General features: G+C 36.6%; 8 protein-coding genes, 4 long non-coding RNA genes and 4 pseudogenes across 26 annotated transcripts; 7 read left to right on the top strand and 9 right to left on the bottom strand.

Annotated features, from left to right (window-relative positions):
- Positions 1-7,834: 7,834 nt before the first annotated feature.
- On the top strand, positions 7,835-11,741 carry LOC147282778 (protein EIN6 ENHANCER-like). 3 transcript variants are annotated; one of them, XM_086248795.1, is made up of 5 exons: positions 7,835-8,164; positions 8,506-8,686; positions 8,935-9,002; positions 10,683-10,810; positions 11,166-11,741. In XM_086248795.1, exons 2-5 carry the CDS (start codon positions 8,512-8,514, stop codon positions 11,179-11,181), a joined length of 387 nt encoding a protein of 128 aa, XP_086104921.1. In that variant the 5' UTR covers positions 7,835-8,164; positions 8,506-8,511; the 3' UTR covers positions 11,182-11,741. The 3 variants fall into 3 exon arrangements, with proteins under 3 accessions (XP_086104921.1, XP_086104923.1, XP_086104922.1); XM_086248797.1 differs by having other exon boundaries at positions 10,683-10,841; XM_086248796.1 differs by having other exon boundaries at positions 7,835-8,168.
- A 4,559-nt stretch (positions 11,742-16,300) lies between these two features.
- LOC147282777 (uncharacterized) lies at positions 16,301-20,112 on the bottom strand. Of its 2 annotated transcripts, XR_015122955.1 has the most exons (4): positions 19,783-20,112; positions 17,212-17,286; positions 16,637-16,708; positions 16,301-16,540 (listed from the first exon to the last, which is right to left on the bottom strand). It is a non-coding gene; the product is annotated as an uncharacterized LOC147282777 (long non-coding RNA). The 2 variants fall into 2 exon arrangements; XR_015122954.1 differs by lacking the exon at positions 17,212-17,286 and having other exon boundaries at positions 19,783-20,097.
- Positions 20,113-25,514: 5,402 nt separating this feature from the next.
- LOC147282776 (uncharacterized) lies at positions 25,515-28,097 on the bottom strand. 3 transcript variants are annotated; one of them, XR_015122977.1, is made up of 5 exons: positions 27,935-28,097; positions 26,793-27,454; positions 26,437-26,596; positions 26,302-26,356; positions 25,515-25,767 (listed from the first exon to the last, which is right to left on the bottom strand). It is a non-coding gene; the product is annotated as an uncharacterized LOC147282776 (long non-coding RNA). The 3 variants fall into 3 exon arrangements; XR_015122975.1 differs by lacking the exon at positions 25,515-25,767 and having other exon boundaries at positions 26,194-26,356; XR_015122976.1 differs by lacking the exon at positions 25,515-25,767 and having other exon boundaries at positions 26,194-26,356; positions 26,793-27,331.
- A 3,369-nt stretch (positions 28,098-31,466) lies between these two features.
- Positions 31,467-36,126, top strand: LOC147282775 (uncharacterized; annotated as a pseudogene). Its single transcript, XR_015123111.1, has 5 exons — positions 31,467-31,978; positions 32,567-33,142; positions 33,253-33,339; positions 33,417-33,488; positions 34,072-36,126. The product of XR_015123111.1 is annotated as an uncharacterized LOC147282775 (transcript).
- Positions 36,127-46,015: 9,889 nt separating this feature from the next.
- On the bottom strand, positions 46,016-52,721 carry LOC147282774 (uncharacterized). 4 transcript variants are annotated; one of them, XR_015122881.1, is made up of 7 exons: positions 50,307-52,721; positions 49,449-49,640; positions 48,773-48,904; positions 47,319-47,375; positions 47,037-47,120; positions 46,662-46,770; positions 46,016-46,440 (listed from the first exon to the last, which is right to left on the bottom strand). XR_015122881.1 is itself a non-coding variant. In XM_086247705.1 (7 exons), exons 2-5 carry the CDS (start codon positions 49,572-49,574, stop codon positions 47,068-47,070), a joined length of 354 nt encoding a protein of 117 aa, XP_086103831.1. In that variant the 5' UTR covers positions 49,575-49,640; positions 50,300-52,721; the 3' UTR covers positions 46,016-46,440; positions 46,662-46,770; positions 47,037-47,067. The 4 variants fall into 4 exon arrangements, 3 of the variants coding, with proteins under 3 accessions (XP_086103831.1, XP_086103829.1, XP_086103830.1); XM_086247705.1 differs by having other exon boundaries at positions 48,787-48,904; positions 50,300-52,721; XM_086247703.1 differs by having other exon boundaries at positions 48,787-48,904.
- Positions 52,722-56,183: 3,462 nt separating this feature from the next.
- LOC147282773 (uncharacterized) lies at positions 56,184-59,717 on the bottom strand. 2 transcript variants are annotated; one of them, XR_015123058.1, is made up of 6 exons: positions 58,772-59,717; positions 58,508-58,691; positions 58,289-58,370; positions 57,193-57,777; positions 56,979-57,101; positions 56,184-56,309 (listed from the first exon to the last, which is right to left on the bottom strand). It is a non-coding gene; the product is annotated as an uncharacterized LOC147282773 (long non-coding RNA). The 2 variants fall into 2 exon arrangements; XR_015123057.1 differs by having other exon boundaries at positions 58,508-59,717.
- A 4,495-nt stretch (positions 59,718-64,212) lies between these two features.
- Positions 64,213-67,397, top strand: LOC147282772 (protein DA1-like). The gene is made up of 6 exons (XM_086248274.1): positions 64,213-64,293; positions 64,403-64,615; positions 64,751-64,798; positions 64,951-65,048; positions 66,223-66,284; positions 66,570-67,397. Exons 1-6 carry the CDS (start codon positions 64,213-64,215, stop codon positions 67,190-67,192), a joined length of 1,125 nt encoding a protein of 374 aa, XP_086104400.1. The 3' UTR covers positions 67,193-67,397.
- Positions 67,398-69,448: 2,051 nt separating this feature from the next.
- LOC147282771 (protein EIN6 ENHANCER-like) lies at positions 69,449-72,084 on the top strand (annotated as a pseudogene). Its single transcript, XR_015122996.1, has 3 exons — positions 69,449-69,634; positions 69,910-69,977; positions 71,623-72,084. The product of XR_015122996.1 is annotated as a protein EIN6 ENHANCER-like (transcript).
- A 3,801-nt stretch (positions 72,085-75,885) lies between these two features.
- Positions 75,886-77,131, top strand: LOC147282770 (membrane steroid-binding protein 2-like). The gene is made up of 2 exons (XM_086248017.1): positions 75,886-76,399; positions 76,702-77,131. Exons 1-2 carry the CDS (start codon positions 76,050-76,052, stop codon positions 76,955-76,957), a joined length of 606 nt encoding a protein of 201 aa, XP_086104143.1. The 5' UTR covers positions 75,886-76,049; the 3' UTR covers positions 76,958-77,131.
- Positions 77,132-80,727: 3,596 nt separating this feature from the next.
- On the bottom strand, positions 80,728-82,240 carry LOC147282769 (Heavy metal transport/detoxification superfamily protein). The gene is made up of 3 exons (XM_086248996.1): positions 82,096-82,240; positions 81,836-81,911; positions 80,728-81,116 (listed from the first exon to the last, which is right to left on the bottom strand). Exons 1-3 carry the CDS (start codon positions 82,141-82,143, stop codon positions 80,794-80,796), a joined length of 447 nt encoding a protein of 148 aa, XP_086105122.1. The 5' UTR covers positions 82,144-82,240; the 3' UTR covers positions 80,728-80,793.
- A 1,100-nt stretch (positions 82,241-83,340) lies between these two features.
- LOC147282768 (uncharacterized) lies at positions 83,341-85,300 on the bottom strand. Its single transcript, XR_015123101.1, has 5 exons — positions 85,167-85,300; positions 84,843-85,009; positions 84,692-84,751; positions 83,765-83,836; positions 83,341-83,637 (listed from the first exon to the last, which is right to left on the bottom strand). It is a non-coding gene; the product is annotated as an uncharacterized LOC147282768 (long non-coding RNA).
- A 2,052-nt stretch (positions 85,301-87,352) lies between these two features.
- LOC147282767 (Tryptophan/tyrosine permease) lies at positions 87,353-90,558 on the bottom strand. 2 transcript variants are annotated; one of them, XM_086247820.1, is made up of 2 exons: positions 88,393-90,558; positions 87,353-87,658 (listed from the first exon to the last, which is right to left on the bottom strand). In XM_086247820.1, the coding sequence occupies exons 1-2, from the start codon at positions 89,916-89,918 to the stop codon at positions 87,649-87,651; spliced, it is 1,536 nt and encodes a 511-aa protein (XP_086103946.1). In that variant the 5' UTR covers positions 89,919-90,558; the 3' UTR covers positions 87,353-87,648. The 2 variants fall into 2 exon arrangements, with proteins under 2 accessions (XP_086103946.1, XP_086103945.1); XM_086247819.1 differs by having other exon boundaries at positions 87,353-87,640.
- An 84-nt stretch (positions 90,559-90,642) lies between these two features.
- Positions 90,643-92,737, top strand: LOC147282766 (F-box/kelch-repeat protein At3g23880-like; annotated as a pseudogene).
- Positions 92,738-93,699: 962 nt separating this feature from the next.
- LOC147282765 (uncharacterized) lies at positions 93,700-95,298 on the bottom strand (annotated as a pseudogene).
- A 187-nt stretch (positions 95,299-95,485) lies between these two features.
- Positions 95,486-97,535, bottom strand: LOC147282764 (Chaperone DnaJ-domain superfamily protein). Of its 2 annotated transcripts, XM_086247151.1 has the most exons (3): positions 96,970-97,517; positions 96,479-96,548; positions 95,486-95,815 (listed from the first exon to the last, which is right to left on the bottom strand). In XM_086247151.1, the coding sequence occupies exons 1-3, from the start codon at positions 97,356-97,358 to the stop codon at positions 95,753-95,755; spliced, it is 522 nt and encodes a 173-aa protein (XP_086103277.1). In that variant the 5' UTR covers positions 97,359-97,517; the 3' UTR covers positions 95,486-95,752. The 2 variants fall into 2 exon arrangements, with proteins under 2 accessions (XP_086103277.1, XP_086103278.1); XM_086247152.1 differs by lacking the exon at positions 95,486-95,815 and having other exon boundaries at positions 96,493-96,631; positions 96,970-97,535.
- Positions 97,536-107,964: 10,429 nt separating this feature from the next.
- On the top strand, positions 107,965-111,793 carry LOC147282763 (PLAC8 family protein). Of its 2 annotated transcripts, none has more exons than XM_086248449.1 (4): positions 107,965-107,993; positions 108,330-108,527; positions 110,318-110,544; positions 111,330-111,793. In XM_086248449.1, exons 2-4 carry the CDS (start codon positions 108,353-108,355, stop codon positions 111,534-111,536), a joined length of 609 nt encoding a protein of 202 aa, XP_086104575.1. In that variant the 5' UTR covers positions 107,965-107,993; positions 108,330-108,352; the 3' UTR covers positions 111,537-111,793. The 2 variants fall into 2 exon arrangements, with proteins under 2 accessions (XP_086104575.1, XP_086104576.1); XM_086248450.1 differs by lacking the exon at positions 107,965-107,993 and adding an exon at positions 108,091-108,240.
- The last annotated feature ends 14,137 nt before the right edge of the window (positions 111,794-125,930 follow it).

Genomic DNA, 125,930 nt, shown 5'->3' with positions numbered 1-125,930 from the left:
CCTAACACCTCCCCCTTCTTCCCAGATCTGCCATGATAGCCCCACAGCTCCCTTTTCTTTCTCTCTTCTCCCCTTTCTGCCAGAAAAATACAGCAGCAATCCACCAACACCCCTCCCTCCACCACTGCTGACGGTCCCTCACTTTGACCACCTTGTTCCACCTCCTTCCCTCTCGACCAGCCCCCTCCCTTCTCTCCTTCTCTTTCTTTTTTTCTCTTTCTTTCTCTTCTAAAAATCCACCTCATCTTTTCTCTTTTCTGCACAAGTAAATAGTAGCAACCCCAACACAAACTAGTTTTATGTGAAGATATGAGGGTGATCAAGAAATGGGAGAGAGGGTCTGAGAGGGGTTTGAAAATGAGGGGGTTAAAATTAAAGCCTTATGAATGAAAGAAGAGATTTTTTTGGAGATTAAGTTGTTGGGTTTGGTGGTGGAGTGGAGGTGGGGTTGAGGAAGAAGTTTGTGTGAGTTGCAAGATCTCTGGAAATGATGGAGGTTTCGTGGCTGGGTGGGTGCGCTCGGTGAGGGTGGTGGTGATTTTTTTTTTTTTTTGTCTTCATAATGGATGTATATTAAATACATACAATAATGAGAATATTAAAAAATAATAATTATTAAGTAAAGTGGGGTTGTTGCAATTTTTTTTGTGTGACAATAAAAAATTAATATGAAAAAAATTAAAATACCTTTATCTTTAATAGAAAAAATTGACAGAATGTAACCAGGTCTAACATTGCAATTTTTTTTAAATTCAGGTGTCACATTGAGTAAAAAAAAAATTCAAGTGCCACAGAAAGTGTGCGTTATAAGAAACAGTGATTTTACTCTATGCGCCTCTGCGATTCGTTTAGACAAGTTGCCTCGATGTTGACGGAGCAGTGCAGGGCATGTGTGGGGCCCATGCGTTGGCAGATGTGATTGGTGTGCTGAAAAAATATCTAATGGGCCGCACGTGGGGAAAGAGTTTCCACCTGTAATTGTTCTTTGGAGTTGCCCAAAAGCCCAACTTTCATCTTTCCTTAGAATTTTTTAATGTGAGCGTAATATGGATTTGGAAAATTTATTCTACGTGACCGTAATACAACGTGGCATAATGACATGGTGTTATTAATTTTCTCAAATTATAGCACGTAGACGATTTTAAAGGTTTTTTTTTTTTAGATTTTAGAGTTTTTCTAGATTTTAGGATTTTAAAAATTAATTATTATACACGTGTTATAATTTGAGTGAATTGTTAACACCACATCATCAGCCACGTGGTGTTATGGTCACACACAATAATTTCTCATGGATTTGAGGGTTTTATACGTGTAATATGTGACGTTCAGTTTTGGTCATGATTTTGGTTTTCAGGTTCTGAACTCTCCCAGCTAGTCTGGAAGGTATTCTAGCTGCTGATAAGGCTTCTGGTGCTGCCAGCCTCCTAGTAGGGTTGTTCATGCTTAGTTTCTTTTTGTCTTGGGCTTAGGCCTGCCGCCCGCCAATGTACCAAAAAAAAAAAATTCCTTCTCTTAGGTCTTTGTTTTCTTCTCTGCGTAAGAGACTTGATGGGTAATTACAATGTTATTCCTTTTTATTATGTAGGTTTGCAATAGAATAATGATATTCATACCACATTTATTAGCATAAAAAGATTGTCAATGATGACCAAATTTCTGGATATTGTTTTGAATTCATTGTATTAGATTTTAATAATAATCACATGATGGTGATGGTAGCCTTTCTAAACATAGTAGATCTTCCCTATTTGTCATTAAAATTTGACATAGTCCACTAGGTGGAGAAATTATTCCATAGTACGGATATACAGCTAATGTGGTGTATCAGGGTGTATAAGTCTAATTTAATTGCGACACCTGACAGAGATTCTACGAATTAACGTTAATGAAAAAAATCGTCAAAACACCATTTCGTTCCAAGAAAAAGAGAGAAGCGAGTGAGAGGGAGAGACATGAAGGCAGGGAATACATTGTCGGCGATGGAGGCGTTCGAGAAGCTGGATAACAAGAAACATAAAACTCCTTAGTTCTAGATCCAACTGTTATGAGATGGAAATAAAGGCAAACTCCTCGGTCCAACATTAATGTCGGCAAGCGAACGTAGGGATTATTTTAACACCTTAAGTGGTGGTTCATGGGTGGGTTAACCATGATGGATTTTTCATGGGCTCTTAATGTCTAACCAATAGGCTGCCTGGGTCTTTGAAGTGATTGAGTTTTCGTCATTTGTTTCATTTCAAAATTAGGCATCTATCATAAATTCTAAAAATTTTGTAATTTGCAAGGAATAAAGTCAACCTTGTCATTCATTATCTATATCATTTTGAATAATATATAGAACTATCAAAATCTCTGATTTTGTTAGGGATGATAAACAATGGTGGGGGACTAAGGGTTATGTTTGGAATGATGAACAGAGTTAATGGCATAATGGAATTCCATGCTGTTAATTCTCAGTAATTGATATGATGCCACACGTGTCGCAATTTAATTGGACTAAACACCCCGATACACCACGTCAGTCCATATATCCATACTATGAAATAATTTCTCCACTAGGCCAGGTGATATTGAATAAATAGTCATTGGATGGGTATCCGTCGACATTAGAGCTTGTGTTTGGCTTTTCATCAAAATTTAATGAAAAAAATAATCCCTTAAGTATTGGTAAACTTTTCTAAGTTACTAATGAACTATTAGTATTAGACCAAAAAAAAAGAAGGAATTATTAGTGAGAAAATTCAAATGCTTGTTTTTCTGGCTTTCTAAACCCCACGTACACAAAGCCATTATTATGTTTGCTAGATATTTTCAGTTTCAGGACCTCTATTTGAATTCTTCCACAACACAATTCTAACAGTTTGTTTTTAGTGATTTTTGACCTTATGGAAAGAGGACAAAGCCTTGTACACTTACATGTCAGTTAACCATACATACAAAGATATATCAAGTGTGATGAAAGTTGAAACTATGCAAAGTTACTGTTCCATCCTATTACTTAAACAATCGAACTTAAATATTCCAAACAAGAACTTAGACAACGAACAAGATATGGTGGACATATAGAAGCTTCAATCAATAAAAGTATGTAATAATATCTAATTATCTATGTAAAAATATAAAATTTTACTCACAAAAGTCCCCACTCTTGATTTTTTCCTTTTTTTTTTGGCCTGGATGGGGAATTAGGTATTTGGTGTGTTATTTCTATGGGTCAAACGGCAACAATACAAAAACGGAGGATGATGCAAGATGTGACGGAGGCAAGATTGATAGAGAGATAGAGAGAGGCGAGATTCATAGACGAGATGTACGTGCTACAACCTACCTAGGGATCACCGGGCAACTCAGGATAAACTATAGGGAAATTATATATATACCCAACAATTTTCTTTTCTTACCCAAATTCTTAATTTACCCAACACTCACTTTTTTGAAATCAATATTTTCTCATCTTACCCCAACCCAAAGTACTATATTACCCTTATTAATAATACCCAACCAATTTTTTTCTATTTTATTTCCTTACCCAACTCAATCACATACCCAACATCACCTTCTAAACAACTCACTGGACTACCTGCTGCCGCTACCGCTTCCCTTCCCAACACATCAGAGAGAGAGAGAGAGAGAGAGAGAGAGAGAGGAAGAGGACGATGGAAGAGAGAGAAAGGGTGAGGGAAGAAAGAAGGAAAAGCATAAAGGGCAAGGTGACGCTGACCGGTAATGAGGCCAGCGAAGCTAGAAAGATGGGTGGGTCGGGAAGGTGGTGTCAGGTTGCTGTCGAAGGTGTTGATTTGGCACACTAGTGTCGAACACGATAACAATATTCGGCATCCATTCACCGATTATATATCATTTGTTCAGTAGATGGGCACCAAATGGGAAGACAAAATTTGCCCAATATATCTGTTCGGTGTACGAGTTCCGAATAATGTACACATATTCGGAAATGCCCCACCGAACATGTTATTGTTGTTCGGCACACACCTGCCGAACACTACGCAAAAAAAAGATAGAAACCCAACAACTCCACCCGTCTCACAGGAATATCACATACATATTTGGGGCTTTCTAATATATCTGTACCCAAGTGGATTCAATTGATCACATAGGCAGCAAGAACACATAAAGAAGAGTCGAATGGACTTGGAGATCGAAGCATTTCGTCGCCAGAAAAATCTTCTCTATTTGTCATTAAAATTTGACATAGTCCACCAGGTAATATTGAATATATAGTCATTGGATGGCTATCCGACATTAGAGCTTGTGTTTGGTTTTTCATCAAAATTTAATGAAAAAAATAATCCGTTAAGTATTGGTAAACTTTTCTAAGTTACTAATAAACTATTAGTATTAGACAAAAAAAAAAAAAAAGGAATTATTTTTTAGAAAATTCAAATGCTTGTTTTTCTGGCTTTCTAAACCCCATGTACACAAAGCCATTATTATCTTTGCTAGATATTTTCAGTTTCAGGACCCCTACTTTGAATTCTTCCACAACTCAATTCTTAATTGTTTGTTTTTAGTGATTTTGACCTTATGGAAAGAGGACAAAGCCCTCTACAATTACATGTCAATTAACCATACACACAAAGATATATCAAGTGTGATGAAAGTTGAAACTATGCAAAATTACTGTTCCATCCTATTACTTGAAACAATCGAACATAAATATTCCAAACAAGAACTTAGACAACGAACAAGATATGGTGGACATATAGAAGCTTCAATCAATAAAAGTATATATGTACTAATATCTATGTAAAAATATAAAATTTTACTCACAAAAGTCCGAAGTCTTGATTTTTTCCTTTTTTTTTTTTTTTTTTGGCCTGGATGGGGAATTAGGTATTTGGTGTGTTATTTCTATGGGTCAAGCAGCAATAATACAAAAACGGAGGACGATGCAAGACGTGACGGAGGTGAGATTGAGAGAGAGAGAGAGAGAGAGAGAGAGAGAGAGATATGAGATGAGATTCATAGACGAGACATATGTGCTGCAACCTACCTAGGGATCACCTGGTAGCCCAGGATAAACTATAGGGAAATTATATATACCCAACAATTTTCTTTTCTTACCCAAATCCTTAAATATTTACCCAACACTCACTTTTTTTAAATCAATATTTTCTCATCTTACCCAACCCAAATTACTATATTACCCTTATTTATAATACCCAACCAATTTTATTCTATTTTATTTCTTTACCTAACTCAATCGCATACCCAACTTCTCAACAACTCACTAGACTACTTGCTGCCGCCGCAGCCTCCCTTCCCAACATATCACAGAGAGAGAGAGAGGAAGAGGAGGATGGAAGAGAGAGAAAGGGTGAGGGAAGGAGATCGAGATGAGGGAAGAAAGAAGGAAGAGCATAAAGGGCAAGGCGACGCTGACCGGTAATGAGGCCAGCAAAGATGGAGAGATGGGTGGGTCGGGGAGGAAGGTGGTGTCAGGTTGTTGTTGAAGGTGTTGGTTCAGCACACCAGTGCTGAACACGATGACAATATTTGGCATCCATTCACCGATTATATGTCATTCGTTCGGTAGATGGGCACTGAATGGGAAGACAAAATTTGCCCAATATATCCGTTCGGTGTACGGGTTCCGAATAATGTACACATATTCGGAAATGCCCCACCAAATATGTTATTGTTGTTCGGCACACACTGCGCAAAAAAAAGATAGAAACCCAACAACTCCACCCGTCTCGCCGGAATATCACATACATATTTAGGGCTTTCTAATCCGTACCCAAGTGGATTCAATTGATCACACAGGCAGCAAGAACACATAAAGAGGTGTCAAATGGACTTGGAGATCGAAGCATTTCGTCGCCGGAAAGATCTTCTCTATTAGTCATTAAAATTCGACATAGTCCACTAGGTAATATTGAATAAATAGTCATTGGATGGCTATCCGACATTAGAGCTTGTGTTTGGTTTTTCATCAAAATTTAATGAAAAAAATAATCCGTTAAGTATTGGTAAACTTTTCGAAGTTACTAATGAACTATTAGTATTAGACCAAAAAAAAAAAAGAATTATTAGTGAGAAAATTCAAATGCTTGTTTTGCTGGCTTTCTAAACCCCACGTACACAAAGCCATTATTATCTTTGCTAGATATTTTCAGTTTCAGGACCCTTACTTTGAATTCTTCCACAACTCAATTCTTAACTGTTTGTTTTTAGTGATTTTTGACCTTATGGAAAGAGGACAAAGCCCTCTACAATTACATGTCAATTAACCATACACACAAAGATATATCAAGTGTGATGAAAGTTGAAACTATGCAAAGTTACTGTTCCATCCTATTACTTGAAACAATCAAACATAAATATTCCAAACAAGAACTTAGACAACGAACAAGATATAGTGGACATATAGAAGCTTCAATCAATAAAAGTATGTAATAATATCTAATTATCTATGTAAAAATATAAAATTTTACTCACAAAAGTCTCAAGTCTTGATTTTTTCCTTTTTTTTTTTGGCCTGGATGGGGAATTAGGTATTTGGTGTGTTATTTCTATGGGTCAAGCAGCAACAATACAAAAACGGAGGACGATGCAAGACGTGACGGAGGTGAGATTCATAGAGAGAGGCGAGATTCATAGACGAGACGTACGTGCAGCAACCTACCTAGGGATCACCGGGCAGCTCAGGATAAACTATAGGGAAATCATATTTATACCCAACAATTTTCTTTTATTACTCAAATTCTTAATTTACCCAACACTCACTTTTTTTAAATCAATATTTTCTAATCTTACCCAACCCAAATTACTATATTACCCTTATTAATAATACCCAACCAATTTTTTTATATTTTTTTTCCTTACCCAACATCACCTTCTCAATAACTCACTGGACTACCTGCTGCCGCCACCGCCTCCCTTCCCAACATATTAGAGAGAGAAAGAGAAAGGAAGATGAGGATGGATGAGAAAGAAAGGGTTAGGGAAGGAGATCGAGATGAGGGAAGAGGGAAAGAAGAGCATAAAGGGCAAGGCGACGCTGACCGGTAATGAGGCCACCGAAGCTGGAAAGATGGGTGGGTCGGGGAGAGAAGTGGGGTTAGGCTGCTGTTGAAGGTGTTGGTTCAGCACACCAGTGCCGACCATGATGACAATATTCGACATCCATTGACCGATTGAGGGGAGGGGGAGGGGCTGGGTGGGGGGTGGGGGCGGGGAGGGGGGGAGGGGAGGAGAAGGGAAAGGCTGGGGTGGGAGGCGGGGCTAGGGTTGAAGGGCTGGGTGAGTCGGTGCAGGGCCTGGGGGAGGTGTTCGGGTGAAGGGGGGGAGGCCGGAGAGGGATGGAGGGAGGGGTGGGTCGGGTGAGGGGGTTGAGGGGCTAGGTAGGTTCGGTGGAGAGGGTGAAGGGCGCTGGGGGAAGGGTGGAGAAGAAGAATGTTTTTTTTTTTTTTTTTGTATTTTTAAATTTGATTTTTAATTATATTTAAATAAAAAATTTATTTAAAATTCAGATTTAACAGACATTCTAATTTAACAGAAATTATGATGGTAGATGAAAAATTTGCACAATTCTGAAAGATTGGATAGCAAATTGTCGCAATTAAAAAATTGGATGACATTTGCGCACAAGCTTCAAAGTCTGGATGGCATTTGTGTCATTCGGCCTTTAAAATTTAAAAAGTGTTTTCAAATTTTATACGAAACAAGTTTTCAGATTTTAAAAACTATATTTCAAAACTCAAATTTTTAGAATGGATCCTAATTTTTGAAAATATTTTTTAAATAGGATACCAAACGAGGTCCTACTTCTATGTTTTCTATCTGTATCTCATGTTTTTTCAGATACGGTGGAAACGTCTATGAGACGTTTTCAAAATTTATGCATAGTTTTGAATCTATTTTCCAAAAATGATACCCGTGTTTTCCAATCATCCTCACCAAATTTCCAATTCTGATGGATGATAATTTATTTATTATTTACTTTTGGCCACTGTGTTTATCATTCTTGAAGGTAATTCTCCACTGTTTGAATGCTTAATACAGCTTGGGCTCATCTTGCAAAGATGTTTGCTTTCGCATTGGCCATAACAAATCAAACTCCACCAGTGTCGCTTTTGGAGCTGCCGCTGTGGTCACCGTGAACTAACCTAAGTGCTTAATTTACTGGGCAGTGGCACTTTCAGTAAGTAATCCTCTTCTCCTTCCTTTGTTAGAATTGCATAGATTCCTGTGCTTCCTTTGATGCTGTTCCTCAAACCTAAAATGGGTTCATTCAGTTAGTGTCGTAGAAGAAGATAACATTCATTTCAGATCTTTAATTTGGGGCTAGGGAGTTGGCTTGGTTAACTTGGATGAGTTAACTCAGCTAATTGACCGATCCATCTCAACCCATTATTGATTGATTGGTCCCGAGCTAGAGAGGTGGTTCATTAATTTGGGGGTTAGGATTGAATAATTTTGCTTTTGATCTATTTTTGCAATCAGCATTGAAATTAAAACTAGTTTCATATTCATGTTTACAAGGAAAATATGGAGCCAGAGGTGGTTCAAGCAGAGCTGGTGTTGCCAACACACTTGAGCTTCAAGCGCATTCAGATGTACGAGAAGTACCCAAAAGGCCAATCAAGAGGGAGGCATTGGAAACACCTCAAGCAGATCATTCAGGCCGAGAATTACCAGAATTACCCTCCTGAAGAACCCAATTGTAAGTTATAGTTAATTTTTAGACTTCACTTTTTACCCCTTAGACTAATTTTTAATCAAATTGAAAACCCAATTGTAAGTGTTACTATAGTGTATATGAATTGCTCCACTTGTACAGAAAAAAATAGTTAGCTCGTATTTTAAGCATATCAGTTGCAAGCGTTCTATCTCATTTTTTTTTTCTTTTTAAATTTTGTTATATAGTTTGCTTTCCGGTAATATAATTTTTGATTGTCCCATGTTTTGCAGATGTTAATATAGAGTCGCCACCCTCTATGCATCCATGCAAGAGAATTTGTGATATAACAGGATTTGAGGTATTGACATTGTGAAACTTTCCTAGATATGGATATTGGTCTGCATGATTATCTAATTCGATTTAACTACTAAGGGTGTGGGTGGATCATTTATCTGTTTATCTTAAATTTCATATATTCACATGAGTTTCATTCAATGGCTAAGTTTCCTAACAACCCTTTTCTTTCATTCTCTCTAGCTATATTGTTTTAAGTTGTCCACATGAATTTCCAGCCTATGACATTCTTAAAGACACCCTGCTAGCTCTACCAATTTTTTCTCTCTATGCTGCCTTGTCTCTTAAATTTCATATATTCACATGAGTTTCATTCAATGGCTAAGTTTCCTAACAACCCTTTTCTTTCATTCTCTCTAGCTATGTTGTTTTAAGTTAACCACATGAATTTCCAGCCTATGACATTCTTAAAGACACCCTGCTAGCTCTACCAATGTTTTCTCTCTATGCTGCCTTGTCTCTTTGAATAAAATTCTGAAATCTAATGAATTCTTCTTCCCATAATAAATTTAAATCTTTAAGAAACATCACAGCAACCAATAGAGTTCTTATCAGATCAATATTTCTAACTAAATTTCTATCTACATTTCCACAGTGATTACAGTCTGTAACATTTCCACAGTGATCACAGTATGTAATTGGATTATTTTAAAATGAAATATCAAGGAAGATTGTGTTGCTGCGCTCAGAGTCTGTTCTTTAGGTTGAGTCCAGTGTTAGGTCATTCAAGCTTGTTTCAGAATCAAGGCAGGATTTTCTGGGCTAAGCTTGTTCAGGAGGCAATCTGGCCTGTTGATGAGTATCAACTAATTATAAAATTAAATGGCCCAAGTTTAATGAAAATCCATTGAACTTTCAATTTTAAAACTAATAAAGAAACAGATTGTGTTCTATTAAATAGCGATAACATTTTTGGCATAATGAGGCCAATTAGCTGTGGAATACAATGGAATGTTTCTGGGTCATGTTAGGCAGGAACAACATTATTATCTACACTGCTCGTTACTATTGAAGAAAAAATTATTCTAAAAGTAGAAAAATTAGTAGGGACTATGATTGTTTTGAACAACAAATAGGAGATGCTTCATAAAGCTAAAATTTAGCCAAGCAAGTCATGGAGGTAGAACAAATAGGATTGTTTTGATGAACCATATGAGGATTTACATGTAAGTCATATAATTCTCATCAACCGTCAATATCTATTGTACAATCTAAGAAATATAAACATTGTCCAATAAAGAAATAATATTAGTCTTTTTGCTGTAAAAAATCAATTACAAGGCTGCTCTCACACAGAACATCTTACGAATGAAGGAAACCTCTTGGTACATCCATCAATCCTACCTAATGTAACTGAGAAATTTTGCCTGAACTTGAATTGTTAAGAATCCTGCTCGATCAGTGCCTGTACTTGTCCTCAGCTTTATAGATTGCTGATCGAACTTTGATGAGTTTAGCTTGAGCCGTATGTTGTCTGTTGTTGTGTTTCCTGGCATATTGGTATGATTAATGTTTCTAAGCATTCTTGGCCAAAAAAAAAAAAAATGTTTCTAAGCAGAATTTCTATATGATGACAAAGTGAATGATTCCTATTGATCTTAAAAAAAATGTTGAATCAATTAATGCCCATATCTCCTTTTTTTCATCTTCACAGTGGCGAATAATGCTTCTGTGCACCGTGCAGGCACCTTACTATGATCCGAGGACAAACCTCCGCTATGCCAATGCTGATATCTTCAAGCTCATAAGAGCACTTCCGAATGAATATGTTCAAAGATATCTGGCTCTGAGAAATGCTGCTGTCGTTTTGAAGTAACATTCAGACATTTCAGCTCTTAACAGGGTTCACTTTTTCTCAGCTTCTATTTTACTTTAAACTTTAAATATTGTAAAATTTGCCCCTAGATATTATTGGTGTTTTTAAATGATGGATGGAAGAGGATTATTTACTTAAAGCTTATCTACTCTGGAAGTAGGACTCCTTTCTGGTTGCACCTTGCAATTCAACAATAGCTTTTCCACTTCCCAGCATATTGCATAGCATATGATATCCATACACCTTTCCATCTTAAGAAACCACTAAAAAATGTACATATCAAGAAATTCATTCAATAACTCATTGCTTTCAACTCCCTTAAAAGATGACAACCTCTTCGTATTGATGCAGGGCTTCCATATGTTGATTCAAATCATTCAATGGTCTAAACCTCAACGGAAGCTGTACAATTACAAGAGCAAGAGCCCAATGTAGAAGTCCCATACAAAGGAGATGGTGCAGTTGTTACCTACGGGTTGTGGAATAGATTTGTTATGTAAAGTAGAAGTGGTTTGGGTTTGCTTCAATCAATTTCTCATATTTTCAGCATACATTCTGAAGGTTCACTTTTTCAGCTGTTGATTGCACAAGCTCTGGCCCCAAATTTTTTCATCACCCACTTCATCCCAACACTGGAGTTCTGCACTTCCGACCATATAATTCACCAAATGGGGTCATCCCATTACTTGCATGATAGCTATTATTATATGCAAGTTCCATCAGTGGTAAATGAGTATCCCAATTTCCTTTGAATTGCATGACACATGCATGTAACACGTCCTCCAGCGTTTGAATAGTTCTCTCAAACTGTCCATCTGTCTGAGGATAAGGTAGTGCTAAAATGTAATTTAGTAACCATTTCTCGCTGCAAACTAGGCCAAAACTATGTAGCCTTACAATTTTGGCTAATTTCTCCATTAAGTAGGTTGACTTGGTCAGTCGGTCTACAACTACCCAAATGCCGCCATAACTACTTATATGCTTTAATTTTCATTAAGAAATAGGAAGTGGTTGCAAAGGACCTGAAGGCTTTTGATGATCAAACTTTGCTTGCTGGCAAATTTCAAAAGAAATTCTGCTATTTCCCTTTTCATACGATGCCACCAGTAATGCTCTTGTAGCGTACGATGCATTTTAGTACTACCTAGATGCATAGCATAGGCTGAATTGTGAGCCTTCTCAATAATTTCTTTTTTCAAAGCTTCGTTATTAGGTACACATAATCTGTTTCCAAAGACTAAGGCTCCCTCCTCTGGCATTGAGTAATCTGCTCGTAATCCTTTCTCAACTTCTTCTTTTAACTTAATTAATAATCGATCAAGAGGTACTTGATTAATTAGCATAGGCCTCACTTGAAAACTAGCTAATAATGAGTTGTGCATTGACAAATTGGCTCCCAAGGTTCTCAACTCAGTTAATAAGGGAAGCTTGGTGCTTTTCAGTTTTCACACTAAATTGTTATAGATTTTTTTGGTTTGTTTTCATCCATGGGCAATCCGAAAGGGAAAAATACCAAACAAGTTGAAAGACAATTTGGTGGAAGAAAATAGAGAAATTATAATTTGGATAGTAAAATAAATTAGTCAAATATGTTCAATGTTGACCTTATATTGAAGATCTCATTAAAATAAATACAATAATATAATTTTCATAAATATTGAAGTTATAAATTATAAGTTAACCATAATTTAGCTTAATTTAATTATGTACAACAATATAACCAAGGGCGGAGGCAATCGTTATGAGATCAAGATTAAGAAGCTCACGAATATTTATTCTGAATATGGGCGTCGCCTTTAGCGTTTAGGCTTGGTTTCTGCCTTCTGGGTCTGGGTCTCTCTTCTACTCAGTTTTTTTTTTTTTTAATATTAACTTACCAAAATGATGTCGTTTTGGCAAGTTAAGAATTCAAAAAATAAAAAAAAATTATATGCAGATCACGTGAGTCACCATTTCTTCCTCATTTCTCTAATCTTTTTTTTTTTTTTCTTTCAGACATAAACACAAACACTTCGCTTATAACATTTCCCTTGCAACTTCCACCAAGACCCAAGCTTCATGGGATCAAAATTTTCCTTAAGCCCATCATTTATGAGTTCATAGGGTCAATTGACTCCACCTTGGATCCGCCCCTGAAGGGAAGGGGGGCACTATAAAATTTTTAGGAAAACCATAAAATTTTTTTTAAAAAAATATGTATAGAGCTACATGTGAGCTGGGAGCTGGGGCCACCTCAAGCCCACATGTAGCTTCGCCTCTGAATATAAGCCAGTGCACTATTGCAGCTATAGCAAATATGACGACCTATATATGACTATAGCTCTCACTAATCATTGTGATTGACCTAAATATGTTTGAAGGAATTTATTGGTTGAAAATTTAAAGTTAATATGTTTTATTGAAAATATATCAGGTAACTACAAGATGTTGTAATATGCAACACAAATTGTAAAATGTAAAAGTATTCAATTTTTTTTTGGGTGTGGACCGTGTGGTAGAGTTTAGAAATTTTTAAAATAAAGGATATATGTGCAATTTAAGCACTTAAGAAAAGAATTTCTCATCTTCTAATGCACACCGTTGAAAAAAATAAAAAAATAAAAAAACAAAACAACCAGGGAGGAGGGTAGGTGAGCGTGAAAATGGTAGTAGGTGTGGTTGGACTATCATTGTATATGAAAAAACTTAGTTGAAGAAAGCTGAGGCAACGGAATAAGAATGCAAGATTACAAGAGTCGGAAAAGAGATTAATTACAAGAAGAAGACAAAAAATGGGAATATACGAGGAATTGATGGAGATGATAACGGGGTACTTGTATACTTTAAAACTAACTAGTTAATAAGTTAATACAAAACTAACCACCTTGTTGGGCACACTGCACAATGTAATTTTAAAATTTAAACCGTTTATTTTTTAGGCCATGCTTCAAAAATCATTCATGTAAAAAATCTTCAAAATCGGAAGTCATTTAGCCATTTGATTATAATAACAACTATTTCTATATTTTTATAAAAAATACTGATCGTCTATTTATTTGATCTCAATTAGATGACTACATGATTTTCGATTAGTTGATTTTTTGCAATGATGATCTTTGAAGTATGACCTAAATAATTGATGATTCGGATTATGAGATTAGTGATGTGGTAGGCCCAAAAACATGGTTAGCTTCGTATTAACTTACTAATTGGTTAGTTTTAGAGCACTACTCTATAAGTATATATACTAAAAAAAATATATAAATAATAAACCTTAAACCAAACCCCAAAATACCCTAAAAGTTAAAAACTCCAAACCCCAAACAAAAGCCCGAAAAACCCTAATTTCAGGAAAAAAAAAACGTCACATTTCTCTCTCCTCTCCCTCTCCCTCTCCCAGCCGCCCTTTTGACCGGCGAGTGTGGCGCCATCCAACGACCAATAGTGGCGAGACCAACGACAAAAGAACCGTCTACTCCTCCTCTTCCTCCCAGTAGCAGCCATCAACCCAGTAACCCAGCAAAATTGAAAGCCCAGCCCCGAGTCTAATGGACACCCCTCGCGAGCCCACTCATTTTTTGGCGACGTTGTGACTCTGAACCACCTGGGGAAGCTTCCTCTCATTATTTTGAACATGTTGGTGGCTTCAGATTGTTCATCAGACCACCACAACCGCTGAATTGAGCCTCCAAAGCCGCAACTACTCTGACATTGATCTATTCTCTCAGACTCTCTCTCGCCTTTGCCCCTCTGTCTCGGCTTAGGGCCCATACAAATTCGAGCCGACCGGATAAGCTGGTCGAACCGAGTCCCGATTTACTGACAATCCGGTACTGGTATCCAAAAGAGGCATCCAATGGGGTCCGGTTCGGTACTCTGGTTTGGGGATTCCAGTTCAATAATCGGATCGAACCCATCCCTACCACCACCCATTGCCCCTACATCAAAAATTTTTTTTTAGACTGCAATAGTTTGAATTCTAGTTGTTTATGTTGAACTTGAACGCAAAGGGGAGAGTTTTGAAATATTTTTTTTTTTCGATTTTGTTCGGCATTGGTTAGCTGAACAAGTATAAGGATGTTCAGCAGCAAACAATCGATCGGGTAGAAGGATGTTCGGCAACGCACAACCAAACAGGTAGAAGGATGTTCGGTTGGTAACCACCAAACACCTTTTTTTTATAAATTTTTAAGAGGTATTTGGTAGTCTATGGCTAAACAGACAACACTATGTTCGGTGCTTTATTGCCGAAAGACTCACAACATGTTCGGCTCTAGTGTGCCAAACATGTTGCGATTTTATTTTTAAAAAATAAGCATTTAGTCTAATAAAACTCAAAAAAGTGATGAAAATACTTCATTTAAAGACTCTCAAGCCACGATAGACCAGCCACTCCCAAATTTGGACTTATGGATATCCCTCTTAGCAAGATCGGACAACATGTGGGTGACTGGGAGCATTTCACACTCCGCATATGCAACTTTACAGGAGAGCTTTGCAGTATATACTTCTCGCAGCACAGTGGTGGTGAATGGGTAGCTCCATATCATTTGGAGTACATAGACGGGAATAGAACTACTATCTACTCATCGAAAAATGGACATGCGAGCTACCCTCATTCTGGGATTGGAATTAGGAATGAAATTGTTGATTCAAGCGTCCAATATGAAATTGTTGCAGCCGAGTATCTTGGAGAGAGTGGGGTTCGACAATCGTCTACAATTCAAGAACTGAGCTGGATAAGATCATCAATCTTTTGCTTGTGATGGTTATATTCAGTAGAGAACATTTTTGATAAATTTCCAGTTGAGCTTTCAGGGAAGGCCCCACTGGACCAAAGGAAAAGAACAATTGGGTGGGGGACGAAAGATGGTAGCTCTGCTAGTTTAGTAGTGACAGAACAGAACCCACCTTTAAGGATCACTGTTGTTTCATCCTCTGCAGATGTTGTGTTCATATCATATACACGGTTAGTAAATCGTTGAGTTTCATGTGCAGCCTTCTTGTGAGTTGTAACTCTATGTATACTTGTCACTTTTGTGTATATATATTAAGATAATTTGAGTAGGTCATCCGTCATCTCATGGTGCTATTTTTTGGGGCCCAAAGAAAGCTAAATTTCTAATGCCTACATTCTTTGATGTCGAGTGAACCACCAATGCACTCACTTTTTTTGTTATTATATGGGGAAGAAAGATTCCAACTTTGAGAGTTGAGACATGTCTAACCTGATACACACTTGTTTTTGGGACAAATTGTCCGCAACCTAACCAAGAACATATCTTTTAAGTGGCAGGGTACACATGCTACTTGTGCAGTTGTGAATTCTTTCTATAATAAATAGAGCAAATTGCATTAGTGTGTAAAACCATATCTAAAGAAAAAGAAAAAGAAAAAGAAAATAGAACAGTGGGTAATAAGAAGACTAGGTGAGTGGGGAACCATCAAGCACCCCCAAGATACATTTTTAGAATTCACTAGTAATTGTATCCGCACGCTGCTGCGGGTGTGGAAAGCTTGTAAAATGTGCATATATCTATAAAACTGAAATATAAGAATTTTTACATATATATGAAAATCTAAATATTTACAAACACATCAATGTTTCTTAAATAATCTTCAGTTACAAAATGCGGATTCATGACCCCAATCTCCTCGAATTCTACCTCATTTTTTGGATATGCAGCCCAAGGTCAACTTACAGGGAAAAAAATATTTAAGCTCAAGCAACAACTTAATTAATGTAGCTGCAAAAATGATGGAAAATATTTTAAAAGGTGAACATATGCATATTCAAATTATATCCACAAATTGAGAAAAACTTTATTAGGAATAGAACTGACCTCTTGCTTAACAGTACACAAGAGTGGCAAAACAGCTTGAAAGTGATCGTTGCAAAACCAAAACAACAGTACCTACGAAACATGCATTTTTTTTGTTAAAAGTGCAACAGTTGGCTATTCCAATGGACAAATATATAAACCAAAAGAGTTGACCACAACAACAACCAAAGAAATACAAAATCACTGATTGCAAAAAGCTTTAATGAGTTGGGTCTGTAGCCTGAGAACTGCACGGAGATAAGTTGGATATCAATATGTGTATTCTATACTTTGATAATGAAAACCCAGGACAACTCATAGAGGTTTTATTAGACAGAAACCATGTTTTAAAGGGACCATTCAGAAACTAATCTAGAGGCTACATGGAGGGTAATGCTAGAAGTGGAGGCAGGTTGAGAACCCAGTTCATACAACCATATATATGCATGAGCTAACAGAAGATCAGTCAATACACAATTACAGGTTAATTTCTTAGAGTGAAATAACACACCGACCAATACTAAGGGTCATTCATTGAATTGTTTCAAAGACCAATGTGCATGTAGATCTTTAAAATGTATTGAATAGAAATCGACCTCTTGCTTAACAGAATTCCTTAATTAAACAGCTTGACTTCAATGGTCACTGTTGCAAAAGCAGAACAATAGTACCTATGAAACATGCATTTTTTTGTTAAAAGTGTAACAGTTAGTTATTGCAATGGATAAATATATAATCTAAAATAGTTGATTACAACAATAACCAAAGGACAACAAAATTGATATAAAAAGCAAACGAAATGAAAGAAAACATTAAATATCAAAGCATCAGAGAGGAAAACTAAATTAAAAAAAGTACCTCACATGTTTATTGACTCTATAAACCTATTTGGGGAGAAAAAGAAATAAACAAAACTTAACAAAATTAAATCCCTGTTGTAAATAATTTTTTTCTTCGAAAATCCAAGCCGGGACAAAATTTGGAACACTTAAAATCTCTTACAAAGATTGCCATCTCTGTCAACGTAAAGGAAAAAAATTAGTACACTTAAATTCACATGCATTAGGTGGAGGGAAAAAAACATAACACAGCCATTCCACAACAATTACCACTGCTCCAATAACACTGCCAGCCAAAAAAAAAACTGCATTTATCAATCACTTTTTTGAGATCATTAAGAAAAGAACATGGTTGAGATTTGTATTTTTCAATATGATACCCAAAAAGCCTAGACTCAGCAAACTGGCTCTCATTAAGAAAATATCATGTTCTCACTTTTAAGTGCATTTATCAATCTCTTTTTTCGGTTCATTAAGAAAAGAACCATCACAAACCAAGGCTAACTGAGAATCAACATAAACCAAAACCATATTCTAGTCAAATAATTAATTGCATAAACATCAAAGTTAGAACCAATTGCATGATTTCAACCTTAATTAAATAAAAAAGCAAATATAAAGGGTTTAGGACCAACCTTAATTAGAGCTGTTTTTGCGGACTTGTTAATGTTGAAACTAACCTTAAGTTGTAAATCTCAAACACCATTCATTCAGTCTACACTAATTAACCTTCACTTAAGCAACTTAACACAGGAGACTTTATTAATGCAAGTAATCCATAAATGAAAACGATCATTTATGAAAAGCATTTGATATATCTGATATGGACTATTACATGATCATTTGATACATCAGATATGGACTATTTGTGGCTTTATGATCATTCACAGGATATCACCAGAAAATGATCATTTATGCATTTTAAAGATTTATTCATTGAACTATATACACGTCATTTATTTATTGGGGAGTAATTAAATTAAAAATGTCAAAGTTACATGCTTTTATCATTTTTCCCTTAGGCTCTGGATTGTGGTAAATCAGATCGCACTGGATATGCCAAGAAATTAAGCAACTCCAAGTAGATCCTTCAAATGGCTACTTAATGCTGTTGACAAAGCATAGTGATGAAGTTGGTCTACTACTCTTTATCGATCACAAATGGGGTTGTAAAGTAGTTGAAAAATGTATTACAAAAGAGAAAAAAATTTTTAAAAAGGAAGGGAAACATTGTCTTAAATCTCTAAACAGAAACAGTATCATCCTCCTTTAAAGATGTCACACTTTGAGTACATAGTACATACAACAAACAACTTACTTTGGATGCTCAACAACAACTTCAAAAGTATCCAACAAATGAACAAAGTCAAAGTCCATTCAAAATCGGTGAAAACAACACCCAATGTCAGACGTACATGGAGTGGCTACATCAATTGGGACCACAAAGAATAAACACCTAAATTTGCAGACTAAAGGGACCATAAAGGCATAACTAAACGCATATCAATCAAAATGAGACAAATTAAACAATATAAGGAGCCTATAATTTTAAAATAGAGTTGAAAGACAAAAATAAGAAACAGAGTATAATTAGAGGACTATTGCAAAAATTAGTCCTTAAAACATAGTATAGTTCCTTCCTGCACTCACACACACACACTTAATGATCCGAAAAAAAGAGATTGACTGGGAGAGCTCTCATTAAGAAAATACCATGTTGTACACCATTTCTCAAATTCCTTTGTAACAAATTATTGCCAATTTCTCTGCTGTGTTTAGTGTCTTTTGCAATGGCCTCTCATGGGTTTAGAGTAAATAAACCATAAATATGAAAATAACGAAGAATCGCCAAAAAATTAAAATGAAGATGAGAGATGAAGATTACAAATTTGAGATCGTCAATTCATAAGGTCAGTGAACGAAAATGATCATTTTATGATAGTGTCTAAATAAATAAATCGAATTTTATTAGTCTCTTGCATGGTCTCCTTTAATATTAGGCATATTTACAAATAAACAAATTGAGTCTTAGATGCATCCCATTCATTTTGCCTGAAATTTGAGGGTGTAGCTAGCAGCTGTTTACATGGGGAGGCAAATAAAGAACATAAGCAGAGGTTACTTGATTTTCTTCTTGGTTATATCAATATATATAGTTGAAACCAATGATTAGATACTTAGATGGTGTTATGTATAGGTATTTAATATCTAGCTGAAGCCAAAAGTTGATTTACAAATAGATATATAAAAATAAGCTGGGAAGCTAGCTCCTGGATGTCAGTAAGCAAAAATAATTAAACTATCCTAAATTCATAAAAACAAACTCACAGGCTGGTGGAAGGTCGCGACACCGCCGAAATCGAAGTCAACGCTGGCGAGAGGCTCGGATCGGACTGGCTCGATCCGCGGCCGTCACTTGCTTTCTGGGTTGATTGTGACCATCGAAAGCAAGAGGAGGAAGAAGCAAGCTCGAGGTGGGTGGTCTCGCCGAAATCCCTCGTCGGACGGCAATGATTCGAAGAGAGAGAAAGAAAGAGTGAACGGGGAAAGAGAGAGAGGGTCTGATGAAAGCAACGGGATAGAAATGAGTTCTCACAAGTCACAGCCAATACCAAGTCAAGGTGAATGACCAAAAAGGGCACACCAAACCCTCACAATTTCAAGATGGCAAACATATCAAAAAAAAAAATTTATGTGAGGCAAACCGCAAAAGCAAAAGTAAGGTTGCCTATCTTCGGATCGGTATTGGGGCTTACGCTTACGGCTTACCAAATCAAAATAAAAAAATTTGGTATTTTTTAATTTTGATATTTTTTGGTTTCGGTATTTCTTAGTTCAGTAATTTTTGGTAAATTTCAGTTTTCGGTTCGATTTCGATAATTTTGGTATTAGATATTTTCGGTGTATCTTCGGTTTATTTTTGGTTTACTTCGATATATCTTCGGTTCATTTTCAGTTTAATTATAATAATATTAATTATTATATACCAATATAAATTAAAATTTAATCAAATATGATGCATAAAATATAATGTTTGATAAATATATATTTGCACGAGTAGTATTGGTAATTTAGTATAGTACTAGCATTTTACCCTAGTAATAATATATACTAGTATAATTAGTTTAATAATATGTATTAGTACATATCCTATTAATTTAGTATGTATATATACCGATAAATATGAGTGTATATATATATGCATTACTTACCTAAAAATGAGATTTTTATTTTTCTAAAAATAATAACATTTACTTTATTAGAGAATGACTCTATATCTTAACTCACACTTTTGATAATATTAATATGATAACATTATACAATTATATTTTTTAATAGTTGTTTAAGATATTAGTAGTTTAATATTTATTGTACCACTAATATAATAGTATTATATAAGCATATATAACTAAATTTCGGTAATTGTTTCAGTTTTTTGGGTATATATTTCGATTTTTTTGATAATAATCGATTCGATTTCTTTCGGTAATCGGTCGGTTTACCAACTTTTTTCGATTTTTACCAAAACCAAACAAACTTTTTTCGGATATTTTCGGTTTCGAATTTTCGATTTTCGAATTGTGAAAATCGGTATACCAAACCAAAAAAATTCGGTCGGTAATCGGTCGGTTCGGTAAAAATAAACCAAAGGGCAGCCCTAGGCAAAACCAAAAGGATGGCAAAAACGTTAAAAAAATGAAAAGGCAATAGCAAAAAAAAAGAGGCGGTGAATGACCAAAACAGGCCCAAATAACCCACTAATTACAATGGCAACCAACTTAAAAAAAAAAAAAAGGGGGCAAAAAAGGAAGAACACTATTTATAAGCTACAGTAATGACTTTGTTCAGTTTTAGTGTATAGGTAATTTAACATTCAGTCGTTTTGTTTGTCAAATTCTGAACTTTTTGTTAATAAATTTAACAGAAGTTAGGATTTGAATCAACTCAACATACAACTAAAAGTTTAAGGGGTTAGATAGCATATTTTAACGTTGCTATAATGGTACATCATCCAAAAGTCAACCAAAAAAATAAAAGCATACTAATGAAATTTACTAAGTACAAGGAACTTGTATCTCCTGGCCCAAAAAAGAAAAGAAAATGAACTTGTATCTAATCCATCAAAAATATATTCCGAACACGCTACGGGCCATGGGCCTCAGCTCCATACACGTTTTGGGCCCACGTTCTTTACTTTAAAACGATGAAAACGGTCCAGTCGGTCGGTGCTTAGAGGGTTGTTTCGTTGTTCAAGAGCTCCTCGGCATTTGAAAAAAAAAAAAAAAAGAGCTCCGCGGCAGCATCACAGATTTCGGGGTCCAATTTTGTCTCTTCAAAACCTTCTATTACAATTCTAATTTCCATATTTGACTTTTTTCAACGAAGTTCATTAATTTTTTTTGGCAATTCTCTGGTACTATATGATGCAGTTTTGTGTTGAGCTCACTGCAGCGGTACTTAAATAAAGGATCCAAAAATTTATATTTATTTGAGACCCATTTCGTAGTTTTGTAGTTCTGAGGCCATGTAATATGAATGCATCTCGTTTCAATTAGCCTGAACTTGATGATATGTGACTGATAAGATAGCTTACTGCAGTTCGACAAAGATCATGGATGAAGGGAAGAGAAAATCCTTTGGTTGTAAGTTGTAACGCAGTGTCTTTTCTTTTGATTACTACAGCGGGCGGTGTTGCTTTGAGTGCTCTTGATGAACTTGCCATTTGTTATGACTGTATCAGACTAGCAGGTATGTTTCAGAGTTTATGGGACTTTTTCCTTTTCGTATGTCTTAAGAGAATGTGATAGATCTGTTTTCTCAAATAGGGAATAGGCTTAGGTGGTTAGATTCTGGATGCTTCTAATTTGGAATCTAAGCTCTTAATTGAAAAGGAGGTTTTCATTTCTTGTATTTGGACCAATTATATGACTGGTTCTACTAATTAGATTAAGGGACCTTCTATCATGACAGCAGGCATGCAATGCCTGCACCAAAAAAAAAAAAAAAAAATTGATAACCTGCTGAACTGGTAAACAAGTTTTACCAATTTTTTGATGCATCCTTCAAGATAATGGTAACTCTTGATCAAGATTTGGTAACTTACCATATTCTTGATCGAAATTACCATTTTCTTGAACCAAACATCAAGAAAATGGTAACTAAAACCTTGCCTCAAACCAAGTTACCACTTTTTTGATCATTCGATCAAGAAAATGGTAACTTGGTTCAAGAATGTGGTAACCAAGCCCAATCATGACCAAAATTACCATTTTTTTGATTTTTTTCCTCAAGAAATGGTAACTTTTTCTCAAGAAATAGTAAGTTACCATTTTCTTGATCAAAGTTACCATTTTCTTGAACCAAACATCAAGAAAATGGTAACAAATCAGTGGGGCAAAAACCGTTACCACTTTCTTGATCGTTCGATCAAGAAAATGGTAACTTGGTTCAAGAATGTGGTAACCAAGCCCAATCTTGACCAAAGTTACCATTTTCTTGATTTTTTCCTCAAGAAATAGTAACTTTTTCTCAAGAAATGGTAAGTTACCATTTTCTTGATCCAAGTTACCATTTTCTTGAACCAATCCTCAAGAAAATGGTAAGCAAATCAGCCAAACAAAAAACATTACCACTTTCTTGATCATTTGATCAAGAAAATGGTAACTTCGATCAAAAAAGTGGTAACCAAGCCCAACCTTGACCAAAGTTACCCTTTTCTTGATTTTATTTCTCAAGAAATGGTAACTTTTTCTCAAGAAATGGTAAGTTACCATTTTCTTGATCAAAGTTACCATTTTCTTGAACCAATCCTCAAGAAAATGGTAACCAAATTAGCCAAGCAAAAAACGTTACCACTTTATTGATCATTCAATCAAGAAAATGGTAACTTGGATCAAGAAAGTGGTAACCAATCCCAACCTTGACCAAAGTTACCATTTTCTTGTTTTTTTTTCTCAAGAAATGGTAACTTTTTCTCAAGAAATGGTAAGTTACTATTTTCTTGATCCAAGTTACCATTTTCTTGAACCTATCCTCAAGAAAATGGTAACCAAATCAGTGTTGTTACTACTTTCTTAATCATTCGATCAAGAAAATGGTAACTTGGTTCAAGAATGTGGTAACCAAGCCCAATCTTGACCAAACTTACCATTTTCTTGTTTTTTTTCCTCCAGAAATGGTAACTTTAGCTCAAGAAATGGTAAATTACCATTTTCTTGATTGAGGTTACCATTTTCTTGAACCAAACCTCAAGAAAATGGTAACCAAATCAGTGGGGCAAAAAAACGTTACCACTTTCTTGATCATTCGATCAAGAAAATGGTAACCGCAGTCAAGAATGTGGTAACCAAGCCAAATCTTGACCAAAGTTACCATTTTATTGATTATTTTTCTCAAGAAATGGTAAGTTTAGCTCAAGAAATGGTAAGTTACCATTTTCTTGACCCAAGTTACCATTTTCTTGAACTAATCCTCAAGAAACTGGTAAGCAAATCGGTGGGGCTAAAAACGTTACCACTTTCTTGATCAAGAAAATGGTAACTTTGATCAAGAAAGTGGTAACTTTGATCAAGAAAGTGGTAACCAAGCCCAAGCTTGACCAAAGCTACCATTTTTTTGATTTTTTTTCTCAAGAAATGGTAACTTTTTGTTAAGAAATGGTAAGTTACCATTTTGTTGATCCAAGTTACCATTTTCTTGAACCAAACATCAAGAAAATGGTAACCAAATCAGCCAAGCAAAACATGTTACCACTTTCTTGATCGTTCGATCAAGAAAATGGTAACGTAGTTCAAGAATGTGGTAACTAAGGCCAATCTTGACCAAAGTTACAATTCTCTTGATTTTTTTTCTTCAAGAAATGGTAACATTTTCTTAAGAAATGGTAAGTTACCACATTCTTGATCGAAGTTACCATTTTCTTGAACCAAATATCAAGAAAATGGTAACGGAATCAGTGAAGCAAAACACGTTACCACTTTCTTGATCAATTGATCAAGAAAATGGTAACTTCATTCAAAAAAGTGGTAATCCAGCCCCAGCGTGACCAAACTTACCATTTTCTTGATTTTTTTTTCTCAAGAAATGGTAACTTTTTCTCAATGAATTGTAAGTTACCATTTTCTTAATCCAAGTTACCATTTTCTTGAACCAAATCTCAAGAAAATGGTAATTTCATCACTGGGCCAAAAAAACGTTTCGCACTGCAACTGTGTATACACGAAAGGGCAATTGCATTCTCAGAGTGCTAATACAAGCTCCTGTGTAACAATCAGGTTTTGACATGCAATTCAAAATTACACTATTTGACAAGTCTGGAGACGCGCCAGAGGTTCATTTTTTTTTCAACTTGGGTGGGTTAATTTTATATTTTGGGCGAGGATGGAATTTTTTTGGTTTCAATTTCAATATTTTGTATTTTAATTTTTTTGTTTTAGTGATTTTCAGTTTTAGTTTTTTGAATTTTAAATTTTGTAGGGGGTTTTTTTTAGATCAAATTTTTTAAGGTATTAAGTATTAACAAGTTTAATTAAAAACCTTATACTAAAAGTCTAAAACTATATACATTACACATTTACATGTGTTTTACATTTTTAATCAATATTGTATCAAAATGTTTAGGCATTCTTGAGTTGGGTAAAATTTGTTGAATATCAAGTACCCAAAAGTGCCAATACATATTTTGCCAATACACATGCTTGTATTTTGCTGCCCCTTTATGTATTAACCAAAATCTTTTTCTGTTTTTTAATCATTGAATAATGCTGTTATAATTGGGATCCTGAGCAGTCCCTGTCGAATCGTTTAAAATCATTTCAACAGATCAAACGCAATGGATGAATTGTCAAAAGAACAAAGCAAATGCCATTTGTTTTTTCAGCCCAACTGATATCCAAAACAAGATTGGAAATCGTAATCAAGTTTTTTCGATGTATAAAACCTCCTGAAACTGATATAAACAAACAAGATTATACATGTCAATTTTTAATGGGATTTGGATGTTATAAATGTTATTTATATTCCATTCTCTCATAAAAATCCATCCATTCAACAAAAATCCATCCATTCATAAAAAATTTCATCCATTCATTTAACTAATCAATATTTGTTCAAATACATGTTCCAAAAGCACGGAGAGTTTCAAAGACCAATTTTGATCCTTGGAGAACATAATGGGACCATTGGAAGTGGTTTGGAAAATATCAGCAACTAGCTTGAACACACTTGGTATGAAATACTAGTCAATCTTCATGTGTTGATTGCTGAGACGTTGCAGACCACACAATGGCAAGATACTCTGCCTCTGCAATAGGTCTGGAGGCAAGGTTGCTTCTTCACACAATTTTAACATGAAGATATACATTGAGTGAACAGAACTACCAACCCAATTATTCAGAAGCACAATTTCACATAACAAATCCAAACTATGAATTCATAGCATTTAATGCAATAAGAGAAACCAGACACTTCGCATTAACCTAAGACAGACTTTCAATTAAGCAATAATTGGTACCAAGTGTATCAAATTAATTGGATTGACAAAGAAAACCAAGCAGTTAGGAAGAGATCTAATTTACATTATCTCAAATTTGGTATTAATAATGGTTCCAAATCCAATATAGCTTATTAAGGGATTGTGCACTAGATTTCCCTTCTTCTCTAAACCAATTGAATACCTCTCGCAAGAGTGTCAAGGCAGAAGTAATCCAATGACAAAGACGTCTCTATCCTAATGACTTTTCCAGCTATAAAATGGTAATCTACTATATCAGGTCATAAATTAAACTTCCAAACGCAAATAAGTAGTGCCATGAAAGTATATGTAAACAGGAACGAAAATGCAATCACCTGAACTTTACTTTTATAAGTATCCCAAATTGATCGAAGTCCATTTCATGCTCATCTGAGAGAAAAAGTTCCCATAAAAATGACAATTTCTAGAAAGTGCAATATTGAATTCTGGGGCAAGTAATGGTCCATTACCTCGTGGAAATTAGCTTTGATAAATAGCAGCCCTTCAAAAGCCAATGGAGCAACTTTGAATACCTTGACAAAGGATGGAACTGCGATGTACTTGGCTAGCAACCTTGAAAACATTTTGGTGCTGGTGAAGAAAAGCTATCATGTTTTCCTTGTAAGAACCCTGACATTAGTGCAGAAAGCATGGTCAGTATAATAAACACAAAAACAAATTGCATTCAGGAAAGTCCTATTATTATTTTTTGTTAAGGAAAAATGTCAATCCAGAAGGGTGAGCATTTTCAGAGAATCATAAAAGTACAAAACAAGAGGGGCAAAAAAAAACAAAAAACAAAAAAGCAGCTCCTAAGGGTTCATACCAGAGCAGAAGCACCAAAGAATAGAGAAGTTCTTCAATTGTTGCAATTGTATAGCTGTCCAGATTTTGTTCTAGATACTCTTTAATTTAGATCACTTCAAAGCAAACTACACTCTTAAAATGCACTCTTTGAACGTTGTCTAGCAGTTTGAAATGAAGGACACTTCACATGCACTCTTCTCCTTTACCTGCTAATTCAAATTTGTTGCCTAAATTAAGAACCAAGGAGAAAGTCATTTCAAACTGCATGAACTGCAGATAAACAACCAACAAGCTCTATTTGTCTTGTTAACTGAACTAAACAATCATATATCTGTTTCGTCCGAGGGTGTGATTTGTCTCTGACAATAAACTCATATACAATGTCATTGACCTCAATTGAGCTGCAACCAGGAGTCTTCTCTACTCCTCTCTCCTTCATCATATTTTGCACCCTCCCTGCCTCCTCCCACATATTTGATTCCCTATACATTTTTGCAAGCAAAATGTAAACTCCACTATCATGAGGGTCCAACTCGAGAAGCTTGGAAGCTGCTCTTTCTGCCATCAAAATATTTTTATGAATATAACAAGCAAAGAATAATGCACCCCACACCACAGCATCTGCCTTAACTGACATGCCATTGATAATCTCTTCTGCTTCTTCCAAATGACCAGCCCTACCTAGAAGGTCCACCATGCAAGAGTAATGTTTAAGTAATGCAATCACTATTCTTCCACTAAAAGACTGGTTTTTAGTATGGTTTGTAAGGTACATGTATTGATGATATAAGTATCTTTCTAATAATCCGGTTAAAACTTAAGGTCAACATTATGATGTCTAGATAAAGTCATGCAGATTACAGATTGGCACAGGAAAGATACATGTATATTCTTTCTTTTAATCAATGCAGCAGAGACTTATTAGTAGATAAATAGCACACACATACACACACACACATTCCAAAAGGACATGAGCAGTCATAAGCATTTATAGCGTTTTGCATGCAAATGTCCTGAAATCCCTAAATATATCCATACCTTGAAATCGAACAATTATCAAAACTATCCACATGAACCCATACCCCAATAACAATTTTAAGCCAAATCTTCAAATTAAATGGGAAAACGTCAAGACCATACCAAACCCATAGTGCAAAATACCTTAAATTAACAGAGCACAACAGAGGAAGGAGTGAGCAATTCGTGTGATGGATGTGCAATTCGTGGTTGAGCTCTGTCCCATTAAATTGATTCTTTGTGAAGTGAGCTCTGTCCCTCTGGAAGTGTGGATGGATCTCGGATTGGGTTGTGCACTGAGCTCAGCTCTGCCCCTGAGGAAGTCTCGATGTACCCATTAAATTGATTCTTTGTGAAGTGAGCTCTGTCCCTCTGGAAGTGTGGATGGATCTCGGATTGGGTTGTGCACTGAGCTCAGCTCTGCCCCTGCTGGGTTGTGCACTGAGCTCAGCTCTGCCCCTGTGGAAGTCTGGGTTTTTTCGTGAAAGGCTACCGATAAGTGCTAACCCTGTATATTAGCTCACTTTCTCTCTCATCTCATTAACTTGCTACCTGCTGGCCCATAAGTTTTTTTCTTAACCGTTAGATCAACATTTACTGATCTAACGGTCAAAAGCTTGAAGGCATCTAATGCCTGCAGTTATGTTAGAATTTCCGTTAGATTAAGGATTAAATGTACAATCATCAGCTTGGTTGAATGAATTTTGGCATTGTATTTATATCAATACCTCGTAATGTATTTTATGAGAAATTTTTCACAAAAAGCCTTATAAGAAGCATAGAGATTCCAAATTAGATTGTGAGCAGTACAATGTCAATAACCATCCTATTTTTGATCTGTAATTATTCTCCTTGGAAATGTTGGATCTTTTTCAAATTGGTTTTCCCAGATGAACCAGCCCATTTGAAGTTTTGTTTTGAAGGTTTGTGTGAAGAACCACCTCCGCTGTTCTTTTGGTTTATTAAAAAGAAGTTCAAAAACTAATTAGACTATTTTGTATTTGATGCTTGAGTTAAACTACATATATCAGTTGGGTTTTGAAGATTCTTTTAATACTTTAAAGAGCGGCTTTTTCTTCACAGAGGAATCCTGGCTTTCATATCTCCTCGATCCCTCGTGATTGGGACATCCTAATCATGGATGCTCTCCTCCATGTTCCTGGGAATGAAGAGAAACAACAAACAATGCGGATTAGTATCTCCGACAGTTCTTCAGCTCCAGCTTGTACGGCATTCACCAGGTCCAGCCGTCCAGCCCTCAAGAATCAGAAAATCCAGAAAAAATAAATGAAGTAATAAACTTATCAGTATGCAAGAGTATCTGCCCATTTAAATTAGGGATTAATGCCATTTTGCTCCCCAGACTATGACACTTGTATCAGTTTGCTCCCCAGACTATTAATTTAGAAAAATAAGGACCTTGACTTTGTCAATTTAGCCAATTGAGGTTTTTTGGTCACTTTATCAAGCAAAATTTAGCAAGAAATAAAAGAGGAAAAATTATGCATGAGAAAAAAATGATAAGATCTAATTGGAAGGGACCATTTTGCCCTCAAAGATTTGGATAAAAAATGTGTAAAGTGACAAAAAAACCTCAATTGGCTAAATTGACAAAGTCAAGGTCCTTATTTTTCTAAATTAATAGTCTGGGGAGCAAACTGATACAAGTGTCATAGTCGGGGGAGCAAAATGGCATTAAACCCTTTAAATTATCTTTATTCGTATAAAACTTGGTACAGAGTGATAGTAGTATAGAAACTTTTCAGAGCGAGTATTTTGCAGCACAGTCTATGTGCTTGGTGTGGAGTGGAAGCTTATGGTTTTTGTTCTTGGGCGGCTGGGCCCGGTATGAATTACTGAGCAGTAGTAAGGAGTTGGAACTGTTCATAATTTGTTATACCAACCAACCTTAAAGAGCGAAGTTGTAATGTGACTTGACTCATTTGCCATCCACCAAGAACCAACACATATCAAGTATTACTGTATCATTAAAATCATACTCTTTTCCATTGTGTATAATAAAAGTTCACATATTTAAAATGGGCTTATTTACTTGTTTGCCCCAAAAGTAACTTTAATTCTCACTTTACCTTTTAAGATTTGTTTTGTATCACATTACCTTTGAAATTAATTCTCGTGTATCATTTTGTCTACTTCATATTTTTACAAACTTTGTAGATTAATTAAAAATAGTTCCAGACTCAGAAAAATACACGAAAAATTTATACGGACTCGTCTTGACTAGTTCTAATTAACTATGAGGTTAAATTACTAATTTACCCTTTAAGAGTTTTCATAAAATTTGGAAAGTCTAAATTTATTTCAAGAAAATTAAAATAAATTTTCCTCTATAAAAATTCTAAAATTTCCGTTAAGTTTCGGATGAATTCTTAAAAATATTTTGGAAATTACAAAAAACCTGATTTAGAAAATTATTTCGAGACTTTATGGAAATTATGGAAATTATAGAATTTATTTTATAGGGGGAATTTATTTTCCTCTAAGACCAAGAGGTCTTTTAGGTAGCAAGTGTTCCTAAGAAAGGTAGTGTTATTGTTTAGAAGACCAACGGTGCAAACCTCGTATTTTTATAGAGGGAAATTAGTAATTTGACCCTATAGTAAATTAGTAGTAGTCAAGACGAATCTGTAGGAATTTTTCGTGTCTTTTTTTTTAGTCCGGAGCTCTTTTTAATTAATTTTTAAAGTTTGTAAAAATAGAAAATGGGTAAAGTGATACACGAGAATTAGTTTTAGAGAGTAATGTGATATAAAATAAACCATAGGGGTAAAATAATAAATAAGCCTTTAAAATGCTAACAATTTTCTTTTAGACAAAAAGGTACAAATTTTGTCTATTAGTATAATAGAGATTAAATTAAGACAACAATAATTGAAAGAAATGGGATGGTGGTGTGATAGAAAATATTATTTATTAATTATATGTTCTTCTTAGGGTGCCTCTTAATCCGTCAAATTGTCAAAGAAGAATTACAGTTTAGTCCATCTAACATTTTTTATTTGAAAAAAAACTTTATGACTTTTTTTTTTCTTCTAAATAAAGTCTTTTAATCATTATTGTGAAAAAAATATGTCATTTTTTTTTAGGGTATAAGGTACGGATTAACCTCATAACTTCTTAAGGTATATGCTCAAAATCTCAGAAGTAAAACCTAATATAAAACCGACAAAGTATGACTTGATAAATAAGTAAAAATGTACTGTCGAACACTCGACGCTTGGTATGTATGAAAAAAATAAAAAATAATGAATCAATATTATGTAATATAAAATTGTTATAATATTATTGGATTTTAGTTAAAATTTTAAAAACCATAAGATTTTAGTCAATAAATTATAAAATTAAAGGACCTAAATAAAAGTTTTCCAATTGTGGGCTTTATCAAAATAAAATAAAAACATTGATATTTTGATTATCTTCAATAACTACGATTATTTTCGGTTGAATTATAATTTATATATCAATATAAATTAAAAGGTTTATTTAAAAGTGTGAATTTGGTTGGGGTAACTTGGGTTTATTTAAAAGGTTAAAGCCTTAAAGGCTTAGAGCAATTGACTTCGGACCAAAAAAAAAAAACAAGTAAACGGCTCAACTAGCGGAAATAGCACATTTACACGTAGAGAAAAGAAAACACACCACAGTGGCCAAAAAAAAAAAAACACACCACGAAAAAAAACCCAATCTCTCTCTTCCCTCCTCTCCTTCGTCGCCTTCTTGAAACCCTTTCTCTCTCTCAGTCCTCCCCTCCACCGTCGCCGTCTTGCCACAATGGCAAACTCTATTGATGTCAAAAATTCGATTAAAATTCCATTTGTAAAATCCTTGACGGATCTTGTCGAAGGCTTGGAATTCCAGCTGGTTGAGGGAGATAGAGATCCTAGAAGAACCGCTAATCGGTTGCGGAGTCATCTAGAGGCGAAAAAAGTGGCCAAACTGGCGAGTGTTCAGGCCCAATTGGCGAAGGTTGATGAAGAAGCCGCGAGGCTTGACGCCGAAAAGGCGAGGGCGAAGGCCGAACTTGCGAGGATCCAGGCCATGATAGCGGCAAAGGATGGGACCGAAATACCAGAGGCTGGTGGGGTCTGGATCACCAATGGGTCTGGGCGGTTTGGTGGGGTCTGGATCACCGGCCTCCTCCACAAGAGGCTGTTTCCCCTTGTTCAGGTACGGAACAAACCGGCCCTCCGGATCAGAGTTATATACCAAGACATTTGTTCAAATTTTCCATTAAAATTTAATTCTCTCAAAAATCAAATTCGACAGAAAATTTGAAAGAAAATAAAACAACAAGAGAGTAGCGGTTACCATCGGTCAAAGTTTGCCTCTCGGTCCCATCCTTTGCCGCTATCATGGCCTGGATCCTCGCAAGTTCGGCCTTCGCCCTCGCCTTTTCGGCGTCAAGCCTCGCCGCTTCTTCATCAACCTTCGCCAATTGGGCCTGAACACTCGCCAGTTTGGCCACTTTTTTCGCCTCTAGATGACTCCGCAACCGATTAGCGGTTCTTCTAGGATCTCTATCTCTCTCAACCAGCTGGAATTCCAGGCCTCCAAGAAGATCCGTCGCGGATTCGTCAAATGGATCACCTCTTTCAACATCTCCTTCAATACCCATCTCACGTAGTTTTTTAATCGAATTTTTGTGTGATAAAAACAATGGCAATTGGGCCTGGGTTATATTTGCACTTGATTCATTGCTATTTTATCATCTTTTTCATAGTATTTATAATTGAATGTTATTGATATTCTTATCAGATAGATCCATAATATCGGACTTGCGAAATTCTTTGGAGATGGTTGTACAGATCCTAAGAGGTTGCTTGATTTACTTAATGACGTAAAGGTGACGTGAATTATTTCCTGTTAATGATAATAAATGTTTCAATTTGCTTGCATCATGTTATAGAAAATTTGAGGAACTGTGGAGGGTCTTTTGGGTGACCAGTTATGCCCGCGTCTTCTTTTTTACTTTTTGCTGGTTTTTGTGTTTCTTAGTTGTGCCTGTTTTGGAGTTTTTAACATAAAGTTTCCGAGCCAAAAAAAACGTAGACTTTGTTTAGAGAGGTGTAGAGGTGTTTGCATGGCTTGAACTACAAATTAGGATGAATTTGACTCTGTTTCGATTTGATAACTTGCATTTATAATTGGTGTTGTGCATTTTTCTATTGAGGCAAGCATCAGCATCATGTGAGAATTCTTATTTTTATTGATATTCATAACCTCTTATTGGTGTTTGTTTAGAAGCGAAGTGAAGAGCTTGCTCGAGCATCTGCAGAACCAGAGGAGTCTGTTTGCATGGAAAAATTGACGTCTGTTGCTACCTTCAATATTGTATGTTTATAATTTTATGGTTAACTCGTCACTTATATACTGTCCATAACTGTTTATTTTTTTATTTTATAATTTGAATGATATTTTTGTCTCAAATTGGGTTTATGCAGGCAGTTATTTGGTTCCATCTGCACGAATATGCAAAGGCATTGTCTGTTGTTGAACCCTTGTTCCAAAATAGTGGATCTATAGATGAGGTAATTAGTTATTGCCTAAAATAATATTGTTTCTGCAGTTTTAATGCTGTGTTAAGTGTTTCTTCATATATATGCAGGAAATTGCTCTTAATAGTTGCCTTTTGTTGCGGGATGTTTTGCTTGCTTGCCATGATGCAACGAAATCTGCTGTAAGTTTTTATTACTAATAGTGTGATAGTTGCTTCTGTTTTTTCTTTTTTGATTATTCCCGTGATGCAACAAAATCTGCTGTAAGTTCTAATGCTAATAGTGTGATAGTTGCTTTTTTTTTTTTTCTTAATTATTTGTTTATACCCGTGATGCAATGAAATCTGCTGTAAGTTTTAATGCTAATAGTTTGGTAGTTTCTTCTGTTTTTTCGTATTTGATTATACCATTGTTATCTAGGGATGGTACTCTAAAATTTAATATTTGCTGAACCCTGAACCTTAGCATCATGGTGGCGATCCTTTTATTTTGACTGGTGTATACTGGGGAACTGATAACTTCAGACAGTTCTTATATGGACTGAAGCTTGGGGACACAGACCACTGGATTTGATTTTTTCTTTTTTTCACTTTAGAAAATTTACCTTTTCTAACTAAGGTTGCATAAATCCTTTTTTTTTTAATCATTTTCAAGTTTCCTGATGTTTGACTTTGAATGTTGTACATGTTCCCTTTTTTTGGTTCAGTGTCTGTATTCAGTTTATTTAATTCCCAATGGATTCTCATTGCAATTCTTTTTGTTTAGGATGTTCTTCTTTATCTGGAAAACTTACTATTGCATTTGAAAGATGGGTTGCCCACAGTTGCTTCGATTTTGGGTCCCAATGCTTTAGCAAATGCTTTTTCTGACATTGATCCTTTACGTTCTGGTTATCTGGAGCTGAAGATGCTACTTTATAAGGTTCAGTTTCTTCTTCTCACTAAGAACTTAAAGCAAGCTGAACATAACTTGAAGCATGCTACGAGCATCAGCACACGTAAGAGAGATTTGTCTATGGTTACCTTTCTGAAGTCCCAGCTTGCGTATGCTAGTGGTAAATATCCTGGAGCCATCATTATGTTGAATTACTTGAGGGATATTAATAAAGAAGATACAAGGATTCAGAGCATGATCAACAATAATCTAGGATGCGTTTATTATAAGTGGGGGAAATATCACGCATCATCCATATTTTTCTCCAAAGCATTGAAATTTTGTTCTCCTCTTCGGAAGGACAGACCTCTAAATTGTACAACTATTCCACCGGATAATTCTCTCCTAATAGTATATAACTGTGGTATGCAGTACTTGGCCCGTGGGAAACCACTATAGGCTGCACACTGTTTCCGAAAGGCTGGTTTAATTTTTTACAACCGGCCTCTGTACTGGCTTCGATTTTCTGAATGTTGTCTAATGGCTATGGAGAAGGGACTGTTAGAAACCAGTCCGGCTACATCAGATGTGAGTGTTCGTGTAATTGGCAAGGGAAAGTGGAGGCAACTGGTAGTGGAAGGTGGCGTTTCCAAAAATGGAAACTCAGGTTCTTTTGAAAGAGGTGATATATTTTTGGGCAGTGATCAGCAGCCTAAGCTTTCAATGTCGCTTGCCCGGCAGTGTCTTTCTAATGCCCTGTACTTGCTGGGATTTTCTGATTCAAGCATTTGTAAGAATTCTTTGCCCTCTAATGTCTTCTTAGATGATAAGGAATTAGATGAAGGGGCATCTTCTGAGAACTCAAACCACAATAAGTTGCCCAACATCCATTCCAAGGAATTTGTGCTATCTATTGGCAAGGGTCAGGTTATCAAAAATGGGGATGCAAAAGAGCAAAAGGTTGGAACTACTCAGGAGCTTGTGCAGAACTCCCTTTCCTATTATGAAGATATTGGTAAAAGGGAAAATTTATTGCTCAAGCAAGCTGTTCTTGCTAATATGGCTTATGTAGAGTTGGAACTAGAGAATCCACTGAAGGCCCTGTCACGTGCAGAGTCTCTCTTGAAACTTGCTGAATGCTCAAAAATTTACATCTTTCTAGGTCATGTGTATGCAGCAGAGGCTCTGTGCTTGCTAAACAGGCCAAACGATGCTGCAGATCATTTAATGACATATTTGTCTGGAGTTGATGTTGAATTGCCATTCAGTGAAGAGGACAGTGAGCAATTGCAAAGGACTGTTGATTATGAAGATTTGAATGGGGGATCAGCGACTGTGAAGAATTCTTTCTCTGATAACACATCAGGTATTGTGTTCCTCAAGCCAGAAGAGGCGCGTGCAGCCCTCTGTGTAAATTTTGGTACCATGTATGCAATACAAGGTGATCTTGATCAGGCCCGCCAGTTTGTCGCACAAGCATTGTCCATTGTACCGAACAGTCCTGAAGCTACTTTGACTGCAGTCTATGTGGAGCTGAAGCTTGGTAACTCACAAGAAGCTCTTACCATGTTAAAACAGTGTAGTCGAATTACCTTCCTCCCTAGCCAGATTGACATTGGATAAAGCTTCTTGATCCTGATGCTTGTACTGGTGGCTTATCATAGTTTCCGGTCCACTTCTCAGTGCTAACCTAGTGGGTAGATCGGTGATCATTTGTCGAAAGATTCACATTCCTCTTTTTCTGTCCTCTTGTTTTTTTTTTTTTTACCTAAAAGACAAATTCATAATTTCATATGTAGGGCTTAGGTTGATCAATGATCATTGTTGGTGTGGCTGTGTTTTGATTAGTGCGGAAGCATTCTTTTGTTGAAATAGTTAGATGAGATGCTTTTGTAGTGTTTCACCATTCACCATCTTGTTATATGGATGACTAAGAGCTTTGTTTTGTTTTGTTTTCTTCAATCTCTTCTGCCTAAAGTTTACTATTTTGGATAGAGTATATGTTTATTACTTGACAAAAGACAATGTAGCTTTCGTTCATCTCCGGGTACTTCTTGATGTACCATTCGATGCGATGGCAGACTGTCTCGCGTCACATTATTATGCATGCTGTTGCCCTTGAATCGACCGGAAAGCTCTCTATTTACCGTTCGTATTTGCTTTACAAAAAGGTTTTGATTCCTTCAAGCCTGTAGGAATCCAAATCCACCTTAAATCTCTCTCGCACCGAGAATAGGGGTTACAATTTTTGACACCATCCATGACGCGAGTTAATAGATGTGGATTTGGCTTAATTGTGTTTTGGGTGTCGAACCGAATACACGAGTGGTACTATTCCCACTCATAAATTCTATTTTCTCACCCCTTTTTTGAAAAAATAAAAAATAAAAAAAATACAATTTAAGCTTTTAATAAAATTACTAAAAGGGACATGCTAAAAAAATAAAGAAAACTCAAGCTGTCACGTTTGACTGCCATGACAACCCATCTTCCACGGCATTGCTGCACTCCTATGCACTTCTCAATTATCTCAAAAATTGGTTACATATTTCAGAATCATAATATCTTCAATGTATGGATTAAAATTGTAATTTTTTTTTAAAAAAAAGGATTAAAGTTGCAATATTCATTATCAAAATTTTGGACATACATAAATTTTCCCAGCATAGTTAGAATATTTGATTCTTCATCAAACTATGCACAACAAGTGCTCTTAATCTCCATATTATTATCCAACCCATTTAGAATATATATATATATATATATGACAAATAAGTGATGATTAGAATAAGAAAATAATTTATACTTTTTAGAGGCTGCTAACTAGGATTACAGATTAGAACTTTGTTAATTGGTAATTTGTGCAAAACTGATCATGCAAAATTTTTTGTTGTGTCGTGTTAGCTTTTTATTCGTTATTTTTCTAGGTTTAGGATTAGTGTTAGGTTGGGGGAAGAAGGAAAAGGAAGGAGAAAGGTAGGGGCAGTTTTGGGGTTGAGATGAGAAGATTAAAAAATTGAAAGTTTGTATTAGGTAATTTAGCTACCTAATTAATTTGATTAAAACCACAGTTAGTAATCGAACCCCAATTTTTGTTTATGTGATGACTCAGGGACTAATCAAATAGACAAAACTTTGACGACACAGTAACAAAAATCTGAAGACATAGATTCACACTTGTAAATCAAAATATAACTTTTGTAAGCAACACAAATCAAACACACCAAAGGATCAAGTGACAACCTATACACTCAGAGGACCCATCACAGTAAGCATCCCAGTGTTATCCACAACTACAGTGGTGTGTGATTAGCTAAACAGTTCTATATGATATATAGCAATATCAAACATATAAATTCAATGCAGATTTGTGTTTAAAAGTTGAGTGAGTCAGTAAACATAACAACACAAAATGGAGACAAAGGCACATAAGATGTTCATCCAGAAAAACCACAAAGGGTAAAAACTAGGGGTCTTTTCAGCTGACCGGGCAATCCACTATATAGGAGGTTCAATACAAAGGGAGCATACATCACACAAATCACTAAGTCCTAAACTAAGTGGCAGCTTTTTACCCCTTGTGCAACTCCCAAAAGCAAGGCAATCAGTCAATCATGAAGAAGACAGCTTAAACTCCAAGCTCATCAACCCATGGCACCGATTCATACCAAGCACATCAGATTCTTCAATGTATGAACATGATATGCAGATTTAGATTCTTTAAAAATCAACATTCTCAAGCAAGAGACATGAAAAGGCTCATGGAGAATCCTAAATCTAAATGATAGTGTTTATGAATTTGTGAAAAGCTTTAGAACACACTCAAACACATTCAGATTTTAGAGGGTGGAAAACAAGGTAAATAAATCATTTAGTTTGTGAAAATCAAAAACATTTTATTACTTGAAAAGATGAGCACACACTCAAAAACACCAAACACTCATGCAACAAGCATGCTCAAATGAAATTCATGTCCCACCAAGAAGACCCAGACCAAGGACACCAAAATACTCACAACGCACACGCCGATTGTCTGCCCGTGCCACGTGGAAGCTGAGTAGTGGCTGTCCACAAGAGACAAATGAAGGCATATTCTTTTTGTCATAGAAAAGAATCCTAGTATAGCTGAAGATAAGGATGTAGAGCTGTAAATTCAATAATATCCTCATTTTCAAAATTCATAAAAGAGGAAGAAGATGAATAGTGATGTGAGTGTGTGAGTGAACAACCAGATCATGTGCAGTGCACATGCTTGTTTAAAGAAAGAGAAATGGGCGTTAGGAGTCAAGTCACGAAATGGGCTGCTGAACTATCAACAAATATTCAAGTGATAAAAACTGCAAGTGCAGTACACGTGTGAAGAAAATTGTTCTTATGATCAGTGAGTGACAAGTTAAATAGACACAAAACTGTTTTTCGTGAAATGCATGAAGTGCATTATACCTTAGAATCTTTTGCATTGCAACTTCATTCTTGATTTCTTAAACACAAGTGATCTTAACCTTAATTCTACCCTAGAGCTTGTGAGTGAATAATTAAAAAAATAAATACAATGATCTTGATAAAAAAAAAAAAACAATTCAGAATCCTAGAAACTAACAATCTCCCCCTTTGACTTTCCTTGACAAAATAAAAACTCATTCACCTCACAAGGTGTTCAACACTCAACCCAGCACTTTGGTATAAGTTTCCAAAAGGTGTACCTACAATAAGAAACACTAGCACAACAACCAATGCAATTTAAACAATATATTCTCCCCCTTTTTGTCATGGAAAGACAAAAGGGTACAAAAGAGATAAAAGTGAAGTGCAATAATACATAGAGTTAGAAAAATATGCAAGAAAAAATTAAAGACTTCATGCTCAAAGAGGACTGAAGGAAATGCCATAAATTTTTCTATGAAATAGTAACTCCCCCTAAAGACTAACTCCCTCGAAAGGACTAACTCCCCTTAAATTCTAACTCCCCCGAAATATGAACTCCCCTAAGACTGATAATCTGCAGCAGCTGTAGCATCGAGATAATGGGCTTGCAGAATATAAACATGTAATATGATGGTTAGCTAGAGAAGAATATAGGCATGTAGAAAAGGCTGAAATGCCCTTTAATGAATAGTAACCCCAAAATAAAACTGAATGGTCCTTGTAAAACAACTGTATTTGACGGATGCTAAACCAGTCAAAATAGACAAAATTTGTGTGAGTGGCCTAAAAAAATCTGGAATATAAATTAGCCATATGGTTTGACACAAAAAGGTAGAGAATCCTTGGAAGAAATGAAAGCAATGACACAAAAAAAAATCCTATGAGTTAGATGTGCCTCAGGAACTTTGAAAAAAATTTGACAAGAAAGTTTGAAAAGGATTAATCATTAACGTTCACACTCTAGGAGATATGGAAAATGAAAATTGCAAGTTTGTTGCCAGCAAATAAGCACATTTGGGATATAGGGAGGTCATTGCTAGCAATCAAGTCTTGTTCTAAGAGTAAAACAATGTCAAAGAAAACCAAAAAGTTAGATAATTTTCATCCACAAAAAGAGATTAGAATTTGACTACTTAAGAAAACTTCTAATTTGTGAAAAAATCTTAAAAACAAAGCTTTTTCAATTCATGACAATGGTCCAATTTTGCGACTCTTTATCCTAGAACACCATAAAAACACCTTATCACTCCCTAGGGTTGTGACTTCTTTGGTCACACTTTTTTTTTTTTTTTTGTATGGTGCACATTTGTTCAAATTAGGAAAATTTAGCTTAAGATGAGTCACAAATGCGGAATTATGTTGAGAAGCTAAATTGCATCCTCAAACAAATTGTCTTTGAAAAGTATTTAACAAGTTTGATTGACCATGTCAAAGTGTTAAATAAAAAAAGACCTCAAAGCTAACATTTGACAAGAAGAAAGGAATTATGCTTATTAACATGACAAATGTTATGCAAGAACCTTTCTGAATATCAAAGATAGTGTGACATGTAATATTAAGACATTTCAAAACGGTATTTTAAAAACAAACTAAATCTACCTAAACCAAATAAATAAATAAAAATTAGACATTGAAGCACATTTAATTACAAGGGATCCCTCATTTGTATAAATGTCAATTGACTTCCGAAGACTAATGTGCTTTGGATTCTCTAAAGCTTTGGTAAAGATGTCTACAAGTTGCTTTTCAGAAGGAACAAAAGTCAAAATAAGAGTTCCACTCTTCACAAGATCTCAAATGAAATGATGTCTTATGTCAATATGCTTGGTTCTAGTGTGTTGGACCGGGTTCTTGGAGATGTCTATAACACTCATGTTATCACAATAGATGAGAAATGTTTTCTCATCAATTCCATAATCGGCTAACATTTGTCTCATCCAAATGAGTTGTGTATAAAAACTCCCTGCTGTTATGTATTCAGCTTCAGTAGTCGAAAAAGCGACAGAATTTTGCTTCTTACTGTGCTAATACACCAAGTTATTTCCAACATAAAAAGCACCACCCGACTACCCAAGGTGCTCTTCAAATCATCACTACACCCAGCCCAATCTGAGTCACTAAACTCAACCAATTTAGTGTTGGTATCATGGGTATACCACAAACTATAGTCAAGAGTCTCACTTATATATTTGAATATCCTCTTTGTTGCAAACAAATGAGAATTTTTGGGATCACTTTGGAATCTAGCACATACTCCTACCGTAAACGCTATGTACGGTCTACTAGCCGTGAGGTAGAGGAGACTTCATATCATGCTCCTATACAAGGTTTGGTCCACTTGCTTACCACTTGAATCCCTATGAAGTTTGGAGCTTTTACTCATTGGAGTATTAGCCACTTTGGAAGACTCAAACCCAAACTTTTTGACCAAGTTTCTAGCATACTTAGATTGAGAGATAAATATCTGTTAGTTTCTAGGATTTGGTATATTGGTTTTTTCCTTGTCAAAATCATTGTATTTATTTTTAATTAATCACTCACAAGCTCTAGGCTAGAATTAAGGACAAGATCAGTTGTATTGAAGAAGTCAAGAATGAAGTAGCAATGCACAGAGACCCAAGGCATACTGCACTTCATGCATTTCATGAAAATAACAGCTTTTTGCCTATTTGACTAGTCCTTCACTGAACATAAGAACAATGTTCTTCACGTACAGTGGTTAACACTTAAATGACAGTCACTTCAGTGGGGCCATTTCGGATTTTGCTTCTTAAAGCCCACTTTATTTAAAGCCTATTTTCTGTTTCTCTAAACATGCATGTGCACAGCACATGATTTGGTTCCTTCACTGAATCAATCAAATCAGATCTTCCTCTCATCACTTTCACGCCACTCACTCTCACACCTCAACACTATTTATCATCTTCCCCATTTCTGAATTTTACAAAATAAAGCAATATCTGATTTTACAGCTCCTCATTCCTATCCTTAGCAGTACTAGGATATCTCTCTAGGACAAAAGAAATATGTCATTTATTTGTCTCTTGTGGACAGCCATTGATTGGCTTCCACGTGGCTCGGGCAGATATGGTGATGCGTGTGTGTGTGTTGTACTGTGTATATGGTATATCGATTCAGGCTTTTTTCGTGTAGGTTGATAAGCATAATTTTCTGTGGGTATTCTTGCTGCGTTTCAGCTTGGGTAATTTGTGTGAGTGCTCATCCTTTTTCAAGTAAGAAAATGTTCTTGATTTTCTCAATCTAAAATGATTTTCTTAACTTGTTTTTCACCCTCTAAAATCTGAATGTGTTTGAGTGTTGTTCTAAATCTTTTCACATATTCAAAAACACATTCATTTAGATTTTTTAGATTAAGGATTCTCCATTAGCCTTTTCATGTCGTTTGCTTGAGAAGGCTGATTTTTATAGAATCCAAATTTGTATATAATTTCAATACATTATCATTGGAATCCACTTGCTTGGGTGCGATCGGTGCCGTGCGTTGAAGAGTTCAAGGAAGAGCTGCCAACGACATGAATAATTGATTGCTGGCTTCAAGATGTTTGCACAATGATGCACAATGGTAAGGATCTGCCACTTAGTATTAGGACTAGAGTGATTGAGCTTGTTGTGTGATTGCTTGTATTGAAATCCTTGATATTGGATTGCTTGGTCAGCTGGAAAAGACCCCCAGTTTTTAACCGCTAGTGGTTTTCTGGATAAACAATCTTGTACCTTGTTTGTTGTTTATTTCCATTGTGTTGCCAATTATTAATCTAGAAATTACATCACAAAATCACACACTTCACTTTAGCATGTTAACTTAAACTTTTGAATGCTAAATGTAAGTTTGATAAATCTGCTCACACACCACTTTAGTTGTTGATAGCACTGGGATGCCTACGTTGATGGATCATTTGAGTGCATAGGTTGTCACTAAATTCTTTGGTGTGTTTTGATTTGTGATATTTACAAAAGTTGTTTTGGTTTTACAAGTCAATCTGTCTTCAGATTTTAGCTACTGTATCGTCAAAGTTGTGTCTGCTTGATTAGTTCCTGAATGATCATATAAAACAAAAATTGGGGTCCGATTACTGACAGTGGATTTAATCAAGTTTATTAAGTAGATAAATCACCTAATACAAACTTTCAATTGGTATCAGAGCGCTACTCTAAAAGCAAATAGAGAGATCCTAAAGTGTTGTTTGTTTTTTAGGTGTGTCTAGATGGAAAGAGATCGAGTTTCAGGGTCTTGCAACTCTCCTCCATTGTTCGCAAATTGAACACTCTGAAAGCTCTACTGTTTGATGAGTTGCCTAAAAAAGACCTTCATCACTTTTAGAATCAAATTTCCTCAAATGTTCTCTATCCCTAAGGATGTAACATGCACTCTCAAACACTCTAAAGTGTGTACCCTTGGGTTTCCTACTCTTCCACAGTTCGTAGGGAGTCTTTTTGGTTTCCGGCCTAAGTTAGACTCTATTTATGATGTAACATACTGTGTTGATAGCCTCAGCGCAGAAATGTTTAGCAAGATTTTTTCTATTCAATATCACTCTTGCCATCTCAATTAAAACCCTATTCTTTCTCTCAACAAGTCCATTTTGTTGAGGTGTTATAGGAGTTGAGTATTCATGTTTAATACCTATTTGACAACAAAACTCATCGAATTGAGAGTTTTCAAACTCAGTTTCATGGTTTGATCAATTCTGGACATGGTTGACAGACTTATCATACCTTCACTTTTCAGCAGTTTTACAATCTTGATAAAATGATAGAAAGTCTTTGATTTGTCTTTAAGAAAAGACACCCAAGTGTACCTAGAAAAATCATCTACCATGACCAAAATGTATTTCTTTCCACCTATTGACAGAGTTTGGACAGGACCAACCAAATCCAAGTGAACTAGTTCAAGTGTCCTAGAGGTGCCTATGTCTTTGACCCTTTTGTGTGGTTCTTTGGTTTGTTTTCCCATTTGACATGAACCACAAATAAAAGTTTCGGGTTTTCCAATCTTTGGTAGACCTCTAACAACCTCATGCTTAGACAACTTGTAAAGTTCATGAACATTAATGTGTACAAGTCTTTAATACCAAAGAGAGCTAGTGTCATCAATAGCTCTATTGCAAGTATTCTCAAATTTTTCAACATTGCCATCAATTACATAGCAATCATCCCTAAACCTAGGGGCATTCAAGATCTCCCTTCCTTTTCCTTGGGAATCAACAATTTTACATCCACTCTTGGACATACACACTTCACCACCTTATTCATCACATAGTTGACTAATACTACGTAAATTAAAATTCAACCCATCAACGTACAAGCCTTACATTTTTCAATTCGGGTATACCGGGAATGTGTACAACCTATTTTCCACTCACATAGGATTTCTCTCCTCCTCCAAAAGTCACAGTACCACCATCATAAGGAGCAAGTAAGGTAAAGACCTCTTTATCTCTCGTCGTATGTTTGGAACACCTATTATCTAGGTACCAACTATTCTTCTTAGTGGCTGAAAATGCGGTCAAGGTTACTAGACATTTAGTGGAGCTCTTCACAACCCATCTTTGATGTGGAGTTGACTTATTTTTGGAAAGTTGGGTGACAAGTAAGACAATTTTGGTTACCTCTTTGAGTAGATTGTTCACTTGCTCTTGAAGAGAAATACTTCTAATTGCTTCATTTGATTTATTTTCTTTAAGTTTGTTGCAATTTGGTCTAATATGACCCTCGACATTACAATGATGACAAACATTGTTTTTCTATGTGAAGTAGAGCAATCAATTTGTGTGACACTTGGTGTAGCTTGACTTGACTTAGAATGAGATGCATTTTGACCAATGTCAATGAAATCTAGACCCTTTTTGACACCATGATCAGATTTTGACTTTACAAAAATGATCTTTGTGTTAGATATACTAGGACTATTTTCATTAAAACCCAAACCGGTCTTGTCCCCATGATATTTCCCTATCTTAAGCATCCTATCAACTTTTTCAGCCCCAATGGTGAGTTCAACAATGCTCTCATTTGCATCATTCACTTCTGTTTTAAGTTTCTTATTCGAAGATTTAAAGTAGATTGCTCTCCTTGAGCACTTTGACTTGACTTTCTAGATTTTGTTTCAAGATAGCCATACTTTCTAATTCACTCTCTAATGACTCAATCTTCTCACTCAATTTCAATTTGGCATTCTTAAGTTTCTGATTTTCTTCTTTTATGCTAAGTGTTTCGGTGAAAAGTAAGTTATACTTATCATAGAGTGCAGTGTAAGACTCATCATCTAGAGTAAATTCTGAGTCAGACCCACCATTAACTTATTCAATCTCCTTGATTGATGCAACAAATGCAACTTCATCACCCTCAATGTCGGATGAAGACTCACAATCATTTGAGTCATCCCTCTCACTATCACTCTAAGTGATCTTCATGACTTTATTCTTACTTGAAGAATAATTCTTTCTATTATTTGCACATTCAATCGCTTTGTGACATATTCCACCACAAGTGTAACATTTCACATCTCTCTTGGTTGTTCTTCTTTCTTTAAAGTTAGGCTTCCACTACTACAATAATATAAATAGACAACGGTGAAAAACCGTTGTCTATTTACCCAAAATTCCGTCGTCTAGGCGAGTGACGACTATAGTATATTTAGACAACGGTAAAAACCCGTTGTCTAAATGGATTAATACAACATTTATAATTTAAAACTGTTGTCTAGTATCCACCAAAATGCCCAATATTCATCTTAAACAGTTGTGTTGAAACCCAATACACAACGTTTACAGATACAAAACAATTGTATTAGTAATGATTAGACAATACTTATATGATATAAATGTTGTCCGAAGTATTATTAAACATCCGTTTTAAGAAACACCGTTGCATAATTAAGTATAAAACCGGCATGATGTTTGTACATAAGAAACTCAACAACAGTTTTTACTAAAAACATGTTATTTTAATTACTTATACATATCATTTTATATCTTAAAACCGTTGGGTAATCATGTTTTCCACAACTTTTTTTAACTATATATGATGTTAAGTTATGTGTTTGACAAGTAATTTTTTTTTCAAAAATGTTGTATAGATAGATGATACACATCAATTTTTTGGTTAATCGTTTTAACTGTTGTTAGTAGGTGTTTTATACAATGGTTATTTAACTAAAACCGTTGTCTATTATTAATTAACATAATTTTTTTAAATTTAAAACTGTTGTTTGTTTGATTCACATTTTAATATCCTTGCTTACATCCAATTGAATCCCCATTAATTCCCTGCTTGCATATCCAATTGGAATTAAATCCCACTAAATCCCTGCTTGTTGCATCCAAAGTAATCCACAAATATTGGTAACTCAAAAAGATCCATGAATTCATTAAATTGGAATTAGAGTTTACAAAGTCGATCATGATAACAAACCCATTCACACATTCCTTGCCAATTAATGTACAGCCCAAAAAATTATAAGTAACTTGATAACTACAAAAAGTACTTGTTGATTACAAAAACTATAAAGCTAGGGATGGCATGGTCTAACCTAAGTAATCGTGTAAAGTCAGCCATATACATACCAAAATATCTGACTTTGCAAGATTAGCTAGTCAATGAACTGCTCCCATCATAATATTGCATGTCTACACAGCCTAGCCAGTTAACTATACAAAATATTTACCAAAACATGCTTGTTAAACCCAGCCAGCGGACTTAGGGAAGTGAGGAGTACGTATTGGATCTACATATAGCGCACCAAAAAGCCCGCCCATTCAGTGCGTACTTCATCAATCTGGTCATGTGAGTAGGTGTTGTCTTTCTCCTTTCCCACTGAAATTAACCATGGAGTAACAAAGGGATTAACATAAGAGAATACACCAATAAAAAATTCAACATTTTTGTTTAATTAATTTTTTTTTTTTTTTAGTAATTGAATGAATCAATAAAAAAAAAGGAGCAGGGGAAACCCCTGAACCAAAGAAAAGAAAAGAAGAGAAGAGAAAAAGTTACAGAAAACATAGAAAAGAAGAGAAGATAAGAGAAAAAGTTACAGAAGAATTTGGACAACATGACCTATTGACATGTTCAGTATGACTTGCTGACTGCAGAGTAAGAGTAGGCTTATTTCCTCCATGAAGATCTGATGAACTGATGTCAACACTGAATACCAAGCAAATTGAAGAAGTCAAAGTATGGCCAAGAGATGTATTTGGGAAAAAAAATTACAACACAACTGATTAAGTAATGATTATTCAAATTATATTGAACAAATCAAACATGTATAAGCAATTTACATGATATAAAATTGATGAACTAGCAGCCAAACATTTGCTAATCAGTTAAGGGCCAAACATTTGAGGGACCAGAGATTCCCTTAGCTGAAACATAAGAGTTGAATACAAAAAGGTCATAGTCAGAACTGATACCTTCCCTCCAATTCAAAAAAGCTCTACAAGGTCATGAAACTGCCCATGAATATCGCCACAAATTGTCATTAGGCTTCTCACAGGCTGTAGTGCATGAACAAGTAAAATAAAATTAATGCCTCCCACTACAAGTTTGCGAGATGTGGCTTTTAAAGTGCATTGCAAAAGAGAGACAATACAATGATAGTTGGACAGTGGTTAACCTTACATATGAAATTATATAGCAAATGATATATTACAAAAAGAAAATTAAGACTTCCTACAAATAAAGTTGTCATGCACCTGGGCATTGCTTTCTTCCATTAAGATTTCCTTTGCCTTCTCGCATAATCCTTTCACCTATAACAAAGCAAAAAAGAAGAGATTACATATAGGTCTTTTGTTTAATTTTATTCCCAAACACACAGGGAAGAGGGAAAATTTACTCATTAAAACAATTTTAGAAGAAAGAGATCGAATAAGTAGTGGAGGTTGAAGAGGGAGGTTTTAGATACTCAAAAACAAAGGATAGTTTAGAAAATAAAGCTAGTACAGCAAGAAAACCTTTCTGGGATATAAATAATTTGCTTCTGAGGTAAGTTCCAGGTTACACCTTTATTTCATTTCAAACAGTTTCCATGTGATCTGATAATTCATTATGAGAAATACAACTGGCTTATTCTTCAAGTAGTAAAACAGCTGTACAAGATGTTCAGCAAATAGTAACTAGTCACTAGCTGAAACACAAATAGGAATCCCATATACATTTTAAGAAAATGTCAAGCATGCTATAAGACAAGTTCGTTCTTCAAGCAATCAACTCAAACCCTTTAACTGAAACTACATTATAAGACTATGCATCCTAGCTTTTTTTCTGCCATATCTAAAAAAATAGAGGCAGGACCAATTAATAGAAGATGCATGAAATGCATCAATCTTTTGTTTTTAATTCAACACTATGCTACAATAAAACATAGAAGAAAAATTTCATCAACGCGCGGCATAGGGATATGAAAATTAGGCCGTCCATAAAAAGAAAATAAAAGAAGTTAGGCACAGTTGAGAAGATAATATTCTGGTAGGAAGGAGAAGAATATTTATAAGTCTTGAGATTAACATAAGCTAATTGTGAGGGAAGGTGGACTGGTGGAGAAGGTGTTAAGATAAGGATAAGTTAAGAGTTTCATCCCTTCCAATGTAGCCAAAAACGAAGAAATATTTTCTAAATGCATGCTTGAAAATTATCTAAAATAAATGGCATGTATACAGTATACGTGAATTATCTTCCAATCCTTGCCAAAATTAAATATTATAATGTACAGTACTATACCATTTGAACGTATTGGTCCACTCTTGTATATGTTTACTTTGTTTTTTTTTACTCTTGTATATGTTTACTTAGTTTATTTTTTCTTGGGCCTGACTTTGATATGAAACTGGTATTTAGACCACATACAAATGGAGAACAAGTTTAAAATGTGGCAGTTTCATTAGAATAGTTCTCCAACATTACAGAATGATGTATCATGCATGCTCACAGTCATGTGAAGATAATTCACTCCTGACATCAACAAGTAAAAAGACTATAGGGCTCACAACTGCAGATGTGTAGATGAAGCAATTTGTTGAAAAATTCTAGACACAGACAAAAAATGTGTAGATGAATCAATCCACATCTGTTGGGTATAATATTGTTAAGAGTTCACTATTGTGGTCAAGCTGGTACTGTTTACCCAATAATGTCCTTTTTTGCTCACCATTATTTATGTACCTTTGGCTCTAACTGGACACTTATCAGGCTGCCTTACAATGTAAATTTGATCTCCAGCTAATCTGTACAAGTCCTGATTTCTGTGCCAAGTCCATAAAGCATGAGTCTCGTTTTTCACCTGCAAGCCACATAAAATTGCTGCTTAGCTTGTAATCAGTGTGATTTTATGCAAACCATGTTGGTTGGATTTATTTATAGACAAATAAAAATCTGTTTTCAGTAGGATTCAAGTATTTTCATTCTACGATCAAGGCCTTAGCTAATGAAGTCACCAGCCCAAACTTTAGGCAGAAACACTTGAAAATAAACGTCACTGGCTATGCATCACATCTTCTATCTTCTAAGTTGATCTGGAATGTTTCCATATATGTGAACATGAATGCTCATAATACTAAAAACTGAAGGAAATTGTGAAAGAAACACACCTGCAAATCATTTATATCAAAATTTCTATAACTATAGCACAAGAAATCATCTGTACCCTCAAAGTTTGTGTTTCCGTAGAGAGGAGAAAAGGGAAGTACCTCTAGAAATAGGTAATGGTTACTTTTTAATGTAAAGTGACTAAGCAATAGAGATACTCTTGTTGCTGATTGAATGTCAATGAGCAGCTCATAAAGCTAATGGCATGTATTAGGATACAAATTATCACTGAATCATACCTGTGAGAAGAACATGGTGTATAATTCCAGAAGTGTAGTTTTGGAGGCCTTCAAACTGATAAAGCTGATTGTAAACAAGGGAATACCCCGTTGATTGGTTAGCCATAGGAGATCCATACCTTCCATATACAACAACACTTGGAACTGTTTCCGGATCCAATGGTTTTATGTCGTCGCCAATTTGAAACTCCCCTGCAAATTCAATCAAGTATCAAGTAATGCGCTGGAACCTAGTACCCAGAGAGAGAGTCTTCAATCTTCATGCAACTGTGTACTCAATATTCTCTCTATATTTTTAACAAGTAACATATTGACACACAATCTGCCACATCACAAGTACTCCATTTGCTCATATCATAAAGAAAAGTCCAAAAAAGTAACATTTATTTAAAACATGTAAATGTACCACATCAGTTGATATCAAAAGTTGGGAATAATGAATTAGATTCGGTGCTAGAAGATTACTCTTGCTATTATTGTAACATTCCCATCCATAAAATTGGATTGTAACAGTAATTATGATAACTCAATTCTTGGTTTTAGTACAATCAAATATCTAACAGTTAAAAAGATCTATTTCTCAAAAAAAAAATAAAAAAAAAAACAGTTAAAAACTTAAAAAGATCTATCTTCTTGACCACAAATGAAAAAATATATATATATCGTTTGTTTTTTTTGCCAAAATAATTTTAGTATTTCAAAGATGTCTTGCACGTGACAAGTAAATATAAAAAGTCATTTTTTATTTTCTAAATAAAAACCTGGAAAGTTCCGTAGACAAAAGTTTCAAAAGAAAAGCCATAGAAAGTCCAAGCACTAAAAGGTTTGTAATGAGAAAGAGACTTAGAGACCTCAGACCTGTGATCCAAGATATCCAAACAGAGTCATGGGTTGCAGAGAGAGAGACAGAGATTTGTTCAGGCTCGAAACCTTTGACGATTCTCTGAACTCGAGGGTCAGTGTCAGGCAAGTCAACAGCATTGCCTCGGAAGCTCTTGTCAAGAGGGACAGTGACAGGCTTGAAGGGTCCTTCAAGGGTAGTTGGGATTCCTCCATGAACAAGTGTGAAGCTCAGAGTGAACAGCAGAACCAAGAGTGCAACTGTTGAGAATGTGAATGAGAAAGCACAGAATGCTTTAACAAACTTACAGTTGCTGACTCCACAGACACAATCCCATACAGATTCAAATGAGCTTTAACCTTTAGTAAAAGCACAAAAAAAGACAACTGAAATAGGTAACAGAGCTTTACCTCTATTAGTTTCCAATCACTAAAAAAAAAAAAAGTAAAATAAGTCAAGTATGGCAATGAAAAGGGACTAGCTTAACTAAAATAAAAAATAAAAGATAAACTTTACAATACATGAAAATGTATGGTAATTCCTACAATCAGTCATCAATGGTGACAAAGTGGAGCTCAAAGAACCAAATTTGATCCCTCCAGACATTTAAAATCATTACCCACTTAAAACCATAACACCCAAGAGTAAAAAACAGAGAAATAACTTAAAATAGAAACTCTATAAAAAGAGAAACTTAATTAAGATCCAGACTTTAATTCTTATCTTCTTTTTCATCATCTTCTTGTTCTAGCTTGCATACAATACAAGCTAGAAGAAATACCAAAGCCCACTTCCGAGAATCACCATTCACCAATACAAACAGAGACAAAGTACTATTACAAAAAATATTAGATTTTGCTTTCTTACATCTGAATCAGCTTTTGATTTTGAAGGAACAAGAAGAAAGATAAGGGAAGTACCTTGAAACGCTCTATGCTAAATAAAGATCACTTAAAATATTCAGCTGTATCACAATCTGAGTAAGAATGCACGTCATCTTTATTTTGATCATAACCAGACAACAACAAGAAACATGACACACTACAAAACTGGGATCTTGTGCAGTTCATCTCCCATCTAAATTTAGAAATTGACAGCCCCATCTAGAGTTCATCAATCATAACCTTCACAAAAACAAAGTACTAAAAAAACCAATATGAGCCTCATTGACCAAGCTATTAATAACAATTTTTTTTTTTCTATTGATATATCTTCAATCAAACACAGCAAATCCCAAAAGGAAAAAAACATACAAATAATTATCAAAAGCTCCTAACTATCCAAACTCACATACACAACCTTCTAAAACATCAACCAAGTTAATTCTAATTCCAAAAATTAAACCACCTGGGCAGCATGACAAATAAAATTCACATACAACGCTCATAAAATAAAAGGAGTAAAACATAAATTAGCTTCCACACTAAGATTAAACACAAGCAGACTAATCAAAACCCAAAAATCAAACTTGCCTGTAGAGTTCGATTTGCCCACACCAGAGTCTCTGATCAACACGATCTTGAACAGATAGTTGTACTCGTGTTCCACTCTACTTGCCATACAGCCTCTCCTCTTCGATTTCAGAAATCACAAAATCACAACTTAGCCCTAAAAATGAAAATCAAAAGCCCTAGAAAACGAAAATAAAAAAACATAAAGAACCTAACCTTGAATCAGTAAACGAAATAGAGAGACATAGAGAGAAAGAGAGGAAGGAGTATTTAACGACGCTCTTGACCTTGGTTCATCACCGGATCTAAAAGAAACCTAGAAAGAACAGAAGATCCAAGCATAGAAAAATGGTGGGCAAACGGACCCTTATTATTAGACTACAAAACCCTCACTGACCATTTATCACCACAAGTGTAATCAAAGAGAAAAAGCAGAATGAAAAGAGATTACTTGTGACTAGAATTTGTTTTGCTCAGACCCATTAAACTAGAGGGCGAGGTGAGAGGCAGCTTTTGGGTTTCGATGGAGGACGATTGAGACTGAGAAAGAAAAGAGGGCGATGACGAGGGCGAGGGCGAGGGTGAGGTCAGAGGGCGAGTGCGGGGTCGATTGAGGGGAGGGTGTGAGAGAGATAGAGAGTAGGACAATAGAAGAGAAAGTCTGATAGTGAGAGAGGGAGCAGATCAAGAGGGTTTGAGAGAGAGAGAGAAGGTTTGTATGTGTAAGTGATAGGGGAGGACACAGATCAAGAGGATTAATGAAAATACTGTAGCACCGGTTTTTTTCATTTTCTTTCACATACACAACGGTCACGACTAATAAGTGTTGTCTAGGCTAGTTCATAAAATCTATCCCACAAAAAAAGACTGTATTTCATGCATAAATACAACAGTTTTTCTAAAAACTGTTATGCTTTAAAACTACACAACAGTTTTAAAACAACCGTTGTGTAAGTAGTGTCGTCTATTTATATTATTGTAGTAGTGTTCCTTTCTTGTTTTCTCTTAAATGAATTCTCTACTTGAGGTTTGAACTTAAAGTCCTTCAAGTTGTTACCACTAGTTCTAGCTTCTCTCCCTTTATTTCTAAGAATTCACCTAAACTTTTTGACAAAAAGGGCAACCTTATCATCGGACATTGATGATTTTTTACTCATTTTTTCACTCATTTCTTTGACACTTTGCAAAACAATATCCTTTGATTTCTTGTTGTCCCTTTCATCCATTTCAAGCTCCATTTCAAAAGTTTTAAGCTTTCCTACCAATTTTACCAATCTTGAGTTCATCCAAATTTTGGACTTCTTGAATTGCATGTTTCTTAGATTGAAATCTCTTAGGTAGAGATCTAAGAACCTTTTGGACAATGGTAGACTTCTCATATGATTTACCTAAGGACATGACTTCATTTGTGCGGGCTTCCAACCTTTCATAAAACTCGGAAAATGACTCGGACTCTTTCATCCTAATTTCTTCAAATTTGGCATGAACCATTTAAAGCTTGAGTGACCTAACTTGTTTGTCTCTTTCATGAACAACCCGAAGCTTGTTCTAAGCTTGCCTAGCTGTGACACAGTGTTGTATGTGTGCAAATTGTGAGAATGATAGTGCAGTGACAATAACATTTCTAGCCTTCTTGTTGGAGCTAGATGCTGTGATTTCGCCTATAGACCATTCAGACCTAGGCTTAGGAATTTCAATTCCATCTACAATTTTAGAGCGATGAATCCACTCAACAGTAAGATATTCATATGCCAATTCGTCATAAGCATCAACAAAAATTTCAAATTTCTCTCTCCAAGCAGTGTAGTTGCTGCCATCAAAGAATGGAGGAGAGTTACAAGACCCTGCAACTCGATCTTTTTCCATCTAGACACACCTAAAAACAAACAACACCCTAGGATCTCTCTATTTGCTTTTAGAGTAGCGCTTTGATACCAATTGAAAGTTTGTATTAGGTGATTTATCTACCTAATTAACTTGATTAAAACCATAGTCAGTAATCGAACCCTAATTTTTGTTTATGTGATGACTCAGGAACTAATCAAACAGACAAAACTTTGAGGACACAGTGACAAAAATCTGAAGACATAGATTGACACTTGTAAATCAAAATATAACTTTTGTAAGAAACACAAATTAAATACACCAAAGGATCAAGTGACAACCTATACACTCAGAGGACTCATCACAGCAGGCATCCTAGTGTTATCCACAACTACAGTGGTGTGTGATTAGCTAAACAGTTCCATATGACATATAGAAATATCAAGCATATAAATTCAATGCAGATTTAAAAGTTGAGTGAGTCAGTAAACATAACAACACAAAATGGAGATGAAGGCACACAAGATGTTCACCTAAAAAAACCACAAAGGGTAAAAACTGGGGGTCTTTTCAACTGAACGGGCAATCCATTGTATATGAGGTTCAATACAAAAGGAGCATACAGCACACAAGCTCAATCACTAAGTCCTAAACTAAGTGGTAGCTTTTTACCTCTTTGTGCAACTCCCAAAAGCAAGGCAATCAGTCAATCAGTCAATCATGAAGAAGGCAGCTCAAACTCCAAGCTCATCAACCCATAGCACCGATTCATACCAAGCACATCAGATTCTTCAATGTATGAATATGATATGCAGATTTAAATTCTTTAAAAATCAACCTTCTCAAGCAAGAGGCATGAAAAGGCTATTAGAGAATCCTAGATCTAAAATCTAAATGATAGTGTTTATGAATTTGTGAAAAGCTTTAGAACACACTCAAACATATTCAAATTTTAGAGGGTGGAAAACAAGTTAAGAAAATCATTTAGTTTGTGAAAATCAAAAGCATTTCATTTAGTTTAAAGGATGTAGAACTTTAAATTCAACAATATCCTCATTTTCAAAATTCATAAAAGAGGAAGAAGATGAATAATGATGTGAGTGTGTGAGTGAACAACCAGATCATGTGCAGTGCACATGCTTGTTTAAAGAAAGAGAAATGGGCTTTAGGAGTCAGGTCATGAAATGGGCTGCTGAACTGTCAACAATTATTCAAGTGATAAAAATTGTAAGTGCAGTACACGTGTGAAGAAAATTGTTCTTATGATCAGTGAGTAACAAGTCAAATAGACACAAAACTGTTTTTCGTGAAATGCATGAAGTGCATTATACTTTAGAGTCTTTTACATTGCAACTTCATTCTTGATTTCTTCAACACAAGTGATCTTAACCTTAATTCTAGCCTAGAGCTTGTGAGTGAATAATTAAAAAAATAAATACAATGATTTTGACAAAAAAAAAAAGCCAATTCAGAATCCTAAAAACTAACAAAAATTTTAAAATTCAATGGAGGGTGTGGAAATAAGGTGGGTTTATAAATAAGATTGAGGGGTGGGAATAGTGCCACTCAAAACGAAAACCCATTTTGAGCGTTCAAAATTGAAAAAAAAAAATAGAAATTGGGTCATTTACAAATAAATTAATAAAATTTTTCAAAATTACAAATTACTCAATACATTTTTTTATAATTTTATTTTAGTCATTATTGATCAAAATGAAAACGTCTATCGGTCCTAAAAATGACGGCAGCAGCGTAATGAGTTAACGACCGGATGTGCTGCAACCTAGGGATCACCAGGCAGCTCAGGAAAAACTATAATCGATTAATAAACATACACTACCATGCAAATGTAGATTATATTAGGTTTGTATTTAATTGCTACACAGCAAAATGACTTAGTTTTAGCTTTTGAGTTTTCACCCAAAAAGCAAGACTTACACCTTAAGCCATTAGCTCTATAACCCCAATTTAAATCCTAAATTCTAATTCTAAACCTTAAATCTAATTTCGAAACCCTAAATCAAAGAAAGGATAACGTAGTAATTTTACATTCATAAGCAATGAAAAATTAGCATTTTCTAACACACCAAAATACATGATATCCGTAAGTGAATAAAATTACCATAAGTTCAATTTCTTAAATGTGAATATAAAAAGTAGAAACCAGATAAGTTCAATTTCTTAAATGTGTTAGAGAAAATCAGTACAAAAAATTCAGAATCATCAATAACTATGGTCTCTAAGGTTTACTAAAAAAAAATTCTGAAAAAAAAATAAAAAATAAAAACACAAATTAGAGGAGGGAAGCTAACCTGATTTTGGATTTATTTCTCATTGCTTTTCTTTTTAAAGCCTTCAATGGGAGATTATCAGAATCTGAAGCATCTTGTTTCAGAGCTTTTAAAGAAGCAGCTTTGTTAGTTCTTTCTTCAATTGCAGGATCACTTAGAGACATGCAAAATAGAGGAAAATGAAAATAATTAGTAAATGTCATAGTTTTTATAGAAATATCAGACAATGTGAATAATATCAAAATGCAAAGTAAGTTGTTGAATAAATACAATACTCCAGCAGTGTGCGGATGGTTCAATGAAAGATGGATATGACACTCACTGTGGAGAAAGAGAAGTGCAGCAATCAGGGGGTCAAAAGCAGAGGATAGCACTTGCTCGAGTAATATTGAAGAACCTGAGAATTCTTCTGTTAGATGAAGCCACCAGCAGAAGAAATAGCACCACGAACGACCTAAACCCATTAAAAAAATGGGAAAAAAATCAATACAAATAGTTATATCAGTACTAAAATCAAACAAAAGCACAGTGAAGAAAATAGTCACCATTGACTAAAATGATCACAATGAAATAGTTATATCAGAACTTTGTCTGGTGATATCTATCAGTCCATTATCATAATCACCAAGCGCAAAGGCACCGACTCATAAGACAAAACCAAGCAAAACAATAACCACTCAAATTAAGGATCATCAAAAGCAAATTATAGTATGTAATTTAAAAGTGCAGACATATTCTTTAACGTGTAATAAAAAAACATATGAATGTAAAAACTTCATTCGAATGAGATTTGATAAGGTGCAAGAAGAGGATGGCAAAAATGATTCTAGCAATTTAAGCCATTTAGTCATAAGGAACACCTCTAACCAATTGAAAGCAGCTTTACATAACTGCAGAAGTTAACCCATGCATAAAAATGAACTTAAAACTCAAAATCTCAAAACAATGCAGGGCAAGAAAGCCTCAGAAAAAAAAAAAAAAAAAAAGAAGAAGCAAATTTTCAACTGATGCATAAAAATCTGCAGCAAGCCTAAATGCTAGAACTATGGGTTTTTAAATTAACTGCACAGGAAACATAGTGTGCACCAATTAACACATTTAATCAGAAGGAAAACTTTTGTACCAATCAAAAGCAGCATGACAGATACATTGTTCAAGTGAGCGGCACAACCACCAGATATATCCAAGAGTTGATCCTCTGATGTACTTCGTCTAACAATGGTCCTCTCAAAACAGTAAAAGATACCTGCAATTCCTAAAGGTAACTCCTCTATTTCTTATTATGATTGTATGATAAAATTTGTCCAGCAGTACTTCAAAAGATATCATGTATGTACCTGCCCTTCAGATTTAATTGGATGTGTACCATTAGGATGGAAGATATATGCTTCTTAGGCCTTCAAAAAATAGAAATATTTCCTTTTCAATATTTACCAAATATAATTACATTTAACATGTATATCATTATCAATCACAATGCGGTGATGGTTGAGGGAGATTGGGGGAAAGACACAGCAGCAACAAAATACTTTCATATATCTTTATTCCTGTAAATCCACACTTCCATGATTTCCATCATCTCCAGGGTAGTAGCTAAATGATTGTTCTATTGACTCTTTGACCTTCAGTTGTAAACTAAATATCAGATCAGACGCATGCAACATATAATGATAAGGGGAAAGAAAATAAAATTTTTGCAAAGATTTCCATGGAAGCAAGTATTCATACAGTGCTGATAGGGGCGAGGAAACTTGTTGAGAAATAACCTCAAGAATTGAATCAGAGCTACCTGTCAGCCAAATTACATACCAAGGTTCTGCTGTTAATGTATAGAGTAAGTTTTCCATCAGTTCCAGAATATATTAGTTTCAAGCTTCCTGTAACCTGTGAGCTCTTTAGATCTGGTTCTGCTGATTCCACCCCTAAAAAGTGACACAAAAGAAAAGGCAGAGAAAAGCGAAGATAAAATCAGATTTTGAAAAGACAAAAAAATTAAAAGTTCGGTATTGTAGGATTTAGTGCACTGTTTAAAGATTTAGAGAAATGAAAGTTGGACTGGTGGGATTTTGTCATGAATGGAATTGAATTGACTTGAATTGGACCCAATTTAATCATTTAGTATTTTATTGAAGAGAAAGAATGTATTGACATTGAAAAATTGGTCATTGGTGAGAGAATAATTAAACTCTTTTTTAAGAGATTCAGAAGGAAAGTGTTTTTCTTCTCTCTTTTTTAGGAGTTACAGATGGATTGGCATTGCACAACCAATAAGAGGGCAATACCGTTAATTGCCAACTCATTCATAATCAAAAGAAAAAGAAAAATTATGGAAGACAGAATTGCATGAACCAAAATCTAGAAATTAATTAATAACCATTTTTCAGTTTTTATTTTTTATCTGGAAAACAGAAGAAAACAGAGCTGAGCATGTACCTTTCATTCTCTGTATGTGTTTCTTGATTTCTTGTGCACAGGCATCACAATGGATGTGAATCTTTAGCACAACTGTGATAACCTGAGGATGCAACAACATAACGTAATAATTGAACCCCAAAATTAAAAAACAAAAAATAAAGAAATAATTAAAAAAATGGTGAAGAAAAAAAAAACAATTCTGAAAATGAAAAGCTTTAGTTTCCATACTGTACTGACCTCTTCTTTCTTTTCTTCTTCCTTGGGCTTCTTTTTCTCCTCAGGCTTCTTCTCCTCCTCAGCTGGTGGTTTTGGAATGGGAGATAGAAGCCCAACCTGTCTGTGACTCTTTCTCTGAACTCTCCCAAGTCACCAGCGCCGCCGCCACCCTCAGCGGGAATCGTGGTGGCAGTGGATACAAAACCTAGAAATACAGATTTCACAACCAATTGAACAATTCGATCCAACAATCAGACAGAGTACACAAAGAGGAGTAAAACTCACACAAAACCTGAGGCGTAAAGTCAACTCCATAGCTACATGATTGCAAAAAGTGGTATGAATTTGAAATTTTCTACTGATGAGCTTCAGAAATTGGAATTGACTGCCTAGAGTCAAAATTATCATCTTAACTACAGCTGGTATTACTATCAGATGATGCCACTAAATAAGACTTTGTAGATAACTTTTCTTCCTCTAAGTTATGGTGACTATGAATAATGTCGTCTTGATAATGAGGGGGTGATCCTGGGCAAACATTTACCAAAGAACCAATTTGGTCAATGTAGTGGGCATGCAAAGCAGTAGGAATATCTAAGAAGGAACCATCTGAGTCGAAAATATTTGTACAACTCTCATCTACTGATAGTGTAGTCTGAAACATATCTTGAGTTTGCTTAAGGTGGTGCTGAGCCTTGATAAACATAGTTTGATCTGTTGAATCAATCTAAAGCCACATGACATTTTTTACCACAAATTTGACATTCCACAACAATACCAACATTCTGATCGAGATGATCTATCTCTATCAAAGCAAGTGACAGCAGTGTGCCCTCTTCTATAACAGATTTGACACTCAGGAATCTGTCGACCCCCATTGTTCCAGTTATTTGCACCCCAATGGTTGTTAAACATGCCACCATTTCCACCATAATTCTAACCTCTACCACCACTAGTATTAAACCTGCCTCCATTGTTACCCCAGTGCCTTCCAGAACTCCCATTTTTACCTCCATTATTGTTCTAGTAACCACCACCACCATGATCATTATTATTCCATCTTCCAGCATTGTTATAACCTCCTCTAGAGTTACCACCATTTGAGGGATGACTATAACCCTCATCTCCATTGTAAACATTTCCATTGCCACTAGAATCACCATTAGTACCTTTGCCATGATAAGAATCTCCAGAATTAGAATCATAACCAGTAGAACCACTAGTACCAATATTGCCATTAGAACTTGTTGGATAGCTTGATTTAGGCACATGAAGCTTAGCTACCATTGCAGACATAGTCTGAGTAGAAGCCAAAGCAAGAGCTAGCTTCTTATTCATATCATGTTCAGCAGCAAGAAGTTGAGATCGAAATTCCTTCATAGACATGGGACCCTGATGACCTCTTAATACAGCCTTCACATGATCAAATTCATCAGGAAGACCATTTAATGCAACCGCATAAACATCATTATCTATAACATACACCCCTATAGCAGCTAACTGAGCTTTAGCATGTTTAATCCTCATTAGAAACATCTCAACATTATCATCGCCTTTCTGCAGAGTTCGAAAATCAGTTTTGAGTTGCATAATTGGGGCTCTAGAATCAGTATTGTACCTTTCTCTAACATTCATCTATGCTTCATGAGTAGAAGAACAATCCAAAATATACTTCATAGAATCCTCAGTAACCGATGCCATCAACAAACTAGTTAAAACCTTATCAGTGTGATCCCATTCAATGAAGGCCCTATTAACCTCAAGTGTATTTACTCCACTCTCATCTAGTACAAACTGTGGTGGACAAACAATTGATCCATCCAAATAGCCAAACAAGCCATGAACTCCTAATATTGTTTTGACTTGAAAACTCCATTTACGGTAATTAGAATCATTCAACCTTAAAGTCAGAAAAGGCAACAAACCATCAACCTTACTCGCAATTGACATGACTAAATTTTTTTTTCTTCAACAACAATATCACAATAGTTCAATAACACTGAAGGAACACAACACTTCAAGACTTCAAGAACTCCAGAAAAACACAATACCTCTCAACACTTTAAGAAATCACAATACCTCTCAAGAACATAACACAGCACTGCAGGAACACAACACTTCAACACTTCAAGAAAACACAATACCTCTCAAGAATTCACGTAATCCAAAATCAACCACAGCAAATGACCCAAATCTTATGAATCATCAACCAATAACAAGTACAATCTTCACAAAAATCACAACCTTTGAACAATCACCAAAAAGAAAAGAGACACAATACCCATTATGCAGAAGCTTGAGTTAGAAACACAATACTCATTCTGCAGAAGCTTGAATTGGAATTTCTTTCACAGATGAACGAGCTCGTCTTCGCAATTTGAAGAGCCAGAAGAACCCCAATCACAATCTTCGTCTTGAAAATTGTCCAGCAGATTTTGAACGCAGCAGATCTTGTGTTGATGCTTCAGTGAAAGAAGAGTCAGGATAGAACTTGCTTTGATACCATGATCACAAAGCTCTAAGAATCAAAATCAGCAATAAAAGAGAAAAAGTTTTAAGAGGAAACTTTGAGTTTTCATTGAATGAGTTGAATGAATTACGTAAAATGAATACAGCTCAATGCTTTATACAGAAACAACTAATTAACCTCTAACCAATTCTAACATACTCGTTTCTTTCTAACTATAATGCCACATGGCATAATCTCATAGGCCTTTTATTAACTAAAACAATAACCATACTAAGGGTAACAAGGCTACTTTTTCGTTTTCGCCTTGCTCGGCACTTAGCACCTCCTGCACTAAGTCAGCCTTCTCTCTCTGCCTACCACCGAGGCTTGAGTGCACTCACACACACTGTTTTGTCTAGCAATCACCACACAACAAGCGTACGGGCCACGTGCCCAACCTTTCTTTCTATTCACAAAGACAAGGATTTACAACCTAACTTGTTGGATCGCCACAAACCCCTTGGTGTGTTTCTCTCAAGAATGCACTGCCAAGTGTTGACGCCTCAACACCTATTTATACATAAAGTTTGCAAGGGACAACCCCCACTTGCTGGGTTTAACCGCCCACTACCTTGGGAAGTTATCTTCCACTAGCAGCCCACATAACCACCCACTCTCTTGATGGTTGCTGCCATAACCACCCACTCTCTTGGGAAGTTATCTCCCACTAAGCAGCCCACATAACCACCCACTCCTTTGGTGGTTGCTGCCACTTGGGATCATGGGAAGTTAGCAACCACTGCTAACTTCCATGCACTAGGAAACCGCCCACTCTCTTAGGCATGCTCCCCCATTTTCGGCCACCTCTTGTAACCGCCTGCTGACATGGCGCCCCACTTCCATCAGCCACTCATCTGATCTCTTGGAAGCACATGACATGCACATGTCGCCACCTAAGATGGCATATGCCTCTCACATGCCACCTTAGCACCTTGGACTCAGCCCGCCTGGTCAAGCCCACCTAGCCATGGTCCGCTCATGGCTAGAACCTTTGCGCCGTTGCTGCACCACTCTTGCACCAACGCTTGCGCAACACTTGCGTGCTTGGCCTCGCTGCCTATGCTACGCCGCTGCCATGCATGCTAGGTCTTGCTTCCTACGCCATGCATCATCTCTAGGCACCAACTTTTCATGCCCTCATGCGTGTGCTGCTCTCTTCAGCACCTTGACAAGCCATCTCTGCGCCTCTGCTTTGCGTTTGCTCACACCTTGGAATGGTTCAAGGCAACCGCCCATGCCAAGACTTGTAAGGGTCTTACACTAAGCTACTAATCAAGCTTGACAGCTGTACAGTCAACAAATGTTACCTATTTTGCTAAAATTTTTTGAACTTTTTAATTTCATGAAGACATGTTTACTAATACGTAATCAGGATAGAAGAAATTAAATTGAGGAGGAGTCAGAATCTGAAACCTCATTGAAGCTGTTTACTAAATTATTTAGAATCATAATAGGAATGATACTGATTTCATATAAGCTGTTTACTAATTTACTTGAATCAGAATTGAAATCAATTTGATTATTAAAATACCTTTTCTAAATAAATTATTTTATATAATAGTGAATGAGTAAATTTGAAATTGTAAAAATAATGTGAGGATATAATAATAATAAAAAAAAAAAGAACTCCTGATGGGTTGTTTCTCCAACAATCAAAATATCATTTCTACTCAAAAATCCAATTCTTCTAAAATAAAAAATTAAATTTTTAATATCATGTGGGTATCTTTTTATTTTTATATGATTAGTAATTACTCCTAATCGGAATGAATTCCTTATTTTGGTTTCGATTATATACATGCCATAAAATTGCTAAGGGCAACTTGTGCACGTGACCCTATCTCCCCGCACCAGGTCTATCTCCTCTGTGCTTCTTTACTTCAGATCCGCCTGTCTCTCACTCCACTCAGATATCTCTCGCCTCTGTGTAGACTTCTCTCTCGCCGGCAACGCGATCTCGCCTCTCTCTCTATCTCTCTATCAATCTCGCCTCCGTCACGTCTTGCATCGTCCTCCGTTTTTGTATTGTTGCTGCTTGACCCATAGAAATAACACACCAAATACCTAACCATCCCCATTCAGGCCAAAAGAAGTAAAAAATCAAGACTTGGGTCTTTTGTGAGTAAAATTTTATATTTTTGCATAGATATTCTTACATACTTTTATTAATTAAGTATGGTTTCTACATCTTTTTTAGCATAGAACTAATAAAAATCGTCACTTTCTTGTGATTATCAGACAATAAACCTCAAAAATAATTACATAGGATTGTGGGTCTTTTCAAGTAATAGGATGGAACAGTAACTTTGCATAGTTTCAACATTCATCACACTTGACCTTTGTATGTATGGTTGACATGTAATTGTAGAGGGCTTTGTCCTCTTTCCATAAGGTCAAGAATCACTAAAAACAAACACTTAAGAATTGAGTTGAATTCAAAGTAGGGGTCCTGAAACTGAAAATATCTAGCAAAGATAATAATGGCTTAATTTGTGTGGGGTTTAGAGGTTGAAGAAATGTTGCCGTGCTGTTTTTCCATGTTTCATCTTCTCGTAGGTTAAACTGAAATTTGTCTGTTCCCACAGTTCACACCTCTTTTTTTTCGACACCCTCGTTGAGGAATTATGATATCTTACATGGACTTATGCTTGTAAAGTGTAAACAATGTTACATAGGTCATGGGTCTAGTTGGTATGTGGAATGGGAACGATCACAAGGTACGTTAGGGTAGTTGGTATTGTGTTTTGGGTTGTGGTTTGTTTTGAAACTTAAGCTACATAAAAGACCATTTATTATTATATTTTACATCTACATAAGCTAATATTTATATTTCTTGTTTGTGTATATATCACTACAAAATCATATAATACATTGTATATAAATGTATGATATTATATTGTATACATCTTATTTCCTTTCAATTAGTAATGGGTAATTTGGATAGTCTGGATCTGTGGATTTTTCATTTTTTTACTGAAATCCTTTTGCGTTATTGTTGGGGATTTTATCTGCTGGACGTGATCTTTTCTTAAATTTACTTATTTAATGTCATTTAATTTAGGGACATTGTTAGAGATTTTTAAGTTAATTTGAGTTTTGAATATGGTTTGGATGACTTTCACGTTCTCTCTTTTTGTAAAGGTTTTTCTCCACTTCTTCGATCCTCTTGGCTGTTTGGTTCTCTCTCTTGGTTCCGCTCCATTTTGTTCAACTCAGGATGCAACTGGCGTATGAGACTCCGAGGTGTAGTACTTGTCATAGAAGTAAGGTTTGTGGAAAGATATCACCCGAAAATAAGGTTTGTGGAAAGATATTTTACTCCCCAAAGTTGGCTCAACAAAAATAAACAATTTTTTTTTTTTAATTTTGTTTCATTGAGGTTGGAACTTTGATTTGCCTACATGCAGGAAGAAGTGGAATATGTGAACCTTAGTGATGGCCGAAAACTTTGCTTAGATTGTTATTCTATTGCTATCATTGATCCAGAGCAGTGCAAACCACTTATTAAAAAAGTATATCAATTATGTAAACTTTTAAATTTCATGGTGGATGAAGACATTCCTATCTTATTTGTTGACAAAAATGAGATGAACAGATTGAATGCTAATTGTTCTACGAAAGTAAGTAGCTACAAACTTCAAATTAATGTATTAATGAAAATATTGAGCTAATTGATTCGCCATGCCATTTTTGATATGGTTTTCATTTTATTAAAAAGTTCATTAATTGCATTTTTTTTCCCAATTTATTGTAAGGGTTCGATTGCTGGTTCTACCGTGCTAAGTGCATGTCCTATCGAGAGGGTAAGTGTTTTGTTAGTAATTAATTATTTTTTTTTTACTAAAATATCTAGCCCTAAATTTAAATTAACAACAATTGGGAATTTTGTGCGTTAAAATTTCTTATATGTAGTTCTATTTGTGCTATAAAACCTTTCTTCTCTGGTTTGTAACAGATTGAAAAATGTACAAAAAATGGAGAAAATATTGAGGTGGAGATATCAACTTGCCAAGGCAAACCTATACAAATTTTGCTTTTGTTTGGACTACCGGAGTATATATCTGACCTTACATCTTCTTTTATCAAACTTCTGCATCATTCTTCATTGCATTAAATTCCCTGATTCATTTGCATATATAGTTTATTAAGTTTGTTTATTTGCATATAGATCTGTGACTTTGCTGCCAGATCTTTCTCTTGTATTTTGATCATTCTGCCGTTTAATCTCATAATCGACACCGTTTATTTTTTAGATAACCCTTTAACGATCATCTCTGCAAAAAAATCAACAAAATTGAAAATAATTATCATACGGATTTGGCAACGGTTAGACTCACAGTCTGTTTATTTGATAACAGTTACATAACCAAACAATTTTCGATTTTGTTGGATTTTTGCAGAGATGATTATTAAAGTGTGATCTAAAAAATGAACGGTTCAGATCATTAAACTACATTGTAGAATGAGAGCAATAAGAGAGAAGGTCGGAGAGGAAGGTAGCTAGCATTCCCCCTTTCACACTAATTTGAGCAGCAAAGCCCTCAAATTAGGAGGAGGGAGAGAGAGTGAGAGAGAAAGAGAGAGGAAGAGAGAGATGCTGCAGAGGGTCTGGGATATATATAATCCATGTCTAAGGATTAAAATTTATTTGTGAATTGGGAATCTCTTTATTTTTTACTGTCTTATTACTTCATATTAACTTCGAATAATCCACCCAAAGAAATGTGAATTAGACCTAAGATGATTCCAAATGGAAATACTTCAATCGTTTCTATTTGTTTGAAAGGGGAAAATAGCGATGGTTCCAAACCTAAATAAATATCTGATGCTCTTCTTTATAGCCAAGGGTTTTAGAACTTTTAGTTCACAGTGAGGTTTTAGTTTATATATTTGTATTTATTTTTTCAACTTTTAACATTTTTGCTTCATTTGGTTTTAGTTATTTTTGTTATATTATTTTTATAAATTTGGGAAGGGGATTTGAACTTGGGGTCTTTTCTAATAAAGTGAAGAAAAATACCAATAAACAAATAGCTACTTGGTGTATTAATTATTTAGTTTGTTAGGTATATCATATATGAAAGTTCACAAGGTTAAGCATGCATGTATTTTCACCCGTACAAAAAATCCATATATAGACTCATTAGAATTTTTATTTCTTCAATTTAACAACTATACTTTATTATGTTATTTGTTAGACTCTAAAGTTTTATCTGCTTCCATACAGTGTGTTGATGGGTGGAACCTTGGCTCATGAGGTGATGCATGCATGGTTTAACGGAATTAAAGGTTTGAATATAAACAGATCGGATTAGCTTAAATTTTAGTTTGAATCCAAATCCATTTATAATCCAACTATCCGATTCGGACCATGGAATGTAACTGGATCATCTAATGGATTATGCTATTTGGATTGTAATCGGATTATTGAATTGAAATCTGGTCCATTTATATGTTTACTAGCTAGGCTCCATAATATTCTCTCTTACTCTCTCTCTCTATCTCTCTCCCCTATGTTTAAATTTCTTTATTTTTTCCTTACTGATTGGTGTTTTTTGTGTGCCTATTATATAGGTTGTCAAATATTGGAAAGAAGGGTTGAAGAAGGTATTTGCGAAGTAATTAAATACATATGGATGAAATCGTTTTGTTCTAGTATTGTTGTTGACTCCTCATCCGAAACCCTCAAGAAGCAGGCTGAATTTAGAAAATCTTTGAATGACTATTACATAGGATTGATTGAGAATAGAAAAGATGAAATTTATGGCCAAGGATTTAGAGAGGCCATGCAGGCTGTTAAGAATTTTGGTCTCGTTTATACAGTGTACCATATCATTGAAGAAGGAAATCTCCCTTGCATTGAATCTGAATCTGAAGCGGAATCTGAAACTGAAGCAGAATCTGAAGCTGAAGCTGAAGCTGAATCGGAATCTGAAGCTGAATCAGAATCTGAAACTGAAGCGGAATCTGAAGCTGAAGTGGAATCTGAAGCTGAATCGGAATCTGAATCTGAATCGGAATCTGAAGCTGAATCGGAATCTGAATCTGAATCGGAATCTGAAGCTGAAGCGGAAGCCGAACCTGATGCTGAAGCGGAAGCCGAACCTGATGCTGAAGCAGAATCCGTAGCTGAAGTGGAATCGAAGCCCACCCAACCCTCCCTTAATCCAAAGATGTCGAGTACCAAGGCGCTTTGACCCATCAACGTTCTTTTTCAGCATTCCTGCTCTTGTTTTCTTATAGCCTTTGTGCTGCATTATTCAAAAACATTTAAGTATTCCAAAAGGAAAATAATAAGACCAGCCAGCTGGTTGCAAAGTATATGTAATGTAGTAGAGTTTTATTCAGTAATGGAGAACTTCCTGTCACTGGGATGCTGGCCTGGTGTCAAGAAGACAGCATTGTATCTCCAAGTTCCCTAAAATATGAAAATTGGATTGGAGATTGATTAGCAGCAGGTAAATATAATAATACAACTTAAAAATAATTTTTAGGTTTTTTATCACTTTATCTACTTGAATTTTGATTCATTTTTCACTTCATCACTTAACAAAAAAATTAATTCAATGTGGCATCTGAATTTAAAAAGTTTTGTAATGTATAATCTCCGTTTGATTCTGTCAAAATTTTTGTTAAAAAATGGTCACATGTGACCTATTTTTAAAAGGACATTTTAGTCTTTTTATGGTCAATTGTATTTAAAATGTATGTGGACAAATGAGATAATGACATGTGTCATTTTTTAAACTTTTTAATCCGCAATCATTACACACTTTTTTTTACCGCACATTCAAATACAATTTCTTTACTTTTTTTTTATCATTTTATTTTATTAAAAAAAAATTCTAAAACCCAACACCTCCCTCTTCTTCCCAGATTGCCATGGCAGCCCCACAGCTCCTCTTTCTTTCTCTCTTCTCCCCTTTCTGCCAAAAAAATACAGCAGCAATCCACCGGCGCCCCTCCCTCCACCACCGCTGACGGTCCCTCACTTCGACCACCTCGTTCCACCTCTCTCCCTCCCGACCAGCCCCTCCCTTCTCTCCCTCTCTTTCTCTTTCTCTCTTTCTTTCTCTTCTAAAAATTCACCTCCTCTTTTCTCTTTTCTGCACAAATAAATAGTAGCAACCCCAACACAAACTAGTTTTATGTGGAGATATGGGAGTGATGAAGAAATGGGAGAGAGGATCTGAGAGGGGTTTGAAAATGAGAGGGTTAAAATTAAAGCCTTATGAATGAAAGAATAGATTTTTTTGGAGATTAAGTTGTTGGGTTTGGTGGTGGAGTGGAGGTGGGGTTGAGGAGGAAGTTTGTGTGAGTTGCAAGATCTCTGGAAATGATGGAGGTTTCGTGGCTGGGTGGGTGCGCTCGGTGAGGGTAGTGGTGATTTTTTTTTGTATTTTTAAATTTGATTTTTAATTATATTTAAATAAAAAATTTATTTAAAATTCAGATTTAACAGAACATTCTAATTTAATAGAAATTATGATGGTAGATGGCAAATTTGCACAATTCTGAAAGATTGGATAGCAAATTGTCGCAATTGAAAAATTGGATGACATTTGCGCACAAGCCTCAAAGTCTGGATGTCATTTGTGTCATTCGGCTTTTAAATTTAAAAAGTGTTTTCAAATTTTATACAAAACAAGTTTTCAGATTTTAAAAACTATATTTCAAAACTCAAGTTTTTAGAATGGATCCTAATTTTTGAAAATATTTTTTAAATAGGATACCAAACGAGGTCCTACTTCTATGTTTTCTATCTGTATCTCATGTTTTTCCAAATACGGTGGAAACGTATGTGAGACGTTTTCAAAAGTTATGCATAGTTTGAATCTATTTTCCAAAAATGATACCCGTGTTTTCCAATCATCCTCACCAAATTTCCAATTCTGATGGATGATAATTTATTTATTATTTAATTTTGGCCACTGTGTTTATCATTCTTGAAGGTAATTCTCCACTGTTTGAATGCTTAATACAGCTTGGGCTCATCTTGCATAGATGTTTGCTTTCGCATTGGCCATAACAAATCAAACTCCACCAGTGTCGCTTTTGGAGCTGCCGCTGTGGTCACCGTGAACTAACCTAAGTGCTTAATTTACTGGGCAGTGGCACTTTCAGTAAGTAATCCTCTTCTCCTTCCTTTGTTAGAATTGCATAGATTCCTGTGCTTCCTTTGATGCTGTTCCTCAAACCTAAAATGGGTTCATTCAGTTAGTGTCGTAGAAGAAGATAACATTCATTTCAGATCTTTAATTTGGGGCTAGTGAGTTGGCTTGGTTAACTTGGATGAGTTAACTCAGCTAATTGACCGATCCATCTCAACCCATTATTGATTGATTGGTCCCGAGCTAGAGAGGTGGTTCATTAATTTGGGGGTTATGATTGAATAATTTTGCAATCAGCTTTGAAATTAAAACTAGTTTCATATTCATGTTTACAAGGAAAATATGGAGCCAGAGGTGGTTCAAGCAGAGCTGGTGTTGCCAACACACTTGAGCTTCAAGCGCATTCAGATGTACGAGAAGTACCAAAAGGCCAATCAAGAGGGAGGCATTGGAAGTACCAAAAGGCCAATCAAAAGCAGATCATTCAGGCCGAGAATTACCAGAATTACCCTCCTGAAGAACCCAATTGTAAGTTATAGTTCTTATCAAAAAATTGTAAGTTATAGTTAATTTTTAGACTTCACTTTTTACCCCTTAGACTAATTTTTAATCAAATTGAAAACCCAATTGTAAGTGTTACTATAGTGTATATGAATTGCTTCACTTGTACAGAAAAAAATAGTTAGCTCGTATTTTAAGCATATCAGTTGCAAGCGTTCTATCTCATTTTTTTTTTCTTTTTAAATTTTGTTATATAGTTTGCTTTCCGGTAATATAATTTTTGATTGTCCCATGTTTTGCAGATGTTAATATAGAGTCGCCACCCTCTATGCATCCATGCAAGAGAATTTGTGATATAACAGGATTTGAGGTATTGACATTGTGAAACTTTCCTAGATATGGATATTGGTCTGCATGATTATCTAATTCGATTTAACTACTAAGGGTGTGGGTGGATCATTTATCTGTTTATCTTAAATTTCATATATTCACATGAGTTTCATTCAATGGCTAAGTTTCCTAACAACCCTTTTCTTTCATTCTCTCTAGCTATATTGTTTTAAGTTGTCCACATGAATTTCCAGCCTATGACATTCTTAAAGACACCCTGCTAGCTCTACCAATTTTTTCTCTCTATGCTGCCTTGTCTCTTAAATTTCATATATTCACATGAGTTTCATTCAATGGCTAAGTTTCCTAACAACCCTTTTCTTTCATTCTCTCTAGCTATGTTGTTTTAAGTTAACCACATGAATTTCCAGCCTATGACATTCTTAAAGACACCCTGCTAGCTCTACCAATTTTTTCTCTCTATGCTGCCTTGTCTCTTTGAATAAAATTCTGAAATCTAATGAATTCTTCTTCCCATAATAAATTTAAATCTTTAAGAAACATCACAGCAACCAATAGAGTTCTTATCAGATCAATATTTCTAACTAAATTTCTATCTACATTTCCACCGTGATTACAGTCTGTAACATTTCCACAGTGATCACAGTATGTAATTGGATTATTTTAAAATGAAATATCAAGGAAGATTGTGTTGCTGCGCTCAGAGTCTGTTCTTTAGGTTGAGTCCAGTGTTAGGTCATTCAAGCTTGTTTCAGAATCAAGGCAGGATTTTCTGGGCTAAGCTTGTTCAGGAGGCAATCTGGCCTGTTGATGAGTATCAACTAATTATAAAATTAAATGGCCCAAGTTTAATGAAAATCCATTGAACTTTCAATTTTAAAACTAATAAAGAAACAGATTGTGTTCTATTAAATAGCGATAACATTTTTGGCATAATGAGGCCAATTAGCTGTGGAATACAATGGAACGTTTCTGGGTCATGTTAGGCAGGAACAACATTATTATCTACACTGCTCGTTACTATTGAAGAAAAAATTATTCTAAAAGTAGAAAAATTAGTAGGGACTATGATTGTTTTGAACAACAAATAGGAGATGCTTCATATAGCTAAAATTTAGCCAAGCAAGTCATGGAGGTAGAACAAATAGGATTGTTTTGATGAACCATATGAGGATTTACATGTAAGTCATATAATTCTCATCAACCGTCAATATCTATTGTACAATATAAGAAATATAAACATTGTCCAATAAAGAAATAATATTAGTCTTTTTGCTGTAAAAAATCAATTACAAGGCTGCTCTCACACAGAACATCTTACGAATGAAGGAAATCTCTTGGTACATCCATCAATCCTACCTAATGTAACTGAGAAATTTTGCCTGAACTTGAATTGTTAAGAATCCTGCTCGATCAGTGCCTGTACTTGTCCTCAGCTTTATAGATTGCTGATCGAACTTTGATGAGTTTAGCTTGAGCCGTATGTTGTCTGTTGTTGTGTTTCCTGGCATATTGGTATGATTAATGTTTCTAAGAAGAATTTCTATATGATGACAAAGTGAATGATTCCTATTGATCTTAAAAAAAATGTTGAATCAATTAATGCCCATATCTCCTTTTTTTCATCTTCACAGTGGAGAATAATGCTTCTGTGCACCGTGCAGGCACCTTACTATGATCCGAGGACAAACCTCCGCTATGCCAATGCTGATATCTTCAAGCTCATAAGATCACTTCCGAATGAACATGTTCAAAGATATCTGGCTCTGAGAAATGCTGCTGTCGTTTTGAAGTAACATTCAGACATTTCAGCTCTTAACAGGGTTCACTTTTTCTCAGCTTCTATTTTACTTTAAACTTTAAATATTGTAAAAATTGTCCCTAGATATTATTGGTGTTTTTAAATGATGGATGGAAGAGGATTATTTACTTAAAGCTTATCTACTCTGGAAGTAGGACTCCTTTCTGGTTGCGCCTTGCAATTCAACAATAGCTTTTCCACTTCCCAGCATATTGCATAGCATATGATATCCATACACCTTTCCATCTTAAGAAACCACTAAAAAATGTACATATCAAGAAATTCATTCAATAACTCATTGCTTTCAACTCCCTTAAAAGATGACAACCTCTTCGTATTGATGTAGGGCTTCCATATGTTGATTCAATGGTCTAAACCTCAACGGAAGCTGTACAATTACAACTTACAAGAGCAAGAGCCCAATGTAGAAGTCCCATACAAAGGAGATGGTGCAGTTGTTACCTACGGGTTGTGGAATAGATTTGTTATGTAAAGTAGAAGTGGTTTGGGTTTGCTTCAATCAATTTCTCATATTTTCAGCATACATTCTGAAGGTTCATTTTTTCAGCTGTTGATTGCACAAGCTCTGGCCCCAAATTTTTTCATCACCCACTTCATCCCAACACTGGAGTTCTGCACTTCCGACCATATAATGCACCAAATGGGGTCATCCCATTACTTGCATGATAGCTATTATTATATGCAAGTTCCATCAGTGGTAAATGAGTATCCCAATTTCCTTTGAATTGCATGACACATGCATGTGACACGTCCTCCAGCGTTTGAATAGTTCTCTCAAACTGTCCATCTGTCTGAGGATAAGGTAGTGCTAAAATGTAATTTAGTACCTATTTCTCGCTACAAACTAGGCCAAAACTATGTAACCTTACAATTTCATCCACATAAATCTTGGTTAATTTCTCCATTAAGTAGGTTGATTTAACAGATAAAATATGCGCTGACTTGGTCCGTCGGTCTACAACTACCCAAATGCCGCCATGACTACTTATAGTCTTATATGCTTTAATTTTCATTAAGAAATAGGAAGTGGTTCCGAAGGACCTGAAGGCTTTTGATGATCAAACTTTACTTGCTGGCAAATTTCAAAAGAAATTCTGCTATTTCCCTTTTCATACGTTGCCACCAGTAATGCTCTCGTAATGTACGATGCATTTTAGTACTACCCAGATGCATAGCATAAGCTGAATTGTGAGCCTTCTCAATAATTTCTTTTTTCAAAGCTTCGTTATTAGGTACACATAATCTATTTCCAAAGACTAATGCTCCCTCCTCTCGCATTGAGTAATCTGCCCGTACTTGATTAATTAGCATAGGCCTCACTTGAAAACTAGCTAATAATACTCTTGAGTTGTGCATTGACAAATTGGCTCCCAAGGTTCTCAACTCAGTTAATAAAGGAAGGTAAATTATTTTCAATTGAGCTAATAAACATGGTGCTTTTCACACTAAATTGTTATAGATTTTTTTGGTTTGTTTTCATCCACGGGCAATCCGAAAGGGAAAAATACCAAACAAGTTGAAAGAAAATTTGGTAGAAGAAAATAGAGAAATTATAATTTGGATAATAAAAGAAAATAGTCAAATATGTTCAATGTTGACCTTATATTGAAGATCTCATTAAAATAAATACAATGATATAATTTTCATAAATATTGAAGTTATAAATTATAAGTTAACCATTACTTAATCTAAATTAAGTTTAATTTAATTAGGTACAATAATATAACCAGGGGCAGAAGCAATCGTTATGGGGTCAAGATTAAGAAGCTCACAAATACTTATTTTGAGTCTGGGCGTCGCCTTTAGGGTTCAGGCTTCGTTTCAGCCTTCTTGGTCGGGTCTCTCTTCTACTCAGTTTTTTTTTTTAATTAACTTACCAAAACAACATCGTTTGGCAAGTTAAGAATTCCAAAAAAAAAAAAATTTATATGCAGATCACGTGAGTCACCATTTCTTCCTCCATTCTCTAGTCTTTTTTTTTTTTTTTTTTCTTTCAGACATAAACACAAACACTTTGCCTGCAACCTTTTCCTTGCAACTACCACCAAGACTCAAGCTTCATGGGGTCAAAATTTTTCCTCAAGCCCAGCATTTATAGATTCATGGGGTCAATTGACCCCACCCTGGATCCGCTCCGGGGGGGGCCACTATAAAATTTTTAGAAAAACCATAAATATGTTTTTTTTTTAATAGGTATAGAGCTACATGTGGGTTGGGGGCTGGAGCCACCTTAGGCCCACATGTAGCTCCGCTCCTGAATATAAACCAATGCACCACTGCAGCTTCAACACATATGACGACCTATATAATGACTATAGTTCTAACTAATCACTGAGATTGACCTAAGTATGTTTTAAGGAGTTTATTGATTGAAAATTTAAAGTTAATATGTTTTATTGAAAATATATCAGGTAACTACAAAATGTTGTAATATGCAATACAAATTGTAAAATGTAAAAGTATCCAATTTTTTTTGGGTGTGGTAGAGTTTAGAAATTTTTAAAATAAAGGATATATGTGCAATTTAAAGACTTATGAATAGAATTTATCATCTTCCAATGTAGGGGTCGGCAATGGGCCGGGCCAGGCTTGGGCTATAATACACAAGTCCAAGGCCCGCCCATCAGGCTTTGGCTTGCGGGCTTGGAGGGCCGGGTCAGGCTAGGCCCGAACGGGCGGCCCAAAGCCTGTTTAGACACATATATATCTTCAAAAAAAAAATATAGGATTTTGGCTATGTTGTGATTTGAACATGAGACCTCACACAACAAGCTTTAACTCTCAACCAACTGAGCTAACTAGTTTATTTGTCGAGTTTGTGAATCATAACATATTTAATAACTTTTTCGTTTATTTACTTCAATAAATTATTAATATGTTTATTAAGCTATTATATAATACTATTATATTAGTAATAGTGCAATACCATAAATAATAAACTGTTAAAAGTATATACAACATTACAACTATAATAAAACATAAATGTACATATGTTTTATTATATATTTTATTACATATTTTTATAAACAAACGATGCAATTGTGTTGTCAACGATCCGAACCGTTCAAATTTTAGTTCCTCAATCAAAGATAATTCGTGCAAAAAATTAGCTCAATCGGAGATGTAAAAGTGACATAATGGTGGTCGAATTAATGAACGATCGTGGTTTTTCTAATGATGATCGAATGGGTAGATGAATTTCGATTTAGCCGATTTTTTGTACAGATGATCTTTGACTATGAACATAGAAAATGAACGGGTCAGATTGTTGAAATCACGTTGTGGTCTTCATAATTATGGAAACAATAAGGTTTCAACGGGAAAGTTATTAGAATTATACTCTTCAAGTGTATTTATATGTAAAAGCTCACATATCGATTGTGTTTTCAACGATCCGAACCGTTCAAGTTTTAGTTCCTCACTCAAAGAGAATTTTTGCAAAAAATTAGAATTGGAAATGTAAAAGTGACGTAACGGTGGTCAAATTAATGAACGATCGTGGTTTTTCTAATGATAATCGAATGGATAGATGAATTCTGATTTAGCCGATTTTTTGTAAGGATGATCTTTGACTATGAAAATAGAAAATGAACGGTTCAGATTGTTGAATTAATGAATTGACGATCGTGGTTTAATAACTTTAATTATAGTTGTATATACACATATACATTTTTTATTATAGTTGTATGTTGTATATAATTTTAAAAGTTTATTACTTTATTATTTATGGTATTACATAATTTACACTATTCTATTTACTAACATTATAGTATTATATAATAACTTAATAAGCATTTTAATAATTTATTATAGTAAACAAACGAAAAATCTATTAAATATATTATAATTCCCAAATTGGGATTTGGGTCGGGCTTTAGGCGAGCCTAAACAGGCCGGGCTTCGGGCAGCCCATAGGCTTCAAGTGGATGGCCCAAGCCCAACCCAAGAGACTTTCAGGCCGGGCCGGACCGACCCAAATTTCGGGCCAAATCGGACTTCGGGCCTAATGGGCTGGGCAGGCTTCGGGTGGGCTTCCGGCCTTGGGCTTTTTGGTGAGCCCTATTCCAATGCACACCATTGAAAAAAATAAAAAAACAAAAAAAACAAAACAACCAGGGAGGAGGGTAGGTGAGCGTGAAAATGGTAGTAGGTGTGGTTGGACTATCATTGTATATGAAAAAACTTAGTTGAAGAAAGCTGAGGCAACGGAATAAGAATGCAAGATTACAAGAGTCGGAAAAGAGATTAATTACAAGAAGAAGACAAAAAATGGGAATATACGAGGAATTGATGGAGATGATTAGGGGGTACACGGGGCTTTCACCGGCGGCGTTCTTCACAATCGGCGGAATGGCGGTGGTGGTTTACAGAATGGTCAGCGGCATGTTTGTGGGTCCCGAAGATGATTACAGCAAGAGCAAGAGCAAGGCTCCTCCGGTGGCGGCGATCATTGACAGTAACAATTCGAGTTTGGCGAACAAGTACTTCAGTCCTCCGAGAGAGTCGGTGCAAGTGGGCGACATGACGGAGAAAGAATTGAGAGGATATGATGGGTCGGACCCCAATAAGCCTCTTCTCATGGCCATCAGAGCTCAGATCTACGACGTCTCTTCCTCCAGGTACTACTATTTTCATTCTCTTTGGTTGCTCAGAAAATTAAGCTAATTTCGTCAATTTGGTCGCTTTCCGTTTATACAAAATCAAATGTCCATCATGAAATGAAAGGTCTTTATTGAGGAAAAAATGGTACTCACATGCCCATTATTTGTACTAATTTACCAGTAAAAAATTGAAAAGTCATATCTTAATTTATGAGGAGTATTAAGAAAACTAATACAAGTGTAATAGTCTCTTTTGTTTAATAATACTTGTCAACTTGATAAAATTTCCAGTGTTTTTAAGTTTGGTTTTGTGGTTGCAGGAATTTTTATGGTCCAGGTGGACCATATGCAATGTTTGCTGGAAGGGATGCTAGCAGAGCGTTGGCTCTTCTGTCTTTTAAACCCCAAGACATAACAGGTAACATCCAAGGTTTGGGTCCTGATGAGCTTGACATTTTACAGGACTGGGAAGATAAATTTGTAGAAAAGTATGTCAAGGTTGGGCAGCTTGTACCAGACCCAACACAGACTGAGCAAACTGAGCAAACTGATCAAGGTGGAGATGAAGCACAATAGAGGAGGAGAGACTAATCTGTTGGAGTGGTATAAACCATGCATCAAACTGTCAAGGGATGAAGAAAGTGCTTTCCTATTTGCATCTTTTTGTTGTTATGCCCCTTTCCTTTAGGAACATACATTAGTGAGATGTTGTATCATTAGGGTTTCGTTGAATATGAGCACAAATTTTTATCCTGGTCTTGTCTGTAAACATATAATTTGTTATGTATATACTATATGGTATGGTATTGTTGTAAAAAACCATCACTCCAAGGAATGGCAGTGGTATGCTTGCAAAAAAAGATGAACAAATTAGGCGAGTGCTAAAAAATCTTCTAAAAGAAAATTAATATTGTAGATGGGAAATGCTAGTCACAAACTCAAAGAATGCAATGCATATGTAAACACACGGACCATCTCTTCAGATTTTTAAAAATGTCCTAGAATTGCTTACATATGTAAACATGGACAAAATTGACAATTTTGAAACCATGAGGACCAAAATTGATCACAAGGGAAAACACAGAACCAATTTTGCATTTTCCCTATATATATATTTAGATATATATATTAAACTAATTGTGCGAAGTTATCGATGGATAATTTTGTATATTCAACTTGAATACACCATAGACCCATTCAAGAGTCTGTTGGAAGCGCGTGTGGACACAATACGTGACTGCGCTCCAATATTGATTTTTGAATTGTCCAAATTACCCATAGACAATTTGAGAGTGTCAATTATGTGTAGTAGTTAGCGGTTCACGTGATGTGATTTTGATTAAGGGATTTTTGGTGGTGTTCCCTAATGTTCTTCAAGTGCATACTATATATTTATTTTTAATATCTACGTCATGTACTTGGAGAACCATAGGGAGATGTTGTCGAAATTTTCCCTAATCGAAACATGTGCGTAAGATTCGTTAACTAAGACACATAATGTGCATTCTTGAATGAGATATGGCCCTTACCGGAGCCATAAGGAGACGAAGAAGGGTGACTCATCTTTGTCTAATTGTTGTATAATATGGAAACAGACATTATGGATCGGCAATGGATACATAATCTGAATCGTGTTAGTGATGAATATTTAGATGAGATCAAGTCGTTTATTGAAGCTGCAAGGAAGCATGTCAATGCTCAGAATCATATAAAGTGTCTGTGTCGGTATTGTAACAACACTTTCTGGAAGACATTGGATGCAGTAAAAATTCATTTGGTAAAAAATGAGATGTTACACAATTATACGACATGGTATCATCATGGTGAACCGAGAGTGGCTACTTCGACTTCCTCGGATGCTCAGACAATTATGCAACCTATTGAATCTGTTTGTAATGATGATGACAAAGTGATGGGTATAATAAACGATGCTTATCCACATGCATCGTTCGATCACAGTCAACCTATCTTTGAGGAAGATGATTGGGTCAGCTTGAGTGTTGGGTCAGCTCCTGTGTCACGGAGGGCTCGTCGATCTCCCAACTACAGTCAGGTAGGTGTTGCAGATGATCCGGCGTCATCCAATGCGTGTTCTGCATCTTAAGAAAAATGTTAATATCGATTGTGTTTAGATTCAATTGTATTTAGATGTTCTAATATTACAGTGAAATTAATATGTTATATTTGCTTTTATAGGTACTAAAACGACGAGGGGGGTATGTAGAGGGTGGAAGTCGGCTTGGATCATGCGCACAGCGAAAGAGAGGATTCGACTAGTGTGCGATCCTGGACACCGACGACCGGCCGACTCGTACGTCAATAGTATGTTCTCGCATGATGTCGGGGCGGTTGTCCGTGTTGAGTACCCCATGGTTGCTCCTAGTTGGAAAAAAATTGCTGCTCAGATCAAGAGCGACATGATGGGCTCTATTTCAGTGAGTATAGCTAGATTAATACATCATTGTCAGGTAAACTATGACATCCAGATGTCGAATCCCCTCACAGCTGCATATGTGGACAATTTATTCACCAAGGCTTACACTCAATGGAAGTACGAGCTGCACTTGCACTACATCTCGTGGGGGTCGGTAAATGAGGCATTGGCGAACCCCCCTGAGGAAATGGTAGAGTGGACTGACTAGTAGCAGTATTTGTGCGCCCATTTTCAGAACCTGAACTATTTGGTACGTTATATCATTTTAAGGTTTCAAAAAACTATTTTCTTTCTGTTATCCCTTTATTGTATATGAACTAACACATTTACAATTTGTCTAATATTTAACAGAAGAAGTCGACCGCCAATGTTAGGAAACAGAAAGCGACAACAAGCTTTGAGCATCATGGTGGTTCGATGCCCATCTCATACCGGGTGGAGTCGCGACGTCAGGTACGTTATTATTTAATTTAATACATATATATTCTTTAGTATTGTTTGAGTCTTTGACAACTTTATTTTCTTTTTCAGGCGGGTTCACAATTTCAGAAGATCGACACTTTTGAGGATGTCTATGTCCGACCCGTTTGTGATGAGGCAAAAGCAAAACATGTTAGTTTTTTATTTTTTAACTTTTTTCACAATTTTTATATTTATAATTAATTTCCTAATTTCTAACTTGTGTATAACATTTTAAAGGACTTAGCCAGCTAGCACCCTCCTGACACTCCGTCGGAGTTGATTCCAGTACCCAATCCCGATGCCGGACTTTGTATTTTGATAGACTCACTAGGTGTTAGGCCCAGTAGGGAGATACGCGGCATGAGATATGGTCGAGTTCGTAATGTCAGGGCCTCCTCGTCTTCTTCTCAACCATCTGCAGTCGTCGCTGACCTGTCCGCTAAAGTGCAACTAAATGCCGAGAAAGCGGCTCACGAGGTAGAGAAAGCGACACGCAAGGAACAGTTCAGTGAGATGAAGCAGATGTTCAGCCAAATGACCCAGTGCATACCTGGCTTTATGATGCCACCAAACATTCAACAGCCGCCGCCAGACATGGATGTCGATGACACTACCGACTTAGGATAGATTGACCACTATGGTCATTAATTATCGTTTGTACGAATATTTGGATATAATTATGAAATTTTAATATTAAATTTTTGCTACTTTGTGTTAATATAAATTTATTAATAAATTTTATGTTATTATAGTTTTTGTCTAAAAAAATAAATAAAAACCCTTAGGCGACAAATTTGGTTCGTCTCCTAAGGTAGCTTTAGGCGACGAACCATAATTTCGTCACCCAAAGTACCCTCTTCAAACAAAGTTCGTTTGCGAGACGAATTTGGTTCGTCGCCCCAGGTTTCTTTAGGCGACAAACCATAATTTTGTTGCGTAAGGTCTTGAGTGACGCAGTTTAGGCGACAAAGTTTTCGACAAAATAATTGCGTCGCCCAAAACTTTAGGCAACGAAAACTCACTTTGGGCGACGAAATTTCGTCGCATCACCTAAACAACTTTTTCTTGAAGTGCATCTATTCTTTTTGAAAAACTAAAAGAGGGAGAAAACTACTCTAGCCAGCTAATGTATAGATTAACTTGTGCATGCTTCTAGCTAGCTTTTAGTGTAAGTGGGTGCTGGTTTTGATGTGGGTTTTCAATTCAAAAAATTCTTCAACGATATATTAATCTCCTATACTTCCAGATTTGCAGTACTAAGTTTTTCAGACTTGGATGAAGCAAAATTCAAGAATGACAATTTCTTGGATAAATTCTTCAGTTAATGACCAACGAAGACTATTACTTTAGTATTAGTGAAAAAGGTTATTGTGAATTTCTGAAAAGATAAGATCTCTTTTTGAATTATGCAAACATTGCTTATACCATTACCATAAAGAAATTTTCAAACTTTTATGGCCAGTTAACAATATTATAAATTATATATATATGGTAAATAAGCATAGTAAAATAAATATCACATGAGGGTGCAGTATGCATGAACGTTGTCATCACTGAAGAGATGGACAGTTTCATCATGAACAGTTGAGTACAAAGGGTTCGGGAAGTAGCCATGCACGGCTTCATTGTAGCCGTGCATATAGTAGTTGTAGGATGACGAGTACGTGGACTCGTCTAAGTATTGGGAAGCGTACGGATAGTATTCGCTGTCGTATGGGAACGGCCAGAACTCTGCCTTCCTTCCCGTTCTTCTGACAACTTTCAACACCTTCCTTTGATCTACATATCCCGTCACCGTTACCTTTTGCTTGTCCATGTCTATTTCGAAGCTATCCACACCTGCATGCATGCACATCATCCAATTAATATATTAATATTCTATGTAGCTAATATAAACTTACATATATATATATAATTAAGAGGAAATTACAGATTTAGTCCAGTTATTTTATACCTAGTTCAATTTTGGTCCACAATTTTTTTCAAGTTCTGTTTTGGTCCATTAATTGTTTCACTTGTTCAATAAAGGTCCAGATTTGTTTTCTCAAATTTGGCCTGCTTTTTACCCTATCAAATCTCACCCAAATTCAGCAAATATATACTTGTTTTAAAGCTATGCATTTCTTCTTTACAACCATATAAAGATCATTCAAATTGGAGTTCTAAAACTCAAGATAATTGACCCTAAAGTAGGGTACCCAAAACTGCCAATTTTTCAAATTTCACCAAATCTCAATTCTCTTAGATTATAATACTCCAAATTTGTTTTTATGACTAAGAAATGATGAAATATAACTTATACTTCAATTATAATTGAAGAAAACACAACCCAAAAGATTTAAAGTCACAAATCTGGACCTTTATTGAACAAATGAAACAATTAGTGGACCAAAACAGAACTTAAAAAAGATCGTGGACCAAAATTGAACTAGGTATAAAATAAGTGGACCAAATTTGTAATTTCCTCATATAATTAAACATCAAATTAATTTATAGGAGATCGATCATGAAACAATTAATTGGTTAATAATTATATTAAAGCTAGTAGCTAGTCTTGCCATCTATTTTTGATATTGCTCTTCTTATCCTCTTTTCGCATCCTTCACAATCCATATGCACCAAAAGTTCCACAATCTATTAGACAAATGAAAGAAACAGAAAATCATGACAAAATTAATTAATCAATTAATAATATATACATACATAATTAATCCATTAATACTATATACATGAATATATATGATGTAGTAATTAATGAATTACAGATCGATGGAGGTGGGTACGTAGTATATATATATATATATATATATGCACTTACAGACATGGCATTAGATAATTGTGTCTTCCCATTTTTCCAACCAAACATAATGGTGCTGTACTGAAGAATCCGATGGACTGACTACTCTTCATTAATTGGTTTTATTGTGTAGGCAGATCATCTGGTTGTTGTTGTTTGCCTTCAATATATATATATATATATATATATATATATATAGCTTGTGTTACAAGCCCAATATCGCATGCATGTTAAAGCCTCTAAAAAAGCTCATCTGTAAGTTCTCTACTTGAAATATTCCTTATGAAACATTAATGTCTGAGCAGTGACCACAAACCATATACATCGAATAACTCTCTCTCTCTCTCTCTCTCTCTCTCTCCCACTCGACCCTATTGCTACCTGACCAAGGCGATGTGATTAATCTTCAATCCAGGGTTGTACTCTCTTTGTCTATTACCGAATAAAAAGCTCAATTTCTAAATTTTTAAAGTATTCCGAATTTTTATAGTTGCAAAATGAAAACTGAAAAGTAGAAGAATATTATCGATCGATCAAAATGGCCAATATGTCGAAATTCGTGTCATCAATTGGAATATATACTTTGCTTGATTGATTCCTTCTTCTTTTGGGAAAAAATTGATCGATGATGGAGGTGATTACAGAATGGTCATGGCAGCTTGTACCAGACCCAACACAGACTGAGCAAACTGATCAAGGTGGAGCTGAAGCACAATAGAGGAGGAGAGGCTAATCTGTTGGTTTGGTGTAAACCATGCATCAAACTGTCAAGGGATGAACAAAGTGCTTTCTTATTTGCATATTTATCTGCTCCTAATGACTTGTTTTGCCCCACCATATTTATCTGTTCCTAATTGCTAATTTGAAACATCCAAACATCCATTCCATAGCTTAATTGTCATGTAGGAGAAAACATTTGATGACTTCTGTCCAAGTCTATGTTGTTAAAAGTAAGAAACCAAAATGAGTATATTTACTTAGAAGCTGTGTAATCAATTCAACCAAGTTTATCGTAGTGATTGGTATATCATGGTGTTGGGATGAGACTAGAACTGCAAATGATCTAAGGTGTTGGTGAGTAGAGTTGTAGCTCAAGCTTCAAGCATGAGCATGGCAAAGAATGACATTTATTTCAATCCCCAACACCACCAAAAACGAGAAAACAGTAACATGCAGCATATGATGCATAGGATTAAACACTCATTTATCCAAAAGGAAGAATGCTTGCAAACGAGGAGGGAGGTGAAAAGTTGTAGATTACTGCCTAATACTAATAAGTAAATAACATGGCAAAGTAGTTTGAACATTTGACTGGAGTAAATTCACAATCACACTTACGCTAATTCTTAACAAAAATATAATGGCTCCTGTTGAACTAACAAAAGTTAAAAGACAAGAATAAAGTCAAATAAAAAAAGAGGATAGACATAAGGGGTTGAGACCCTCCTAGACATCGTCATAGCAGAAAGTGCAAAGAAGATCCAAGTGCATGGAAAATCCAGTACTCGACAACATGATCAGGGTTCTAATGACCATACTTCTGACACTCCCACTCGCTGTTATCTGTATTAACAAGACAACTACAACAAAAATTAGAAACAACAAAACATTAAAGTGCTATAAGAGCATCAGGGAAATAATATATAATAGAAGGCTGGGAAGGGAAGAGGATTTAAGGCGTAAACCATACCCAGTGGACACAATTGGCGAGCCTTGAGCCATCGGCTAATGCAGTGGAAGTGGAAAGCATGGTTACAAACCCCTACAGAGATAATAAGAACCAACACTTCAGACAAGGAGACACCACATGTTTAATGCTAGATGCAACTATAATCAGAATAATTTAGTCCTGAAGAAAATATGACTGGGGTACCCACACACACAAGGAAGACTATCAATTCCAACCTACATTTCAAGCATGAACTCACAAAGATCATTATATGATGCGTGCCACCAGTTTCAAACAATAAAAATAGAGACCAGTGCCATAAGGTCAATGAGTGGTATACACGCAGTAATTTACAGATTTGAGGGCAGAGAGAATTCATATCAATAAAAGATATTCAAGCAAGATAATGTCAGCAAAGGTGACAATATAGTTTTGGAATACATTTCTTTTGATCAAACAAGAATCTCCCTTTTTGAAACGAGTTTTCCTTTTATTTTCTTCTTTACATAAAAAAAGCCTAACACAGCGACTAAAAAACTCAGGGAGAAATAGATGTATAATTTATCAAGCATCATGTAAATATTTGCATGATCTCAAGTGCAGAATAAAAAGATAGTAATACACTGAATTCTTTTCTTTCACTATATTATATCAGACCAAAAAAACATTCAATGATAAAATATTAAAGATAATATGCTGCCCAATTAAAACATGGGAAAAAAGAAAACAAATAGGGTATCCAAGAAAAACCACAAAGGATTTAACATTAAATACAAGAAACTTTTTAGATACGCATGAGCAAGATTGATGGTGAAATATTATAAATGCGATCTATACAAACTATACTGAAACTGAATCAATACAAGGGAATAGCAAATATAACAAAGTCTTAAACTATTTGCATATATATAAACTTGACGAAATGAGGGTTTGAAAGCTGAAGCATACCCCAAGCAACTGTACACTCCTCGCTTGTGGCACTTGCCTGGTTCGCTTGGCACTCGAAGCCTACTCACAACCAAACCAGAAAGAAAAATAAATAAATAAATAATATAATCAAGAAAAATGAAACCGAAAACAAAAACAAATAACACATTACCATCTTTCAATAACTGTCTTTGCTATATGTTGGTATTTTCGCCATTTAGATGTGCCAATTAGAAGCTTATAGTTGGCTTTCAATCTCATGTTTTGATTCTCTTTGAGAAGAATTCATGGATTGTCTTGTTTGACATGTCTTTGAATTGTTATTGATCACATATCCACCTGTGTTAATAAAAATTACCATAATAGATGTTGGAGTTAACAGTCCCTATAAACTTGACATTAATTTAAGTTAATCGCGTTAAGGATTAACAATTAAGAAAAACCCTCTACAAATGACCCAAAAATGTAACTTTATCCAACCAAAATTGGCACTAACCCAAACGCAGAGCAAGCTGAGGTGGGATCTCTGTATTCCTCAAAGTAGTTCAACCAGCTTTGCTGATATATTTTCCTCCCTTGCTGGCCAACTTCTGAATAATGGTACAACATCTAGTCATCAAAGTATCCTACAAATTTATAAGATCAAATATAAAGAAAAGTATTATAGAAAAATAATGCAGATGTAGATTTTTCACACTCCACTGATCTAGAAGAACCTCTTGCACAGGATATTGGCCATGCCTTGCCTGCCTTCCTTCATTTAGACCTTTTGTCTTGTTCCCACCCAAAATTCCAGAAAATAAATAAAGAGAGAAAGTTGCTTCTGCTACCAAACCAGAGTCAAGAAACTTGACAAACAAGTATATAATTCAACACACCATGGCATTGCAATAAAATAAACTCAACCTGATTATAAAGGAGCAAAAACTAGAAAAATGCAACTGTCAAGAAATAGGAAATGATACTTCACTTGGTATGCAGTATGCAAGGGGATTGGTTCACTGTTAAGAAATAAGATTTTAAACTATTCAATACATGACATTATTAAGAGTCTAAAAAATAGAAATCTCTAAAATAAGAGTGTCACAGCCAACATAAATCAATAATAATAAAAAAAAGCTTTTTGGATAAGTATTAATGTAAAGGAAAAAAGCAATTATAACGTTATAGTAATCAAAAGTAAGTCTCTTTGGAATTCTTTTATCAAATTTTTCAGTAGAAGTTGTAACCTGTAACTTTGAAGCCTAAAATTCCTTTAATTCTGAGTAGTCATGAATTCTTTCTAAAAGTCACCATCATGGAGGGTCTTGATCAATATATCTTCAACAAAAGGGGTCACACAGTCTGGATCTTTGTTTCAATTGGGATCTAGAATTAAGTAGCGAGAGTAGAAAATGTAATAGAAAAGGAAATTTCTTTTGTAGATTCTTATCAGCACTATCAACAACATAATTTATCAGTCAACAGATGGTTCCATTATCATAACTAAGAGGAAGACACTCAGATGAGTAAGGCAAACATCATATCTGACCATAAGACCACCAACAACAATACGCTGGGCAGTCAAACAGGCACAGAATCTGCCACACTATTTCTTCATGGTCCTCTGTTCAGATGATATTGGGAAAGAAAGAAATGGCAAACAACCGAAAAACATGACGACAATCAGCCATGTTATAGTTTGGCTGACAAGTTCTATTAAAAGAAGAAAGATATGATGGTCCAGTGAAATACTACCCACTTTTTAGGTACTTCCAATATGCTTAGTAGCATGACTCTATTCACTGGGCAACTACATCATTCTTTCAACCATTCAGTCTGCAGTACTTTCAGCAGAGCACAATAAAACAATCAAATTTACAAGGTATATGACCTTTTGGTTTGCATCCCTTTACAACCTCTTACCAAAGAAACCAAGCTTTGATCCATTGCTCTTTGGATCTGTTCGTCCCAAATGTTCACCGCACCATCTTGGTCTTGCCCTTCTATCAACATTTCCTGCTTGGTAGGCAGGAGCTGGGGTCAAACTAGCCACCACCAGCATTTCCTTTCTTGACTGCAACCCTTCACCTTGATGTCCTTTCTCGGAAAGCTCACACCAGCTTAGGTCATGAACTGTCACTCTGTCAGTATAATAATAGTTCATAAGAGATTATATTATTAAAATTTGTATGTTCAACATGAAAGCAGCAAGAATAATACAGGAATAGTTAAACCTGCACTGTCTTTTGTAGACAGGATATGCTATTAGACTGCTACCCCAGTATTGCAGTATTGCCTTGGCTTACTAAGATCTAGAGTGCAATTTAATGTTGACAAACTTTCTCATAAAGCTCAGGCCTCTTGAGACCAATTGGCTATCAGAAGATAGACTTCAGACATATACAATCTCATCATATTATGTTTTTAAAGCTCTTTACATGCGTTCAGTGCGCATAGTATATACTAGGCTGGCACATTTTATATGCTAGGCTTTGTTAGACTGTTAGGATCTCTATTTTCCTTGATGCAAAGCTCTCTTTTTTACTGCCTGTTACTTGTCTGTAATCAACCCGACCGCATGTGTAAGAGAGAACATGCATATGAAATTCTAGAAGCAAGCACCAACATTCTTAGACAAACCACACAATCATATACATTAAATAGGTCAACCTGACACTTTGCTGAATGTTTCTCTTGATTACAGGTGCAATGTAGGCAACAACAAATATTCATATGAAAGGATTCTGAAAACTAATTTTAGTTTATCATCCTTGTTCAATCAGAGAATAATCTTTTCACATAAGCAGAGGCACTTAAAAATAAAATGAGTTTCTTGAAGTCATTAAGCCAAATCTGACTGTTGTGGCATTGTTAGCTTGGGTTTGTTGAGAGCTCTAGCTGCTAGCCACCTAATGCCAAATCCCCAAAATGACAGCAATTCCAAAGAGGAGCAAAAGTGTACCATCTCCCCCTGGCAAAATGGATGACCTGCAAAATCAAGCATATCTTTTTTGTATTCAATCAGGTCTGCATCTAAACAATCTTTCAAATTGACCTAGGATAAGAAGTATGGAACTGCAGTTCCCAAAAAATTATTTCCATGTAACTTGGGTTTTTATGCTGTTTTAAATACCCCAGCTCAAAAGGCAAGGGCCTAGGATAAGAAGTATGGAACTGTAGTTCCCAAAAAATTATTTCCATGTAACTTGGGTTTTTAGGCGTGGAGGAGGGGGATTAAACCCATGCTGGATGAAATAAGAAAGAGCTATCGTGACAGATGGAACACTTATGCAGGATCCATTAGAAAGAGCATTGAAAATTTCAGCTAATAAGAGACTACTCTAAGAAGGATGAAATAAGCAGTAAAGTGAATGTCTAGTATGTTTTCAAGATACTTCACTGCATAGAGGAAAGGGGAACAGCATTTAATTGTCTAAAACAAACTTAACAATTAACATATCAAAAAAAGTAGCAAGCATGCTCAGTATATCCTTATAGAATTTTGGTTTCCAAGATTGTTTCAGGTTTGTGAAGTTTGTTTCAAAATCCTTGTTTCTAGTTCTTAAAAAAAAAAAGAACAAGCTTAACAATTAACATATCGGAGAGAGTAGCAGGCATGATCAGTATATACTTTTAGACTGGATTTGGTCTCAGAGTTGGTTATCTTCTATTTCAACTGCCTCAATTTGTTAGACTTACAGTGTGGTTCACTGTTCACAACTTGAGGATCTTGGCTTTACCTGGATTTCTTCCTGGATTGGTGTATGTAAGCCATTGCTGGAGGAAGGATGCCAAATAGAAAGCAGTTTGCATAAAGCCCAGCAAAGTCAAGAGCTCTGGAAAAGGTTGAGCGAAAGAAAGAAGCTATGAGCACTGGAACACCAAGTACAAGCGGCATTGCAAATATATTAGTGGTGGATCCTGATTTAGCTTCTGAGGGAGCAATACACCCTGAACGGATAAATGAAACCCTCCCTGCATTTCCAAGATTAGGTCTTCCTGAATAAACAGCAAACCCAACTCTTCCAAATCCATTACCATCAGAACCTAGTTGTATTTCAGAATAACTTTGTTTTTTCAGGTTGATTTTTGCAATCAACTGCAGAGTATCAAGAAGCTGTTTTGGGAAGCTAACCGCATAGCCAATCAAGCTGGTTGCCAAAGCAGTAAAGGCAAATCCTTGGACTGCAGATAAAGCAGAGGGATTGACCGAAAGAAGAAGGGATATTGGGTCTCTGGAAGAGGCTGCTGAGTTGGCCCCAGAAAGCCCCAACACAATCAAATTCCATGATAAAACCATGATCAATGGAACAGCCCCACCAAAGAGTATGGCTTTCCGAACCTCGGATATAGTGTTCCCAGCAATCTTACAAATGAAAGGGGTGATAACATGGAACCCCAATGTGAGGACAGTGACAGGTATGGCTGGTAAGATTGAGGAAAGACTCCATGAGGCATGGCCAAATGAAGCAAACAAGTTGGTTCTGGCCACAGATAAACCAATGGCCACAAGTGCAGTTATGGAGAAAAGCATGATGAAGCATAGAAAACGATTTGCAGCATCAATGGCATTAAAGGGAAAGAAAATAATCACTGATCCAAACACAAGCGGAAATAATGCATGAGCCATTAGAAGATTCATCCCTGGAAACCACTGCGAGACAATTGAGCCAATGCCCGAGACACAGGCCACCAACAAGGCAAAGCTCAAAGAGGCATAGATCACAGCAATAAATGCACCAAAATGACTTCCTAACGCTTTTGTTGCAAGGCCAGTGAAGCTTACCTCTTCAACCCCATCTTCTTCCATGGCGGCGAAGCTGAGCTCAGCAACAAGGATGATTGAGGAGATAACATAGACCCAAGAGACAAGAATGGCAATGGTTGAGGGAAGCGGGCCGGATCTAATCGTTTCAGCAGGCAAACCCAGCATGCCAGGCCCTACTGCAGTGCCAACAATCAAACTAACAGCACCCCAGAAGCTCTTCTTCTCTTGGCCAGTCCCTTGTTGAACTTCATGAGTTGGGTTAGCTTCATTGTCCCCATTAGCAGAAACTGCAAAAGTTTTGTAGTACTTGAACCTTTTACTAATAATGTGAGTGAAATTGGTGTTGGAGTTGTTTGGAGAACTGAAAATGGGATTGTTGGATGGGGTTGTGCAGAGCAGGAAATCATGGATAGGAAAATGTCTATTGGGGTAGAGTTTAGAGGGTGTGAAGCAGTTGAGTTTGGCTGGGAGGGAAAGATGAAGACCAAGCTGGAGCATATTGTTGTCTATGATGATATACTTGTCCAGATTGTTATGGCAAAAACTTGTGCAAACTCAGCATCCTATTGACCAACATGCACATAGGAAGACATCATCATACTTGTCCAACAAACCAAAGTTTGGATCAGTAATTTCTTCAAACATGTGATGAGCATTTACCAGATCACCACAAACAGCATCAATTCTAACCAGACTGTTTAATTCAAAATAATCAGTTTAAGGAGAAGTGGAGAACCAAAATGAATTTGTACGGAGTCAAAACTAGCGGATACCAATTGTAGCCGCTGGATGAATCTGGCGGTGGAAGTTTTAAAAGACAAAAAAACAAGTGTTTTTGAAAAATGGGTCAAACATTAAAGCTGTGGTCGGAAAATGAGTCAAAGCTCAAAGTGAAGACCATCGTTTACTAGGGTTTAAGGAATGAGTATTGGAATTCCCTAGAAAGTAGAAAGAGCTTCACACTTTTCTTCTTCCCTCTCATCTCTGAGCTCCATTCTTATTCTCTAAAAGCAGAAAAATCGCGACCAGGTATTGTTAGTTCTTAAAGGTTTGTTTTATTTTTCTGGGTTTATTATTATTTTCTTTTTTTTAAGAGCTAGCTCTTCTTGTGATAAGAATGGAGGGTTTGGATTTAGGATTTTTTTTTTTTTTTTCAATTGTAGCTCATTTTTCTCTATTTTAATTTTATCTTCTGGGTTGGTATTGCTGTTTGAATGTGCATTGGTGTGGATTTAAATTGTCTCTCACTCTGTGTCCATGGAAATTGCAGCAAAGGATTTGAAATTTGAAGCAATGATACACTCTCTTCCTAAGGAGATGAAACAAGATATCCTATTTAGACTACCCGTTAAATATTTGATCAGATGCACCTCGGTGTGCAAGCCATGCATGGAGGTCCATGATAAAAAACCCAAGCTTTATTCGTGCCCACCTCAACCGAGCAGTCAATCTTATTGAAAAGGATGACAGTCACCTCCTCCTACTCCACAGTGTTTCTGGTAGTGCAAGCTTCCGAATGAGCCACAAAACGGACTTGGAAGGGCCAATAGAAGAGCTTTTCTCTTGGCATTATGATAACCATGCATTTGATGAGTATTGCAAGCTAGAATTTCCAACTACCCTTAAGAAAAAACTGTGCAATTCATATTACCGTGTGGTCGGCATTTGTAACGGTCTGAAATGCCTCGCAGATGATCTCTGTTTTTATGTTACCTACATAAATATGGAACCCCTTTATAAGAAAGTCAATTACCCTTCCCGGACCTGGCGGTAATGATGTTACTACTATTGGGTTTGGTATTGATGCAACGAAACAATAGAGATTTAGAGTTCAGTCCATTTCATGAGTCTTTCTTAAATTAAGATCGATAATAATTTAGAATTTTTAATTAAGTCTTTTTATTTTTCTTCTTTGACGGTTTTATGTTAGGTTTTAACTCTAAAATTTTGGACAAAGTTAAAATCCAACATGCAGCCTTTACAAAACCCACTTTACACTCTAGAGAGTTAAAATCTAACATACAGCCTTTACAATGCTCACTATACACTTTAGAGGGGGAAATACCTTCAAATTGTTTAAAATGATTTTCTTGAAAATTAAAAAGACTTTATTATGAATTAAAAATTTTGGGCAGAGTTAAAACCTAACATGCAGTCTTTACAAAACTCACTTTACACCCTAGAGAGTTAAAACCTAACATGCAGTTTTTACAAAGCCCAATATACACTTTAGAGGGGGAAATACCTTCAAATTGTTTAAAATGATTTTCTTAAAAATTAAAAAGACTTTATTATGAATTAAAAATTTTGAGCAGAATTAAAACCCAACATGCAGCCTTTACAAAACTTACTTTACACCCTAGAGAGTTAAAACCTAACATGCAATTTTTACAAAGCTCACTATACACTTTAGAGGGAAAAATACCTTCAAATTGTTTAAAATGATTTTCTTGAAAATTAAAAAGACTTTATTATGAATTAAAATGATTTTTTTTATAAATTATTATGAATTAAAAAAAAAATTTATAAATTTTAAAATACTTTCGGTATTTATCTAAAAATACTTAAAGTCTAATTATCTCGATCAACAATGACTATAAGGTGGTGAGACTTACCACTCTTTGGGATCAACCCAAGACGTCTAACTACAGTTGAGGTTTATTCACTAGCCACTGGCTCATGGAGCGGACATACTTTCATTACTCCTCTATGTCGAATAGACAGAGCCGCATTGCAGGCTTTTGTTAATGGGGCTCCGCATTGCAGCGCGTATGGAAAATCATCGTCATTACTGTTTTATATTGGCGTTTGACGTGGGCAGTGAGTCATGTCAGGAGATACCGATGCCAAAGAGCACCAAATGGGATTTGGCATTGACGTTGCGATTGTCTGTTTCAGGAGATGGAAAATGTCTTTCTCTGTTCACAATGGATAACAAGTGTAAAGATTCTTTTCTGGATGTATGGGTGATGAAAGAGTACTGCATAAAGGAGTCATGGACCAAATTGATAACTCTCGGTCTCCAAGGTCCAGAAAGAAGGCTTTGTGTTTTAGGAAGAGCAATGAAGTATTGTTGATGCTTGATGGAGCTAGGCATGAGATTGTTTTAGGTAGTGATGGAATGAATCATCCGCAAAACACTGAAGGATGAATTAGTTTCACTAGACCTTGTAAGTAAACAATTTAAGAATCTTGGGATTTTTGGATATCAATATTACTTTGTTGATGCTTATGAAGAGAGTCTCCTCTTACTCGACAAGACTGATGCAAAATTCTGTTTTATCATTCTTTGCTTGCCACATTTGTATGTTCATTAGAGCCTGTCAAGAACATCGCATATTTCTGTTTTTTCGTTTTCCTGTTTTCGCTTATTGTCTTTCTTGCTCATGTTTTCATAGAACACTACTTTGTGACTCTGTTTTGGTTAGCATTGGTGTAAACTTGGAATTCAAGAAGTTAGAAACAAAATAATAGTACATTAACATGGTTAGACTGGTCTTTTCATAAGTGCTTGTACTTTTGTGACATATTTTATCAACTTGGTATTACTTTAAACAGTGGATTGTGGAACTGTTGCTGCTACTATTGTGAAGTTTGTTTATTTATATAATCACATTACATGCTCTTATCTGCTGCTGTACAGAATTGTTCAATAGTTCATGCATTGAATACCTTTGTCAATGGTTTTCATTTATACAATAGTTCATTTTCCAATTTTGCTTTCATTTATGTAAAGCATGAAGAGGAAGTTACAATCGCACTCCTGAGCAAGTAATAGGAAAAGTTGTCATGACTACTGCTGTCAACTATAATACTCTACATTGACTGACAGTTTCTTTTTTTTTTTTTTTTTGAAATGATTTTCTTGTAGGTTTCTAGTGCAGTAGGACCTTAGCCTGAACTCTGAAGTGATGGTGTTTCTTGGCATGGATCTTATGCAAATTGCTGATGTATTTTCTTAAGTAGTTATTCGACTATTCTAAACTTCAGTTTTTGAAAAATTTGAATGGAACTATGGAAGTATCTACTATCTAGTTACATATTTCAATTTGTTTTGCAGTTTGAAACTATGCACATGTTTCTATTAAATGCTTTCTCCCTTTTCTTTTATATTTTTCCAATAAATTCCCTTAGCCCAACAATTACCAGTAATTGCCATTGATATATTTAGCAATGGATATTTACATTGCGTAACCAACAAGACTCTCCTTGGAGCTAGATGAAGCATGGTAGTACAAAAGCAAACATGAAGCAATGAGAAATAACTCCATTAGGACCAACAACGCTAAGAAAAAGAATGCAAGGCAACAACACAGGATCATAGTAACTTACAAATATTGTAAATTCTTAAGAAGGCCAAGCTGTGGAACAAGTTGACCAGACAAGACAGCGTTTCCAAGATCACTGAGATTACACATAAAACAAAGCATCATGAATGTCAAAATCAACACTGGCTACAAGGCTGGTATCCATGTGTGTTTGTGTCTTGCATATAACGCTTATGCAAGTAGATGGAAAAGAGAAAAACATCATGGCATTCTTATCAAAATCAACATGATTATAATGTAGGGTAGACATAATTTCGTGATGATCCAGATGTGCTCGTCCTTTCTCCAAAAAAAAAAAAAAAAAAAGAATCAAAATCAAAGAACTAAGAATTCTACAAATCCCGACCACCCTCTTCTTTTTCCATCATTGCCCATCTACAAAAAGCTATGAGCACTGGAACACCAAGTACAAGCGGCATTGCAAAGATATTAGTGGTGGTGATCCTGATTTGGCTTCTGAGGGAGCAATACACCCTGATCGGATAAACCCTCCCTGCATTTCCAAGATTATGTCTTCCTGAATAAACAGCGAACCCAACTCTTCCAAATCCATTACCATCAGAACCTAGTTGTATTTCAGAATAACTTTGTTTTTTCAGATTGATGTTTGCAATCAACTCCAGAGTATCAAGAAGCTGTTTTGGGAAGCTAACTGCATACCCAATCAAGCTGGTTGCCAAAGCAGAAAAGGCAAATCCTTGGACTGCAGATAAAGCAAAGGGATTGACGGAAAGCATAAGGGATATAGGGTCTCTGGAAGAGGCTGCTGTGTTGGCCCCAAAAAGCCCCAGCACAATCAAATTCCATGATAAAACCATGATCAATGGAACAGCCCCATCAAAGAGTATGGCTTTCCGAGCCTCAGATATAGTGTTCCCAGCAATCTTACAAAATCTTACAAATGAAAGGGGTGATAACATGGAACCCCAATGTGAGGACAGTAACAGGTATGGCTGGTAAGATTGAGGAAAGACTGCATGAGGCATGGCCAAATGAAGCAAACAAGTTGGTTCTGGCCACAAGTGCAGTTATGGAGAAAAGCATGATGAAGCATAGAAAACGATTTGCCACATCAATGGCAAAAAAGGGAAAGAAAATAATCACTGATCCAAGCACAAGCGGAAATAATGCATGAGCCATTAGAAGATTCATCCCTGGAAACCACTGCGAGACAATTGAGCCAATGCCCGAAACACAGGCCACCAACAAGGCAAAGCTCAAACAGGCATAGACCACAGCAATAAATGCACCAAAATGACTTCCTAACACTTTTGTTGCAAGGCCAGTGAAGCTTACCTCTTCAACCCCATCTTCTTCCATGGCGGCGAAGCTGAGCTCAGCAACAAGGATGATTGAGGAGATAACAAGCTTAACAATTAACATATAGGAGAAAGTAGCAGGCATGATCAGTATATCAGGATTTGATTTTGCCAAAAATAACATAAAGATTGATAATAATAATAATAATTTATTAAAAATTAAATTAAACAATTCACCTTCACAATATTCAAAACTTAAAAATTAAAAGTATCAATATTAACTTGGCCTATTCTTTGTTTATGCATAATAGTTTTATATTTTCTAAGTTATTTACCAATTTTAATATACTTTTAACTCAGATGATATACTTTTAACTCAGATGCAACAGTTCACAATAGTGTGCTTGTGTGGATGTGTGTATTTATACATGAAGAAAATTTTCTATGATACATAATTTGTATAACAAGGCAATTGAAGTGTTCCAATTATTGTAATCTATTTACATGAACAGAGTACATTATTCTTCCAAGGAAAAAAAATACACTGAGGAATAAATATGAAAAAAAAAAAAATGAATCAAGCATAGATAGATTATACAAATACTTTTAAAGTGACATACTCCCGTCTTCAAAAACTAATAAGAACTCTTTGCTTTTATCTGCACATAAATGTGGTGATTTGACCGAGAGGATATGCAGGTATGATTAGCAGAAGGCAAACTAGAAACATCAATAACCACCTCCCCTACAGCTTCTTTTTATGTGATTTGGCTTTTTCAACAGATTCCATGGCTTCTTCAAAGGATTTCTGAATGTAAATGAAAAGCTTGTCAGTGAGACCTTGGAAAAACATTCATCTATGATTCTATCCCTGGCATGATTCCAGATATGACCAAAGCAGGACATTCCTCAATGAAATAAAACAAGTTAAAATTCAGCGAGGAAAGAAAAACTCCAGTAGGCATCTCTGGTTACACAATCAACCAAGTTTATATTTGCACATATTGCTAGTTTTACTTTTGGCATTTTAATTTTAGATTACACAATCAACCAAGTTTTCAAACTTGCTGCAAATGCTAGGAAGGAATCGTATAGCTGGAACACTGCACGGTCCCTTCCTTTCACATTCTTTTTTTATTCTTGCAAATCTTACCAGTAGAAGAGCAAGAATGTCATGTAGCAGATGCAACAAGCATTATAGGCATATAGATCCATAATAATTGCAAAAATTACAAAGAAAATTGTATACATAATTTTGCTCGTTATTGGGTATGCTAAAGGAACCATAGAACAATGGTTATGACAATTACAGGATTAAGATGCGTTTTAACTTTAGGTTCAATTTCCTATAGATTCTATACACATCACTGTCCCACAAGATTGTATGAGCACAAAGTGAAAGGCACGGAGTGAAAGAACAAAACCTTGGAGATAGGAACTCCAAGCTGAAAGAGAAAAAAGAGCAACGTACCCCAGAATTATGCATCTTCCATAGGGCGTCCCGGCCCATATTAGCAACCATCAATCCACCTAATAAAGCCCTGCATAAAATTCCTCTACCGATGAAGCACTTCCAAAGGGAAAATCTACTCAACATCTCACATTATTACGAAGAAGCAAGAACCTGAATTGGGTATGGTTAAAAATTTAAAAGCAATAGCATGTTCACATCATTACAAGTAAAAAACAACTAGAAATTAATCAGAAAAGAAATACCAAAACCAAGTAGCAGTGAGTCAACATTCAAAAAATGAACTTGGCCATGATCATAAACTGAACAAACACATGGGACTTAACTTCCATAACAAGTCAAGTATCTTGCAACATGTTTTTCAATTCAGTCATGACAATTGAGAAACACCCATTTCAATTCAATTATAATATTAATTGACCACCGAAATATTAATTAATTAATATTAATAGACAAGACAAGTGAGACCGACTGTGGAAGAGAAAGAATACCCTGCGACGGCGACATTGAGATGAAACGCGCGCGTAGAGAGATAGCGAAGAAAATTCTCAAAGGCAGAGGCAGAGGCAGCTCTGTATCTGCCTCGTCCTCCATAACTAGTACTAGTTGTGGTATTATAGCCATAACCGTAGCCGTAATTGGAATGAGAGGAGCTGCTGCTGCTGCTTCGGAAATTGTAGTCGGCACGCTTGCGATCGTCGATGAGGACCTGGTAGGCCTCCGAGACCTGCTTGAATCGGAGGGTGGCGCTGTCCCTCACGGTCTCGGGCGAGTGGGAGTGCTTGTCTGGGTGCAGCTTCACCGCAAGGTTCCTGAACGCTTCCTTGATTTCCTCTTTGCTGGCGTTCCTCGACAGCCCCAATACCTTGTAGTGATCCATAATTTTGATCAATTTTAATAATCAATCATCCAAATCCAGTTTCGGTTGGCATGGTGGACTTAACAACTTAAGAGGGAGAGAGGGAGGGGAGGGGGTTTATCATTTTTGTTTTTTGTTTTGCTGGTACAGATGATTTATGATCTATGTAGAGGTCAAGGAAAACACTTGCTCAAATTTGAACCTCGTGGCGCTGCCATAGCCGCTTCTTCCGTCCATGCTTTGCACTTTGCAATTAAATTTCAGACTTTCCCATTGTATCCTCCAAACCTCTTTTTAAATCTTTTCTTTTGTTATTTGTTAAAGGGAATATTATATTAAATGAACTCCAACTATACTCTTATTTTCAATTGAGAATCTCATTTTTACTCTGATTCAATTAAGAACTATTATTAATCAAGTATTTTAATTGAGAATAATTCGTTAAATCCGTCAAAATATACGTTAAAAACTGATCACGTGACTCGCACGTGACCAGTTTCTAGAAGCATTTTCATCCCCCCGCACACTAAACTATTTATAAAAAACAAAACTAAAATATAATAAAAATATTCAAATGAAAAAACAGGGGGTAGGGATGCAGAAACCACCCCTCCGACCCTCACACTCTTCCCTTTGTCCGGCCACTAGCCGGCGACTCCTCCCTCCTCCGGTGGCGTTGGTGGCATTGGCAGCCCCTCTCTCTCTCTCTTATCCTTTTCTCTACTTGTTCAAGGGTGGGTTTGGGGCATTTGGGTTTTCGCTTGCAAAACATATCTTTGTTGGACTGGTCGTTTGGAACTAAAGTAGTAATGTTTTCTTGTGGGATCTGGATGGAAGCGAAATTGGAGGTGCCGACAGTGGCAGCAACGCCTCCACTTTGTTGTGGTAATTGATTTGGATTGGTAAAAAAAGGTTGGCTTTGATTTAGGCCACCGAGATCGGCGGAATTCGGGTTGGATCTTAGGGTTTTGGACCACACCATATATATCTAGATTGAGGAGGGGATTTGGATTTAATGGGCCATTACATCAGTGCCTTTTAACAATAAAAAACATTGTCAATTTAATGTATGTTAGTATGTAACAACTCTAGAAATGATAAATTTTAGGGTAAATTATATCATTGCATTAAAACAACCAAAAAGGTAGAGAGAATACAAAATATGAGCCCAAAGGCTTATAAGAAAACAAAACCCCACATAAGTGGAGCAAAAAAACCCACATAAATTTCAAGATCTCATAGCAGCGGCATCGAGCAGACATTATAGCTACCGAACGGAGCCGAGGCACTATAGGAATTAGTGAACTAGTCACGTTTGGGTCCACGATCCTACTAACATCTCTAAGTCAAGGCTGACAGTAGCGCAAAGTGGCAGATCGGGCAGTAGTAACCGGTGGAAACATGACAGATACCGGCGAAAATAGTGACTCCCTAGCACCATGTGATGAGTGCCAGAGAAAACCTGAAAGCATCAAAACAGAAAACAAACCAAATCGCACTGCCGACACGACAATGAATCAGAAAACCTCTCACAAAGAGAGGTGGAGAAACTCTCGCAGGGAGAGTTGGAAATGCTCTCACTTATTGGGAGGAAAGTATCCCCAAGGACAAAAATAAAAACACCAAAAAATGAAAAGAAAAACATAGGAGAGATGGGCGAGGGGATGAGCAATCTATAAGAACACAGGGGCTGCCCCTCCCCTATGGAAAGGTTAAGGAGAGGAAAGAGTTTTTTCTTTTAGGTGGCGGCTAGGGTTAATTAGCTAGATGTATTTAAATATTACTAGAAATGAATTAAAAACATAGTTTTTGTTTTTTTGTTACATATACATGTGAACAATTAATAACCAATATCAAACACAAAAGTACAAGCTTATGGAGTGATCGACTTGCTATTAGTTAGTTACAATATATAATTAACTAACAATTACAATTATTGTTATTGTTTAAAAGTAACAATAATTCCGAGTGACAGTTACAATGAATCCAACACTATTCAAAAGCTTAGCGGGCAACGAATCAATTTACAAATGTATGCCTAGGGTCAATTGACACTGATTCATTAATTGCCCAAAACTTCAAAGCTAAACCTTAAGCTCAATAAGGACACATCTATACCCTACAATACACCACCTTATCGGGTAAGGGATTGAAACAACCAAAAGTAAAAAATAAAAAAATGTAGTAACTATAGCAACAGTAGCGAATTTAACAATGATTCCCACTTGAGTCTTCAAACTTTTTTTTTTTTGTATTCATATATGGTCCACAAATTTTTTCACATTATATACTTAAGTCCATTTTGTCAACAAGTCACGTGCACATATTTGACGACATCTCAATTAAAATTGACATAATGGACTTAAATATGTAATGTGAAAAAGTTCATGAACCATAGAATAAAATAAAAAAAAACTTCACGGACTCAAATGGGAATCGTGGTAAAGTTCACGGTTGTTATAATTAACAATAGTCCACAAACTTTAGAACAACATGCCAATCGATCAGCCCTACATTATCACGCCTACTAGGTTGACAGCGTGAATTTATTTATCATAAACAAAATTACTGGTGGATCTTCTTAAGATAACAAATATATACTAGGTGGGTTAATATATAATACAATTGAAAATTCAAAGTGAACTTATGAATCATTAACTATAAAAATAAAAGAAAAAAAATTTAATGATGTCCCTGAATTTTGATTTATGTTCTAGTTTAGTTGATCCGTAAATTTTTTTTTTCTTTTGCGTCAAATTGTCCCTTAAACATTATTTTTGTGTTATTTTGAATAGTTTTATTTAGGAATCTATTAAACCTTTTTTGTCCAAGAAAGTTTTTGGATTAGGTTGTAGTCAGAGTTTTGTTTTGTAATTTTTCATTTTTTTAACCAAAAATAAAATTTCTTTTTGTCCAAAAAAGAAATCTATTAAATTTTATGTGAAAACTATCAAACTCACTTGTTGAGGGATATTCGATCTTCTCTATCTTCCTCCATTCGATCTCCCTCTCTCTTCTCTCTTCTCTCTTCCTCTTGTTTCTCACTCCCCCTACAAAGTAGGCGTCTCCCTCTCCCTCCCACCAAGTGTGTTTGAAAACCTTGCTCAAATATATAACAAAGTCCTGAGCATCTATTCGTTTTGAAAAACTAAAAGAGAGAGAAAACTACTTTAGCCAGCTAATGAATAAGATTAACTTTTGCATGCACTTGCTTCTAGCTAGCTTCTGGTGTAAATGGGTGCTGGTTTTGGTGTGGGTTTTCAATTAAAAAAATTCTTCAAAGATTAATTAATTTTCTCTACTCGCAGACTTTCAGTACTAAGTCTTTCAGACTTGGATGAAGCAAAATCCAAGAATGACGATTTCTTGGATAAGTTCTTCAATGACCAGTGAAGACTATTACTTTAGTATTAGTGAAAGAGGCTATTGGGAATTCTGAAAAGGTAAGATATTTTTTCGAATTATGCAAGCATTGCTACATACCATTACCATAAAGAAATTTTCAAACTTTTATGGCCGGTTAACAATATTATAAATTACACATATATGGTTAAGAAGCATAGTGGAATCAATATCACATGAGGGTGCAGTATGCATGAACGTTGTCATCACTAAAGAGATGGACAATTTCATCATGAACAGTTAAGTACAAAGGGTCCGAGAAGTAGCCATGCACGGCTTCATTGTAGCCGTGCATATAGTAGTTGTAGGATGACAAATACGTGGACTCATCTAAGTATTGGGACGCGTACGGATAATATTCGTTGTCGTATAGGAACCGCTAGAACTCCGCCTTCCTTCCCGTTCTTCTCACGACCTTCAACACATTCCTTTGATCCACATATGTACGTGCTACTATATACATGTATATATATATATTTTTATTTTTAACAAAATAAAACACTATATTTTGGTACCTAAGGTCAAAACCATTTTTATTTCTTGGAAAGCCATCCCACAAACCCCATAAATCTTCCATGCTTAGCTTCCCTCAAACTTAATTTTTTTTTTTTGATAATAATAAGCTTGGCATTTATTCATGAAGTAAATCTTCATACAAAAGATCTGAGAGCCAAGGAGGCCCAGATACAGAGTCAAGCCAAACATTTGAAAGCAAAGAAGAGAATGCATGTTTTGCCAGAGCGTGCGCCACTCTGTTGCCGTCACGTTGTCTAAATTGGCAGCAAGCCGCGGGGAAGCAGTTCATCAGTATCTTGACATCTTCCACCAGCGCACCATCTGCAGCCATACATGGGTCTTGGCTGTTGATGTCCTGCACCACCCCTTGAGCATCGAGTTCAAGGATTATATTCTGGAGGCCCAGGTCAGCAGCCAACTGTAACCCAGTCAATGCAGCCATAAGTTCTGTTGTACGGGCGGCAAGAGGAGCGAAGACCAGCTTGGTCGCCGCAAGTAGCAGAGCCCCCTCGCTATCTCTGATGACCATTCCCAACCCCCTTCGTTCCGCACCTCTTCCCGTGGCGCCATCTACATTAAGTTTGATCCAGGCCAGCGGTGGTGGCTCCCAGTGGCATCGAGGTTGTACCGACACAGTGGGGAGGTTCGGGGATAGGTTTGCAGTTTCATACTCGGTGGCAAGAGTGACCAGTCGTTCATAAACACTTTCAGGCCGATCGTCTATCTGCTTGAACACCCATGTATTCCTTGAGTTCCATATTCCCCAACATAGGTAGGCGAACAGAGTTAGTTCCTCCCTTGTAAGGACTGTCTGCGCATATTCCAGAAAGCTAATGAATCTCCCATCCATTCGCAGCCCTACAGCGGCACCGAAAGTGGAGAGAGCCCACATACGTTGTGCACTGGGGCAGCTCCATATACTGTGAAGAACAGTTTCATAGGCAGAGTGGCAGCGGGGGCAGTCAGGGGATTGAATTAACTTCCTTTTAAATAATCCCACCCCAGATGGAAGTGCTTCAAGACAACACCTCCATAAGAATAATTTGATTTTGCTCGGGATTTTTAGCTGCCATATGCCTTTCCAGAAACGATGGAGTGGTTGTCTCCTGGAGGTCTCGCCATCAAAGTTACCAGAGGATTGTCGATCAAGCCAATAACCACTGCGGACACTGTATCGCCCATCCCTGGTATAATGCCAGAACAGTCTATCGGGTTGTTGCAGTCTACCGAGGGGGAGGCTAACGATTGCCTCCACCTCTTGTGGCCAGAAATGTTGCTGAAGCAGTGCAATGTTCCATAGCCCCGTTGAGGTGATGAGATCCTTAACCCGTGTATTAGGGGGCAAGCTCATCGGGGATTGTGGCAGAAAGGTGGTAGGGGTGGGCAGCCATGCATCCTGATAAACTCTGATAGAGGTGCCATCGCCCACCCTCCATCGCATGCCTTTGTGGAGCAGAGTGCATGCCCAATGTAGGGACCGCCAAACAAGAGATGGTTGGGTGCCTAGCCCAGCCGAGAGAATAGAACCGGTCGGATAATATTTGCTCTGCATGACTCGACTGACAAAGAAAGTGGATTCAACATGAGGCGCTAGCACTGTTTTGCAAGTAAAGCACGATTAAAGCACCCCAGCTCTCTGAAACCCAGGCCCCCTTCCCATTTTGGCTGGCAGAGCTTGTCCCATCTAACCCAATAGATACCACGAGTCAACTTCTCTTTTCCCCACCAGAACCGAGCAATAAGAGAAGTAATAGTTTTTTGGACCCCGTTCGGCATTCGAAAAATACTCATGTAATATGTAGGAATCGCCTGTAGGACTGCCTTAATAAGGACCTCTTTCCCGGCCCGTGAGAGGAAGCGTTCTTTCCATCCTTGAACCCGTTGCCAAACCCGATCTTGTACTATTTTAAATAGCTTCTTTTTTTCCCGTCCAGCCACAGTAGGGAGGCCTAAATATTTTTCGTGGCAGGCGACGATGGGCACATGTAGACATTGTGAGATGATCACTTTAATTAGATGATCCGTATTTGGGCTGAAACATACAGCCGACTTCTCATAGTTGACCTTTTGTCCCGATATTTCTTCATAAGCATGGAGGATGTCCCTGATCGCAAGGCAGGCGTCGACAGTGGCCTCAAGAAAAAGTATGCTGTCATCCGCATAAAAGAGGTGGGTTATAGGAGGGGCGTTCGTAGCAACTCGGACACCCGTAATTCTTGCATTGTGTTCGGCTTGGTGAATTGCCAGACTCAGGCTCTCCCCGCAAAAAAGAAAAAGGTATGGCGAGAGTGGGCACCCTTGTCTCAGACCTCGCTTCGGGGTGATAAGACCCAGCGGGTTGCCTCGCCAAAGGACAGAAAATGACACCGTTGTAAGACAATCCATAACCCGGTTAATCCACTGCTCATGAAAGCCCAGTTTTCGTAGAACCGCCTCTAAAAAGTTCCATTCCACTCGGTCATAAGCTTTCGCCATATCAAGTTTAATGGCCATTTTCGGAGTGGCATTCACTCGTGTATGCTTGATGGCATGAGTGGTTTCGAATGCAGCGATCACATTATCCAAAATCTGTCTACCTGGAACAAAAGCACTTTGATTCTCAGATATAACATGGGGTAGCCAAACTTTAAGTCTATTTGCGAGTGCCTTGGCAACCAGTTTGTAAAGGACTGTGCAAAGGCTGATGGGCCGGAATTCAGTGACCCGCTTGGGCTCGTCAAGTTTGGGGATTAAAGCTATCAATGTGTGATTGACATCCCGAACACTCACATCGCCATTGAGGATACGTAAGCAGAAGGTGGAGACGTCATCACCAACAATATGCCAGTAGCGTTGGTAAAAAAGAGCCGGCATTCCGTCAATCCCTGGGGCCTTTGTGGGATACATTTGCTTGAGTGCCACTTCAATATCTGTTTTCGAGTATGGAAGTATAAGCTGGCGGTTCATTTCAGCAGTGACTTTCGGTTCAATCAATCCCAGAAATCGTTCCATATCAATACCACCTGTAGAAGTGAATAGAGTGGAAAAATAATTGCAAAACATAGTACCAATCACATCCGAGTCCGTGACCCAGTTGTTCCGATCATCCAGCAGGCCAATTACTGAATTTTTTTTCCCCCGTGCCTGGGCCTGTGCATGGAAGTATCTGGTATTTTTATCTCCCTCGGTAAGCCAAGTAATCCTCGACCGTTGTCTCCAGTAAGTCTCCTCCCCAGCTATCAAGGTGTCCAGTTGTTGTTCAGCTCTCATTTGTTTTTGGAAAGAGCCCTCATGCAGTGGTTGTGCCTGTATATGTCCCAGTTCAGTTCGAAGGCGGTTGATAGCTTTTTTTCGGGTCCCATAAAACCGTTGACTCCAAGTAGAGAGGTGCCCAGCGCATTGTTTGATTCCATCCATCACCGACTGCCCCTGCCGAGTCGCCCAACTCCAAGTGTCCGAGATAACTTCTTCACATTGGGTCTCCTTGCACCACATTTGTTCAAAGTGGAACCGTCGAACACGTCTCCCAGGAGTGAGAGGGGTATTATGTGGCAGAATCTCAGTCAAAATAGGGATGTGATCAGACCCCGTAGCCTCCAAATGATGGGTGCATATATAGCCAAAGCTGGCTTTCATATTGGCGTTTACTAAGCAGCGATCCAATCGCTCACGTACAAATACTGCCCCATTTCTAACACATTGCCAAGTAAAGTGGTTGCCAACATATCTGATAGTTTCAAGCTCACAATCCATAATTGCATCCCGAAAATTTCCCATCTGCCCCTCTGCTCTATCTAAACCTCCTTCTTTCTCCTGTGCAGTCAGTATCTCATTGAAATCCCCCATTACAACCCATGGTCCTCTCCTCATATCACATAGACGTCGTAGCAGTTCCCATGAGTGGCGACGCTGTCCAGTTATGGGGTTGCCATAAAACCCGGTGAGTCTGAAATTGTAAAGAGTGGGAGTCTCTATCATCATGTCAATATGGCCTTCCGAATAATTGAGGAGCCGAAGGTCCCAGCCATGTGCCCACAGAAGGAGAAGGCCTCCGCCAAGACCACGCCTACCCACTCGCATACTTCCTTTCATTCCCAATCTTATATGCAAGTTCTCCATTTGTTACTCTGTCATTCGCGTCTCCATTAAGAAGACGACGTCCGGCTTTTTCTCCCTTAAGAGATTCTTAAGGGAGTCAAATGTTCGGGGTTGTCGGAGCCCCTGAACATTCCAGCTTAGGAGTTTCATTGCTTGTGGTGGGTCGGCAAACCCGAACCCACCACTTTAGCCAAAACGGTTGAGTTGCTGTCAGTTTCTATAGTCTTTCCTTTCTTGAGTACTCCTGTCTTAGACGGGGCGATGCCTTCTGCTTTACGTTTTCTTGTCAGAATCATATCCCTTTCAACCCCCTCTCCTCCACGGGAAGAAGGTCTGCTGAGTTGAGGGGTGGTTTTGTCAAGCTTTTTCCCACGTCCAGTTGTTTTGGGTTGCCCAGGGGGCGTTGCAGCTGTAGGTTGTAAGGCCTTCTTTAACACATTGCCCAATTCTGTGATTTGACCCCCCTGCACTGCAGGTATTTTTGGTGTTGGGGCCTTTAGCTCTCCCTTCATTGTGTGTTGCAGGTTTGCTTGGTTTTCTTTTTGTATCTGTTTTTCCCTTTCATGTTTCTCCCACTCTTCCACTCGTGCAAGTCTCTGCGATTCTTCTGTTGCCCTTTCTTGCAGTATTGTCCTTACAGGGGAACCTCCGAGTGGGTTGGGAGGGGAGGGGGTGTTGGTGACATCCTTCAGTACCTGCGTGAGGTTGTTGAAGATACTTTGAACTGGAACCTGTTGGCCAGTGTTCTCAGAGGCAGCTCTCTTCCTTACATTGTCCTCAAATCTTTGTCCATAATCCAGGCCATTGTTATGCGGCACAGAGGCAGAATCCCCTGGATTTCTCTCCCCGCCTTGTGCCGTTCTGCTTCGCAACTCTCTTTCCACCACCTCGTCGACTATTGTATTTACTGCAGCCTCATGGTGTCCATCCTCCGTCGTCCCCACAGGGGAAAATTTTCCAGATTCTCCCCGCGCCAAAAGCCAGGCCCCCCATTGGTGCAGTGGTTTCTATTTCTGCTCTTTGGGGATGAAAGTGCAGTTCTTGGAGTTGTGTCCAATTCTTCCACATTCAAAGCAGAAATGTGGAAGCCGTTCATATCGGAATTCCGCCCTGATCATAACCCCCTCCTCAATCAACAGCTTCTTAACTCGAGGCAACGGGCGAGTAACATCAATTCTGACCCGGATGCGTAGGAAACGGCCCATCAAATGTGATTCATATCCCCCTGCTCCCTCTAAATATTGGCCAATCCCATCCCCAATAATCTTACCAGTTTCCTCAGTCATATACTCAAAAGGCAGGTTGTGGCATTGCACCCAGAAATCTGCAAATTTTAGTTTCATCTGTGATGGGGCGATCCTGCCATTTGGTTCGTCTAAAAGGACCAAAGCCTTGTCAAAAGTCCAGGGAGCGTGCCGGAGTACCTGGTCCTTATCCTCCGAGAAGGCAAATATGAACAAGAACAGATTGGGCCCAAGGTCCTTCACAGTGACTGTTCCCATCACATCCCAAATCTTCACCATTGTCTGCTTGAAAGCTGCGCGATGAAAGGATTTCATGGTGAGAACGTGTCCCACCAGACTGCGCTGCAGAACCTCCGAATTAGTCGTCGAGGTCGGCCTGGCTATCGGGATCGCTTCCACCTCCTCCTCTGTGAGCGTCAGGGTCTTTGAGAAACTGGTTTCTATCTCTTCCATCTTTCGTCCGCTGCAGTAGGCACGCAGTTGCAGAGGGTGGGAGAAGAGGAAGATACAAGCCTCGACAGTGGCGTCGAGATAAAGAGAACCTAACCCTAGCCGCCTGCAGTTGCAAGCGTGAGAGTCACGGTTTTGAAAAAACTCTCGCTTTCAGGAGGAGAGTATCCTTTCCCTCAAACTTAATTTAAAAGATAGTGAATCATTCTCGATCCCTATCAAGCCATAATCATGACATACTAGTATGGCTGGGGTGAAATGGTTGACAACAACTATAGGATCACTTAATTTCCTAGGCACACTAGTTCAATCCCCTTTCCCCTCAGATAAAAAAAAAAAAAATCATATTGAATACACCTTGTAAAATGAGACATTTTATGAAAGGCCAAAGTTCACTTTTAGTTCTTGTAGTTTGGGTTAGGTTCCATTTTTATCCATGTAGTTTCAATTGTTCTGATTTTGGTCATGTAGTTTTTAAATTGTTGCAATTTAAGGACACATTATGATTTTTGTCAATTAATTCGTTAAATTAGTCATTAAATTGTTAACGGTATGTAAAGTACACGACTGAAATCAAAATTATTTATAAAGTATACGACAAAAAGCACAATAAATTTGACGATTTGGTGAACAGAAATGCTATATATCCTTGAATTGCAACAATTTGTAAATTATAAGACTAAAATTATAACAATTGAAACTAAAGAGCTAAAGTGAAATTTAACTCAAATTACAAAAATCAAAGTGAACTTCGGCTTTTATGAAATTCTTAAAGATTATGAGTGGTCTATATAGGTTTTAGGGCTTATCAGTTTTATGGCCCAAAAGGGCATGTAACTAACGCAAGCAAATCCAGGAAGGATCCACTTGGGCCCGGATCACTCTCATCATTTTTATTTCTCACTTGTTACTCAACAAACAGAAATCAGGAGATTTACTACCATTCCTTCTCCACCGACAGAGACGGGTAAGAACCTTCTTCTAATTGTCTCAATTCTCATTCCTCTTTCTTTGCTTTTCATTTTCTGCACTACATTTTCTTAAAGCTTCTGTGGAAGTTTTATTATTCTATTTTCCTTCTTCCTTTGTAATTTTTATTGGGCATTTCACATTTGATTTTCTCATCTAAAATGGAAGCCTGAATCTCAAATATTGTGTTCGAAGTCCGAACCCTTTCTGGGTTTCTTCATTTTGTTGCCTTTTAGTTTTTAATTGTAAATCTCTGCATTTCTCGCTGTTTGAGATATCTGGGTTTGCAAATCTGGTCTTTGTGCTCATGCTTGCTTTGGGGTGCTGGGTACAGATAATTTGTTTGAGCAGAGAAAGATGAAGGGCCAGAGCTATGAGCCGCCGCCTTATATTCCGTTGGGGCAGTCAGATTCCGAATTAGCGATTGTTCCGCGCAACGAAGACCCTTCAAAGCAGCAGCAGCAGAACAGTGGCGATGGGCCGAGACAATGGTCTTCTGGAATCTGCGCATGTTGTGATGATATGCAGAGCTGTACGCTACTTTCTGCCTTGTGACCTTGATTTATCAGAAGGAAAATTATGAAGGTGCCTCTTGAGTTTATAAGGGAAAAAAATTTTAAAAAAATTAGCTTGTGTAGTGCTCATCATATACTTGAGTTTCTGATATGGTAATAGCTACAGGCAAAGGACATATTATAAGAAAGGCTAGGGCATGAATATGATTTTCATTATTTAACTAACCTTACATTGCCATGTGGTTAATGTTCTCTCAGTACTCTTTATTATGTCTTGGTAATCATTTTTTATGAATTGGAAGCGATCCCGTTATCTGCATTCTATGTAGTTAGCCATGCCTAGAAATGTTTTGGATCAAAGAAATAATATTGTCTCATAAAACTTGATGAAAAACATGAATAAAAACTAAAGCAGTCACATGCTGGGGAAAAATAAGAAAGAAAGAACAGAAACAGCTTCAATAAACCATAGAGTTAGGCTAAGGTAAAGTATACTAGTTCCAAATGCAAATTACATAATAAAAGAAGCTCCACTTTATCGTCTCAGAAACTAGTAAGCTGTGCCCTATTGTTTCGGTTTGCATGCTTATTCAAGCAGTAACAGATCTTGAGATATCAGTTTGGGCCAGTTTAAAATAACTGCAGTTGGTTAGCTAAGATCATGAATTGATTTGATTCCTTGTTGGTCCGCATTTTTATAACAATTAGTGTAAAAGTGAAATGCATATGGTTTGCTCTCTAACCATCAACTGTTACTAGCCGTGAAAACCTATGAGATTTGGCTTAACATTTCCTTATCCAATAAGTGATTTGCTCTTAATTTGTTATGTGGTTAATGTTCTCTGGGTAATCTTTATTATGCGGTTGAGCTCTTCTATGTCTGAATTTGTGGCTGGTGATCATTTTGTATGTTTTAGAAGCCATCGCATTATCTGCATTCTAAGTAGTTAGCCATGCCCAGAAATGTTTTAGATCAAAGAAATATTATTGTCGCATGAAACTTGGTGGAAAATAAAAATTAAAACAGTCACATGCTGGGAAGAATAAGAAAGAAAAGAAGCAGCTTTAAGAAACCATAGGATTAGACTGACTCATGCTAAAGTATACTAGTTCCGAATGCAAATTACTTTAAAAAAGAAGTCCCACTTTAAAGTTTGGCCAGTGTATGGTAGCTCAGAAGCTAGTAAGCTGTGCCGTATTGTTTGGGTTAGCATGCTTATTCAAGCAGTAGCGGATCTTTAGATATCAGTTTGGGCCAGTTTAAAATAATTGCAGTTGGATAGTTAACATCATGAATTGATTAATTCCTTATTGGTCCGCATTTTTAGCAGTTGGTGTAAAAGTGATATGCATATGGTTTGTTTTCTAACCATCAACTGTTACTAGTCCTGAAAACCTATGAGATTCAGCTTAATATTTCCTTATACCCAATAAGTAATTTGCTCTTACCCTTGATTACCATGTGAACCGAGTTTTCTATCACCTACCAATACTGACAATAAAGTTAAAAATAGAAATAAAAAGTTGTTTTCAGAATATGCATATGTTTATTAAAGCATTTTCAGAATAGCAAGTTCCTTGAATTCATGGATAAGTTTGGATAAAATGATTAATGTGGATAAATTGGTCATTGACCTGTTTTCTTTTTATATATCATGATAAGTTGTAGTTTGAGTTTTTCCCAGTTACTCAAACATTGTTCTATGTGTGCATTACAATATCAGGGAATGAAATATCCATCGTGTCTTCAGATTATGATTTTAAACCAAGAAGTATCATCTAATTGAATATTTTTATTTTTTTACAGGTTGTATAGGTCTATTTTGTCCATGCTTTCTGTTTGGAAAGAATGCAGAATTTCTGGGTTCTGGGACATTGATAGGATCATGCATGACTCACTCTCTTTTGTGGGTACTTGTTAATACCGTCTGCTGCTTATTGACTGATGGTATCTTATTGGGTGTACCGGGATGCTTTGTTGCATGTTATGCTTGTGGCTACCGCAGGGCCTTAAGATCAAAGTATAATCTCCAGGTATAACATTTTTATCTATTTGCCAGATTATAGTGTGTTAATGGTAAAAAAAATTAGTTTGTGTCATTATTCAATTTGTTCTTTTTATTCTTGCTATATTTTGTGTTTTTATCTGAGTTTCAATCTGCTTGAATTTTTGGAAATACCAATCAACTGGCCTGCAGAAATGGAAAAAAGTGCATATTTGTTTCTGTTATGTCTGGCATTTGAACTCAGAAACTAGATTGTTTGATCTTCTGCAGCATGCTTTGGTCAGATAACTGCTGACTGCATCAGTACAGTACTCAGTTGCATTTGTGTTATTCAAAAACCTGACAAGTTAATAGATGCTCTTCCCCTTCTTTTATGAGGGGGAATTCTCTTGTTTTATCGTTTAGAAAGGAGGGTTGGGAGGGTAAATGGGGTTGTTGCATATTCTGTTTCAATAAGCTTAGGTTGCCTTTAATGGCCAACTCTGTTTCAGTTTCATTAGCGATGTTGCGGAAAATGATTATCAAAGATGTAACTGAGTGGATTATATTATCAAAAATTCAATAGGGATTATCACATTTTATCAAATTGTGATGGAGGCCGTGAGGAGGATGTAATTATCAATTATGTGATAGACATATGCTTTATAAGGGGCTCAGTTGGGGAAAATAATTTATTTTGATTACTTGGAAGTGTGAAGTAATTTGGGAGGGAAAAAATTTTCATATATTACTCCAAACTTTGTTGGATAACTGCTCAAGGTGAGTTTTACAACTTCGCTACAGCTGACCATTTCTTGTCAATGTATTTTGTAGGAAGCACCATGTGGAGACTTTGTCACTCATTTTTTCTGCCATCTGTGTGCCACTTGTCAAGAGTATAGGGAGATCCGTGAAAAGAGTTCTGATTCTGGCCCTCCGGATCTGACTCTGGCAGTAGTTACAGCCCCACCAGTCCAGACAATGGAACCAAATCTCGAAGAGCAAAGCCACTGTTTTCCTACAGATCAGCATTTGGTTTAGGTTATACAATGCTCTTCATGCCCATGGACATTGATAGTGAATCACCCATGATTTTTTCAAAAACTTATTTGGTATGTGCCAGGGTTGATTTTATTACATTATCAGTCCTCTGGTGCACTTTTTTTTACCTCACGTGTTTGTGAGTGTGTGTGTGTGAGAGAGAGAGAGTACAGTTTTTTCCTTATTTGTATTAGTTTTAGGCTTAATTGTGTTTTTACCACCCACAATTTTAGTTAATTTTCACTTTACCACTCAGATGTTTATTTGTCTCACTTTACCACCTAGAACTATTCTATGTCTCCCACTTTACCTTATTATGTCACTCAAGTTGTTAAAAATGCTGACATGGAAAGGGCATTTTCGTCATTTCATCCATTTGGACAAAAAATCAATTAAAAATCTTATTACTTTACAAATATTAAATTTAATTAAAAACTAAAATAATTAAAAAAAAAACCCAAATGCAGCCCCCCTCACCTGAGCCATGCCCCACCCTTCTCCGACCAGCTTCAACACGTCGCTAGCCCCTCTCATCGCTGGCGACCCTTCTCCCTTTCTCCTTTCTCCTCTCTCTTCCCCTCTTTCTCTCTGCCTCTCATCCCTTTCCTCTTGTAATTAATCAAAGACTTCTGCCATAGACATTTATAATAGAAAAATTAGATTGAATTTCTCAAATAAAAGATGTAGGGCTAACATGGATTGAAAATTAAAAGTCGATAAACCCCTGCTTTACATAACGAAGACAACCACGACAACCCCAACCGCCATAGAACCAGCGACAGTGAACCTAGTCAAAACAACACCATCATTGATCGATGCAGAGCTTCCGATAGCGGTGCAGAGAGCGAAGAGGGAGAAGTGGCTGGAGAGATTGGGGAAGATGAATTAAGGAGGAGAAGGTGGAGAGTCGACATCAGGCGTTATTGAAGGAGCATCTGCCGGTGGAGTGCTCAGTGGAGAAGGCGTCAAAGATTTAGTCGTCGATGGTGACGATGCCGGAGATTGTGCTCTTGTTGAGGCCACCAAGAGTGCAGCCATTTTTGGGGAAGTCGTCGGCGACTGTGGGTGGGGGACGGGGAAGGAGGAAGGAGATGGTGGTGGTGGGGGTGGTGGTTTGGGGTGAGGGTGGGGGTGCTCGGAGGAAGGAGATGGGTTTTTTTTTGTTTTTTAATTGATTTAAAGTTTTAGCATTTCTTTTTTGCCAAAAAAAAAAGTTTTACCATTTTTTATTAATTGTTTTGTACACATGACAGCTTACATATGCAAAAAATAGGCCTATAATAGCCATGAAGGTGCCACATCACCAATTATTTTAAAATATGAGAATTTTTTATTTATTTTTTGTCCAAGTAGACAAAATGACATGAATACCCCTGTCACATCAGCTTTTTTGACAGTTTGATTGACGAAATAGACGTAAAAAGGTAAAGGGAGACACGAATAATAATTATAGATAGTAAAGTGAGACAAATAAATATCTGGGTGGTAAAGTGAGAATCAACTAAAATTTTGGGTGGTAAAAACACAATTAAGCCTTAGATTTATGTTCAATTGAATAATCATAATCGATTATGAGCACCTAAGCTTCTTTAGATTGAGGGGCAATCCTTGTCATGTATTTTGTTCAATTTTCCTTCATCCAGCCAAATATACAGTTCAGGTTGCCGCATTCGATGCATTTCTCTTATGCTAAAAAGTTCCTCATCTCCCCTCTTTTAATAGGACATGTCCCTTTTAACATTCATGGTTTCAATTGCATCATTGTGTTGGTTTTAATTTCCACTGACACAAGCTGGCTTTGAAATACTGAAAATCAGCTTATCCAGAAAGTTGATTCTGGTTTAGTGAAAACCACTTGATCCAGATGGCCATAGGCCCATAAGGGCCATTTATCTCAGTGAATAGGTTTCTGAGTAGGTTTAAACCAATTTTTGAGTTTAATAAAAAATTTATTAAACTAAAGTATTATCAAGAAAGCCTATTCATAATTCATACACAACAAATTCTAAACTCCCAATGAACCAAATGTTCCTGCATGTTAACAAGGGTTTTAGGTTGTGGTTAGAGTTTTGCTTCCTTGAAAAATGAAATCATGAAATATGGGTCGGAAAGTTTCACATGCAAAATTGTTAGAATACCTTCATATGCTTTTTGGGATTTTTCACAATGGACAAGAAGAGTAGCAAAAAGAAAGATGGGCCAGATTCAATCCTTGAAATCATGAAAAAGTCGTGACTCTGAAAATTTTAATAAACAGCTCAAGGAATCTTTTGATCAGGAAGCTTCAGAAGATGGATCACTCTTTTAAGGCATGGAGTCTCTGACTCCCTTGCCAACCAATATAAGGAAGGAAGTTTTATGGACAGCCTTGCAAGAAAATTTATGAAATTTTATTTTGGCTTATTTACTATTTTGCCCTTGAAAGTGACTTATAGTCTAATTTCACCCCAATAAAGTTTATTTTATATTACATTACCTCATGAAACTAATTCTTGTGTCTACTATGCCCACTTTTGTCAATTCTAGCAAACCCACCGTTTGAAATGCTGAGCTGTCAAAGACAAAATTATTATTCCAGTCATCCAGCACCCATCACCCAATTCTTTTATTTTTTTCAAAAAATTCCCTTCCCCTTCCCCCTCCGAGGCCCCAACACCTAGCCTCGCCACCTACCCAGCCTAGCCACCCCCACCTCTCCCCCCACCCAGCCCGCCCCGCCCCACCTCTTCCCACCTAACCCCAGCCCCCCCCCCCCCCACATAGCCCCGTCGCACCCTTTTCCCCCCAACTTTCTCTCTTTGCCTCTCCTCCCTCTCTACCGCCGGTGATGAAGAAGATGGTTGTTTGGGGTGGGGGTGCTTGGGTGGGAGGAAGGAGATAGAGATTTTGTTTTTGATGATTTAGAGTTTTAATTTTTTATTATTTGTTTTTACATGTGGCACTTACATATGGTCCAAGTGTCCATGACATGTGGAGTATGTGATTGGAATTACAATTTACTCATTAAAGCTAAACATTTCAAATGGTGGGTTTGCTAGAATTGACGGAAGTGAGCAAAGTGGAACACGAAAATTAGTTTTAGGGGGTAACATGATACAATATAAACCTTAAGGGTGAAGTTAGACTATAAGTTACTTTTAGGAGGCAAAATAGTAAATAAGCCTTTTATTTTTATGGTGGCCAAGTGAAAATGTGGGCTTAATTTGGTTTAATAAAAAGTAAAAACATGAAAAAGCTAAATTCTTAGATAGAATAAATGTGAAAAAGATAAAATGTGATCTGCTCCACAATTTATTTTCCAGCTGCAAATAACTCTTATCTCGAAAAAGCTCTATTTCTTTGCATCACATATAAAGAGAACATAAATGTGTTGCTGACTCTCTCGTGAGGCTGAGCTTTGGGTTGCCTTTAGGCCTTTACACATTTAGTTCTCCCCTTCTGATGTTTCTTCTTTGCTGTTTGAGGATATGCTTGGTATGGCTACACATCGGTTCATTTTGATGTAGTTTTTTTTTGTGTTTTTGAGACTGATCCAGCCCCCCAATTTCACCAAAAAATTAGGGTTTTTTTTTTTTTTTCTAAAAAAAAAACCCAAAAATAAAAAATACAATGATAATCTAATCCACCTTAAAAAAACTGGAGATAACCCAGCCCACATTAATACAAAACGCGCTTAGCACAAAGCCAACTGTACATCACGTTTTTTTTTTCTTCCATAGTTTACAACATGGGCAGTGTTGAACAGTATTTATATTATTATAGTCACTGTTAAATTGTGGTTATATTCATTATGTAATAAAAACTATAAAAAGACATAAACATGGTACTTATAGTCTTTTTCTTATATAAATATGAGAAATTTAATAAAATACAAAAATCACCCTTATAGAGTCACATTAATTCTTGTTATGTTCGTCGTTACAAATATCTGTCGAACATAAATTATCATTATAGAGTTATTATCGAATAATGGTATGTGTACTTAGCAATTTTTTTTTAAGGTGAGTTTATTTATAATCAGGTGAACCTAAAATGTACTTCAGAATCATTTATTTAACAAAATATAAAATTTGTGTTTTTAAAATATTGAAGGTAGAAAGAACGAATGTAAAAAGGAATGTTTTTGTTAACATTTCTCTCCTTTCCTAATAATAATCCCAGCCCAGCCCCCCAAGTCGATTGTAAGTTTGTGACTACCCTTTTTGGCCTCAGCTGTTCTTTCCCACTCATTTGTTTTGTTCCACTTTTATAAGACATCTTATCTCCTGCTGTGTGTTTGTGACTATTAATTTAGGGAAATAACTTACCTGCAACGGGATGCCCATCTCGATCCAGTGAAAATGAGACACATTATTATTATTTTTTTTTTCGGTTTGACAATGATGAGCGCTCGGTATAACAATCGCGCGCTGTAACAAGTGCTCGACACTATTTTCTCTGCCGACTTTTGAGGATACTTCTCAGACGATTCACCCCTTACGATTCTAGAGTGTAGAATGAGGTTTGTGAAAACTGCATATTTGGTTTTAACTCTAAAATTTTGGACTCCGCTAAAGTTAAAACCTAACATAAAATTAATAAACCAGTGCCGAGCACTCAATGACAGGACCGTGCGCTTGGTGACCTGATGCCGAGCACTCAGTGACACCAAGTCAGATTCCTGACTTGGCATCTCGATGACAGCTAGGGGAAGTTTCTCTCTTAATTTAGAGTGGGGGGCAATGCGTAGTGCCATGCCACCTCTAAACACTACTACATTACTCATTCCCTTTGTTCTTTTCTTTTTTATTTTGTTTTATTGTTTTGTTTTGTCTTTTTATAGTAAAAAGATTAAGTATTAAATTTAGTTCATATTTTCTGGGTTAAAAGGCCTTTCGATTCTTCAATCAAAATTTAAAAATAGAGGGTGAAAGATTAAAAAATAAAAAATAAAGCGGAAAAGGTTTAAAGTGTGGTGGACGTGCTTTTGCAAAATTTTATAAGTTGTAATTTGCTCCTATTAATATGTTTCCAAATAATTCAACCTAGATTTTAAATGATTAATAAATAATTACTATTTGATTACAATTACAATTTGATTAATGATTAATAATTCAAATGATTTTTGTTTTTTTAAGAGATAGAATTGATGAAGACTTAAAAAATGAATAATTTTGTGCCCATTTCAACTAAAAAAATTATTGATTTTGTGCTAATTTTTTTTTAAAAAAATAAACGGTTTTAATAGATTGATTCTAAAAGACTAATTAGAGAATTATTTACTTATTTTTTTGTTGGGTGATATGAAGGAGCTGAAACGAAAGAAACTTACATATATATATATATAATAGGGAAATGATTTTGTGTTCTAATTTAATGTGGCAAAATTATTTTATACACATTACTATTTAATTGCCACATCAGATTAATATCATTATTGTTAAAAGGTTATTTTGCCCAACCTAAATTTAATGGTTGGAATTACTACTTAATTGATAAGAGATATGTAATATCTTCTTTATTGAAACAGTGCAGTATTGAAATCTGTAGATCTTCTCCATTGAAACAGTGTCATCGAAAGAAAATTAACTCCCAATTGAAATGGTTAAATTGTTCTATGCGTATCAATTATTATTATTTTTTGGCCAATCTATATTCGATAACATCCCTTGTTGCTTGGCATTTACTTTTGAATTTTGAATTCTTGTTTGGATAAGTCTTGGCTGCTTATTCTTGTTTGGATAAGTCTTGGCTGCTTCCTCTCTTTTTGATAACTCTTAAACCAGTCAAGAGTCTTCCTAATCTACAGGATGACTTCGGGTGGTTTGTTATTCAAATTGTATTTAATGTGTACCTATCTATAATGAAAGATTAGAACTGTCTTTTATCCTTCAATACCAGTCTTACATGGTATCAGAGCTTCACGATCTCCCCACTTTCTTTTCTCTTTTCTTGTGCACACAATGACCACAGTAACCAATCCCTCCCCAAACACAGCAAGCTCATCCAATGAAAATCAACTTATCACCATTAATGTCACTGCACAAGCTCTTCTCAAGCTCAACAGTTCCAACTATCTCTCCTGGAAATTGCAATTCCAAACTCTTTGCATCGGATACGACCTCATTGGTTACATCGATGGCTCCAAAGTCAAGCCAACACCCACCATCACAGTTAACGACACAGCCACCCCTAACCCTGCCCACACCCACTGGGTACGCCAAGACCAGCTTCTCCTCAATGCTGTTGGATGCTCTAATTCTATCATGGTATCAGAGCTTGGTTATTCGCGTGTAAGGCTAAACGGCCACACGTGCTCCCACGTCACCCAATACAATTTGTTCACGTGTAAGGCTCAAAAATCTCGCCACACGTTCGGGGGCGTGTTGAGAGTAATGTGGAGCAATGTCCCACATCGAAAAACTAGAGCTTAGTATATGTGCTTATAAGTCATGGGCTTCTCCACCCATTGCCAATTGGTTTTGGGTTGGATGCTCTAATCCTAGCTGAGCTTGATGCTGATTACAAAGAACTTGTACGAGCAGTTCAGGCTCGTGACACTTCCATTTCCTTTGAAGAGTTGCATGAGAAACTCCTCACCTTTGAAGCCACCCTTTCCACCACCACGTCTGAAGTGACATTTCAAGCCACTGCCAACCCAGCCTCACGAAACACATCATTCTTCCGCCCCCCACCTCCCAACAATACCTGGCGCCCCTCCAACAATAAGAATTATGGCTGGCGTCCCTCCACTCCTAACACTGGTCGGTCCAACAATCCCTCCTACACACCATCACCTCGCAGCAACCGAACACCTCCACGCCCATACCTTGGATTTTGTCAAATTTGTGGCACTCAAGGTCACACAGCCAAGCGGTGTCCCTCTTTTCAGGTTATACCTACCCAACAGTACAACATAGGATCAGCGCCACCACCAAATCAATCCACCACACCATGGCAGCCCCAGGCTCATTTTGCCGCCAACACCTCCAACAATCCACCATGGCTACTCGACAGTGGAGCATCGCACCATGTCACATCCGACTTAAGCAATCTTTCTCTTCATTCACCATACACAGGCACTGATGACATTATGATCGGTGATGGCACGGGTCTACCTATCACCCACACTGGTTCTACATCAATTACTACTCCCTCACACTCTTTTCAATTGCATGATATTCTTTGTGTCCCAACCATGAAAACAAATTTACTATCTGTTTCTCAATTTTGCAAAACCAATAACACATCTGTTGAATTCTTACCCTCTGCTTTTCATGTGAAGGATCTTCGCACGGGGGCAATCCTCTTAAAGGGAATCACTAAAGATGGAGTGTATGAGTGGCCGGCATTCAATCCAAAGTCCTCCCCAATTCTCGCATTCTCCAGTGTTCGCACCTCATCCTCCAACTGGCACCACAGATTAGGACATCCTGCCTCTCCAATTTTAAATCACATTGTTTCATGTCATCATTTAGATATATCTTCTCCATTGTCAAAAGACTTTTTCTGTCATGATTGCCGTTGTAATAAAAGTCACAAGTTGCCATTTTCTAATTCATCTCTCAAATCAACACAACCCCTGCAAATAATATGCTCTAATGTTTGGACCTCTCCTGTCACCTCACATGATGGGTTCAAATATTATGTAATATTTGTGGACCATTTCACAAAATACATATGGCTTTATCCTCTAAAAAGAAAATCTGATGTTAAAGACACGTTCATTCGCTTCAAAAGCATTGTCGAAAATTTTTTTCATCATAAAATCACTACATTATATTTTGACAATGGTGGTGAATACATCGCACTCAAAGACTATCTTGCCATTCATGGCATCTCTCATCTCATCACCCCTCCACACACACCTGAACATAATGGATATTCTGAAAGACGACATCGCCACATTGTTGAAACAGGCCTCACATTACTCTCTCATGCATCCCTTCCACTAATGTTTTGGTCTCATGCCTTCACCACGGCTGTTTATCTCATCAATCGACTACCCACTCCCACCCTCAATCTCTCCTCCCCTTATGAACTCATTATCCATGAAAGACCCAATTATTCTAAACTCAAAATTTTCGGGTGTTTTTGTTACCCATGGCTACGACCTTACTCTTCTCACAAACTAGATCCATGGTCCAAACCTTGTGTTTTTCTAGGATACTCACTCTCTCAAAGTGCATACTTGTGCTTTGACTCCTCCGCATCCAAAATATATGTCTCCCGACATGTGCATTTTATTGAGTCTGTCTTCCCATACAAAACACATCATGCATCAACACTTCGACCCACAGCCACTTCCATTGACACCTGGATACCACCAAAAATCTACATGCCCACTCCTCCCCCAGCTTTGCCGGCAACCATCACTCCTTCTGCAGCACTACCTCAAGTCGTGCCTCCGAGTGCAGCTCTTTCCTCAACCACTTCCACTACCCGAGCAGCACCCCCCACGCCACAACCTCCAGCCCCCCCATCCGCCACTGCCCAGGTACTTCCCCACCCACAACCCGTAAGTCTAGCACCCCAACTCCCCTCCAACCCACCCACATCCGCTGCAGCAGCTCCACTCAATCCCACCGACATTCCACCTTCCTACCTCTCATCCTCCCCACCCGAACATCACAACCTCGAAACAACCCAAGCACCACCTTCCCTCAACCAACATGGCATGACCACCTGAGCCAAAAATAATATCCAAAAAACCTCTTAAAAAAATGAACCTTCACACCCAGCTAGTTTCCTCACCCAATCAACCTCCAACCTATGTGACCCAAGCTCTCAAAGATCATAAGTGGTGTCAAGCCATGTCAGAAGAGTTTGATGCTCTAGTCCGGAATGGGACATGGGAACTTGTTCCACCTGTTTCAGTTGCTAATATTGTTGGTTGTAAATGAATATTTCGGATTAAACGAAATTCTGACGGCTCTATTGACAGGTACAAAGCTCTATTAGTGGCTAAAGGCTTCCACCAACGGCCCGGCATTGACTACCATTAAACCTTCAGCCTGGTGATTAAACCAACCACCATCTGCCTTGTCCTTAGTCTTGCAGTTAGCCATGGATGGCCTTTTCGCCAACTCGATGTCAACAACGCATTTCTTCAAGGACGGCTCACTGAAGATGTCTATATGGCCCAACCCCAGGGGTTTGTGGATGCTGATTGCCCCTCCTACGTATTCAAACTCCGAAAAGCCATCTATGGTCTCAAACAGGCCCTGCAGGCCTGGTACCATGAGCTTCGACAATTCCTTCTACAAACTGGGTTTTGCAATTCCACTGCCGACACATCACTGTTTGTTCTCAAAAGTCATGATCATCTGCTTTATTTACTTGTTTATGTAGATGACATCATCTTAACTGGAAACAATAATGATGCCCTCCACTCCTTTGTGGAATGTCTTGCTCAACACTTTTCACTCAAGGATCTTGGCAATTTGTCATATTTTCTTGGAGTGGAACTCATTCCCAATCACCATGGCATCCTCCTTTCTCAGCGCCGATATATATTGGACATCCTTCACCGCACAAACATGGTTGGTGCCAAGCCCGTCCTTACTCCTCTACCACCTGGTACACCGCCCACTCTTCATTCAGGCTCTCCATTAACTGATCCCACTCAGTTTTGCCAAGTCATTGGTCAGTTACAGTACTTGTCACTTACACGTCCGGACATATCCTTCGCTGTCAATAAGTTCTCCCAATTTATGCATCAACCAACCATAGAGCATTGGAGTCTTGTCAAGCGTCTACTTAGGTATTTATGTGGCACCATTAATGAAGGCATTCAGCTCCACCGTGCCTCTCCCTTCACTCTCCATGCATATTCCGACGCTGACTGGGCTGGGGACAAGGATGATTTTGCATCAACAAGGGCTTATGTTGTCTACCTTGGGCGTAATCCCATCTCATGGAGCTCAAAAAACAGAGCACTGTGGCTCGCTCCTCCACGGAGGCAGAGTACCGCTAGGGATGGCAACGGGGCAGGGCGGGGCCGGGGGTGCCACCCCCATCCCCCGCCCCCGAAATTTTTTGAATCCCCGAATCCGCCCCAAATCCCCGACTATGTAAACGGGGATTCCCCATCCCCGACCCCGCCGGGGAGTGGCTTCCCCGAACCCGCCCCGAATCCCCCACCTATGTAAAGAGAGATCGCAGAGAGAGGATGGCGAGTGGCAAACAGCGACGGCGACCAGAGAAGGAGATCGCAGAGAGAGGACGGCAAACGGCGACGGCGAGAGGGCGAGACAGAGAGGCGACTGGCGAGACTCGGGGTTGCGAGACAGAGGGGCGAGATGGTGGCGAGAGAGCGGCGAGACAGAGATGGTGGCGAGAGAGCGGCGACACAGAGAGTGCGAGACAGAGGGACGACCGGCGAGAGTGCGAGACGAGCGGCTCAATGGTGGAGACTGGCGAGATGGTGGCGACTGGCGACTTGGCGAGAGGGCGGCGTGACTGCGAGAGAGACGCAGTGACTGAGAGAGATAGAGAGTTAGAGATTGAGAGTGAGAGTCTGAGAGATTAGATATTTAGATCACAGTGTTTTTTTTGTTTTTTTTTTTTTTTTTTGTTTAGGGTTTGGTGTATTGGGGTTTGGAAGTTTGGGAATTGAGGTTTTAAAACATATATATATAAATATATAATTTAACAAACATACATTTATATATGTTAGTACATTTAACAAAAATACATATTAATACCCTAAACATATATATTTGTTAATTTACTTAAAAAATAATTTAACAAATATATGTTTTTTCATTTATATAAAGCTTAGGGTTTAGGTTATTAATTTTATGATCTAAATTATGTATAAATATATAAATTGGAAGAATAAGGTTAGGGTTTAGGGTTTAGGTTATTAATTTTATTATCTAAATTGTGTATAAATATAGGGTTTAGGATTAATAAGTTTAGGGTTTAGGGTTTATGGGGTTTAGGCTTTAGGGTATAGGGTTTAGAGTTTTATTATCTAGATTGGAATAATAAATTTAGGGTTTAGGCTGTATGGGGTTTAGGCTTTTAGGGTATAGGGTTAGAATATATGGTATAGGGTATAGGTTTAGGGTATAGGGTTTAGGGTTTAGGGTTTTATTATCTAGATTGGAATAATAAGTTTAGGTTTTAGGCTTTATGGAGTTTAGGCTTTTAGGGTGTAGGGTTTAGGATATAGGGTATAGGGTATAAGGTATAGGGTTTAGGGTATAGAGTATAGGGTTTAGGGTATATGGTATATGGTAGGGTATATAGTATAGGGTATAGGGTATAGGGTATAGGGTATAGGGTTTAGGGTTTAGGGTTTAGGGTTTTATTATCTAAATTGTGTATGAATATATAAATTGGAAGAGTAAAATCATAAGAACTTGTTGGTCTGATGGTAAGGAGCTGTGGGAGAAAACTTGAGGTGCCAAGTTCGATCCCCCTACATGACACTTTTAACACTAAAATTTTAATAATATATATTTGGTGTAAACGGGGCGGGTTCGGGGTCGGGGGAGCCAAAACCATACCCGCCCCGCCCCGCCCCCGACTCGGGTCCCCGCCTAAATCCCCGAATCCGAACCCGGCCCCATTTATCTCCCCCATTAGGGTTTTAATCGGATCGGGTCCCCGCGGGGATTCGCCCCCGCGGGGATTTTTGCCATCCCTAAGTACCGCTCTGTCGTTGCCACTGCTGCCGAGCGTGCCTGGATATGTTTTCTTCTAACTGATCTTGGATTCACTTTGTCCACTTCACCGGTTATCTATTGTGACAATGTGGGTGCAACCCATCTGTGCTCTAATCCCATATTTCATTCACGTATGAAGCATGTTGCGATTGACTTTCACTTTATCAGGAAGTGGGTTCAATCTGGAGCACTTCGTGTGGCTCATGTTTCTTCTGGGGATCAACTGGCTGATGCTCTGACCAAGTCCTTACCAAGACCACGTTTTCAGACATTGAAGGTCAAGATTGGCCTCTCTTCCAGCAGCCCATCTTGAGGGGGCATATTCGATAACATCCCTTGTTGCTTGGCATTTACTTATGAATTTGAATTCTTGTTTGGATAAGTCTTGGCTGCTTCCTCTCTTTTTGATAAGTCTTGAACCAGTCAAGAGTCTTCCTAGTCTACATGATGACTTTGGGTGGTTTGTTATTCAAATTGTATTTAATGTGTACCTATCTATAATGAAAGATTAGAACTGTCTTTTATCCTTCAATACTAGTCTTACAATCTATGCCTATCAATTATAATTGAACTAAAAAGTTGCAAAAGTAATAAAATATAAAAGAAACGATATGCATAATTGTAGAAGAATATGAAAACTGCTGCACTCCCTAGTCCCTATGCCACTATTTATGGCAGATGACTTAACAAAAATTAACAATAAATGAATCATAAGATCAGATTTTAAAAGAACTCCAATCTTCGGAGTAGAGAAATTAATCACCATAGTTAGAGTTCCTCAAATATGAATTTTTAGGGTTCTAAAATTTGGACAATCTTTTTGTTTTTTTAAGAGATGACGTTAGGTTGTTTAAATTTTGCGATGAAGTCTTTTTAATTTTTAATTTTTGTAATTTTAGTTTTGCAGGTAGGAGTTCGATCGGTAAAACTTATCCATGTGGCTAAGGAGGAAAGATGAAATCTACAAAAAAGATAAAAAAAATGGTTGAAAATATTTTCTTTTGTAAAGAAGAGAGATATGAATAGACTAAAACAAAAAGAGGAGGGATTTAAAGGTATATGTAGAGAGTTTAATTTCCTAGTTTCAATCTCGATCATCAGCAATGTTTAGTAATTTGAGATTTTACATTTTGTTTTTTATAATTTAGATTTATTAAGATTTATAATAAAAGTTATAATAGTCTTTATATGACAAGTGATTAATGAGATGAATTCAATAATATTAATATTTTAAATGACTAGGCATTTCCATATTATTAGGGCACTTTAGAATTGCCCTATATAATATATATATATATGTATATGTAATAATTCATGTAGTAAGTTTTGTTTATATTGTGTCATTTGTATTGTGTTTGAGTTGATCCATATATTTTGTGAGCGAAATATTTAAAACAATTTATTTTTTTTTAAACAAAATCTCACTTATAATATAAAAAACTACTTAACGTGATATTAACAAAACTATAAAAGAATAACACTATAATTATACATTGAGTCACACAATTGGGTTCGTTTGGTACGTCGAACTGTACTGACTAATTTCTATTAGATAGTATTAATATGTTCCAGAGAGTATTGATTGTTTATTCAGAATATTATCAGGCGTTTGGTACTGTTCTGGATAAACAGTCTGACTAAGTTATAATGTGCTTGGTGCTTCGTCGGATAGCAGATAAGACTATTTTTTTAAGTTATTTTTTTGATAACTTAGTGGAAATTGAAGAAAAATACTACCCAAGCAAAACTTTGAAGAAAAAATCATAACCTAATTCCCAAAAAAATGTACTAAAAAGATCTATTGAATAAATCTAAAATAAAGGATATGAAGAAATAATTAGACACCATGTATAAAAGAGGAAATATATAAAAAAAGCGAAGATGAAGAGAGAAGAATAGAGAAGAAGCAAGAAAAAGCATATTGGAGAGAGTATGATAGAGAGAGAAAGAGAGAGAGAGAGAGAGAGAGAGAGAGAGAGAGAGAGAGTGAAAGATGGATACCTGGAGAAGAGTGAAGAGAATAACCTGTGGAGAAGATAGCAGAGAAGAACCCTAGGGAGAAGAAGATGAAAATAACGTCTGTTGGTTTTCAACGTGTTTTTGTTTTTCCAATTTTTTATAATTAAGTATGTATTATCTAATCCTAGGTGTGTGAGTTGTATTAGTTAGTCAAATAAAGAGAGTATTAAAAGCCCAGTCCGATTTACATAGTCAGGTAATTAAATAATACAAATTGACACCAAACAACTGACATAGATTATTTACTTCTATCCATAGTCTAATACGATATACCAAACATACATTTTAGAAAATACGTAAAATAATTTTTTTTTCATGTAATACTAGTTAAACATGTTTATCATATAAAAATCAGATTACTCATCTAATTCATGTTTGATAGATTGTGTTATATTTGCATTGGTATCAAGTAATGACCAACCCAAATTTATTAACTTCGTGTCAAATTAGAGTTGTCTCAACGATTGTCATCTCTATTTATCGATAAATTATTCGATGTAATCGATTACGATATATTTATATTAGTAAGGTATAATATTAATAACATTCACCCATATGATGATATATTGAATTAATTATACTAAATGACGGTATATTAGTTATACAAAATAATTTTTCTTATATACCTAATCATCACTCATGACCTTAGACATATGGAGCTGGACCACAGATTTAGGAGGGCAGATCAATATGGTACAAGTCCCAAATTCATATTGAAACC

The sequence above is a fragment of the Dryas octopetala genome, chromosome 6 (assembly GCF_963921425.1).
Source record: "Dryas octopetala chromosome 6, drDryOcto1.1, whole genome shotgun sequence".
NCBI classification, from domain to species: domain Eukaryota; kingdom Viridiplantae; phylum Streptophyta; class Magnoliopsida; order Rosales; family Rosaceae; genus Dryas; species Dryas octopetala.
The sequence above is the reverse complement of the archived record's forward strand: the minus strand, read 5'-3'. Positions and strand labels throughout refer to the sequence as shown.

Bases quoted from the DNA above. Each gene is read 5' to 3' on its own strand.
- LOC147282778 (XM_086248795.1), top strand. From the start codon at position 8,512: ATGGAGCCAGAGGTGGTTCAAGCAGAGCTGGTGTTGCCAACACACTTG. The intron at 8,687-8,934 runs GTAAGTTATAGT...CATGTTTTGCAG, and splicing joins CCCTCCTGAAGAACCCAATT to ATGTTAATATAGAGTCGCCA. The intron at 9,003-10,682 runs GTATTGACATTG...TGCACCGTGCAG, and splicing joins GTGATATAACAGGATTTGAG to GCACCTTACTATGATCCGAG.
- LOC147282774 (XM_086247705.1), bottom strand. From the start codon at position 49,574: ATGGAAGGTATGGATCTCCTATGGCTAACCAATCAACGGGGTATTCCC. The intron at 47,376-48,786 runs GTACATAAATAA...GCTTTGTTATAG, and splicing joins GTGTCCAGTTAGAGCCAAAG to GTGAAAGGATTATGCGAGAA. The intron at 47,121-47,318 runs GTGCATGACAAC...CATGCACTACAG, and splicing joins TGGAAGAAAGCAATGCCCAG to CCTGTGAGAAGCCTAATGAC.
- LOC147282772 (XM_086248274.1), top strand. From the start codon at position 64,213: ATGCAACTGGCGTATGAGACTCCGAGGTGTAGTACTTGTCATAGAAGT. The intron at 64,799-64,950 runs GTAAGTGTTTTG...GGTTTGTAACAG, and splicing joins GTGCATGTCCTATCGAGAGG to ATTGAAAAATGTACAAAAAA. The intron at 65,049-66,222 runs GTATATATCTGA...GCTTCCATACAG, and splicing joins CTTTTGTTTGGACTACCGGA to TGTGTTGATGGGTGGAACCT.
- LOC147282770 (XM_086248017.1), top strand. From the start codon at position 76,050: ATGGGAATATACGAGGAATTGATGGAGATGATTAGGGGGTACACGGGG. The intron at 76,400-76,701 runs GTACTACTATTT...TTGTGGTTGCAG, and splicing joins TACGACGTCTCTTCCTCCAG to GAATTTTTATGGTCCAGGTG.
- LOC147282769 (XM_086248996.1), bottom strand. From the start codon at position 82,143: ATGTTTGGTTGGAAAAATGGGAAGACACAATTATCTAATGCCATGTCT. The intron at 81,912-82,095 runs GTAAGTGCATAT...TTTGTCTAATAG, and splicing joins AATTATCTAATGCCATGTCT to ATTGTGGAACTTTTGGTGCA. The intron at 81,117-81,835 runs GCAAGACTAGCT...GCATGCATGCAG, and splicing joins AGCAATATCAAAAATAGATG to GTGTGGATAGCTTCGAAATA.
- LOC147282767 (XM_086247819.1), bottom strand. From the start codon at position 89,918: ATGCTCCAGCTTGGTCTTCATCTTTCCCTCCCAGCCAAACTCAACTGC. The intron at 87,641-88,392 runs GTAAAGCCAAGA...TTGATTTTGCAG, and splicing joins CAATCCAGGAAGAAATCCAG to GTCATCCATTTTGCCAGGGG.
- LOC147282764 (XM_086247151.1), bottom strand. From the start codon at position 97,358: ATGGATCACTACAAGGTATTGGGGCTGTCGAGGAACGCCAGCAAAGAG. The intron at 96,549-96,969 runs GTATTCTTTCTC...AATTTTATGCAG, and splicing joins CTCAATGTCGCCGTCGCAGG to GGCTTTATTAGGTGGATTGA. The intron at 95,816-96,478 runs GTACGTTGCTCT...ATTTACATTCAG, and splicing joins GGAAGATGCATAATTCTGGG to AAATCCTTTGAAGAAGCCAT.
- LOC147282763 (XM_086248449.1), top strand. From the start codon at position 108,353: ATGAAGGGCCAGAGCTATGAGCCGCCGCCTTATATTCCGTTGGGGCAG. The intron at 108,528-110,317 runs GTACGCTACTTT...ATTTTTTTACAG, and splicing joins TTGTGATGATATGCAGAGCT to GTTGTATAGGTCTATTTTGT. The intron at 110,545-111,329 runs GTATAACATTTT...TGTATTTTGTAG, and splicing joins GATCAAAGTATAATCTCCAG to GAAGCACCATGTGGAGACTT.